Source organism: Pinus tabuliformis, chromosome Q (assembly GCF_031772625.1).
Source record: "Pinus tabuliformis cultivar Carrire ecotype Pingquan chromosome Q, CPIR1, whole genome shotgun sequence".
Lineage (NCBI taxonomy): Eukaryota > Viridiplantae > Streptophyta > Pinopsida > Pinales > Pinaceae > Pinus > Pinus tabuliformis.
In genome coordinates, this window is record NC_142296.1 from 172,132,248 (window position 1) to 172,276,426 (window position 144,179).

Here is a 144,179-nt window from a genome sequence, read left to right on the forward strand (position 1 = left end):
AATGCCATTAATAGCTTATATTTATTACCTTGTTCATCTTCATCACTGTTTGATAAGCCATCACTATCTTCATGGGTGTAGTAGCTTTTCTTATTTGCACTTTGTTTCTTATTCCATCTAGCAGGTTCTTTTCCTTTATCCTTATTAGGACATTTTGCAGCATAATGACCTACTCTTCCACAAGCAAAGCATTTGAAAGGTAGCTTACCTCTGAACCTTCCAGCACCCCTTTGAAGATTTCTGACAAAATTTGATTCTTCTTCCTCTTCTTCTGGAACATGGCTTGCTTCATAGTAATCTTCTTTTCTTGATGCCTTAAAAGCAGCTTCCCTTCTGTCTGATGGACCTCCCTTTCTCATTTCATAAGCAGTTAGAATTCCATGTAGCTGAGACATAGTGAGAACTTTGAGATTTTCCTTTTCTTCTATTGCAGATACTTTAGATTCAAACTTGGGGGATAATGATCTTAGAATCTTTTGAACTACTATAGTCTCTTTTATTTCTTCACCCAAATTTTTCATACAATTAACAATCTCATCTACCCGAAGAAAATAATTAGCCACACTTTCATCATTATACATCTTGAGGGTCTCATATTGAATCCTGAGAGTTTGAAGTTTAGCTTGCTTTACCTGTTCATCTCCTTCATAGCTAGTGATCATTTTGTCCCATATCTCTTTTGCTGATTTGAAGTGCATGACCTTCATGAATTCTGTTTGAGATATACTTCCTAATAGAGTACTGACTGCTTTTGCATTTGTTTCATATGCCTTTTTCTCAGCTGGATCTGTAGGAGTAGCTGAAGGAAAAGCATAGCCTGTTTCTACAATGTCCCAAACTTCTGTACCAAGAGATTGAAGATATGCAGTAACTCTTACCTTCCAATAATTGAAATTTGTTCCATCAAAAACCGGTGGCCTGATTGATGCTTCTTTCTCGTAGTTGCTCATGATGAATGATCTTCCTTCAAGCGATCAAGCTTCTCTGAAGGACCGGCTCTGATACCAATTGTTGGAAATAATACTGAGAGGGGGGGTGAATCAGTATTATCAGATTAATCAAACTTTTTAAATGCTCAGAAACATATACGCTACTTCAGTTAAGTGAACCAGCGTGTACACGCTACTGTGACGAAGTAAAACAGCGTATAAGAAGAAAACTCACAATTTAGTTAGCTTATTCTTCAATTAAGTGCATCAGGACATTATTCACCACATTAACAGTAAACATGTGCAGTATAACAGAACAGATAAAAAGCCACACACATGAACACCAAGATATAAGGTGGAAACCCAATGTGGGTAAAAACCACCTGCTGCAAGTTGTCTCTATCTTTCTTTAATATGAAACTTCAGTTTACAATCTTTTGTACTGGTGCAGCCTTATACCAGTACGCAGGTTGCAACCTGCAGAAGGCTACAACCTTCTCTCGTTCTCCAAACTTCCTTGGAAGGGAGCTCCAACCCCCTTTGCTCTTGTACTAGCCAAGATACTAGTACGTAGGTGCTGACCTACAATCTTCCTTCTTTCAGGTATCACTTTTCATACATTTTCAGACTTGGATATTCCTGAAGCACAACATTACAATCTGAAGACCACAATTCATTCAATTTCCACAACAGATCATTGAAGCATAAAACAACCAAACTTTGAATCACTGAACCACTGAACCCTGTCAATCACTAGTTACCAGAACACAGAGCAGACTACAGAACTCTGCAATAACAGTCAGACCCCACTGTAAACCCAAAATCAAGCTTCAAAAGATATACGCTACTTCAATGAGCAAAACCCGCGTATACACGCGCTTTTACCGAAGCCAACCTGCGTACAGATCTAAAAATAAACTTTCTCAATTTGCAGCTGTACCAGACATTAGTTAGACCCAGAACGTAACATTGCGACAATATGCAGATCTAGAAATACGCATAATCAACCATATCATGATAGTGTATTTCAAACCATTAGATCCCGATCTATCCTTAGATCTAGTCTTCCATCAACCGATGTGATCTCTCCTTGGCTTAGATCAAGCAACCCAGAACCTGCATATCAGATCTCTTTCTCTCTTAGATATTCAAGCCTTGTCGAAAGATGATTTTGCCTAATGATCTTCTTCTCCTTATATAGTCTTAGGCCTAGCTCAATACCAAGAGCCAAAACCATAGTAACACAATACCATCAACTTCAAAACTAGGGATCGACACGCCCGTCGAGACACAATGGTCGAAATCATAGGCACAACTTCCAAGGACTAACCACCATGGACCAAAGATACTTTTCCACATACACGCGCTTTTTCTGAAACCAACTTGCGTGTACACGCGACTTGGGCTTAACGAACATGCGTATATGAACTTCCTTGGCATGCTGTACTAAGATCTGTCTTCTGATTAATTTGCCATCACCTGTACCAACCTCTGAGCACCTGTACCATCCTCTGAGTGAGTTGCCATCAAGGACAACACTTGAATCATAATGCCAACAGATAATGGTTTGTATTTGCTACTAGTATTTGTGAATGGTGTTTGTATTTAAACTTGGATTTAGACATGGTAGAATAATGGCCCAAAGTATATTCCCATTCCCTTTCAAGCTGCAAAAACATGGTTCTTGTAGCCCCTCATAGGTGCTTTGGGTGACACCTCACTTTCCCCACAGGTATTTCCACCAGGAATGGTACCCAGCAGGGATTTTTTTGGGCATGACGCATACAACAACCCAGGTCATAAATAGATTCACGCCAACATTGTTTATGGCAGAGACAGTGGTTATTGTTGGCAGGGGTTATATAGATCAAAGGCCAAACATACATATAGCCGAAAAAATTTGTGGTTTTGGTTCAATATAACGTAGCGTGAGGATCTGAATTAACACGAGGCGTGTAGGATGAGCCATTTACATACGTTGCAAAATATGCAAATGTGTGACACATGTACGCATATACTTTGTATTGTGTAGCCATCTAAAACATGGAGTGGCTCTTATTGTCCCGATGGTTGGTTGACATACCTACGCACATTATCTATGAGCAGAGATACGGGGTTGAATCCCTGTGTCTTCCCTTTTCGAGCTAGTGTAAAAGGAGTTCGACAGAATTACGTAATAATCTTTATTGTATAGCTTGATTGGTAATGGTTTCATGGTATACTAGCTAATACCTAAGTTTGAGCCCCGACAGTTGTCAAGTGAAAAATGATTTTTTATTCTTCCCCCAAATTTTCATTTTATCAAATTGTTTGTGGTCGGAGCTACACACTTTGTAGAATTGATTGCCGGAAAATAGCATTTTGTAGAATGCACCATGAAAGGGCCTATTTGTAGAACATTTAATTTAACATATGGTTTTATGTGGTTTTTGGGGGTTTTTAGAATTATTTTTTATCCCAATTGGATTTCGGAATAAGCACGGTGATCAAGACTCAAAGGTGAACACCTATGAAGGCATGAAAAGCCTTGTTGATATACTATTTATGATCACAATATTTGTTATGTGATTTGGGGGCTTAAGAGAAGGTTGCAGTAACTTGGTTTTGGATATATAGCAATAACAAGTTTCGAGAAGGTTTTTATGTGACCAAATTGATGAGCAAGTTGGAACAGAGTTTGGACAAGGTATGAATGGATGTTGACAGTAGTATGACAACAACCATTTATTCAATTTGAAGGTTTATATTGTTTGAAGAGAAGGTGGATCTAGTTTGAAATATTTTGAAAAGTGGCCCACTTGAAGTTGAAGGAGGTGGGTGCCCCCACTGAGGTTGGTGCCTCAATGAGGTCAAAGCCTAGAGAAAGTTGAAGCTTGCTCATCTCCAAAGTTGGTGCCTCAATTAGGTTTTAGCCTACAATGAGTTCTTTCTTGCACACTTTTGAGGTTGGCGCCTCAATCAGGTTGTATCCTACTACAAGAAGCAGCTTGCATATTTTGGAGATGGGTGCCTCCAACAAGTCAATGCTTGCAAATATATGTAATGAGTTGAAGAATAAGAAGAATAAATTGTGGTTTTCTCCCCTATGGGTTTCCACATAAAATCTTGTGTCTCCTTATGTTCTTGTGATGTCTTCTTGATGTGTTTTTGAAATGTTAATGACTTATTTATGCATTGTTTAATTCATTGATATGTTGCAAATAAGTTACAATACATTTCTAAATAATTGTTTATTGATAAAAGTTGTGAAACGGTAAATTTGTTGCCACATTGATTCATCCCCCCTCTCAATGTGATCTTTGGTCCAACAATTAGTATTAGAAAAGATTACCTTCATAAATAGTTAACTATTGGATGGTTGATTCCAATAAAATATGGCCTCGATTAGAGTTTTTGGCAAGCCTCCTACATTTGATGGATCTAACTATGATTTTTGGGAAATGATAATGGAGGCATATCTCATTTCTTTGGGAGCTTACATATGGGAAATTGTATAAACTGATTATAAAGTTCCTAACTCTCCTCCAACATGTGAAAATGGTAAGGAATTATATACATCCAATGCACAAGATAAATATTTTATCTTAAGTGTTTTGGAAGACTCGTAATTTTTCAAGGTAATGCAGTGCAACGCAGCTCATGAGGTATGGAATAAGCTCAAAAATTATTATGAAGGCGATATGAAGGTAAATAAATCTAGACTACAACCCCTTGGGGGGAATTCGAAAATTTAAAGATGGAAGAACATTAGGATGTTGCTTCATACTTTCTTTGTGTAGACAATATTGTCAACTCCGTTGCAGGTCTTGGTGAAGAAGTCAAAGATGGTGTTGTTTCTTGAAAGGTATTGAGATATCTTCCATCAAAATTCAATCCAAAACTATCATCCCTTGAAGAACTAAAAAATGTAGGCAAAATGAATGTGGATGTGCTTCATGGAACACTCTCAGCATATGAGCTAATAATAAATAAGGAAAAATAGGGGTTCGAGGAAGCAACATTACAAACAACCAAAGAATAGAAAAAACATGAAGATCAAGCAGACTCTTAACTCCGATGAAGAAGAATCCAAGTTTGTATGAAAGTTAAAAGGGAGAACTGACAAGTTAAAGGATAAGCTCCCTTTCAAATATTTTGAATGTTAAAGGATAGGAAATTATGCTTACAAATGTCCTTATTCTAAAATGAATGATAGAAATGATGAGTCAAGATTCAAGTCTAAGCATCAAATGAAGAAGCAAGCTAATAAGAAGAGAAATTTTTACTCAAAAGAACAAAGTGATAATGAAAGTAATGAAAATTTGATCGATGATGAAAGGGGTGAAATAGTATTCATCATTGAAACAAAAGAAGTTGAAGAATAAATAGATTATGAAGGAGAACTTAGAAGTGCATTGAAGGAAATAAATTCCCTCAAAAATAGGGACGGTCAACTAATGCAAAAGCTTCAAGATTAAAATTTAAATGAAGATATCATTATTTCTCTCAAAATCGAACTAGAAGAAGCTAAAAGGGTAAAGGAGTTTTTGTCAAAAAAATTAAATGAGAAGGAACAAATTTGTAAAAGACTAGAGGAAGAAGTTGTTGAGTTTTCCTTAGCACTTTAGAATCAGGTCTATGTCTAAAACCCCATCACAAACACACTAAAATGGCACAACACAAGCACTTTGCATAGCATAAAATGTACAACAATGAATCAATGTAGTAGACAATAATTTTTTTGCACAATCCAAAACTTGTTATATTACAAATTTAATGCAACAAACATAGGTCTCTCATACTAGGGATCATGGCCCTTACAATTAGCCTTGATATAAGGAAAACTAGAGCTTTATGTCAACAACAAATGACCATCAATCTACCCTTGAACAAGACACTCTTGACTTACTTGTTGAGGGAGCACTCACACCAACCCTTTCATTCCACGTACCTTAAACATCTGGCAGGTCCTTCGCCACCTATGCTTGTAGAGAGTATTACTGCTCCAACATCTTTGCCATAGTTGTTCACAAGATCTTCTGCAACTTCATAATTGCTTGCACATTCATCTCATCGAACTGCCTCTAACAATGGTCAATGCTCATCCAAGGATCAGCGAAAATAGGCTCCAAAAATTCCCTCTAACAATAACTCAGTTCCTCCTTAGTTATTGTACTTAGGGTATTCACAATATTCTCCTCACACAACAACTCTACTCCTTCAAAGTCACTAATCTTAGGTTCTTATCAAATAGTCTTCTAAAAATCCCTTAGTTTCTCCAAGGATCATTGTTCATGAGGTATTCTTGATTGTCTTCTAACAATTAATTGGCACTCAAATCACCATTGTTCTTAGGCACAAATACACTAGCACTTAACAATCCCTTTTACACCAACAAGGCGACTGTGCATAGCCTCAAATACATGTTGTCTAAACCTTCTTGTATAATATAATTATACCCCGCATCACCTAGCAATCATCATTAAAAAAACACAATCCAAAACATTAGCTCAACACCTCCTTTGACTGACCTCTACCCAGGTCTAAAGGAGTCTCGGCCTTGTGCACAGGTGACTGAAATTTTGGCCTAGTTACAGACCTCTGTGGCCACCTCAGTCCCATAACCTTGTGGTAACCCTCCTTTCAAACCCTTTATCTTCTACACAATTCCTTGACAAGGCTCAACCATTTATTCTAACTCCCAATAAATCTATGTTTAGTAAATAGAAGGGTTTCATCTCTCCTTGATTGCACAAATTTGAAGCTTGGCCAGACCACAGAGATTACCCTACCATATGTGACCAGAACCATGCAAAATAGAACTCATCTAGCAGCTCCTAACTCGGCCCTATCCAGAACATAAGAAACAAGAAGCAACTCATCCTTTTCCTCCTCTCCAGCATAGCTCCTTTAGGTTTGTGGCTCCTTAGCTAGTCTTCACATTAGAAGATAGCACTTGGATGGATGCCAATTAGCTCGCATTAATCTCTACTTATAGTGGTCTTAGTGGATTACATTATCCACCAAGAGACATGACTTTTAGCCCAAGCCGACTTGAGCCTACATGTCAAAATTCCACTAACATAAGAAATAAATTTCTTCCATTTGAATTTGACCTACATCAATGAAGCCCTAGGTTCCCCTCATGTATCTAATGAATAAATTGTCATTTTCTCCTTGGGTGCACAACCCACAAACTAAATTTTGTGGGTCAACTCCTCACAAACCTAGTACCCCATGGGTTGTGGGAGTACCGACCAAGCTACACATTTCAACAAAAGTTGTCCTCTTGAAAGAAGAATTGGAACAACTCGAATAAAAGCTTCATAAAGTGATTGAATCCATAGATCACATGATCAACATGCAATGGTCTCCCCTCATTAAAACAAGTCTTGGCTATCAAGGAAATTGTGAGGTGTCTAACGACAAAGATATATTTAGCACACGAAATGAAGATCATCCCAAGATGTTCGGTCAAATATTCATTGCATCCAGTAGCAACTCCCTTGAAGGTCTTATGCAAATGATGAACCAGCCCAAGCATGTTCATTTCAATGAACCACAAGATGATGCCAAGAGGCAGCAAGGTACATTCAAGTAACAAATTCAAAGAAACCAAAATGGAGGAAGGGAATCTCCCATGACAAATAATCTTCATAAAGGATCCACAAGCAGCAGGGAAGCGGGTGTTAAAGAGCGGCAAATGAATGAGGTTCCTCCAAGGAATAACTTCAAAAGTTCAATATCTCCCTCTACATCTAGGTATCAAAATAAGTTCTTTGGTTATTGTTTCTCATGTACAAAATTTGAGCACAAAGCACAAGATTACAAAACCTATGATATGATCAAATGTAGAGAATATGATCAAGTGCCTAGATTGAGGCCTATGGATCAAATCAGAAGAACATATCGGACATTTCCACAAATTTTGAAGCCTATTATTGTGTGCTATATTTGTCACAATGAAGGACACAGCATGTGATTGCGGACTTAAAAGAGAAGCACTTTCCTTTAATCTAAGAAGCAACTCTATGGGATGAAGGATGAGACAGGTAGAACTTGGATCTGACTCCTCGAACATAATTCCTTGGTGAAGGCTTCTTCGAGATTACTATTTGTTGAATCAAAACTTGAAGAAAAAACTCTGTGCATGCAGAATGATTACTTTGACAAGGAAAGAATTTATTTACATTGGTTAGTATGACTTGATGATGATATCTCAAATGTAAAGTAGGGAAGGTGAAGATGATAGTGGGTATGAACAAGTAGAGAATTTATGCAGGTTCACTATCAAAGACAAATCAAATGGAGCATGGTTTGAATGGGATACTAAGTTCATCGGAAAGTGCACGAACAATTGGAAAAGCATTGGCAGCATGGTCACAGGGGGAGACTTTGTTACATTCAGGATTATTTTATGAATATTGACAAGCACATAGAGAATGCAGTTATGGAAGACAGAGGAAGATGATCGCAGAGAGACTTTACAAGATCAGGTTCACACATAATTATGGAAGCATTGGATGACAACTATCTCCCTTTTCCATTGATGTCAAAGGGGGAGAGAATGCAGACATTGATATGAAGGAAAGAAAGAAGGAAGCATCTTCGTAGTCAAATAGGGGGAGTCCTCAGTACTATGTTAGGGGGAATTTGCTGCATGTCAAATCTTGGCTTATTAACATCACTGACCATTAATGTTTACTAGTGTTTCCATCAATGATAAGGGGGGGAATTGTTGCACAGTTTTTTCATTGATGACAAGTGTCATTGATGTCAAAAAAGATGTTTAAGGAAGCAACATCATCATCCACAAAGTAGTATGAAAATCTTATCTCTTGCATATCTTCGTAGTCAAATAGGGGGAGTCCTCAGTACTATGTTAGGGGGAATTTTTTGCATGTCAAATCTTGGCTTATTAACATCACTGACCATTAATGTTTACTGGTGTTTCCATCAATGAAAAGGGGGGGAATTGTTGCACAGTTTTTTCATTTGATGACAAGTGTCATTGATGTCAAAAAGGATGTTTAAGGAAGCAACATCATCATCCACAAAGTAGTATGAAAATCTTATCTCTTGCGTATCCTCATTAAATGACATCAAATAGGTTTGAATTTTATTAAGTTTTTGATGAATTTATTATGCCCTAACGAACCTATGGATAGCATGACTGGATATGCCTCGTTGAGACATCAGTCCAACAGTATATCCCACTCTAAAAAAACTCCTCCTAGATGAGAAATTATGGCCATTTGAAGATGAGTATTCGACGAAGGACCTAAACTATAGGGAAAATCCCATTGACACCAAATTCGTTAAACATCACAACTTTTGGGTGAATCCACGATTCTTTAACTAAAGCTAAGGTGGATGGTGACCATACATGCACAAAGTTTAATAAGGTCAAAGTTTGTGCATGTTACTCATATTAAACAATGGATGACGGACCATTAAGACGATGACACATGGCAAAGGTTGATAAGGCAGAGGAGATGATGTCAACATGGTCACATGGCACCACTAGAGACTGTCGTGTGAAAGGCTGATTTGGCACATTTTGATTGGTCAAAAGATCAAAATTGGGTGACATGTTACACCGCTCACGAGCTACCACATGGCATGGTGATGTCATGTTAATGCCATCATGTGGATGAAAAAGGAATCAGTGACAAGGCACAGTCATATGGGACCACAGCACAAATTTTAATGGCATAGAGTTGGGCATTTGAATCAATGGGATGGTCATATGGGGCACAACCAAAAAGGCCCGTCCTTTGGTTTTATGGCACCAATCTGATCAGATGGTTGATGTTGGTTACATGGTCAACCTCGTTGAAACAGTGGGTTACAAGCATGAACCACAAGCCTATGGTCGATCGTTTATAAGCTCGGGACCACATAGCCAAGTATATATATGCATTGTCATTCATTCCAAAGGTAACAAGTGAAAAATAATTCATTCGAACCATATATACAATTCAAGTGGATCGACGAAGGTCGAGTTTAAGTGGAGTAGACAGGAACATGACAATTAACTAATCTTATCTCACTTCGTTCACTAAAAACTCACTTTGTGAACTTTTCTGATTATGGTTACGATGTGCTCTCGTTTTTGTGAACTCTTCTAGTTATGATGCTTTGGTTCATTGAACTCTCATGGTGACGATGTTGTGTTGATCGATGTTATATGAGAACGAATATTTATGGCTATGAACGAACTCTGAATGGTTTTGTTGTCGTAACTAGTTTATGGTCCATTTATAATATTGTTCTTGGCCAAGTTCCATTTCATTCAAAGTTTTTGGTTATGCCAATGAATCGTTTCACTACAAAGTATTTGATCATAAATCTAATTCGTTGTAGACCTTTCGTTCTTGGCTATGCAGAAATGGTTTAAACTTTAGGTACCATGTTACTATAACTGGCCAAAGTTTGAGTTCAAATTTTGCAAAAGCGGAGTCCAAATTTGGGAGAGGTCAATAGCCAGGTCTTCCAACATATTGAAGGTTTTGATCATTAATTGGAACAAGGTCCAAATCTCATAGAGGTTCATAGGAAACATTAATTATAACATAAACAGTGGTTATTGTTGGCAGAGGTTATATATAGCAAAGGCCAGACATACATATAACTGAAAACCTTGTGGTTTTGGCTGCATATGATGTGACACGAGGTGCGTAGGACGAGCCATTTACATACATTGCACAATATATAGATGTGGGGCACATGTACAATAGACTTTGTATTGTGTAGTCAGTTGAAACATGGAGTCGATCACGTTGTCACGATGATCGGTTGACTTGCATACGCACACTAGCTGTGAGCAGAGATACGGGGTCGAATCCTCGGGCCTTCGCTTTTGGAACCAATATAAAAGGAGTTCGTGAGAATTACATCAAAATCCTCATCATATAGCTCGATTGGTAACGGTTTCATGGTATGCTAGGCGAGATGCAAGTTCAAGCCCTCGCAGTTGTCAGGTGAAAATTTATTGTTTTATTCTTCCCCATAAATTTCATTTTGTCGATTTGTTAGTGGCCGAAACTGCACATTTTGTAGAACCAATAACTGGAAAATGGGCATTTTGTAAAATGCACCGTGAAAGGGTCTATTTGTAGAACATTTAACTTAATATATGGTTTTATATGGTTTTTGGGGGTTTTTTGGGTTTACGTTTGAGCCAACTTCCATTCTAAAACGAACAAGCACAGTGATCAGCGTTCAAAGGTGAACACTTCTAAAGGCATGAAAAGCATTGTTGATATATTATTGACGATCAAAATCTTTGTTATTTGATTTGGGGCTCAAGAGCATGTTGCAGTTGGTTTTGGGTTTATGGTAAGAACAAGTTCCAAGAAGGATTTTATGTAAACATATTGATGAGTTGGTTGGAATAGAGTTTCAATCGGGTAATGATAGGATGTTCAAAGCAATATGACAGTAGCAGGTTATTCAATTCCAAGGTTTATATTGATTGAAGAGAAGTTGGATCCAGTTTGAAATATTTTGAAAAGTTTTCCACCGAAGTTGAAGAAAGAGGTGGGTGCCTCCACTGAGGACGATGCCTCAATCAGGTCAAATCCTAGACTAAGTCAAAGCTTGCTCATCTCCAAATTTGGTGTCTCAATCAAGTTGTAGCCTATAGTAAGTTGTTGCTTGCATGTTTCGAGGTTGGTGTCTCAATCAGGTTGTAGCCTACAGCAAGTAGCAGTTTGCATATATTTGGGGTGGGTGCCTCCAGCATGTTAGTGCCTACAAATTTATGTAATGAATAGAAGAAGAAAAAGAATTGTAGTTTTCTCCCATATGGATTTCCACATAAAAGCTTGTATCTCCTTGTGTTGGTATGTTGTTGAAATGTTAATAGCTTCATGATGCATTGTTATGCTCATTGACATGTTGCAAATAAGTTATGCTACACTGTTGCATAATTGCTTCTTTATAAAAGTTTTGAAATGGTAAATTTGTTGCCATCTTTGGTCCAACGAATTTCACACATATCACAGCTAGGCTTCATTGTTGGTTTAATATCCATAGTATGGAGCAGATTTGAAGATATTTATGACAACAAAAAGGATTTTAGAACTTGCTACAATATATTTGTTACAATAACATTGCTAGAGTGATTTTGCAGGTTTCAATTGAAAGTTAGACTTATGCATTTCCAAATTTAATGGTACTATAATTATCAAACAAATTTTCTACATATCTCTCTTTTCTGTAAACACACTAAAAAATATGTTCAATAATAATTATCGTAATTTATAATTTACAGATATAAAACTATCATACAATGTCAATCCTAATTTTAATAAATAATGGATTCATAAAATTAAAAAGTGCTATAATAATTTAATCAAACATAAAGAAATATGAATAATATCTAATGCTAAAAGCATAGTTCAAATAAAAATGAATTTAATTAATAAGTCATAAGTCATATTTTAATAATTAAAAACAATGTCAAAAATATTCTTTTTAAGGTCTTATTTTTTCACCCTGTTATAAATGTTAAAACCCCAATACGACATGTAAGGTTTTTTTTTTTCTTTCATCATTAAACAAGGCCGCGTAGCTAGTGTTCCCGCCACGTGTTTTGATTATTGGGCTTTAAAATTAGCAAACTAGATGTGTTTTAATGTGTAGGATAAAGGGCTTTAAAATTAGAAAACTATATGCGTTTTAATGTATAGGATAAATAAAACAGATTTTATTAATCAATAGTTTATTATTCTTAAAAATCATTGTAATAATATGATTTCTCTAAATCAATTTTAATTTTAGTATGATTAAAAACAATATAGTTTATATGGAAGGTCGGTTCTCTAAGAAAAGTTTATGTAACCTTAATTATGTTCAAATGGTCATGTGAACTTATTTAGCTTTGTCTTTACGTCTTTTGTATTTTGAGAAAGAGTAGGTAAATGTTACAATGATGATTCTTTAACATCTTTGGATAAGTTTTCAATTGACATCATTGTTAAATATACGTTTCACTCATTCCTTATCTTTCATTATTATTTCAAGTATTCTTCATACTTTCTTATCTATAACTAGAAGTAAACATGGTACAAATTAACAAAAATGTGACCAATGTCTATTGAGTTACATGGATAGTTCTCTACTCCATTGAGTACAAATTATTTCAATTATCTTTGTTGTAAAATATTTATATTATTAATTTGAACCATGGTTTTATTTATTTGGATTTCTAATAAACAAGGAAATTTACCGGGGCATGTCTCTTTCTATGTCTAAACAAATTACCATAAGTGGAAAAAAAAAATTCAATAATTTTGCAAGGTTACTTGAATGAACATGGTAATTAAATTCCTGAATAGTAAAAATATTTTAAATTAGAATATTATGATACATCATTTACAATATGCCATCTCAATAAACTATACATTAAATGAGCAAAACATTTTAAGTTTTTACTATTATGACCATGTTAAGGTGGGATAATTCCATGATAATACATGCAAAATTTCCTTGCAGTGTGTCTCATAGACATATATAGATATGCCATCACCTGTGATTTCTAAGCAAAGAGGTTATATACTAACATGGACATGGCCCACATCCATTAATTTTAAGTGGAGTGGGATTTCATTTGTTGTAGAGACCCTTTGTTATTAGTTTCAATATCTTATTTTTTTATAGTATTTGTTAAGAATTTCAAATGAGAGATTTTGTTCTTTTTGGATTTTGTATTTGTGTTGAATAGCATAACAAAGGGGAATTTTAGAATTAGATTTTTCTTTATGTCCATTCTATTTGTTTGGTGATTTTGAGTAAAGTGTAAGATATATTAATGTGTCATAATGATATATATAAGCTATTACTTAAACATGACTTTTATATTTTATATTCACCTAATATTTTATAAAAAGTTTGGTGACATAAGTTAACTTCAACTCCACATTCAATGTAGAGGATGTTGCAAATTTGCCTCATATTTATATATGGAAAGCATGGACATTAAGTTGATCTGTTTTAACTCTAAGATCTATTATGTGGGAAGAGTGATCAAGTCCCTTGAGATGAGACTATTTTAAATTGAAAATAATTGAAGATAAGTTTAAACATTGAGGGACATCTCGATTATGTTTCTCCACATGAATGAATGTCTTCTTTGTAATGTAAGGAGAAGGAACCTTGAAATAATTTCATCCTAAAATAAACATTAAATTGCACATCTAATTTATATTATAGAATATTATTTCATGGATCATTATTATTCAATAACAATAATAATTCATAGAGAATATAAATGCATTCATCATTATTATTCATCAAAATAAGGAAGCCATAATGTGTAAGGATTTAGATTTTAAGAGTGGAAGCTTCTCGTCAACCCAAGTGAGTTCTTCCTAGATAAGTTGTGTAAAATCACCATAACACATAGCAAAATCAAGTTATTGTTTAAGTTTTAAGAAATGAAATTTAATTAATAAAAAAAAGTCATGGCCAAATTTTTAAAAAAATAGATAATAAAAGTAAAAATTTAACATTATAAACTATGAAATAATCCTTACTTAAAAACAAAGCATCCTATACTAATTATCTTTTTATTTTTGAATACACATTAAATTATAATTTATTTTATTTAAAAAATTATTCATGACAAATTTATCATTTTATTTAAAAAATAATAATAATAAATTCAAATTAAGATTTAACATCACTCAAAACTATTTTATTTAAAAAATAATAATAATAAATTCAAATTAAGATTTAACCTCGCTCAAAATCATTTTATTTAAAAAATAATAATAATAAATTCAAATTAAGATTTAAGGTTAGTCAAAAAATTAAAGTATGCATGATTTCTTAAGGTACAAGTTGTTGGTATGGTTTTGGAGGCTCACATCTTCTTAAGCATAGAAAAATAAGATTTTATTTAAGTTAAAATCAATTTTTAATTTAATTAATAAAAAAATTATAACCAAATTTTTAAAAATATAGATAATAAAACTACATGATAAAAGTAAAAGTTTAACATCCCCCAATCGAGGTGAAAATGGCGGCGACGAGGGTGATTATCGCAATGACAGGGAGGGAGTATGACAAGCCACCTTGCACAAGGATATTAACTCAGGTTGACAGAGCAATTTGCAGGCAGGGCATTATTCCAAGAAGCAGTGAAGAAGGAGCAATGAAAGGCAGAGGTGGAAAAAGAGGCGGCGCCCCAACGATGGGACTCAGGTTAGCTGGCGCAGTTCTAAACAGAGAAGGAGTGGGTGATCATGGAGAATGCATGCGACAGAGGGAGGAGGTACAAAAGAACAGAGGCGGGCGGCAAGATAAGGTAAGTGGTTACGGGAAAAGGCGTGTGGGAAGGGAATTTGTTAAAGACCGCGGAGGTAGCCTGGAGAGGAGTAAGGATTTGAACGGAAGTTCTAGGGAAAAAGCAGGCAGGCGGAAGCAGAAAGATTGGCCACCCATCCTCAGAAAAACCAACCGAAAGGTAACAGAGAGAAGAATGAGAAAGACAACTACTGATATGAGCAGGGTAGGAAGCTGGACGGGGCAGGAAAGAAGCATAGATGACCCCCGCGAAGATATGGAACAGAATCAGTCGGGCATGGAGAAGATAGGAGGGGTGGAACTGAAAAATCCAGAACAGAGGTATCATGTGCAGACGCGGAAAAGCAGTATGGGGAAGGGGAGGCCTCCTGAGGATAGGCTATCAGACGAGGCAAAGAACATGGACAAGAAAACTAAGGGACATAGAGATGAAGGAGGCCTGGGCGGCTCCTCTGTCATAGCTTGTCAGGGAAGCAAGCTAAAGGAAGACAGTAAAGCTGGTAGCTCAGGCCGAGGAAGGGGCCGCAAAGGCAGAGTGAGAGGGCACCAAGCTGGCAGCCAGGACCGGAACTCCTCATCTCCGGTTGGAAAGCGTCGTGGCAAAAAGACACTGAAGCATCAGGTCCAGAATGCGGAGAGAGCGTATAGTGAGGAAACTAATGCAGACATTTGGAGGATAATTCAGGAGTTGGAGGATGCGGCCACGCAGGAGGAGTCAGAATATGAAATGGAAGATTGGGAATATCTATTTCCGGACCCAGGAAACACCAGAGGTCGCATGTCCCTATATAAGCAGGCCCTCCATGTTTACTGGGTAATGAAGAGGTTGCTGGCAAAAGCAATGGAACAGGTAGCTATGGAGATGGCAGAAATGGCCTAGGGTATTCCAAATTTGAAAAAAGAGATGAAGAACCTTCAGATTACTCTTCTCATGCAAGATGGAAAGCTCAACGAGATTCAGCAGCAGTTAAAGAAGATAGCTCCTGAAATAAAGGAAGAAGACAATCAACAGGGTACTATGGCAGACTGAGACCTCCAGATATGTATAAGATTCTCTTAGTTAGGATGCTGAGAGCATGCTCTCATTTTGTTATAGTTCATTATGCAAATAGGAAACAAAATTAGTCTCTTTGGTTGTTTAGTATACTTAGCATGGACAAGCAGGCTTAGTATTTTCTACTTTTGGATCGCATATAAAAACCTAAAGTGGCCAACAGACCCAGTTTCCCTTCGGGGCGGGTTCAGGCCACTGTATGCATGTACAGTGTTTTAACCCGAATTAATAGAACATGAAAGGTCCTATGTCAGCTTAAAAAAAAAAGGTAAAAGTTTAACATTATTAATTATAAAATAGTTTTTACTTAAAAACAACAAAGCAACCGAGACTATTTATCCTTGTTTTTGAATACTCATTAAATTAGTGAGCAGAGGTTCATTCTTCATTCTACAACCCAGTATGAGGGGACCAAGGGACCTGTAATATGTGCCCTTTTAATACTCATTAAATTATTGAGCAGACATACTCATTCTACAACTCAGTATGAGGGGACGTGTAAATTTGTTTGTCAGTGTGTGCCCTTTTAAAATTAAAATAAAAATAATTTTTGAAATAGAAAAATAATATTAGGTATAATTTTAAAAAAAATGAATATGTTGTAAAATAATTAGAAGTAAAAATAATGTGTGAATCAAATGTTCAAATCTTATGCTTTTCAAAAATATTTCAACAAGAGATTTAAATAAATTATTTGAATATCTATGTTAACTAATTTAGGTAGATATCAACTTCATATATATCTATATATAGAAATAAAAATTAAGTTTTTATGATTGATAAGGTAGTAATAAAAAAATCTAATGTAATAAAAAATAAAATATAAAACATTAATTACAAATCTTATTAAATAATAGATCCATGCTAAGACGCTCATAACTGCTTTCGCTGTCAATCTGTCAACCTAATCGGTACCATAACTGCTCGCGATGTCAATCTGTTGTACAAACGCCCAAACTACCTTTAGAGCTGTCAATTTGTCAAACTAAAACGGCGGCTCAAATCATCATGAAACAATAAGACTCAAAGTTACTCAACCAATCATATTTTAAATAAATAAATTGAAAATATTTCGGATAAATAATTTAATTTCATTTATAATGTTATACTTTATAAATAATTGTTTGATTTTTGGTCAATTGTCAAAATCAATGGATTGTAAAGAGGTTATTACTCTCCTGCCGCAGGGAATAATAAGACAAACAAAACAAAAAACAAGAGTAAATACAACATATAAATTCAGCAATCTTTTTACATGTTAAAAACACAAGATAGTATATCATTAAAGATGAAATATTAATAAAAACAATTGTATATCAACAAATGACAACTTGTATATGCATGTATGTGATTGTATTTTGGGGTGCATATGTTTATTTTTTCTAGGTCACTTTTGTACTAGCGCAACAGAGAGTCAATTCCAACCAATACCACTATAACCACTCAATGCTTACCTATACCGACCATAGTTGCAAATAAATCGAAAAATTTTAACATAAATTCTCTTAATACATAAAACTTTCTTTACAAAAAACTTACCAATTAAACTCCCCTTCTAACACTAATATACATGTGTTTATTTACATCCATAAATAATTACTTTTAGTTTTAAAGCTCTAAAAATTATAGTTGTCACACAACAATCTTCACTCTTTCACAATAAATATACACTTGAAACAAATCAAACAATCTAACTTTACTCCCTATAATCATATACTTCAAAACAAATCTAATTTTAAAAATAATTGCATAATACATTATATAAATATTATTTATATAATATATTTATATTTTTATAATGTTTATTAATCTTCACTCTTTTCACAATAAGCCTGCAATCTAATTTTAAAAATAATTGCATAATACATTATATAAATTATATTTTTATAATGTTTATTAATCTTCACTCTTTTCACAATAAGCATGCACTTGAAACAAATCTAATTTTAAGATACATTATAATTTTAAAATACATTATATGAATATTATTTATATAATATTTAAGATATAATATATTTACATTTTATAAGGCTTATAAGTATAAACCTTATAGGTTTATTAGGTTAAGAATAAATATATGTGAAAAGAAGCTAAATATATTATTTCGAAGTATGTGACCCAATTATTATTTGACTTTATTGTTATAGGACCTTACTGTTATATTTGGATTGAAAAAGGATTTTAGTAGGGAAGCAAACGGTATAATTGTTATTGATTTTTTTTAGGAATTGTTATTTTAGGATTTTGAAAAGTATCTTAATTTAAGTTTTATAGATATTTTTGGATTTTGAAAAGTATTTTAATTTAAGTTTTATAGATATTGTTTTTAGATTAAATTCTATTCATTTAAGCATTAATAGTGGTTCATTTTAGGTGTCATAATGATATTGAGTTAACTTATTGTAATTTGCTTAAAAAAATTTACCATCTTTAAATATATAAATTATTATAGTTATATAAATAAAATGGTTGGTAATTGTTTATGAACATCAATTTATAAGAAATATTAAATCACGTACTATAATTTAAAAAAAAAAATCATAAAAATAACTAAATTATAATTTTTTTTAAATTATTATTATTAAATCATTTTAAAAAATTAATATATAAGTTGAATATATATACATTCAGAAAAAAACATACTATAAGATTCTTAATTTTAGAGATTTAGCTCCATTTTACTATAGGGATTCTTAATCTTTTAATGGGCTTTATTACAATACCAGGTGCCAATACCTTGGATTATCAATACCACATGCCCAAAAAACCACAACTCACTTCATATGACAATTGTTCATGACTTTTTTAAATTAATTAATTTAATTACAAGGACAAAAAAGACATAACTACTTTAAAGATAAACTAATTGGCTTCATATTTCAATTGTCCATGACTTTTTTTCATTTATCAATTTAATTAGAAAGACAAAAAAGACATAACTACTTTAAAGATAAATCTCAACCTTTAATTTGTGTATATTACTATAAATATTTCATTAAATTTCTACAATTTACCAATTATTATTAATAAATAATAATATTCTAAAATATTTCATTAAATCTCTACCAAAAGTTGAATATATATACATTTAAAAAAAAACATACCAGAAGATTCTTAATTTTAGAGATTTAGCTCCACTTTACCATAGGGATTCTTAATCTGTTAATGGGCTTTATTACAATACCAGGTGCCAATACCTTGGATTATCAACACCACATGCCCAAAAAACCACAACTCACTTCATATGATTTTTAATTAATCAATTTAATTACAATGACAAAAAAGACATAACTACTTTAAAGATAAACTAATTAGCTTCATATTTCAATTGTCCATGACTTTTTTTAATTTATCAATTTAATTAGAAAGATAAAAAAGACATAACTACTTTAAAGATAAATCTCAACCTTTAATTTGTGTATATTACTATAAATATTCTAAAATATTTCATTAAATTTCTACAATTTACCAATAATTATTAATAAATAATAATATTCTAAAATATTTCATTAAATCTCTACCATCCACCCAATAAATTATTAATAGATAAATTAAAAATTTGAAAACTCTAACCCAAAATAAACACTATCGAACATAACAATTTATAGTTATAACTATAACTATCATTATTATTATTATTAACTATAACTATCATTATTAGAATCACATATCCTATAATCAAAATTTTAAAATTTTCCTAATTCTCTCTCCTATTTCATACCTCCTATGTTTTTTCCCACATTGATACCTCAAATTCATTTTGTCTCGCACCCTTCACAGGTTCATACCTCCCAATATTTAGGAAAACAAAACCAACAAAATTACGACAGTAGGAATGGATAGGTCTCAAGCACCATGATCTGTCGCTGTTAACGAAATATTTATATTAAGATCTAACATCCTTAGCAATTTGTCACGTAGATCAGGTTTAGAAGGCATCATTATTTTGTTCAAAGGTTTACGTCTAATTCTAAGATGGCAGAGCCATTTCGAAAAAATATCATGGAATGCATTTAGCGACCGTTTGGGAGGTAATAAAATTTATGGTTCTCCATAATTTTTGTTATGTGATATTATAAATGTGTTTGTTGTTTGTTTGTTTTGCGACGACGACTCTTCCCATTCTCTCAAATGTGCGTTAGATTATGCAACACAAGTACCCAAATCGGTTTTGGCAAACCGTTCCATGTTATAAAGTAGCTTCATACCATCAAACGTCAATTCGATCTAATTGCCCAACAGGACACTCTCCCATGATAACAATATGCAGGTTTTATAGGCATGATTTTGGTATCCAGGCAGGAATGGCTCGATGGGGGTTCCATGACGTTGCAGAACAAGTTTCAAAGGTCGGAATGTATAATTCTGCTTCAATAATCCATGCTTAACGAGGGGAATAAAATGCCCACTTTATTGACGTCTCTAATGGCATGCGAACATTAGAGATGGCACTTGCTAGTTGATTGTGCAGCTGCTTCTGGAATTGACATTCGGGAAATGGATCAGTTTATTCGAGCCTTGGTTTCTTATTTTATAAGCCTGTATATATATACAAGGTACACAAACATTTAAAAGCCCCATTTACCAAAATCATGTTTGCCTTCAATTTCATAACCATAATACCATTCCTTACGGAAGCCCCACAAAAATTCGATGAGGAAACGACATTTGGCGTTCAATTTCCCAAAATAACGTTTGCGTTCAATTTCATAGCTATAATATCATTCCTTTCGGAAGCCCCACAAAAAATCGGTACGAAAACGACTTTTAGCTGTTGATTTGAATCAAACTGAAATTAATCAGTCTACATTCCTATGTGTCCAATGCCAACCTGTAGACTCAACATGTATTTATGAAAATAATTTGGAGCTCTAAACGGTAATATCCAATCCCTTACTTGTAGCCCCACATATAAGTGAATAAGTTTAGGCAATGGAGACATTGGACAACTATACCAAGAAAATTAGATGACTCATAAAATGGTCCACTAAGAATTACATTCCTTTGAGAATATGCAGATTAGGTGGAACTGTCTTCAATGATCAGGCCAGCGCTTGAGAAGTTCTAGCAACAGCATTGCCGCAGAATCCTTTGCCTTCTTCACACTAGGCATTGGCTCGCCCACGCAGTCATCTGTCCATCCTCTCTCTGTTGTATGTACGCGCACAGAGTAAGTAAATCTTTTTGCATGAGCTGGCCCGCCTTCACTTATACACCTGGAAAGACAATAATAGCTTGAAATTGAGAATTAACTAATAAACGTGCACAGAGAAGATAAAGAGGCTGAAGAGCTTTATCTAATAAGAAGCTATAATTTGAAGCATATTTTTGAAATAGGGGAAAAATACAACTCTAGAATTAATTAATGGAAACAGCATTAGAACTAACGAAGTCTGTAAAACGATGTTAAGCAACCTGGAGAATCCAAACCAAATGCTGACCCGTCAGGAAGTCCTAGAACAATCATTATAGCATTTATGAAATACTTACTGCCGGAATGCATCAAAAGCTAAATCTGGTACATGCAGTTTGTGTAATCACTACATAACTGGTGACTGGTGAGGGTCGTTATATGAAATCCTAAGGAAATGGTTCAAACTTCAAGGTTCAAATTCCCCCAATTTATGTTGTGGGCCATGTGTGGTTGATTATGGGTTCACCCAGATGTTATAGTGGTAGAGGTCAGAATCAACCTTGTTGGAATAATATTTGTTGTTGACGTCAAAGAAGACACCATTTTGAGAAAATTGTTGCATAGGCTTGTAGAGGGCTTCAAGCCCTTTCCAGCAAGTGTTTACTCACCCTCTAACTCTTATTCGTGAAGGAGATTTTGAATTTTTAAGTTGAGGACCAAAACTTTTATTTTTCCTCATGCAACTGAAGAAATGTTAGATAGGATTTAGGGACTAAACGAGATAAGACAATAAGGCTTCTGCTAGGATATCATTGAACCTTAAAATCTCAACCGACTCCAACGAAGTTTGCAGAGCTTGCCAATGAAGCATGGGATAGTTTTAGCAATGTGTTCGATACACCAGAGATTCTTCAACATCAAGATGAGAAGAGACAATCTGATAAACCACATTTAGAAAGCCTATCATTCGCTGTTCAACTGGACACCATCTGAGGAAGACATTGTCATGACCTTCCTTATTTGAAAGATTTGAGCTCTCAAAATGAGCATTGCCACTCAGAAAACAAGATACAAAGGATCAATTGAGACAAGTTTGCTTCTCGGAATAGATGAGAACAACAAAATTGGAAAACTTTTGGTAAAGAAGGAATGTGCAACTTGCGTAAAAGGAGAATAGTCATCATATACATGAATGAAGAGTTCAGTTGTTAATAAACAAAATTAACAGACGAACCATGTCGCTCATTCTGGAAAGCTTTTTGTATTTGTATTGTTCGTGTCAACTTTAGTTAATGATACTTTGACTCATACATTTAAACATGAAACCCCATGTTCTGCTCCAAGGAGCACTAATCCAAGTAAATAGTTCAGTGTAGAACCGAGTCCACATGAGGAATTAGTCAGAAATTAGAAAATATTGAAGATTATTATACCTATGAATACACAAAGTCATGTGGTATCAGAGCTGGTAAATTCTAAGACCAGTGCAACAAGTGCTTCGTGTTCCTCCAGCCAAAATTTCCTATAGATATTCAAACGTAATGGAACTTGATTCCTTAGAAAAACAACATATCAAGCTATCAAAGGTAAAAAATTCACTGTATCTGGCACAGAACTCTAGTAGCTACAGTCCTTCCAAGTCAGCTTGTAATCCAGTCCTGATAAATTTCCAGAAATAGTAGATAGCCATAAATTGTCATAACCTTTCAGTAGCTTGACCCAAATTCAGTGTTTTCTTGGGAATAACATATTTGGGGACGTTGGGGGATAAAATTTCAGATTATTTGAAGCATAATTCAAAAGCTAGAATCCATACAGTTTATCCTCTATTGAATGGTCAAAAAAGCTCGTCCCCTAGACCCCTTTTAGGTATTAAACTTTGGATTCTAGTCCCATGGGATCTCTTTTACTGACCATTTTGCTCTAGGGATGGTATTTCACGAAAAATCCTAATTTTGGGTGTGTGGTCTTGCTGCCTTATCCGCTTACTGACCATTTTGCTCTAGGGATGGTATTTCACGAAAAACCCTAATTTTGGGTGTGTGGTCTCGCTGCCTTATCCGCTTATGTTACCCTCCTTCCATTCATTATCACCCCATCCATCATTTTTCCCGCATGGGTGCACATTCCTCCATTGGGTCCACATAGGGCTAGCCTGCCCCTCCCCCCCTGCCCACACCTTGGGTCATGGCCTAGAATGAAGCTCAGAGGTTGATGCTGCTGAAAAGAAAGTTAACAGCATATATGGCCACATTTAACAGGAAAATGTACCACAAAATGCAGAAGATGGTCAGGGCGAATACATTTAGCACATACGCAAAAAGCCAATACATTAGCTCTACCCCATCATCATGGGCATCACCCTAGTTCCTACAAGTTCTATGAGCTTTCTTCATCATATAGGAACCCATGATTGTCCCAACCCCTGGTGGGCAATGAACCGCCCACCTTAAAAAGGGGAATTCACTACTATATCTTATACATCATGTTCTACCCCCTTGAGCCCTGAGCAATTAATCAAATAAAATCATAAAAAAGACAAAACGCATAAAAAGGGTGGAAAAATCAAAGTCATGGCACCTCATGTACCACAATTGCCCCCTCCTATACATCATAAACCCTAGTGTGAGCTTCCCTCTTATTAGCTACCCTTGTACCCCAACATGTGACCCAAGGTTTCCCCTTCTCATCCCCTACTTTATTCATCATATATGTCACATGCCACCACCTTTTGAAGGATGTACCTTGAATATTATCCCCTTTAGAAGTAAAAACCACCTAATAGGGTGCTTGGTTAACCCCATTTGGAGTTTAGGAGACATAGGCACATCCTGAAGCCCATTATGGAAGTGCAGGCCATTATGAAGTCCCCACCTGTGGTCCATGAGAAGGTAAACTCATTTACTCTATTTCTCTAATGACTTGTTGTACTGGAAGGCTAAAGGATGCATTGGATCTTATGTAGGATTGAAAATGGTTTCCATTTTGAGTTTGGTCTCCCTATACAGAGTCCTAATCCCCCAAAGGACTACATTGGCACATGTAGGGTGAGCGTTGAGAGCCATGGGCCTAAACAGCAGCAGATTGAATTCCATGGATCCCCACAGCCATTCAAATATTGCTCGTGGTTCACATATTGGACGAGAAAGATGCACCTAGTCCATCATGCCCAGTTGGCCCCAAATCTACACCATACACTTAGCAGATGATCCAGGACTTGCACAATGATGTGGCATCACCTACACCATCTACAGGCATCTTCCATTTGCTTGGAGACCCATGAGGAGACTTGTGTGCCCCCACATGTCATTTGGAGCACTACAGATTATTATAAGGGGCCAACCCCTTGTCCACTGCTTTTGAGAGTACTATTCTTCATTGTGGCACCCATGGACCTCATTAGACCTCTTAGAGGGCCCTACTACATGAGCTAGTTTGGTGGGTTTGTCACAGAAGTTGAATTATTAGAAGTGAGATGAGCTCATTTGCTCATCATTACTTTGGTTTGGATCTCTTATCTCTCTTGAGATTTTCGCACTTTTTCTAGAAGATGAATTGGAGCTCTATGGATGAGTTTTGATGTGTGGATATTGGTCTATCTTCTCTTGGAGTTTCTCTATTGTCAACTGTGAATGGTTGGATATACTCTATTACATGTAAGTACATGCTCTTTGATGTTATTCTTGTTTACTTTTGTCATATATGTTGGATTGAGATTTTTGTTGTTCTAGGGCTAATTGTTGCATGCATTTATTGCTTAAAATTGTGGAATTTGTCTCTATTATAGCATCTCTCAATGTATGGACCATGTAATAGGAGCAAAATCTCATAGGGGTAATTTTATCAACGAATTCGACCTTGACAAGCCATTCCTCTTGCACATCGAAGTATAAAATCTAGAAGGTTGCTTCTTCTTGACCTAGAAGGCAAACAAAGTGATCTTGAGGCCTCCTTAACTGGGAACCAAGAAATCCTACTCATACTCAACATAGACTCCATTCTCCCAAAGATTAAGGCAGTGATCTGCCAAGGCTGGTCACTAAAAACCATATTCTTTCACTTCCTTCCAGGTCTAGCCACATTGGGGTATCTAGGGCCTCAATTTCCCGACAAGCTAGTCATAACAAAAAAATCAATCTCCTAGGGTCTCCTACACTGGCCTTTCCTCTAGCTCCCCTCCAATTTTGAAGACATTCCGACGGTGGAGTTGGGAGAAAAGCCAAGCCCTAGCTCTAGGGTCAAAACTTGCCCTGCCATCCCCAAAGCTAGTACCTCATATGGGTCAAAACAACATCATTGAGTGAAAATACTTTCTTTGATCATTTTCCCACCTTGTCTAGGGTAAGAATATCATTGGTTGCTACATACTTTCCTCATACCCTAGACCGGGTCCACTTGGCCTCATGTGATCCCGCTCCTTTAAAAGATCATTCATTCTTCAAGAACCATCCGGGATACCAATTCTAACAAGGATTTTAGGGATTGGAGAACTACTTCACAAATCGTATCCCATAAAACCTAACCCTCAAAATCCTCTCTTCCTTTCCCTAGAATACATAGTACATTGTTTAGAAAGCAAGCAAGCTCCATCCTTCAAACTTTTCGGGGAAAGGATTTGTTTGGGTCACTCATATCCATTGACTTATCATTCATTAGTGACTCCATACATATCGGGTCTCCTCCCATCGATGAAAGTTTGTAAATAGAAGGGAGCCTTAACTGAGGTGACAACGGGCTAAGTCTCCATTTGTTTCCCTTGGCCTAACATTTTCCCTTTAGGGATCCCCCTCAGATCCCCTGCTAGTTTGAGCGGTAACATTTTGGCGTCATTGCCGGGGAGGGAGCCCCTTTTCTATGAGTAACAAGGGCTAACATGGCATCCTTGTGAATTATGGTAGTTAAACATGATAGGTCAACTTCTGGGAGGCATAACTTTTGTGTATAAACTCTAGTTAACATGATTCTTGCACCATTGGAAAGGCCTTTGAGTGTAGAATAGCATAGGGGGTGTTTCACTTTAGCAACAAATTTTTACCCCCAAAAAATGTCGTTTAAAGCCTCAAATTGGCCCTAAAAGGTTCCTAACCCCAATTCTACAAACTAGGTCTCAATGCTCATTGCTAATTTCTCTGATTTTTCCACCCTTGAAGCATTGAGATGGGTGACAAACAATATAATGGTCCAATCTGAATCAATCACATGATCCAACATGCTATCAAAAGTCTCATAGTTCCTCCAAAAATAGAAGCATATGAATCAGTCTAAGACATCCACAATAAGGGCTAGGAATGACACTAAATAGCTACAATCTACCCAACAATCATTCTCCAACACCTGAGGCCTAACCTTTTTCCCTGAGTTTGTCTTTGATTTTGACCACCTTCTTATCCTAACTATGAAATCACAACCAAGAAATGCATTTATATTTTCACTTCCAATATCCTCACCATAAAAAGAAAATAGCTAGTATATCTAAGTTGGTGGGCTTGAAGAATTCCTTCCTTGTGCAAGCCATGTATATGGTTAAGGACATGTCAAGGTTGTTGATAAACATCTTACATTTCTAGCAATAGTCACCAAGTCTGATACCCATTGAATTTTTCCAATGTCCTTCAGTAAATTAGTGAATGCATGTATACAACAAGAAATCAAATAAATATGCCTATCTTTGCTTTGAATTAATAACCCAACATATCTACAAATTGTTCTTGCATTTGTCATAGCCTATTGACATTGTCAAACCCAACATCCTCCATAGCATTTCAAAGAAGTTGAAATCAAAAAGTTGCATGTTTGTGCATTCCAAAACAATCAATGACCTCGCTTTAGATGTCACTATGATGTGGAGACTTACTAATCTTTGTTCACCCATCCACAATAGTAAATCACTCCACCCTCACATTAATATTTGACACTTGACTTTCTAAATTTGTTCTTAGCTTATGTTCACCATTGGGTGCATATGACAATCCTATTTATACCATTGATCGAACCATTAATAAGGAGATTGAGTAACATGCAAGTGAATTCCATTAGCAAAAAGGAATTTCTCAATGGCATCATCGTCGTCATCTCATTGCTCAATATTATAATCCTTGTCAATTATGAACTTATTGCATGTGAACAAGACGCAAAACCCTTCTTTTGATGTACTAGTCGCAATAGGTATTGATGGACGCGTAAGGTCAAAGCATCAAAATTAACAACTTGCCTTTGAAAACTTGCTCCCACATTATATTCAAGTTGGGAGGTGACATTTCTATTAGGAAAGTCCCTTTGGAATCCATTTTCCATTTGGAGCCTTAAGAGTTCCAATGTATGAACCACAATCAACTTTAGGTATACAACAATGTTGCACGGGAACCTATGCCCTCCAATAAAACCTGCATACATTGCATTCCCACATTTGGGGATCTCCTAGACCCTTAGGAAACATCCCCAAACTGCTAGGGACTTCATCAAGGACTTGTTGGCCATACCCAAGACATTCCAGGTAGACTTCAAGGACATTCCAGACAAATTTCAAGGTGTTTTTTGCAGATTTCAGGGATGTCTTCGGTAGCTTTCATGGATAGCCCAAGCATATATCTTCCATTTTGACAATCATGGACATTGATGATTGAACAATAGGATTATTTTTCCCAGCCATTATTTTTGTATCGTATTGAATCTAAATAATTGTACAAGTTGCAACTCAAAACATGGGTTTTGTATGATGAGTTTCAGTTTGGGCTTCTGGTAATTTAAACACTGTATTTTCAGTGGCAAAATTTATAACAAGCAACAAGCAAAGCCTCCATATCAATAAAACAAAAAATGCAACATTTCAAAAGGATAATCCTTGTGGTTATTATTCTTGTTCTTTCTCACTTTTCGAATCATATTATCTTTTATATATTGTAGATGGCTTTCCAGGAGTCATTCAAGTTTAGTGCTTCAACCATCCCAACCTCAACCCTTGTGAAAACAATCAAATAGTAGCAACTCAGATTCGGTATAACAAGCAAAGCCTCCATGTCAAAAAAACAGAAAATGTAACATTTCAAAACGATAATCCTTGTGGTTATCACTCTTATTCTTTCTCACCTTTTGGATCATCTCATCTTTTACATATTGTACATGGGTTTCCACGAGTCATTGAAGTTCAGTGCTTCCACCATCCCAACTTCAACCATTGTGAAAACAATCAGATAGTAGTGACTTGGATTGGGTACTTTATGTTTAAATAAATTTCTATTCAATCCCCTTCTTAATCTGAAATATGAATTTAATTTCTTTACAAAACCAAAGTATTTTACAGCTGCTTTCAACAAAGCTATAGAAATTTGCAAAGCCTATTGAGAAGGGAACGTCTTTTATGTTTAACATAATCATAATTAACAAGAAATATGAGGAAGAAACATTTTTATAAAGACAGTTCTTTCTCTGATAGATCCTCCACAGACCTTATTGCAAATTGATAATAGTCACACTTAAGTTAAAGCTCATGTCTAGCAGCCAATAATGGAAAATCACTCAACCCATTAAAATCTCTGTTCATAATTGGCAAGGGTGAGGGTTGTGCATAATACTATATAGTTTAGCTTGTTATGCTTACAAGCTTGCAACTAGAAAATGTTTATAGTTCAACCCACCGTCCCCTGAAAAATTTGGGGGTGCACTTTAGCCGTCCCGGGGATGCGTCCCTTGATCCCTATTGTTTCCCCATCCCAAAAGCCAATACAACATAGGTATACAGTAACCCCTTTACCCAAAATCCCCAAAGGATGTTGCCTAACCCTACTATAATTGCCATCTCAAGGACGGCCACAAATATTGCATGTCCAATCACATGAGCCATGACTAGCTTTTGATCTAGATTTTCACTTGTTTGGCTGCATATAACAGAAGCAGTTTTAAGGATTGAATAACACTTTGTATGATGCTCAAAAAGTTTTGGCGGTCCAAATTGGCTACAAAATATGATCCATGCAAATAAATGCTCATTCACTGCCCTAATTTCCCTTGTGTTTGTGTCCCCCATTTCCCCCACATTTAAATTGCTTTCTATCGGAATAACATAGTCACTGTAAATGTCACTACTGCTAGGGTTACCAGAATGACTTATTATTGGTATAAAGTGTTCAAATTGTTTAGTTTTGCTCTTTAAAAGCCTAAAGGAACCTTGAAACAAGGGTTTGTTACTTGTACATATAGTCATTGAACACATTACTAATTAATCACTAATAAACAAGGAACATTGATAGCCATGACCAATGGCCCTTGAACAATTATGATTGCGAAAACAGGCAACCCTCAAAGCAGTTTCATTTTGGACTCCTTCAATAGAGTTTTAATAATGAAGTTAGGGTTAAGGCAGATGAAGTTTATATATCGATGCATTTACGCAAATTATTAGTTTCCGCGTTGCTCGAAGAGTATTTGACCAATTTTGTAAGTGTTGAAAATAAGAGTACCAAGGAGGTGTTTCCTAGGCATTTATCCTTTTGGCCTAGAGAAACACATTAATAACCCTTTCGTCTAGTGACATTATGAGTTTAATTAATGTCATGGAGCTAAGTTACCTTTTATGGGAGATGTACCTTGTACTTTAATTTATTAAAGTCATGTGTTATAAAAGTGACTTTATGTGAAAAGTACTAAGTACACTTCATATTATTAAAGTGATTTTTATGTTTTAAAAGTGATTTTATGAGAGAAAAAATGCACAAGTTACAAAACATTAAAAAGTACTAGGAGGCTCATTAATTGAGGGGGACCACTTGAGGGAATGATCTCCAGCCTTGATCTAATGAGCTGAGATTTAATCTCCGCTAAATCTCAGCTCATTAGATCTAAGGGTTAGGGTTTCTCCTCACTAAAGGAAGACAAAAAGGGAAAAGGAAACAACTTTACTCTCATTTATTCTCATGTGAGCCATTGAGAAGAGAGCAAGGAGATAATGATCATTGAGAAAAGAAGGGAGTTCACACACCAAACCAGGACAGCGGGCATCCCTAGCACTAAATCTGAGATTTCAGGCACAGATCCCGGAAATTTCGGGCAGTAGGTTCTGGCACAGGTCCCGAAAATTCCGGGTAGCAGCTTCAGTGCATATTTTCTGGGTGGCTTCCAGGCTGAGTTCAGGTCTAAACTGAAGGAAGATTCAGGCCGAGTTAGCAGGAGTTTAGGCTGTGTTTTGAGTGGAAAGAAGGCCGAGAAAGGAGCTCCCTGTCTGTGTACTTTTCGGGTCACCTTCAGCTCGCTGTTCAAGGCTGTTTACAGTCAGAGAGGAGGAGGCAGAAATCAGCTCGCTGTTCAAGGCTGTTTACAGTCAGTGAGGAGGCAGCATTTCCCAGGACTTGTATGCTCAGTTTGATATCAAATTTAGCTACTGTTAGTTGCACAGAAGACAAAGCAAGACAGTCTGAGTTTATGACTGAGAGAAGGCTCATTTCTCAATGTAACCTGGTAGTAACTTCAGCAAGATAATAAGGGAGATAAGTTTGATTTTCTGTGTATTAATTTCATTAAAACAATCTAAGAACTCCTTGAAGACTGATTTTCCCCTTGTGGGTTTTTCCAGGGTCAGACCAAAAAGAAGTGTCTAAATTTCATTTAACTGGTATAATTTCTTATATCAGTTGTTGAAGTGAAAAGAGTAGTGTAGTCTTTTGTTTCAAGTTAAATGCAAATTTCATTTTATGTCAGTCATATGTTTATGATGGGTTTTGGGCATTAAACCATGAAAAAACTTGAAACTGGGTGGGCTACAGCAAAGCAAATTTTTCTTAAGTATGGCCACTTTGTGGGGGAAAGTCTCAATGAGGGTATTTTAACTTTTGACTCTTAGTAGATTTTCTTCTATTTTCTTGACATTTACTTGAGCTTGGGAGCACTACTTAAGTTGTTACTTTAAAATATGTGGAGTGGGTGAGTTGGCACACGTGGGTATGGGCCTACCTAACTAGGGCACGTGTGGGGCACAAAAATTGAAGGTTGACCTTTTATAGCGGAAGATTCTATTGCAGGACACACAAGTTGGTGGGAGTGGACCTTGCCTTGTTGTGCACTCCACTTGTGGACCTATTCTTCCTTGTGGACAGCAAGGTTTTCTTGTACCTAGCCTGTCCCTTATTTTATTTTATGAAAGGGAAGGAGGGCATCCACTTGAACATTAGTTTTTGCTAGTTGTTTAAGAGTAAAGTAGTTGTGATAGCTAATCATTTGATTTTTGCCTTGGCAATTTGGAAATGCTCATCTTCCAAGTTCCAATACATGATCTTTACATTTAAATAGAAAGATATGTGATTGTTTTTTTTAATTTGGCATATAGATATGATTTTTTGGACCTGATTTTATTCTCTGTTTTAGCTGGTTTATTACACTGATGTAATAAACAATTGTGTAGGAATAAGCTCATTTATAATTTTTATGTGGTTTCCAGATCTGATGAATATTTAGGGCGAGTTGATTTAGTTTTCAGATGTGATTTTCAGACTTCATTGCATTACATCTTGGATCTCATTGCCACTTAAAAGATCTAACATTTTGATATATGGTGTCTACACCCTTGAATGTTGCGAATAGGATTTTGGTGTTTGCAGACCTTAAGTTTTAAAAGGTGTTTTAGAAGGTTTTGGATTCAGCATATGGTTGAAAATCTATAAGTGCAGATCTTCTATCAGGAAGTGAACTTTTAACACAAATGGGCTTCCTTTTAACTTAATGTCATCCCTTTATTGGGCACAGATTATTAAAGGGGTTAACAAAGTCCCAAGAGAGTATAAGAGCCCTAATAATGAGAAAGAGCACAACAACTTTGGTAAATGAGCAGTTAAGTATGTAGAACAGTATAAAACCCATTCGCAATTCATGCTGAAATTCATAGGTGTCCGCCATTTTTTATGAATGGAAAGATCAAAGGATTATGCCTTTGATCAATGTATATTGTGACTGCTAAATCCCTAAAGGGGCATTTTTTGGAAGGTAGTTGATTGCCAATGAAAGCAAAAAGACACAACTCCTTGCTGGCAATCTGATTGAAGCTAATAGATCTATGGGGACAGAAATATAGAGCAGCAGGCCTAATTGTCGAGGGCAGATATGTTTACATCTTTTGAAGCTCATTTGGAGCAAGGTGGGATCCTGAATTGGGTGGACTCAATGGATTTTTAAAGGAGAGGATATCCAGAGCTTCATCGCACACCATCACATGTCCCAAGTCGTTTATCAAAAATTGAAAAATTGGAGCTTCTTAAGGTACTTGAACATCGCTTCATAAAGATGTTTTAATCTGTTATCTCAATTTTAATTTTCCTTTGAATGTTCATAATAGATATTCACTTTAAATTCTAATTTATTGAAACCCTGGCATTTACAGGTTGTTGAGACTCATTTTGCCAAATGCATCATAGTCTTGAAAACACTTGTATGGGTGAAAGAAACCTTACAACAAATGGTTTGCAATAATATTTTGGTTGAACAGAGACAATCCTAGACTAAAAGAGCACAATCAATCAAGAGGACCACCACTGATTATCATTGGTGTGATTGGGTGGAGTACCTCTTGGCATATTCCAAGCCAGTGGTGGATTTGTTGTGATTGATCAACCTGGATTAACCTAGTTGGGAAGTGTGTTAAGGCATTGATTCCATGACAAAGTATATAAAGGTCATCAATGACCGAAGAGCAGGACCCTAAAGAACTTTTTTACGACGTAAGTAAACTACATATTGACCAAACGAGAAACAAGATGACCACACTATTGCACCTTTTGGACTATGCAGTGAACCCCAAATCTTACATTGCACACTTATGGAGTCAACCAGGGAGAACTGCAGCAAATATGGCCCCATAAGTGTCTTAGGATTTTAAGAAAGCCATCAGAAAATCACTTGTAGGTCCTAATATTGCAGTCCTGATTTGTACAGAACCTTTCCATATTGTGGGATCAGAAGGCTTAGGCAAAAATGTTGAATCTATGTCAAGCAAGGCATTACTGACTACCAGTATAGATCCATTTTAACCACGGATCTACCAAGACCCGAGATAGATCAAATTTCAAACTTGAAAAAAAAATTACGTCAAAAGATTTAATCCCTTCTAGTGCTAGGTAAATATGTGATTAAGATAGATCTATAGTGATAATTTTTCATTGTTTATATTATCTTTTTGAATATTTTATCATTATCAATATTTTATATTAAAAATTGAATGAGTTACACATTTTCCTTTTATTAACAAATAACTACATTGTTTTATCTTTAATTACTTTTTCTTTTCGAGCATTGAAATATTTTAGTAAGATAAACGTTAATACACACATAATAGAGAGAGATAGAGAGAGAGAGTTCATACTAAAATATATTAGTTAATATGGATATTCAAACAATTTATTTAAGTTCTATATTGAGATATTTATAAGAGAAATATAATTTTTTTAATTATTTTATCTCTATAAAGTTATATAAAATTATATTATTTAAGATAGACATGGAAATATTTTATTTATTACTTGAAGAGTGAAAGTGAAATATCAAAGAACCAAGTAGAATAAAAGTGAAATACTGGATTGTAAAATGAGCCTCTCGTCGATTTTTAATTGTTTATTTATATGGTTATTTAATTTTTTTTTGTTTTGGTTGACATTAGTGAAAATTATTTTTATTATTTTTTGAGGACGTGACATACTTACACATGTCCCTTATACTAGATTGTAGAATGAGCCTCTCCACCATTTTTAATTATTTATTTATATGGTTATCTAATTTTTTTTTTGTTTTGGTTGACATTAGCGAAAATTATTTTTATTATTTTTTGAGGATGTGACATACTTACACATGTCCCTCATACTGGATTGTAGAATGAACCTCTCGCCTCAATGAGGCTCTCCACCATTTTTAATTATTTATTTATATGGTTATTTAATTTTTGTTTTTTTTGTTTTGGTTGACATTAGCGAAAATTATTTTTATTATTTTTTGAGGACGTGACATAGTTACACATGTCACTCATACTGGATTGTAGAATGAGCATCTCAGCTAAATGACTGATTGGTGGGACTTACATCATGGGAAAATCCAGGGCCAATCCATACTTTTTATAAGCAACAGAAAAAGTGGCACAGAATTCAAGTGTCACTTTTGTTAGTCTGCCTGAATGGATAAATTCAAGGAGATGGTTGGATTTTGACGAACTTCCCAAGTCTCACAATTGGAAGTTAATGCTGCCAAGGAACCCTAAACTAGAACCATCTATCGGTTCTGAACCTGAGAAATGATTTACACTTGGGACTTTTATAATTTCGACATTAATGCTGTTGATAGCTCTTCTGGAATGCAATTGAAGCCAGTACATAACTGGACTTCAGTTTCCTAAGTTTCTTTATAGCCTATATTTTACAGTGTAGCCAATATGGAAGATCTCAATTCAGCAGGTTTGAGCCTGCAAACCATGATTTACATATCATAATATTTTATTAATAATAATGGATTTTTTAATTTTACAATAAAGAAAAAAGAAGGAACAAAAAGCTAACCTATATTGAGGCATTGGCCACTGTCTCCTGAGACAAATGTCATTCAGAGTTTGCCGTGTGAAAGTTTGATTTCCATTCTTCTTCCCAGCTGCTCCATCTCCATTATTCATACCATCAGCCTTTGTCTCCTCTGCTTCCTTTTCCTTCAATATGACAAGAGCATTTCGAGCTGCTAATTTCTGTGCCATTTTCTTCTGTGGGTTTTGAGCGAAACCAATCTGGACTCCATCAACAAAAACTTCAACTGTAGCCATATTTCCTGTTCGTGAGGCCTTGTACTCTAAACCCTCAGCCTGCTGCTGACAGCGCTCTTGAAGTTCACGAACTGGGTGCATGGGAAGTGTCTCTGGAGTCACCATAGGTTGTAGTAAAGGTTGGAATACCTGAAAATTGAGCAATTTGAGTGATGTTACACCCTTAAGCAGCTTACCTAATGTATGCACATGCAACTCTCCTATACTCAATGTGAATATCAATTCTTCTTTTATTTGAGTCAATTCCATGGAGGTAGCTGGAGAGAAAAATACCTCCCACACTTTGGCTGTGTCAAGAACTTTATCAAGAAAAATTGCTCCAGCTATCGATTCCACTATATCACCAAGGACTTTTGGAGCCTTGAAGTCTCCAAGACCAAAGGAATTCACTCCTGGTTTATCAAGTTCGACTTCAATGTCCTTTACAAAGTCACGGATCTGCATTATATTTATTAGAAACACATCAGTATACAAAGACTATGATAGATCAACAAAAGGCCAGTTGCAAAAGATGCACACTGACTATCCATCAATACCTGTGCTTCTAATGCAGTTGATCCATGTCGCAAATGTAAATGAAGTTTGTTTTTCACTGCAACACGTGCAAAGTTCTCATTGTTCACTGCTGCAGCACGCAAATCAGTAAGGCGCCCAGGTGGAAGGTCCGTATATGTAAAGAAGAGATGTCTTGTTATGAGATGATCTAAAACTGCATCTCCAACAAATTCCAATCGCTGATAGCAAGACACTCCTGAAGAGGGACGTGAGGCGTGTGTTATAGCCTCAACCAACAAACTTTTCTCATTGAATTTATAATTTAAGGCACCTTCTAACTTATCAAAATCAATACTCCTCATAACAGATTCAGGAACCTTGCATCCACGCCTAGCTAGTTCACCTTCTTTAGGGTCAAATTCTGTTGGAATTCCTATCCAATTCATAAGATGGACAGCTGCTTTCTTTCCCCCTTCAACATAATAAACTCCAATCAAAGCTTCAACGACATCTGCTAATGTCTTGCTTGACAGAACCCTGTAACAGCTGGAATCACCCTCAATCTCTCCATCCTCCATGGGTTCATCCTCAAACTCTTCAAGATGAGCATTTTTGTGCGTACCTGTTTCACTCTGGGGGCTGTGCTCCACATCATCCATAATGTCTGTATTATCTGCTTCATTGGTATCTTCATCAAAGACTGGAAGCACACCTGGAGCAGCCCATCTAGATGGAGCAAAGCGATCTGCCTGAATATAGGCCTGTAGACCTTTGTCCAGAGCATATTGATACAGCACAACATTACTCACAGTCTGTTGCCTCATGCGTGTAAGTTGTCCCTCATGTTTCTGAGGATATTTCAGAAACAAGCATCTACTAACAACCCACTTCAGATATGCATCTCCTAGAAGTTCTGCCCTTTCATAGCAGAACGTCTCCTGACAAGATGCAGCAGTCAAAGCTTCCAAAATCTGGAGAATCTTCCAAAGTTAGTTACATAAACAAGGAAGCATACCGATTAATTTTTAAAAAACGTAACTAGGCTCTAGCACACGAATGGTCTTTACAGTAACAAAGGGATACCTTGGAAGCTGAAATTGGATAGTTGATTTCATGCTTAAGCTGAACTGCAAGAAGCATGCTCTCAACTCTCCTCATCACTGATGGCAATCGCTGTGCACCTCTAACAAGGTGTCCTGGCAATGGATGCACCAAGCACAGTTCGGGTGGAAGCATGACGTAATAGGTCTTGTCTAATGTTTCCTCTGCATTGCCTGCAGCATCAAGACTGTATTCAGTACCTTACTCAAAGTTTTTCATTTAAATGTACCATAATAACCAATCAATAACAGACTTTGTGCTAGACCAAATAATTGCTTACTCTCGGTAGATTCAAATCTTGGAGAAAGCAAATTCTTGCAGTATGAGACACCACGTCCTCTTATTAGAGGTTGCTTCTTGCAAGCCAATTGCACTCCATACCTAGCATGGCAGTGAGGTAGAAAGCAATAAGAAAAATCTGAAATAATGAATGTCTGACAGATTACCAAACAAAATATCTTTGAGCATAATTCTATTTCAGGATCAACTTCAAAGCCAAAAATAACTTGATTCCAATGAGCATCTATGAAATATTTAGGGAGTAGGCTGAATTCAGGTAAGCAAATATGATGCAGATATGCTCTCATTAGAAATCATGTCTGTGAACTAAATCCAAGTAAATACACATGCTAGTAATGATGCTGTACATACTTTTGTCTGTAGTAGTCAGCATATGAACTGTATTCTACTGGACCTAAGTAACCCTCTTTCCTTGGAAATGAACTGTCTGCATTCATCTCAAAACGAACTGAATCAACATAAAAACGCTTTCCAGAGTGAGCTGCAGTTATGATTTTCCCCGCAAGTTCCTCTATTTCAATGTATCCATCAGCCATCCACAACTTCCCAGGTGGAGCTTCATCCTGCAACTTGTCAATGACATCAAGAGAAGGAACTAATCCTGATGCTTTCACAACATCAAACTGTGCTACTGCCCCTCTGATTCCATACGTTGGATGTGACTTTTGCCCAAATGCCATACCATAACGCAATTTTCCAAAGCCATATTCTCTTCGATCACCACCAAGTGTACGTTCATCTGTACCAAGATAAACATCTGGACGAGCCCGCTGAAGCGGATTATTCCAAGCATCAGTGCTCAAGACCTTTTCAATCAGTGACCAATCTATCTCCTTCATTGGATCTGAAACATTTTCAGCTACTATAGGAGCAAAGAGATACGCTTTTGCAGGATCCCATGGTGTAGTGGCAGGTTCGACATTGACATCCAGCACTATACTCATGAGCCTCACATGAAAGCTCTTCAATGACACCATCTGAAGCAAAGCATTATAGTAGACAATGTTCAAAGATTTTTCATCAAACCACAACAAAATAAAGTCCTTAGGATATTCAAATTTCCAAACATTGATGGCAAGGGCTATAGCAAACCTGGCTTTCTGAGATCTCTATGGTCCCTCGGTGCTGAAGAGAAGCCTTGGTGATCATGGTACGAGCTACAAAGAGATCCATCGTCATCGATAACACCTGCAATTGTCAAAAAAAAAAAAAATCAAATTACTAATCTATGAATAATCCCTGTGAAGAAAGATTTACATTATATACGAGACCACTTGAAAAAGTACCTCTGCATCCAGCTCATTGCCAAGGAGTACTGCAAACTCTGAAGTTTGAGTCAAAAATGGATCCTTTGAAAACCCCACATTTTCACATCTAACCTTGTACATAAACAGCCTCGCTAGTTTTGAGTCATTACACTGACCATCTTTGCCAATCAGAATCCAGTCACCCTACAAAAAGAGAAAGAAAAGGTCAACTTTTATTGATTTCCTACAAACTAGTTATGTGGCATAACTCTAGAGTATGAAACATTGATGTCACGATATAAACTTAATTAACTCAAAGCTCTATAAGTATTGCTGCAGAATTCTTGTTTGCTGGTTGTAATTTCTGCAAGTATATTTCTCTAACCTAACACTCAATACTTGGTGGATTGACACCAAATTTAGATATGCAATGCCTCCTTCCTTGACCTATCAGTCTACAGTTTTAGTTTTTGAAAATAAGTTCTAATTGGTGTTTCATCATCTTTATTGTGTCATTTGTAGGTTTAGGTTTTCGGAATCAGATCTGTAAACCCATGTAAGTAAATTGTGTTTGCAGATTTTGAATAGCAGATTGATGTGATTAGTATCAGTCAATGTCGCACGAAGCGGGTGCATTTTTTGGAAACGAAGCATCGGAAGCATCATTTTCCAAAAATCCTCAGAAGCGAAGCGTCCTGGAAGCGTCTATAAATATAATTGCATTTGTATTCAAAAAAAATCCAGAATGCCAAATTAGTTGTAGAATATATCAAAGCATGCATATTGTACACAAATCAAGATAGAAATGGCATCCATAGTACATTAATGATTAATTATTTGATCATCAACCATCTAGAATCTAGATTCTTCTCCCCTTGTCTAACCTTTGCCTCCACATCGATTGTCTAGGGATATTAGTCAACATTGCCCAATTTTGATCAAACTGCCTAATCCAAACCTTGAAATATAGTAGAAAAAAGCTTAACATGCCTGATCAATGATTTTGACTTGAGTGAAGGGTACATTTTTGCTAAGGACATTATAAAGGAGTTCAACAATCAACAAAATGAACACCAGGGTAAAAAAAGGGCTTGGTGCTCTTGATTAAATGCCAATCACATACCCTCATACGTGATATAATCTAACAAAATGCCACAGTCCCGTTGATCCTAAAATTCTGAAAACTGTTTAAGTCTGCTGAATTTTGAATGGGATATGAAATTCTATTTTCTCCAAATAAAGTTTGATCAGGTTGGAACCACTCTCAAACATCTTGAGCCATTGCAAGGATGAAAATGAACCCCTTTACTTTAAGAATTCAGCATTAACATTAGGGAGCATCTAGGAAGCATCGATGGAGCACCTTGGGAGTGTTTAGGAAGCACGGTTCCTCACATAGCGGTTCAAAAATTCCAAAAAAAAAGTGTCCCACAGAACCGTGCAAGAGCTTTTCAAAATAGCATGCAAAGTGTGGCGGAACCGTGCTAGAACCGCGGTTTGGCATGCGGAACCACAAATGAAACCGTCACAGTGCCCACAAGTCTAGGAACCGCAATTTTCCAAGCAAAGCGTGGAGGTTCTTGTCTGGGGTTCGCTCATGGATCTGCACAATTCGCAGTTCCAGCTGAAGTTTGAATAAGATATGAAATTTCATGTTCTTCATATGAATTTTGATCGGGTTGGAACCGCTCTCAAACATCCCAGGTCATTTCATGGTAAGAATTTCTAGAACGTGGGAACGTTGGGAACTTGGGTACGGGTGTCGGGAACAGCTAGAGGTTTCCCCAAAATTTACAGTAAACAACTAATCGAGAGCGGTAATATTATATAATAAAAAAATTAAAAATATATTTTTAATTATATAATTTATATAATAATCAAAATTAATATTAAATCAAAATATTCAAATATTTAAATCAATTTAAATATATAATCTCTCTTATATATCAATATATTCTTTGGGCGTCCCTCTCCCTGAGTCTCTCCCCTTTATATATATAAAATATTGAAATGTCAACTTCATTATGAGTTCTCTGACACGTGACCAATCTTTGAAACAATCTGCGTTAAAAATACAAAGGAACAATTTTACCTATGTTTCTCTAGTTATTCTTAAGAGAAAAAGTAAAGCAACTCTAACGGTTAAGCATTGACCACCACATACATTATGCACACAATATTCTGTGATATATATACATAAACAGAAAAATAAATACTCATCAACATGACATCCCAAATATCACCCTTACATTGAGGTGCCACACGCTTCCTTAACTCATCAAGGGATTGCTCCAGTATCTCAATTAAGGATATCGATGTTAAGGATGTCTTTGGCCTTTCTTCCTACGGAGGTTTCAACAAAGGCTCATGTTTTATGGGCAGTTCAACATATTTGTCTACAGACTTTGTATTCCCCAACCCTAAGGAACGTCGGAACTCCAAAAAAAACAGTCTTCAAAGTTCTCAGAACTTTCCCAAGCTCCCATTGCAGCTCCCACTGAAAAGGGAATGTTCGCATACAGTTCCAAAGATTCTGGGAGCACGGGAACCAATGGAACGAGTTTCCCACCTCTAGGTAACGGTTCCCATGTAATAGAGGAATTTAACATTACCATTAGGGAGCATCTAGGAAGCTTCTAGGGAGCATCAAGGGAGCACCTTGGGAGTTTCCAAGAAGCACAATTCCGCACATAGCAGTTCAATTCCGTCCGAAATTCGCTCACAATTCACAATTCTATGCTGACAGCAAATTTACTTCAATTTTTATATCAGCTCAATATCAATTCCAGATTAGCAATCACATTTAGCATGATAGTAAAATGCAGATAGAACATAAACATAAATCGTAGAAGACAAGCCAGGACAAGAGGACACAAGATGTGGCATCAGCCAAGGACAAACCCCAATGTGGGGAAACCCTTGATCAATTATTCTTATGTTCTTCAATAGTTCAGCAGAGAGAGATAGTACATATACATCAGAAGTCAAAATTTTGACTTGTCAAAATAAGCGCAGAGATCTTCTCTAGGAAGATGACACAAGAGGAAGCAGATCTGAACACAGATGATTCCATCACCATGCTGTACCCATCACTGTGCTGCACCCATCACCATGTTGCATCTCATCATGCTGCATCTATCACCATGCTGCATCTCATCACCATGCTGCACCTAGCTAGCTGTCTAATCCTCAATGAACCCATGATTATAGCTCTGTCCATCTCATATTGGAACATCACCATACAACCCTCTAATAGTCTGAGATCTCAGCAGTATTACACACAACAGCTCCATACATAATGCTAATGATATGAGTCCTTAAATATCCATACGAAATTGACTGTGATGTTATGGCCTGCAGCCTAACACAGTCTACAGGCAGCATATTCATTTTGCTTGTCCCTTCACACAGTGACCCAATCAGACTTTATGCAGCAGCCCTATTGGATACTTCTGCCCAGCATAACATACCCAAACAAATGGCCATGTTGTCACCTACAGCAATGTGGCATAATCTCAGTGGCTAGGTGACTGTGTAAGGCTGCCTGTGACCATCCTCCTGTAGCTATGGACAGTCACCCTTAACTGCGGATGGGGTCACCTCTTGATCTGCGGTTTAGAACAGCAGATAGGAGCCTCTTCTTAGGCCTCCTTTACTATGGATAGGACAGAGACTAGAGCTCCCTTTAGCTGCGGATTAAAGCCTTATTGACTGCGTCCTAGTGCACATTTAAATGCTGCTGTTTGGAGCCTCCTTTAGCTGCCTATAGCACCCTCCTTGACTGCGGCTAAGATGTGCTAGTTCTCCTTGCTTGAACAGCACCTAAATTACATCCTTTAGGACTGTGTATGAGTCTCTTTCTTACTGCGGATTAGGAGTTCATTTAGGTTCCCTTTGACGCTGTGTATAGAGGACTGCGGTTAGGGCTTTTATGGATCTTCCTTTAGCTGCATATAGAGGCTCCCTTTGACAGTGAATGGAAGCCTCCATCATGACTGTGTTAAGTGCCTCTTCTTGCTGCGTATACACCCCTAATGACTGCGGTCTAGGACAGCGTATTAGGGCATCATTTAGCAGTGGTTAGGGCTTCTCCATACCAGCGTTAAGGCTGGCTTCATGGACTGTAATTTAGGGCAGCGTAGGTCTCTTTAGAAAACCCTTTCAGCTCCACGTCTAGGGCTTCTCCTTGACTGTGATTAGGGCTCTCCTTGGCAGCGTATAAGAAGCTGTGTCTCCTCCATGACAGTGTTAGGGTCTAGGGCAGCGTAACATCTTAAGGTCTCTCCTCCCACCAAAACCCAAAGACAAGTGGAGAGGAAGAGATCACAAGAGGTGTGTGTCAAATGACTTGAAGGCCGCCTCTATTTATAATAAAATGTGGAGGACAAGTGGGGGCAATTTGGTTGCTGGCCGACCTTGACGAATTGTCACATAACACAAATAAATTCATATCTCCATGAATACATGTCGGAATCGAATGATCTTTAGATCAATCCTACACCTCTCGACGAGAGGAATCCAAGAAAAATATCATCTGCCATGAATAAGAAGACCCACATGGAGTTTGGCCCAAGTTGCCAAGTTTAACACACATCTACATCACCTTCTTTTGGACCCAAGCAGATTGGTGTGATTAGTATCAGTTGTTGGAGCACTTTTCTAGGGCTTTGTTATGGAGGATTTTTACGAAGACTGACCACACCTACAGCATTTTCTTTTGGACCCTAGTCTAAGATCAGAATGCCATGATTTTCACATCAAACTGGATGTTTGCTTGAGAGCTTTTATCCATGCTTTCATGTTATTGTTGTATCAAAACAAGTGCACCTTCTCAATAATTTTTTTGCTTGGTAATAAATCCCTGGGCAACTCCCAAGTACTCCCTCCCAGTATGAGGATGACACCCAATGGAAAGTGCACAGCATAGACTCAGTTTTCCTGACCCCATATGAATCGAACCAGTGACCAGCATAGCACATTGTACTACAAAAAACATCTTGGCAACATTGACAAAACAAATTGAGGTAACCCTCGTGGCTACCTTTCTTGGTGGTGGTTTATCTTGCTAGTTGATAACTTATTTCAAGCGTAACCTCAACACTTATCTTTGAAAACATTTTTAGCTTGTTTTTCATGCTTATATGTGTCCTTTGGTAGACTCAAAAGCATAGATCTCTAGTATGTGTTGTTCTGAGTTTATTCATGATGCCTTGGATAAGGGCCTTGCAAAGTATCGTGCTGCATTATTTGGGGCAAGACCAGACAGTCAATTCAAGGATGCCTTTTTGGTACCGAGTGTTTAATATTGGTAGGATGAGGGTGTTTATTTGCCTAGCTAGCAATCTTACAATGTGTCTCTAAAATGTTCTAATCTTATACCACAACAGAGAACCATATTTCAGCAGTGGCTTCGTTACATTTTGCCAACTCTTTTGTTCTGATTTTAGCAGAGGTTGAACACCCTCTTAAGACTTCTTTCTAAGAGCTTTTGACAGGGAAAATTTCAACAGACTCAAGCCTAACTGTGATGAGAGCTAGGCACCTAACTAGAGGCTGACACATGGCTTTGCATGCGAGTTATTTTTCATCTGCAATGGAGTGCATGCGAAGGATGCTTTCACTAGGAATTATTTTCAGCTTTTGTTGACAGTGCCATGCTCACATCAGTGCACATTTCTTAGCTAACAGTTAAGCCATGCAAACATGTAAGGAGGGATCAATGTCATTGCGTTTTATTTTTTACTATTCAAGCTTCTTTCTATAACTAAATCTGGGCTGATTGTGTTGTCTATTTTAAGGATGTTCCAACTTCCTTCATGAATTCTCCCAATGCCTCATCACAATGTGATTTGAGTTACCTCTAGCAAAGGTTGAGTGATCTATTCATGACCAGCTTGGTCACCTTCTTTGAACGCTTTTGTGAATATCCTAATGAGAATTCAATCAACAACCTTAGGTGTTTTCCTCTTGGAATTTTATCATTCTTTAAATGTTTTATTAGTTGGCCCTGCATGGCAACCATATTTAGATTATGGTTTTATGTCAAAAGATAGATTGGATGATAGGTATAAGAAAATATGCAAGAGAGACGAGTTAGCCAATAATGCCATTGTTCACTCTTCTTCAACATCTCAACTTTATGTCCCCTCTGGTTCCTTGGGATAGACTTCTCTTGATATGTAAAAGAGCTGTGTAACTTGCATCCCCAATTAATGAAAGCAAGTGCATCTAATTTGTGAGGTTGTTTCACTAATGACAATTCAACATTTGCTCTCTTTGCTTATGATCTCAATGTTTTAAAGCCTCTAATTAGTAAGACTAAGTTACACACTGTTATGTTTATTCTATCCATGTCAATTGGGTTTATATCGAGTGATTGGGAGGAATGATTCTTATCCTCCCTATTAGTTTTCAAGTGTCAGTTTCAGATTTAATGTCTCATACAATTATTTTACTCAGTAATTTTTTGCAGTAAATAAAATCTGAAAACTACAAACAGAAAGTTCTCTGTCACTTTAACTCAGCAAATAGCAACGGTAAATATTCAAAAAATAACCCCAGAAAAATAACAATTATTTCAACCCTCCAATCTCTCTTCATTAAATTTTCTCAGAGAAATTATGGGCTAGCTTACCAGAAAAATGGCACTCTGAAAATACACAGAAAATATAGCTAATGGAACCTGGCAAAATCGGCCCCCAAAAATTCATCCTACACTTTGATAGCTATTTTTCACAAGTTTGACCTTCTTGAAGTTGCTTAGTCCCTCTACTAGTGCAGCTTCAACCATTTCGGCCTCCCCACACTTACAGCACCACTCCACAAACTCGGCCTCTACCATCTCGGCCTCTCCAAGCTCGCGGCACACCTCAGCCTCACCCTCAAGCAATGTTGCGAACATCGCGATTTTTTGAAAAAATCTCCATTTCTTCGCTGAAACAATATAATTGCTGATGTTTCCGGTAATTTTTTTATTTTGTATTTTCCAAAAATCGCGATCTGATCAGTAAAAATTGTGACGGCGGAAAACAGCGAGTTGCTAAGTTCGATTTTTGAGGTTTTTTTGGTCATTTTTTCAGACAAAGGGCAAGATTGAGAGCTAAGGAGGAGAATAAGTCATCTACAAGAGCCAAAGAGAAGAAAAGCGAAGGAATTTAGCATCCCAAGCAAGAAATATTCGAGTTTGGACCAAGTTTCTTCAGCGAAGCGTGGTTTCCAGGTATGGGCATCAAATTTGGCCATTTTTTTGTTTTCCTTCTTGTTTTTTTTTGGGTTTCTATAACCCATTGATTTTCAATGATTTTTTAGTGGATTTGATTGTGTTTTTTTCATTTTTGTTGCATAGAGTGGAGAGAGTTCATTCTGGTCAAAAATACAAAAAATTGATTGTTAGACTTATAAGTTTAATTTCTTCTTGCCCTAGATTTTTTGCATCATTTTTGCTTGGGTTTGAATGTTCATTTTTTCCACTATTGTTACATTGAGTTGAATTTTTTTGAGTCAAAAATTCAATGTGGTGTATCTAAATTTTATTTTTATTTTTTAAACTTGCAATTTTTCTTGTGCCCTAGGTTCATCGTTCAACTTCAAACTTCATCTTACATTAAAACTCAAGAGTTCAACAAAGTTACAAACATACCAAGGAAATTAGACCTTCTGTGGGAATTTGGTGAACCTGATGGAGAGTTTGACAAATCAAACTTGACTTGCAAGTTGTGTGGGCATCATATGACAGGGGGGTTTACAGATTGAAGTATCACCTTGCACAAATCCTTGGACATGAGGTAGGGCCCTGCACCAATACAAATCCGAAAATCATTTGAAGAGCCCTCAGATCATTGGAAGAACAAGAGCAAACCAAATTGTCCAAGTCAGCTCTGAAGTGTCAACTAGCAGGGAGTAGAGTGTTAGGAGGTGAATGTGAGAGTGGTATTGGTTCTACATCAGCATTAGTATCTACAACCAACCCTGTAGCTGCCTCATCATATTTTGTTCCTAGAACCACGCCTAGTTCACAACCATCTATCTCTTCAACTATTAAAAAAAGGAGAAAGAAGAAGTTGACAAGTTGTTGGGCAAGTTTCTTCTTTGGAGTCATATTCCTTTCAGCGTTGCAAGGAATAATCCATTTTTCTAGCCTGTTGCTGATGCTATTGCAATTGCTGGCCCAGGGTACAAAGTCCCTTCTTATAATGACTTTAGAGGCCGCATTCTTCAAAATGAAAAGGTTGACTACACCAAGCGATTGGAGAAGTTTAAGGCATCATAAGCACAACACACAGGATTGTGATGTCAGATGGTTGGAATGATCAAAGGGTAAAAGCCTTGTAAACTTCTTGGTTAATTGTCCCAAGGGGACAATGTTTATGAAATCTGTTGATGCATCTGCACCTATCAAAGATGCACGATTATTATGTGATTTATTGGATGTGTTTATTTTGGAGGTGGCTCTAGAACATGTTTTCCAAGTGATAACGGACAATGCTGCAAATTATGTTGTTGCAAGCAAGATGCTTATGGAGAGGCATCCTACTTTATTTTGGACACCTTGTGTTGTACATTGCATTGGTTTGATGTTGGAGGACATAAGAAAATTTCCTTTTGTCAAAGATATTGTTAACTCATCAAAAAGCATTACAAAAGTTATATATAATCATGCATCTGTTCTTCATTTGATGAGAACATTCACCAACAACAAGGAGTTGGTGCGCCCCGCCATTACACGGTTTGCCACCAGTTTCATATCTCTTCAATCCCTCTTGAATTCTATGTGGGATTTGAAGAGAATGTTTATTTCATATGAGTGGCGTGCTTTGGCATTTAGCCGCAAACCAGAGGGAGAGGCCATATGTAGATTAATTTCATACCAAGAAAGCTTCTGGGCAGGAGTGCAGGAGGTGTGCAGCATTACTGAACCTTTGGTAAAGGTTCTTCGATTAGTTGATGGTGACAAGCCCGCAATGGTCTACTTGTATGAAGCCATGGACAGAGCCAAAGAATCCATTCGAACCTACTATGATGATAAGGGAGATGAGGGGTTTCATAAACAACTCCTATGGGAAGTGATTGATGAACGATGGAACAACACACTCCTCTCCTTGAACCCCGCACTTTCTTACCCCTGGGGGTTCTTATTTGATGCTGAGGTCATGGATGGATTCTTCACCTGTGTTTAGAGGATGGTGCCATCTCCAGCAGAACGTGCAGAAATCTCCAAAGAAATGGAGAGATACAGGATTGCAGGTGGCACATTAGTTTTGACATGGTTGTGGTTGATAGGAAGACTAAAATACCAAGTATGTTTTAGTTTGTTTCAAATTTCATTGTCTCTTCAAGCTCATAACTTCATACTTTTCTTCAACCTTCAAATTTCATTTTTTTCTTATGTTTATCTTATTTGTAATTTTGTTGTAGATGCATGGTGGAGAAGCTATGGTGGCAGAGTACCCAATCTGCGAAGGCTTGCCATTCAAGTGCTCAGCCAAACATGTAGCTCCTCGGGATGCGAGCGTAACTGGAGTGTATTTGAAAAAATACACAACAAGAAGTGCAACAGGTTAAAACTTAAAATATTCCAAATTTCCAATTAATTTTTTGAATTCATTAAATAATATATTTTTTATAGTTATTATTTTGACCCTTGTACAGGTTGGAGTCCCAGTGACTTAATGACATGGTCTATGTCTACTACAATCTTCAATTGTGGGTGAGGCAACTTGAGAGCACCCCTGATATGGAGGCCATCTCATTGGATGGGATTGACATCACTACTGCATGGAGGGCTAAGGCCGAGAAGCCTCTCATGGAGTTTGTCGCCGATTGGTTAGAGGAGGTGGTAGTGGAGGGGGTAGAGGAGGAGGAGGAGGTGACACGACCTACCCAGGCTACCCCTTGTCACTAGTAGAGAAGGTGGTCTACCTCCTGTAGCTCCTAGTTCTTCAACTTTTATAGCACAGCAGAGTCCACTACCAACTCCACCGCCATCTACGTCTAGAGGGAAAGCTATTGCATTTTCTCGCAAGAGGGGCAAAGGAGATCAGTAGTATTAATTATTTGGTTCATTTCATTGTATATGACATTATGACTCATGATATGAGATACATTATTATATTTTTGTTGATATTTTGAAGCTGAGTTGGGACTCATGACTTACTATTCAAGACATGATTCACTGTTATGTGTGATGTAGCACTAGAAATGATATTACACATCTTATATATTAGTTCTTTTATCATATTTATGTGTCAATGCATTTATTTTATGTTGTAGATGCTTTAGATATTAAAAAAAATTGAAAAAAAAAAAAATGAATAGTTTTGTATTTGCTGATTTTTCCGATATTTCCCCTCGCCAATTTAATACCGATCGCGATGTACGCAACATTGCCCTCAAGTGAATCTCGGCCCTCCTATTGTTCCCTCCACCTGCAAAATCGTGCTCACTCAAACTCCCAATTGCACACTTTTCTAATTTCTTGGGCCTACGAATCTCTCACTCATCAAATCTGCATCTCTCACTCATCAAATCTGCACCATGACTCGAGCAAATTCTTTGAAAAAAAAAATTGTCTCTAAATCTCTCGTGTTTTGTCTTCATCCTCTCCCTTAGGTTGCTTTTATTATTCTCCACAGGCCAAATCAATGTTGATAACATTGCCAATTATTCAACGATGTTCCAAAAAATCATTATTTTTTCGACCAATATATTTTTCTATCCGAAAAAATCATGAAATTTTCCTTACGCAACTTTTCCCTGATTTTTCCCAATTTTCCGATTTGAAAATAAGTACAAATATATATATATGTGTGTGTGTGTGTGTGTGTGTGTGTGTGTGTGTACTTTTTAATATCTGTAGTGATTTGCTGCTTTTTTCACCAATATTACCAAGAAAATGTTTCTCGAACACTCACCGATTTTTTATCAATATCAATGTTATCAACACTAAGGAAAATCCCAAATCTCCAAAGTCATTAAAACTTAGGTTTCTTTGATCAATGATGGAGATTAAGTATAAGTCACTTAAATAATTAATTATTTATCCTTAGAAAAACAGTAGCCAAAGGTCCACATTAAACAAGTAATCAATCAATGTACTTTTCCTAAGTTAAAACTTAGGAAGGAGACCAAGTCACATAATGAGGATTTCCTCCCATACATGCAAAAACACCAACAAGGAGACCAAGTCACATAATGAGGATTTCCTTCCCTACATGCAAAACACTAGCCTATGCAAAAGACCTTTCAAAGCTACAAAAATCAACGCTCCCTCCTAACAAGGGATTCTCCAAGATCCCCAACTTCTTCTCGAAAATAAATTTCCCCTTCACCAAGAATTTGGTGAAAGTCTCTGCCACTTGCTCTAGTCTTTTGTGGACATGTACTGCAATCTCACAGCACCTTTTCTGGACCCTGTCTCTAATGAAATGGTATTTGATCTCTACATGCATGGACTTGTCATCAAACACTGGATTTTCCAAAACCTTGATACAACTTTGGCTACCACAATGGATCCTTTGAGCATCTTGCAAAGCCATATGGCCTCACAACTTGCCAAACTCATTATTGATCATGCCTAGCCTTGTATTTCTTTTGTGACTTCTTTAGCGCCTCAGACTCACTGATGTTGCTCATTAAGGCCATATAACTAGAAAATCTAGAAAGTGATCTACTATCACTAAAGGTCCTATTAGGAGCCTCCCCATGATCCCCAATATCATGCAAATTCTACTTGATCCCAATAGAGCTCGAAGGAACATCTTGTTCCTCCTCCAGATCAGAAAGTTATGTACGTCGCTAGTGTTGTCGGCCCTTTCTCAACCTTTGCAACCTCTCCCTCCCAATCCTTTACCACTACTGGATCTAACCCATGTGACCTCCTAAATGTCCTACCCTCCTCAAATCTGACATCCCAACCAACCACTATCTCCCTCCATCCTAGAATGTAAACCCTATAGTACTTTGAGGTCTCATTGTATTCAAAAAAAAAAACACTTCTTTAATGAAGGCTCCAGCTTAGTCCTCTACCCTAAAGGAATATGGAAATAAACTAGACTACTAAAGATACGAAGATGGCTCACCTCCAACATCACTCTTGTAAAACCTACTTAAGAGTCTTGTCCTCCATTGCCTTGTGAGGACTCTTAATCTTCAAATATACAGTCATATTACACACCTCCGCCCATAAGAACATTGGCAAATCTTGATCATGGATCATGGCCTTGGCTACTCCCACTGTGTTCTTCTTCATTTTCAATAAACAATTTGCATAAATGAAACAAGGAAAACCCTAGCATTAATCAATCACATCAAAAACAATAAAAAAATTGCAATTAAACTTACAAATCTTCCATGAAATGGCCTTCTTTCAATTCCAAAAAAAATACCTCCAAAACAAAAATCAATCTCCAATAGAAATAGCTCTGAAAATATCACATCTCCACAAGTAGTGAGTTTACACAAGGTTGAGTCGAGCTCTCTAAAGGAGGGTGAAATCCACAAGTGATAATGAAAAGAAACAATGGAGTGATCTTCTATTTATGTTAGGTGTGTGTTACATTCTTTCCACGACTAGTCGCACACACGGACCCTATAGTAGGTGCGCAGACCTACCTATGGTTTTGTGCATGGCTTTTGCACATGGTTTTGGGCATGATGTTTTTTTGTTCATGGTATTTTGTAGATCCGGTCAAGGGAACTACAGTTATGTTCTAATCCAGGGTTAATGGATTGGGGTTTATGAATGCTTCGACATGTATATATATATGCATTGTAACATTGAAAGAAATATAATGAAAAATCAATCTGGTAGTCCCAGTTTTGGGATCCAAGAGAAAATTTGTGTATATTTGCTTATGTTTTATGTTCTCGACATTGTTTATTTTATGTTTTAAGAATCTGTTTGCAGCTAATTCTTGTACAAGGTTAAAACCTACATCTAGTATCAAAGCAATTTCGGCTTCAAGGGAACGCCTTTGCTGTTGAGGGGTTTTGCTCGGGCCTATGGTGGACCTTGTTCAATGGGAGATCTGTGGGATCGATTCATGCGGTTAAAGAAGATGGCGAGCAATGGAAAGATAGAGATCGATAAATTTAAAGGTCAGAGTTTTGAATTATAGAAGCTCGAGATGGAGGATCTATTGGACCAGGATCAATGGATTGTTGTAGATCCAGGCACAGCACCGACAGGAATGTCATCGGAAGATTGGGCAAAGTATGTGAGCACTGAGAAGTTTTCTTTGTGTAGAGAATCAATGGGCGTTGCAAGGTTGGACCAATGACTAAGCTCTCTTGTGACCCTCTGTGTGGAAAAGAAAACAAGTGGGAGAATGTTGGGTGTGTGTTATATTCTTTCCACGACTAGTCGCACACGCAAACCCTATAATAGGTGGGTGGACCTACCTATGGTTTTGTGCATGGGTTTCGCACATGGTTTTTGCCATGATAGTTTTCTGCCCATGGTATTTTGTAGATCCGATCAAAAAAACTACAGTTATGTTCTAATCCACGGTTAATGGATTGGGGTTTATGAATGCTTCGGCATGTATATATGTATTGTAACATTGAAAGGAATATAATGAAAAATCAATCTGGTAGTCCTGGTTTTGGGATCCAAGGGAAAATCTCTATGTATATTTGCTTTATGTTTTATGTTCTCGCCATTGTTTATTTTTTGTTTTAAGAATTCGTTTGCAAGTAATTTCGGTACAAGGTTAAAACCTACAATTTATATGAGGCCAATCACTCATTAACTGGCCTAAAAGCCATATGACAAGTTTAATTTTGAGTGTACATAAAGACAATGGGTTCCGAGCCAACTCACTAACTCTAGAATAAAATAATCCACTAAAACCCCACATGTGTGGATCAAAGCTCTTGTCTAGCATGACGTCATGCCCTTATAGGGAAAATAAAGCTCCAAAAATGCATGAAGTGGGTAATATGCATCTCCAACCATCATAATCAACCAAATGATTGAGGGAAAACCTCAAGTCATGCCTTAGAATGCCCGTGTATGTCAAAAGCCATCTTTGGGTGCCTTGTGTCATCTACAAGGGGGCTGCAGAGACAACGTGGAGCAATCTCTCTCAAGCATTGGGGCTCCTAAAGGCGGTACAAGCACTCCTTTGTCATCCTAGGGACAACCATCATCATTTAGACTCTAAATCAAGCTATGCCCATCAAACAATGCCAAAGCCAGCCTCAGGGCATGCTAGATCTGCTAGGTACATCATCAAAAATTTCCAACACTGCAAAGTGAGCTCAGTGTTTTAGAATCTGGGGGTGCTCTAAAGCTTCAATCAACTGTTGGAATCGTCAAAGTGGCCAATGCTCTATTATGGAGGGACGATGTTGCATCTACAAGCTCATCACTGCTCCCTAAAAGTGTAGAATAACATAGGCATCATGCGCAGTGATAGCTTGGAATGTGTACCCTCAAGGCCTCTACTGGTCTATGAAGGACCACCTCGCAAAACCATCTCAAACTCAACTGAAAGTTACCATTGATTAGAGACAACAACCATGGATGCATCATAGTGGACCATACTTAATTGTTAAGGGCATAGTTAGACTTCAAACCAAGATCACCTTCAAATATCTAACTAGACTAGGTCCTGTAAAAGTGTTCCCTACCTTTTTAGGGGTGGCTAGATGGTCAACCCTATTAGATGTTTCCACCCTAAGGGGAGGTAACATGTCCAAGGCCAACCCTTCAATTCATAGGTGCTTGTGATAATGGTGGCAATGTAGAGGAAAAGCTTCATGGTTAGTTGTCATTGTCATGGGATCAATTGATGGAGGTCCATGATCCTGAGTCTATAGATATATGGAGGGAGCAATCGTTGAAGTATCAGTTGCCCCTTTTCTCGACCTACTTTTACCACCCGTTTGGTGTGTTTTTTACTTCTTTTTAATAATGCTTTGATAAGGAGCATAACTTAAGTGTCCATGCTTGCTTTTAATGACATAGCACTTGTTTACCCCTTAAGGATAAGTTGGTTTCTTGCACATTAGGGTTGGGGCATGCAAGAGTTTCTTTATTATGTGGTGGATCATCTAGTGCTTAGGAACCAGGTAATGGCTAATGAGCGAGGTAGAGCCCATGTTAGGCTTTTGCGCATGAACTAATCAATATCCCAGCCATCTTTTTCATTTTAACTTTTTTTTTTCTTTCATTGTGGCAATCTTGTGTTTTTAACTTTCTTTAGCTACATCAACCTCCAAGGCAAAGTTTTTTGGCCCTGACTCAAGGATGTGGATATGAGGGTGCCAAATCCCAATGAACCAATGACAACAAGCTCGTAGGATGGATGTGAAATCAGGGGAATGATGGAAAGTGTTAAGTATGAAATCCAAGTTTCCCAAGTAGTGCCCCCCCCGTAACACTAAGGCCTCATAAGAGGTTCCACTAGACTAGGGCCAAAGACTAACCCCATTTGTAAGGTGAGAGAACAAGTTTAAAATCAAGATTGATCAATCATCCTATTATCAGTCAGAATTTTACCCGAATATGTAAAGGCAAATCTCGAGGTAACCGAAAACAACAACAACAAACAAACAAACAGACAAAAATCTTTCAAATTGGAAGCTAGCCCTTCCAACCCAAAGAGAATTCTCTCTCTTGAACTCGGTCACTCAATGTCACTACAGCAACTGGTTCTTAATGAATATAATGGCTAGATCCTGTGTAAGCGAGGATTTTTTTAAAAGATTGTGGTAGGGCAAAGAGGTAAGTCCATTAGGCATGGAGTCAAACAAGCTGAGAGTTAATACAATCTCACAGGAAACTAGTTAAAGGAGTAAGTAAATAGGCAAGGTAGATACACTTTCCTCAAACACTTACGGCATGAAAAGATGTGGGTTGATAAAAGGAGACAAAACCACCAGGACAGAGCATCTAGCAAAGGATGAATTCTACATTGCTTTTAGATAGAAAGGTGACAAGTATTTGAATACTATGAAAAAGAGCATCAAAGATGAATTCTAATTCATTTATTCTTACTTGTTGGACACCTAATCCTCTATGGGTTGGTGTGGAATGTGAACAGCCACCCGGAGTCCAAGCGACCACTTGGAATATGAATCCAAGGGCCACACAAATGTGATATAAATGGATATCATGTCAATAATAATGCATTCAATGTTTATCTTTCATATACCGTGTTTACATTCCATGTGAGTTTAACATGGTATCAAAGCCAGTTCTATTTTCAGCTTTCTTGCCCTTGTAACTCCCTTCTACCATTTCTGCAGTCTTCCCCGTTTTTGCGATCTGCCCTATTCCTCATTCTTATGCTCTCTATACATTGCTCTCTGGAACGATGCTCTTTGGACTAGTACCAATCGTTTCCTACGGGATAACACCCCATACACTCCACGCTCATGCGTTCTCAACTCTCGGCCAGCTTATCACCCCTCCACAAATTCTTGTGCACTGTTTTGTTTTCCTTACTCGCAATTCCCACCGCTCGCTATACCATACAGTTAACATGAACACTGCGACCTTGAATTTCCTTGCCATCCATCGCTGATAGGGCAGAAGTTGCTTCCTCTCCCAAGCTAAAACTCACAAAACCGAAGCCTCTTGACCTGCCACTATCTCTATCCAAGATAATTCTTGCTTCTATCACATCACCAAATTCACTAAATGCTTCCCTCAAGGATTGGTCATCCGTTCCCCATGAGAACCCTCCAACAAAAAGTTTAGAAGATGACATGTTGCAAACAACATTGTAGAGAGAAAGCGGGAGTCCCGAGGTATTTGATCCAGTATGTTTTGTTATAGATTGCCTAAGTAGGCTTCCAAGTCAAGTACAGAGTCGGGTTCAATCATACGCTCAAAGGACTATCCGACTCCTATCCGCTGCCCCCTTCCCCATACTATCTGACTCCTCTCAGACGCATACGATGGTATGAGTCGACTCCTCCTCCTACAAATTTTGTCGACTACTCTCAGGTTCAATCTCCATTCAAGATTGCGTTGAATTATATGCTAGATGTTTTACATATGTCATGAACTGTGGATTGGTCTGTATCATACGGTTCCTAAATAGTCTTTATATAAATCTCCAACCTGCTCTTTATATGTGCATTGATTGAAGTTAAGGTCTGACAACTTGGATTGTACTTTGGTATGGTCGATCCAATTAATATATATGCCCACTAATAAAGAGTGGTCGCTTTAATCAAGCTGAGCATCAACGTAATCCTTGTGTTCTCAAGCTCTGCATGAAAGCCGGTCAGTGTTGATTTTCAAAATTGTTAGAGAGCCATTTATATGTTGTAGATTGGGAAGAATTGCATGCGCTCATTCATTTGTTCAAACCCCATTTTTTGATGTCTACTCGGTCCCTTTCTATGTTTATTTAGCATCCCAGCAGCAATAGCATTTGCATATTCAATTTCATGGTGGCATTAAGCAGAGGAGGGTGTTGAGTGTGGGAGAGATATATTTGTTGTGGGAAGTTTTTTGCTCATAAAGAAGCCTTTATGATTATACTATTTTTAATGCTTAAGCTCCTTTTGCAAAGGTAATATCCACCCTACATGCATGAAATCCATTCCATGGGGGATTAGTCTGATTACGAAAATAAAGTTTGCAGAGATATTTGCTCAAGTTGTTGTCTATCTTTATATCATTGTTTTATCATTTGCTGACTTGAGTTGTTGAGAAGATGGCAAGACTTGATGATGCATTAGCGTTGTTCAATACTCTAATATATTCCACTGCTGATGGAATGGTAAAAGTCAGCAAAACAACCTCTATGATATTAAATTATGTCTACAAAATGCACAAGATAAAATTGAGTTTTTGCAGCTTGAGACAAAGCTACAACAACGTGAGCATCATTCTGAATTGTTTTCTGTTCAGAACAATCCGCTTTTCCAAATTAAGACAAACTCCCATCAGCAACAAGAATATGAAGTTGACGTTGATTTAGTGCCCAGTTCCAGAGCATATTTGCATGCAGATTTCGAAGTTCAATCTGCACTTCCCAAGCCCATCATTAGACCTTGGGAAGAACTCATCAGCAATAAGCACAGAATAGGTCTTGGATATGATAAGGAGGTTTCCTTTCATATCCAAGATTACTCAAAGCCCATACAATTTCAAAGTGCTGGATTTCTTCATGACAGTTCACCTTCAGCTGTTTTAGATTATGTTCCTCTTCCACAGCAGCAACAATAGAATGTTAAATGCCAACATTGTGACCAAATTGGTCATATGAAAGATCAATGTTTTGATCTTCATCTGTGCAAGCATTGTGGTTGGCGTACTCATTCTTTAAACAAATGCTTCAAAAACAAGCCTCCTGCAAGAACAAAGATTCATCTTGGATGGATCGCTTCTTGGCAATGGGCTTCAACAACCAAGAAGATATTTCGTTCATACAACAGGATTTGTTCTCGAACATTGAAAAGTCTTGTAGTTGAGATCTCTTCATCTTCTCACCTTGTATCTAACAAGGGGGGAAGTGATGGTCATATACAAGCTTCAAAGCCACATCAAGAAAGCATGAGCCACAACCTGACATACCAGATTCAAAGTTGTAGTCAAAGACAAAGATGCCCCTAAGCATGCCTGCCTTCCATTGGTGGTCAGCCTTAAACCATCTATGCGGGGTTAAGACTTCCCTTCAAAGAATTGGGAACACTTCCTCTAGCAAAAGACTTCAGCTTTTCGCCAGTTTTGGAAGAGTTCCAAGAATTACATTAAGCATTCCAAAATTGGTGGTCATCCTTAAACCATCATAGGTTGTAGACCTCCATGTTTCAGGTTGAAGGTCTCCCTCTCCAAAGCATTAGGGACACTTACACTTGCAAAATATTTCAGCTTCTTGCCAGACTTGGAAAAGTTCCGCGAACTGCACTAAGCGTTCTAGTGTTGGTGGTCATCCTTAAACCACCCCCTCATACCAACATTTCAGAGAGCACATTCAGCCTAGTGTTGTCATCCATATTTTTGCACATTTTGTATTACAGCGCTCTTCTTAGACTCATACATACCCCTTTGAATTAAGCGGGGGAATGTTGGACACATAATCCTCTATGGGTTGGTGTGGAATGTGAACAGCCACCGGAGTCCAAGAGACCACTTGGAATATGAATCCAAGGGTCACAAAAATGTAACATAAATGTATATCATGTCAATAATAATGGATTCAATGTTTATCTTTCATATATCGTGTTTACATTCCATGTGAGTTTAACATTACTCAAATATTAAAGATAAACATGAAACACATTGCTTCAAAGGAACACATTCACATATAATAAATATCGACTAGGAAAACATAGCACGTGAATCTCTAATATGACAAACTTCAATACTCCTGTCTTGAACAGCTTTTATTAATCTCAATCAAATTCTGATACTCAGAACTCCAGAGCCTTTCCTCATATCCAAACCTCCTAAACTATTACAAAACATCAAATATATAGGAAATTACAATCAAAGTTATCTCCAATATCTGGGAGACAAATCCTATTTTCATACTAAAAATAAAATAAATTAGAAAATTGTTGCTAGATGTCTCGACTTGTTGGAGTTGCAATCAAATCCACGTGGATTTGGAATGATCCACTTGATTGATCTTCTGCCATTTATACTCAATAATTGATGATTCACTGCTAATTGCCCCCCCCCCCCAAAATTTTGTCAATCAGCTCTTTGGCATTGATCCTTGGTAGACTATTGGCACTTTCATGACCAATGTGTCAACTTCAATGTTGGAGGTTTAAACATTTGACTATTGATTCTACAGTGTTGGCAGTGTTTAACATTTGGGCATTTTAGAGTCTGCATTTGGCTTGATTGATCGGGCATCACCTTTATTTGTTTGGTTGTTGATAGTGTTTTCTCCTTTTTATGTTTTCGACATGCAGTGAGAGAAAGGTACATACTACCCTTTATATGGTCGACCACCCATGGTTCATTTCAATGCATTGTGCAATGTAGAACGCCCCTTATGGGCTCCTCCCTTGGTTGTGGCTTGACGCTAAAGTTAAGCACTGACTTGTGTGTCGAATTCTTGGTTGATAATTGGTGGACTTTGGTGCTGAAATATATGTGGAAATTGGTCCAAATATTTTTTAGTAAAAATTAAAAGAACCATCTATTTATTCATCTTTGTAGATTTTCGTTGGCAAGATTTGAAATCTTGATTGCCAGTTCAAAGACATCTAATTTGGCAGCACTCCTTATGACATGGTATACATTGTTTACTGTCTTTTAATTGGCAGCGCTTTTTATTTATATCGTAATGATGAGTGTCATCAAATTAAAAGACTGCGCTTGTTTAAAATTGGCGAATCAATGTTGTTTTAGGACCCAGAATGAAATGTCAAACTTAGCAAGGACTAATTTCAAAGAGAAGATGTATGTGCTAACACATCCAAATCACCTGCTTATATATGTTAAAGTTAAAATACCTACAAAAATGGTTAAAGTACTTGTTGATTGGTAACCCACCTTTCTTCAAGAGGAATGTTGGATTGTGAGAGGTGTATGATTGGTGCAAATGGCAGAGGAATATGTCATATCATCATCATGAAGCAATGTATAGGGCAAGTTGTCCAAGATAGGAGAAATTTTTTCTCTTATGGGGTTAGCCACTTTTGGTAGGTAAAAGGTCTGACAGGATGAGATCAAGTGTCTTCTTAAGATCTCACAAATTTGAAAGAAGATGAAGAACTACTATCTACCTAGCTCTTGGTGCTTTCATCTATCAGTGTCAAGGAGGAGGCAATCTTCCTTTTTGTGTCTCATGGTGGATGTGGATGAGGGGGGCAAAAATCCAAGCACCATCGGTCAAATTATCTAAAGAAGCTAGAGGCAATTTTATCAAACTCAAATCTCATAATAAATCGTTTACCAAAAATAAAATGCTCCTTCGTCTCAATATCCTATAGGTGACAAAGTTGACAAGTCTTGACTCTTACTAATAACTACTTATAGAATATGATGATGAGCATCCCACCCAAATTTAACCAAGATGTATCCTAAGCGCACACATCCAATGGCAAAGTGTACAGGTTGATCTCACAATTAGGCAATCTTGGGTTTGATACCATGAGGTGGATCTCACTAGGTCAACCATGTTTGTTCGAAAAGACATGGCCAAGGGCATACCTAAACAAGGGGAACCTATCCACTTAGATGACCATTAAATGTAATAACCTCAACAAACAAACATTGAACTCCCTAGAGGACATAGTTAATATGTTGGTAATGGCTTCTAAGTAGTGACATGCAAGGTAAGGGTATCAATCTCTATTGATAGTCAGATCAATGAAATTCCAAAGTCAATGAAGTAGTGAAAACAATCCACTAATAGCCTCAACCTAGAGAGGGTGGGATACAACTCCATCTAGATAATGTGGAGGGGAAAAATGCTCTTAGAACTAATGATGCAAGAGCAAGGGGAACTTGAACCCTCTTCATCCTCTCTAACAGACTTGAAACCAAAATTTTCGAGCCATGTAAAACTGTGGGCCTAATAATGTTGTCCAAAATCTCAGAGACAAAATGTTATGGAATTGGTGTTTAGAACACTACGTTTCCAAAGGACTAATGAACCATATCCTTTGTTTATCCAAGGCTACAGAAAAGGTCTCAAACTAAAACAAGGCCCAAAAAACCTAAACCAAGAAAGTGTATGGAATGGTGATCTCAAACTCCTTGCCCTGAAATTAGAAATGGATATTTATCAATACACTCTCAATCTATAGAGACTTTAAGGATTAAAGGCTAGGAGGACCACATCCTTAATGAAGAGTAGAGTTGGAGTTAATGAAAAGATGGTAGAGAAGATGATCGTCAATCAATTAGTTCTCACAAAAGGCCAACATGGTTCAACAAGATCCTTCAATATGCAAAGCTAAAGGAGATGAGACAAGAAGATAAGAGAATAAGGTCAAAGTTGCCCTACCAAGTAAATCTTGTTTCGAGGAGTGAACTTGTGAATTTATATGAGCTTATTTATTTTAATAAAGTGAACATCAAACAAAACTGTAGAAATGCAATGAAAGTACAATATGATGCTTTAATCAAAATTAAGACTTGAAAACTAGTTGAATTACCTTCAAATAAGAAACCTATTGACCACTCTGTGCCAATGACCCCGTAGCAATACACCCCTTTTTTTCGCAAAAGGGATCTATCATGTTCGAGTGTTCGCGCCTTTCAGATTTCATCATCAGTCGACAGTTTGTTAAAGATGTAAACCCATTTTACATGGTTATAATGTAAATGACCTCAGTAAGACCATCATGCATGTAACAACATAGGTAAGCATAGTATTTTGATGGCGATTTCAATCTTAGGAGGTTTTTTGTCTCATTGATTCATCTATGTCTCTAGACACAAATGATCAGCAGAGTTTTTCCCTCCAACCCCACCCTAAAGCTAGGGCGGATTTTGTCGTCAATATATTAAGTGAGACCTAGTGTTTTTTATCGAGTCTTTGTAAATGTAATTTGGAAATAATCCTAGCTAATTTGCTAGATTATTTTCTTACAAACTACTTTGTTTACTAGATCATATTTTGTGTCGAAGAAATGGGTAAATGTTGAGGGTCTATAACGAACAGGTGTTCCCCCTTCATGTATTGAATTGTAAAGTCTTCATATAAAAAAATATTTAGTGCATGGTCCCTCATAATTAAGCACCATGGCTAAACATTAGTGTTGGAATAATTATTAATGCCCTCATCAGTCAATTAATTAAATGCCCTAATTAATTTTGTGCCCTAAGTAAAATTAAATTTCTCCAATGGTGAAATTCGTGGGTTTTAAAGAAGTTAATTTTTGGAAGTCTCCAACCCAAGGGAATATTGAGGAAATCAAGAAATTTTGGACCCCTAGGCCTTGGTGGTTAAGTCAAAAGTCAAATTTTTTAGGAAATTAACTCAAAATAATTAATTTTGAGTTAATTAAAAATCAATTAAATGATAAATTCGATTTTTCCTCAAAAATTAAATAATTTCTACGGTGATGATTAAAGATTAATTAAATCTTTATGAACAATTGAGATTAATTTGACAGGGATCAAGCCAACTAGTCATTAGAGATTTTACTTATAAATTAGAGATCAGTGTCAATACGTCTTTTCATCCGATCTTTGAATCGTGTACTAAGCTCTCAAGCTCTCTTGTATACTTTTTTTTGAACTTATTGCAAAAGTCTTTGGGGTTTCAACATGTGGTGGTGTTCCTCTTCACAAATTTATGGTAATATTGTTTTAATTCTTGCTTAATGTCAGGTGAAAATTATCAACCAATAGCTCTCTTAGAATAATCTGAATACAGATATCTTATTTAGTGTTTTGGATCTAGGGTAACATTTTTAATTTTGACCGAAGTAGTAGGTATCTCTATTTCTTCATAATTTCATTGTTCTATTTTTCTACTTGGTTTGATGGTTGATCTAGTGTTTGCAGGAGATCTCTCAAGTTTTCGTTGAGCGTGTGGGGATAGTTCTCAGTGGGACCAGCCAACTCTCAGCTTATATTTTTTTAAGAGTCTACCTCATATAAGATCCAGGGTTTATCTAACAATATATTAAAAATAAATAAATAAATCTGCAGGGTGTTTTTGGGCTAGTACATCTCTAAAAAATTCAAAATCTTTTTTAAATATTTGTGGAAATTTTGACAAGATCTAGCTAGTAAGAGCCATAGATTATCAGATCTAGGAGCGGAGTTGGACTCATACTCCTCAGATATGATAAATCTACATTCTTATGTATAGATCTGTAAAAAAATTATATAGACCTGGAAAAAAAGAAAAATTACTTGGGTTTCTAGGGTTTTATTTATTTTTGTATATCTGAGTTCTAGGTATTTTTTTTTTCATTTTTGTAGGTGCAGATCTGAAAAAGAAGTTTATTTTGAAGCCAGACCTAGACCTTAGAGGGAATGATCACCTCAATACCTAATTTATTTTGAAGCTAGATCTAGACCCTGGAGGGCAAGATTGCCTCAATACCTAAGTCACCTGACACGAGGATTCGGGATTCGACGGACACGTTGACCCCCCTCCCCTCGCCCCCGAAATAGGACATGTTCGGATACATTATATATTATTCATTAAAATATATATATATATATATATATATATATTAAAAATTAGATATTTCTTACACAAATTCTCATTCATGATACAAATTCATTGATTCAAACATATATCTTCATCTAGATGTAAGTTTTACAAAGTAACATTACACATACAAAATTACAAATACAATTGACATAAATGATAAATTATAAATTTATAATACATATTCAATTCATCAATGATCCAATAGGAGAAAGACAAGATAGTAAGGTAAAAATATTGTTAATTGTAGTTTTCTCACAAGTCATCAAAATCAAAATGTGTTATTGTTTACGTAGGTAGTGCAATACCAATTTTAAATAGAAATAGAAAATACAAAACAACTACAACTACAAGTCTACAAACCTCAAGGCAATAGGTAGCTCATGACTCATGAGTCATCAATCCTCATAGTCATCATCAAAATCAGCATCATTGTCCTCATCATCATGGTCACCACTGCTCTCCTTTGCTGCATCCTCCTCTGTATCCAAAGTCATATCTACATCTGGTAGTGTGGAGGATGACCCTCTATAGTATCACCATCATCAAATCTGACAAGCTCTAGCACTTACCTATTGCTTGAATCTCCTTGAAAATGCTCCCACACCATTTGCTCCTTGCTCCCAAACATCCATAGCAAATCCACAACAAACTAAACAAGTGAATGTGCAAATAGACGTGTCCTGATCGGGACACGTTCCGGATTCGAAGTGTCCTGATCGAGACACGTTCCGACTTTGAAGTGTCCCAATTAGACATGAAATGTCCCAATTTTCGGACACAAATCTGCCCAAATCATGTCTGATTCACAAGATTCGGGACACGTAGGGCCCGTGGGACGAAGTAGGTTTCATAGCTCAATACCATTTTGTAGGGACATTATTCAAAGTTTTTTTACAGTCCGAGGGTTTCAAAATATAGATCTGGGATTTCATGAGTTTCCTTGAGAGGATTTGAAGCAGGAATATATGATTTTAAAAATATAAATTTCTAGAAAGAATTTCTAAGGTTATTGGGCTATCGCCTGCTGCCCTAACGACCTTTAAAATTGTGTTGCTTCCTATGTCTGCTTTTTTCTTTGTTTTCTTTGAAATTGCAACCTCCTTTGCATTTATTTTGTTGATGCTGCCAAATAATAGCAGTTATTCCCTACCTGCATTTTTTTCTTTGTTGCTCCCTCAACCGCGTTCTCTCTTATCCATTCTCATGGCTTCATCCCCTGCATAGCGCGTCTCTTCCTCAAGTTGCATCTTTCTCCTTGTTGCTCCTCGCTTAAATATCCCTTTCTGTCATCCTCCATTCCTATAGTGTTCCTCTCCTCCTCGTGTTCCAGCATTCATCCTTGCAACTCTGACATCTTGCCCATAGCCCCTTCAAGCTCTTCTTCATCTCCTCTGTCGTCGTTGCTTCTCCTCTTCGAGCCTGCAGACAAACAATTCGATTTCCTCTTCCTATTTTTTGTTTTATCTTTTGTTTTAATTTTGTTTAGGGTTTAGGTTCCAAAGTAACATAATTCGATTTTTTTAGGTTGCTTTCCATTTTATTTTTGTTTAAAATTAAAAAATGACAAGTAAACAATAAAGAAACGAAACAAACAAACAAACAAAAAAATTTGTAAAGTGTGACTTTGATTTTTTTTTAGAAATCGGTTTTTTTTTGCTTGCTTTTCTTTTGGGTTTTGATTTTTTAATGACATTTTGATTTTTGTTTGAAACAAAAATAAAAAAATTTAGAAATTTCGATTTCCTTTTTTAATGTGACTTTGTTGTTTCTAAAAAATTAAATCAAAAGAAAACTTTGTGTTTTCACCTTAAAAATTTTAATTTTTATGTTTCCTATGGCCCATTAAAAATTTAATTTATTAAACCTTTTGATTTTTTACTTTTGTTACATTAAAAAACTTAATCGATCATTCACCACATTAAATTTGTTTCATAAAACTTAGCACATTAAATTTTCCTAAGGAATAATTAAATTTTTTATCTAAAGTTCTTTCTTGGGGTTTTTTGTTTTAGGGGTTTTCCTTTTTTAATGTGACTTTGTTGTTTCTAAATAATTAAATCAAAAGAAAACTTTGTGCTTTCACATTAAAACTTTAAATTTTTATGTTGCCTATGGCCCATTAAAAATTTAATTTATTAAACCTTTTGATTTTTTACTTTTGTTACATTAAAAAACTTAATCGATCATTCGCCACATTAAATTTGTTTCATAAAACTTAGCACATTAAATTTGCCTAAGGAATAATTAAATTTTTAATCTAAAGTTTTTTCTTGGGGTTTTTTGTGTTAGGGGTTTGGGACTTTAAAATTTGTAGAGGAAAATTTTGTGGTATTAAATTTTTTTAATTTCTCTATAGTCTAACACTTTTAAATAATTTTTAAATCATCTCTAATGTTTGACAATAGGAAAGCAATAAATTCTTCTGGATTGGGTCACCTAAGAAAAATCATTTTAATTCTGAAAGTGTTAAGTGCTTAGCATTTGAATTTCATGGCTCTACATGGTATTTAAATTCAAAATTTAATTTGCTAGAGTATTTTGCATGCTAAGGTTTTGGCCATTTTCTTATGCTTGACATCCATTGAGATTGTTCGTCATTGAATCAATTCTAAGTGTGGTTTAATTACTTGAGTTATTGGATATTTATTGCATATTCCTTAGTGAATTTTTCAAGTAATTATTAAGTACTCTTTCATAGAACTGTGGTAAATTGCATAATATTTTGTTTCCTAAACTGAGTTTTTGAGCATCTATTGGCATTGATATTAAAAAGATTTGAAGTGAACATTTCATTTTGGTGATTAAGAGCTTTGATAGATCGCGACATAAGCACTTCTAGTCCTTGAATCTAACTTCATCTCATCTTCGAATCATCTCGTGCATTTGCATGTTAGGTTAGTTCTACATAATTAAAATTTACTTCCAAGCATAAGCTTGGTCGATAGAGAGATAAGTACCCATCCATCTTTGCTTGAGAAGCCTGCTTTTAATAGTACTTAAAAAGGTGACCTTGCAGTCGTTAGAGCCACATCTCTCTGCAGCGCCGGAGGCACCAGGTATGTTATATTTCCAGAAAAGATATCGTTAATCACACCTTCGTGTGCTTCACCTTATCTTCTCTCTACCAATTACTACGAAATCAGGCTCAATATAGAAAGGATCGAAGGGTTAAAACTTAGATAAACATTTAACTAGAATTGACCAAGATTCTTGCATCTCACATTAGTTTCAGGATCTGCATTTCACCCAAGCAGCAGTTGCTAATCAATTACTTGGTCCTAAATTTCCTAGCAAGATTGTTGACTCCATAAGGCATTGGTATCAATCGTTTAAATCTAATCAAATCCTATAAGTCTTGCTAAAACTTAATCAAATACTTGGTCGCTTCACTATGTCTCCTGAACTGGGTGGTTCCCAACTAGTTCTCCTTCATTCCATTTCCGTAGAAGTACTTGGTCATTTCACTATGTCTCCTGAATTGGTTGGTTCCTAACTAGTTCTCCTTCATTCCATTTCCGTAGGGTCTACCCCCCTTAACCTGTTGTAGGGAGACATGTTAAACGAAGAGATTGGGGATCAAGGTGATAGCCCTCGATCTGAGTCATTGTCGCGGTGCCTAGACATTTTGTGCGACAACAAAACCAATAGCTTGTAAATGGGCATATCGCATAGTTGCACATATCGCAATAATATTGGAATCATCACGATATTATCGCCAAAACCAGAATCTTCGATATTATCGGAATAATTTTCCTAGGCCAAATTATCGCGAGTTAAACAAAAATTATAGCCCCGCTACTAGAAAAGGCAATATAAAGCTCTAGATTGGGTTGTTTTAGGGTCATTTTCGTTTTTTCTTGTGTTGAGATTGAGCCCTGAGAGTTGTACAAGTCTTGTGGCCATTTTTCATCAAGCAAACAAGCGAAAATCCATAGTTTTCTTTATCATCAGCTTAGCATTTTTGGAGTGGAGATTTACTCCAGTATACCGTAACCATATTTCCAAGTATGTAAAAAATATGTTGCCTTCCTTTCTTTGTTTTTGGAATTTCCACATTTGTTATGTGTCATGGGTCCAAAACTTAAAAAATATTTAGAGCTATGCAAAATGGCAAAGCCATTGGACCAAATGTGGGAGTATGGTGGACCATGTGAAGGTGATAATAGAACAAAGTTGAGTTGCAAACTATGTGGAATGAAAATGTTTTGCAAAATCACCCGCTTGAAATACCACCTTGCCAAAATCCTCAGACATTGTCCTTATTGCAAAGAACTTAATTCTTGACACTGCTAGAAAGAGAGATTAGAGGGAGGAACTAAGGAATTACATGGGAACCACAAGCTTTTCAAGGGCGGCGCAAACCTAATCATAAGCCTTAACTTCTTAATGCATTATTATTATCGAATTATCATTATAGTATCTAGATGCCTCATGATGATCATCTCGTGAGATACATTTATTTTTCTTTTAATGTGATTATGTATTATCTAGTCAGAACTTATCACTGAGGACAAATATCATATTTCAATATCTACTGTCAATGATCAATGTACCACTTGACATCTTATACATTCTATATTGTAGTTTTATTTTCATATTTGTGTGATAATGTGTTTGTTTTTGTTTGATGTTGATGTTGCTTCAAAAGAATAAAAATTTGAAAAAAAAATGATTATTTTTGTATTTTTTAAGTTTCCCAATAATTTTTGAGATATTGCCGATAATTGGAATTTTGGATCCCCCGTGATAAATTTCCAATAACGATAAATGTAACATTGGTATATTGAACTAAGTTCAAATTATATCGTTTGATATATAAAAATACAAGTTAGCTACAAAGGATATACACAAAGAGAGGTATAGATATGAGAAAACATCTACTCCCATGGAAAAATTGACTACAATGAAAATGTTGTTGGCTATTGCAATGCAATATGGATTGGAAATACACCAAATGGATGTCAAAAAGTATATATGGAGCAACCAAAAGGATTTGTTCTTTAAGGAGAAGAAAGTCGGTATGTAAGTTGGCAATGGCTTTGTATGGATTAAAGCAAGCCCAAGAGCTTCGCATAAAAAGATGGATCAATGTCTTACATCAAGTGGTTTCAACAAAAATAAATCTAATCCTAGCGTTTATATCAAAGAAAAAAAAGAGAATAAATCATTATTATGGTTGTATGTGTTGATGATTTAACAATTATAGGAAACAATTCTAAGTTGATTAAAGAATAAAAGGATAATCCATGCAAATCAACTGAGATGACTGACTTGGGATTACTACGTTATTATTTGGGCATTAAGAAAATAAAATAGGATTTTGATTTCACATGCAAAATGTGTTCCAGAGTTGTTAAAGTACAAAATGTAAGACTGCAACACTATTTAAACACCATCGAAGGTAAACTTAAAGCTTTCAAAAGATCAACAATCAAAGGTGGTTCATGATATATCAGAGGATTGATATAACTTACAACAACTAGAACACGCTTTTATGGTTGGTTGGTATGTCGTCAAGGTTTTAAACTTTCCCAAGGAGACACACCAGAATTCAACTAAAGGAGTGCTTGGGTATATCCAAAGGTGTTGATTTTTATGTAGCATCAGGAGGTATTCCCACATGCCAAGAGGCCTCCTAAGTCAGCCTAAGAAAATTATGGAAATTAAAATAAAAAGTTTAATTTTTGGGGTTCGTGTAGGTACCTAACTGTCAAGTCAGCCCCACCATGAAAAGGGTGTGACCCTTGGTCAAAACCAACCCATTTGACAAGTATAAATACACAAAGAGACATCCTCATTTCAACCACTCATCACCACACAAGTTATCTTCTGAAGCAGCCGCAGAAAGGAGGACGAATTAACCAAGTTTGACCAAATTTGATTTGACCAAATTTGATTTGACCAAGTTTGACTGTTGACCACAGTTTAGATCTGACCACAGGTCTGAGTTGTCTGCAGGGCAAAATTTTGACTGTTGACCAACTTTCACATTAGGTATTTCTGGTGGTTTGACCATCATTGACTGGCTGGTATTTGACCAGGTTTGTCTGGTATCTTGGACTTGGATTTTAGCACAGATTTCCCAGGGAAAATTTGTTGTCTCTATTATGCATGGCTGTCTCTTTATGATCTTACTGTTTTCTCTACATTATTGTTGAGATTTTTTTTTGTATAATTGCTCAATGATACCAGTGGGCTAAAGATAAAATTGTTAAAGGTCATTAGGAAGTAATTATCAGATCAGAAAATTGGTTTCTATTGTTCATCTTTGTAGAAAATTCAACAAAAGGTACCTCATAGTTCGGTATTGTACTTGAGAAAAACGACAATTTCATGTTGAATGGTTTTTCACGTGCCAATTGGGCAAGGAACATAGACGAGAGAACAGGTTATGCTTTTTCTCTTGGTAGTGGAGTGATTTAATGGGCAAGTAAAAGAAACCTCCAGTGGCTCTTCTGAAAACAAAAGAAAAATAGCAACACTTGGAACAAGATGTAAGGCATTATGGTTACATAGGATTTTATGTGTTTGAAGCTTTCAAAAAAGCAAACAACAACTTTACACTGTGACAACCAAAGTGTGATCAAGAAGACAAAGAACCCAATCTATATTCAAAAATAAACCATACAAAACTTCATCATCATTACATAAGAGAACAGGTGCATCCATGAAAGAGATAGTTTCCTTCTATTTTGTTTCCTAGCTTAGTTTCCTTCTATTTTGTTTCCTAGCTTTATGGAGTGCACTCTTTCACACACAGCAGTGAGATATGCAGCAGATAAGTTAATGGTCAAATTTCATTAACCTTTTCCTGAGGACCCTCAAACCAGTGGCACTCACCAAACGTTATAGCTGTAATGTCCAGTCTCCAATGCACAGAATATCACAGAGTTGATCTAACAACATTCTGGTATTTGAAATGAACTTTTTATGTTGCTCTCTAGTGTATTGTAATGACTGAATTCTATTTGTGTAATGCATACCTATAACCTTTGTCAGTATCATCGGAATGGACTGATTCTGATGAAACTCTCAGAGAACAAGCAGAATCTACTGACAACTAGGCCAAGTCAGACTGTGATTTATCAATCTGGCCAAGTCAGACTATGAATTGGTCAAGTAACTGTCAGGAACTTGAAGTCCCTGATGTGGACCGTATTTCGACAAAAATGAAATATATTTAAAAAAACCTTCGAAAGCCTTATTGACCTCATTTATCAGGCATTGATTGCAAGTGGAAAGTTTGGAGAGAACTTGTTTATCTTGTTTATCGCTGATATGGAACTAATTCGGAGCTAATTTCAGAGGGGATTACATTTGTGATTGCAGCAATGCAGTCTACCCATTGGCATACAGACAGGCATTTGCAGACTTTTGTACCCATTGAGATTGGGAGTTGCCCATATATCTCAGTCCATCATAAAGTTTCCAAGAACATTAATTTTATGTATCTCAGAACCTAAAATTTATATATCTTGATGTGATTGTCTATTTGCAAGCTTGCAAATTTAGTGTATAATTGTTTAGATTTATATTGTTGTACATGAATATATTTTTTAATAAATTTTTGATTGCTACAAATCAAAGGGCTTGCCAACTCCGACCCTGACTACTTTGATCTCCGTGATGCTTATTCAAACAGAAGGGGAATATCCTTACCAATGTCATCAAGCCCAGACTGGTTACCAATCCCTGTCAACCCCACGATCCAGAACCAAAAAAAAATCCAGAAACAAAACCAGTCGACCAAAAATATATAAAATATCCAAATTTTGATTTTAAAGAAGCATATATTCATGTTCATCCATGAATCCAACCGATTAGACACAAATATGTGAAGTTTTCTCCTGTATAAAGATAGCAAGGGTTTGAAATCATATTTACTTTTTTATGTTTTAGTTTTCTCCATTTCTCAAGTGAAATTGGTGGGTCCACATGTGCCCATATGGAACTGACTGGTTAAATCTGGAAGGAATAGATCTGTGCAGAACCACTTTCTATTTGATTGGCCAACTCTGCCAAGAAAGCCCTCCGAACTGGTTCATCTAGTTCTGGTCCAGTTCTGATAACACTGATCTTTACAAAAACTCTGGTGAGACTAAGACCAACCACATAAAACATTCAAGGACCTTACCTGACTAAGAAGGGTTGACTTTTCAGGACCAACCCAGTTGTTGCTTGTTATGCATACAATAGTTTAACCTCAAATTTCCAGTTAAAAAAAATATCAAGAAAACAAGGATCTTTGATCCACACTATGCAAATATATCTCGGTTCCCCAAAATAAATTAGAACAGGACAAGGTTCCAGAAACCATCGTATAAAGATTGAAAGGATCCTCACAAGTACCTGGAGAATTTTTGCTACCCCTTCAGGATAAAATTCTCTATGCCGAGCAGTTCCAGGAAGAGGTTCTCCTTCTTCCGGTTGATCAGGCTTTTCTCCTTCTTCACCACTACCCTTATCTGGCAAAAGCATGTCTGTGAAGGCTCCCATTTGATGCAGTTTCTTACATGCCTCCAAGCACACTGCCTGCAAATGGAGCACAAGCCAGCAAGAATATGTACATCTATCAAAGCGTGTTCGAGCTCTGATATAAAAATAAAGAAACATGCTAGCAAATGCAACATACTTGTTGTGCTAAGCGTATTGAACTGCAAACAGGCCCTTCGAGCTTTTCAAAAGGTGCATTGCAAGGAAGCTGAAGTTCACAGGAATACTCAATAGAACCTCCTGTCTTCTCATGTTGCCTCATGGTAAATTCTGGTCTTAATATTGAGTACCTAGATGGGGCATACATACAAGAATATCACACAATTCAAAACATGCTCTCTTTGGTTGATACTGGCATGCAATTTTCATCCTTCACGAGATGTAAATTGACAACACTTTTAAGAACATTTCAGGTTCAAATAATAGCATCAGAAGTTGCAATTGGGCATACCTGTCACTTGGCAGCTGGGAGCAATAGAAATGGATGAGCCCAACAGCAGAGTTCAAACTTACAATGGCACCAGTGCTGGCCACTTGATATACAGCTCCTGATGGTGTCTCCACAGCACTCAACTTTGATGAATCCTTGAGATGGCTCAGATCAGTTCTCTCAATCGCTTCCTTGCGCAAGGTCTCTTCACTATTTCTTGCATTTCGAAGAAATGCTTCATGAGACAAGTTACCCCTGGCAATATGACACCAGGATAATTAGGAAACCATTTTGACAAATACATCTACACTTTTCGAGACAAACTGCAAGGATATATATATTAAACCAGAAATGAATAACATCTGCAAACAGTTCATAAGAATATTACTTCTCAAGCATCAGAATATAATCTGAACCAGGTTTTCGAGCACGGCCTCTAGATTGGATATAAGCCAGGACAGTTTTTGCAAGGTCAAAACGAATAACAACATTACACTGCCTAATGTCCAATCCTTCCTCTGCCACACTTGTCGCAACTAGCAAGGTCACCTGCAATAAAGCAGCATACCTAGACATGTATAAAAAGCAAAGAGGAAAGTTGATATGGTGACATTCATTCAAAGTAATAAGGGAAGAAAATCAAAATACAAAAATTTCACATCATACCCGACCATCACGAAATTTGGCAATTGTTTCTTGCATCTGTCGTGTCCGCATATCCTGGTTGTTGTTGTGTCCAATCAAGCTTGCACACTTTATGAAATTTAAGGATGGAAGTTCAGCAAATACCTATCCATTCAAGAGAAGATGTTTAAACAAAGATTTCACAACCAAGAGATGAAGCAATTAATAAACACACTGCAAAACCATACAGACCTTCGGAAGAACAAGAGCAGTTACAACCCGCTCAACAAAAACAATTGCACGGAAATCTTCAGTGTGCTGATATTTCAGAAGAATTTTAATCAATGACTGCACTTTTGGGGTCACTTTTCCATCTGCTACAGCGGCTCCGATAACCACATCAACATGCTCCCCACCAGAGACAACTAGATAAAAAACTCGATAACATGAGTGGATTACAATAACAATTTTTGAATGAAAAAAATGCCAATCTTTACAAGATGATATAATTTTGAAAGGCAAGGAAAATAAAATGCCAGGACATAAATATCTATTTTCCATAACATTAATATGTTGAAAAATTAACTCTGCCAAAACTAATGATCAAGTGTACAGAAAAACAGTGTACACTTGTGAATAAATTTCTCGAGTTCAACAGCAATGAAGATATTTGTCAGAACTTTTCTTCTTTTCTCCAGACATCTATAGGAAACCATGCCATGCAGTACCAGGATTGATGATAGACAAATGCAAGAGCTGTTAAACAAAAAATTAGCTTATAACCGTCAATTAAATATTAAAATTAGGAATTAATAAAGTCAATTTGACATTAGGTTATTTTAAGTTTTGATGCCTTATTTCACTTTATTGTGTTTCTCAATCTATCCCACATCCATAAAGTGGGTTGACTCAACTTGCTTGCAATCCTATAATAATAAAACTTTTGTTTTCTTTATACAATACGGAGAACTCTTTCAAATTATCTCGGTTTCTTTATGTTTTCCATTTCTGTAATATTGTATCAGAGGTCAACTAAAGCCTAGGGACTGATGCTGTAGAAATTTCTCATTTCCCACCCCGGTTTTCAGTTTCTCCTTATTTCTCCCATATAGTTAAATGCATTTTCACATAACCATAACATTTAACAAGCTAGAAAAAATAAATTTGCTGAAAACACAAATTCTGGAAATTTTACAGAATGCTGGAAATTTCAGAAATAAAAATCAGCAGTAATAAACAGCCATTAAAACACATTTAAACACTGAGATTTTTTGTCAATGTGACCCTGGAAAAACCCCCTACAACTCTTGGGGAAAACCAGTTTGAGAACTCTTCTTTATTTCTGAAAATTGCCTTTTTACAGTGAGAAATATTCAGCAAAAAATCAGCAAGCAAATTTACAATTTATCTCTTTTCCCATGCTTCACAGCAAACTGGAAATTACAGCAAACAGGACAGCAATAAATGTTGTACGGCCTCCTCGATTTTCGTGCCCACTTTCAGCATTAAATGCTATTGTATGACCCTTGTTTTGCGTGCAGAAAAACCAGCAAACTGCTCCTCGATTTTTGTGCAAACCACTCCTGAAAAATCGTGCCAAAATCTGTCTTTCACTGTGTGTTGAATCAGCTTTACAAATCTGCTCAACTGCTGCCTTGGAATATGTGCCAAGTTGTTGTCTCCTTCTCCTCCCTGTCCAGAAATCTCCCTTGCTCTCTTGCTCTCTTTCTCCCAATCTGCTCATGAAAGAATGAATGACCTTTTCCTCATTTTCCTCCTTTAATCTAACCCCAAGTGACTTTTGGGTGATCCAAGTGACTTTTGGGTGATCCCTAAATCCAATGGCTAAAATAGATTGAGATCTAAGGCTGAGATTAAATGCTCATTTAAACCTCACTTTTTATTTTTTAATTCACCCCACTTTAATAAAGACCCACTTAGTCATATATTTCCAAAGTCACTTTTCCTTTCTAATTTTTCATTGACTTTATAAAAGTCACTTTAAAATTAGACTTAGTAACTTTATCACTTAAAGTCACTTTTAAATTAGATTTAACTTTATAAAAAAAAAATTACAAAGTCACTTTAGGAGAAAAATTAAATTCTTTTGGACACTTTTCCCTAGGCCAAAGATCAAAGCCTTAGGGAACCACCTGTCCTTTGGTACCAAATTTCAACACTCCCTCTTACCGAGGAAGGTGTTCCTCACCACACCCATCTTGTCTCTGAAGTAGACATGCTTGCCCCGTGGTAAGGCTTTGGTAAGAATATCTGCAACCTACTCATTGGTGGAAATATACTCAAGCTTCATACCTCCCTTCTGAACATAGTCTCTGATGAAATGATATCTGATCCCGATATGCTTTGACCTGTCATGAAATACTGGATTCTCCGTGAGTTTAATGCAACTCTGATTATCACAGTAAATCACTGAAGGTCTCAACGGCTGACCAAATAAGCCAAACAACATCTTGCGAAGCCAGATGGCCTCACAACTAGCTAGACTGGCTGCCATATACTCTGCTTCCGCTGAACTCAGTGCTACTGACTGCTGCTTCCGGCTGAACCATGACACTACTGCTAAACCCAACCCAAAACAACACCCTGAAGTGTTCTTCCTATCAGAAGCACAACCTGCCCAATCAGAATCATTGTATCCTGCCAATCTCACTCCATCTCCTTGCCTGTAGTCCAGACCATAATCCACTGTCCCCTGCAAGTACCGCAAAATATGTTTTGCAGCCACCCAGTGAACCTTCCTAGGTTCACACATAAACTGACTCATCGTGTTGACTGCAAAACAGATATCTGGTCTAGTGTTGATCAAATACATCAAGGAACCAATCAGCTGCCCCAGGAAGAAATGCCCCTGCCCCTCCCCCGCCCCAGGAAGAAATGCCCCTCCTCCTGCCACACCTCCAAGCCCAAAAAGTAATGCATCAAGCCGATGTCCTTCATCTCAAACTTCGTCGCAAAATCTCTCTTGCAGTGCTCTATGAGTCTCTCTGCACCTGTAATGACCAAGTCATCCACATACAACACCAGAATGAGAGGCTCTTCACCAATCACAATAAAGTAAAGGTTCGGATCTGCCTCACTCTTTGTGAAACCCATTCCCTGCAAATATGTATCTATCCTGGAGTACCAAGCTCTGGGAGCTTGCTTCAGGCCACAAAGGGCCTTCTTCAATCTGCACACATGAGACTCCTTCCCATGCACCTCAAAGCCATGTGGCTGCTCAATGTACACCTCCTCCTGTATGAAGCCATTGAGAAATGCAGTCTTCACATCCATCTGGTGGATCTTCCAACCCATCTCTGCTGCTATCAATATAATGGAGTGGATCAAAGTATATCGAGCCACGGGAGCGAAGGTCTCCTCATAATCAACTCCCTCTACCTGGGAGAACACTCTAGCCACAAACCTTGCTTTGAATTTCTCAATGTTGTCATCTGCAGCATGCTTTACCTTGTAAAACCATCTGGAAGTAACCACGGATTTGCCCTCAGGCCTCAGCACCACCTCCCAAACATCATTCTTCATGATAGAAGAATACTCCTCCTACATGGCCTCTCTCCAGACCTGCTGGCTAGCTGCCTCCTCATAGCTAGAAGGCTCAGAGTCACGGATGCTGGTAACCATCGCCATATAGCTACAAAACCTCTCAGGTGGTCTACTCTCTCTGACCGACCTCTTCGGCTCAGCAACAGATGTGGCATCTCTCAAGGTGTCCTGAAGCCACTTGGGCTTCCTCTTCCCTGAGCGCACTTCTCCCACCGGAGAATGAAACTCCTCCTCATCATCATCATCAGGAGCCTGAACTCCTGACTGTCTGTCTGCTGTCCTCCTGCCTGCACTTGAACCTGTAGACGCTGAGGTACCGTGTGAACTGTCCATCAGTGGACTCCCTAGTGAACTGCTCTGTGAACTGCTCTGCATGCTGCCCGGAGCACCACCCCTCTGGCTCGGTGAGCCACTGCTCACTGACGGACCTGACATCCTCATAGATGTACCTCCTGATCCTCCTGATCCCTGCCCACTGGATCCCTGCGACTGACTCAACTGCTGCTGAGGGTCTGGCTGATCCAGATACTCTAACTCTCGTGACCTCCTAAAGGCCCTGTCCTCCTCGAACTTCACATCCCGTCTGACAACAACTCTCCTCTGTGCAGGAATGTAAATCCGAAAGGCCTTTGAAGTCTCACCGTAGCCCACAAAGATACCCTTCTCTGCGGTGGGCTCTAGTTTGGTCCTCTTCTCCTTGGGTATATAGGAGTATGTAATGCATCCAAAGATATGAAGATGACCAATATCAGGCTTCTTCCCAGAGAAAGCCTCCTCCGGAGTCATGTGCCCCAAGGCACGATGCGAACACATGTTCTGCAAGTAAACAGTTGTGTTGCAGGCCTCTGCCCACAAGAACAATGGCAACCCCTGATCATGTAACATGGCTTTGGCAGCCCCTATGATGGATCTGTTCTTCCTCTCTGCGACCCCGTTCTGCTGGGGGTTGTAAGGAACAGTGAACTCCCTCCTAATGCCTGCCTCCGCACAATAGTCAACAAACTCTCCAAGGGTGTACTCTCCTCCATTGTCCGACCTCAGGGACTTGATCTTTCGACTTGTCTGTCTCCACAAGAGCTTTGAACTCCTGAAACCGCTTGAAGACCTCACTCTTGGTCTTCAAAAAATAAATCCAGGTCCTCCTGGAGTGATCATCAATGAATAAAACATAGTACTCATATCCACTCAAGGAAACATGAGACATCCGACCGCTCACATCGGAATGAATCAAATCAAGTATCCCAGTCGCTCTGCTCTCACTGCTGGGAAAAGGGGATTTGGCAAACTTGCCCATCGCACAACCTCTGCAAGTATCAAAGTGATCTGTACTGAAATCTGGCACACCTATAGTGATCTCCCGCAATGTCCTCAAGGCTCCATGATACATATGTCCCATCCTACGGTGCCAAATCTCACATAGCTCAAAATTGTTAGCTCTGCTGTCGGTACTACTGCTCAATGCCAAAAGGGGCTTGAATGCAAACTTGTACACCTTTGCATGGCGTACACCTATCACTCTAGCTGAATCAGCTGGAGTGCCCCTGGGATACATCAACACCTGTCCTCCCCTTAACAGTACCTCATATCCTCTGTCCTCCAAAGCTGAGACGGATATGAGGTTCTTCCTCATCCCTGGCACATAAAGAACATCTGACACTTTCAAGGGAGGTTTGGACTCCCTCTGAAATGTCAGTGTCCCCACCCCAACTGCTTTAACAACTCTGTCATCACCGAGTACTACCTCTATATCCGTGCCACTCTCTGAAAGCTCTGAGAAGTACTCACGGACTCCTGTCATGTGACGTGAAGCCCCACTGTCCACATACCAGATACCTGAAGATGCTCTGCTAATCGAGGGAAAAGCATGCTCCCTCTGAACATGTGTGGCAGGTGATCCTGCACTAGAGGACTCACACGTAGTGAACGCAAACTCTCGGTCAAAACGACCTGCAAAGTCCTCAATCCCTGCTGAAGCTGCCACGTCCTAGTTCTTCCCCTTCTTCTTCTTCTCCGGACACACAACTGCATAGTGTCCCATCTTTTGACAATTCCAACACTTCACCTTGGAATAGTCCTTCTGTGTGTTCCCCTGTTTACCTTTACCTTTACCTTTGCCTTTGCCCCCACCACTGCTTGTGGAAGCCTGCTTCTTCCCTTTGCCTTTCTTGCCTCCTGCCACCAGTGCTACATCCTCATCCTACTCAACTGGCTTAGCTGCCCCAAGCTGACCTTTCCTGATCTCTGTCTGAATGCAATCATCCCAAAACCTCTCCCATGTGGGAAGGGTCTCACATGCACAAACCCCATCAGCAAAGTTCAACCATGAACGAGGGAGGCCATTCACTACAATCCGCACCAACTCAGTGGGTGGAATGGCCTCTCCAATCGCTGCCAACTCATCTCTCACATTAGTAATCTTTGTGAAATATCCAGCTGCACTATCATTACCCATCTTAATGTTCTTCAGTTTCTCCTTCAGGGCCATCTTCCGGTTCTCATTGGTACTCTGGTAGAGATTGGACAATGTTGTCCACATCTCATGGGCATTGCTCTTTCTTCTCACATGAGGAATGCAATGGTCTTTGATTCCATCTAAAATCAGTCTCTTACCCTTGTTGTTCTTTTTATTATAAGCTGTCAACTGAGTAGCATCAGTAGGCACAACAACAGGGTTTTGTGTGGTATGCACCATGATATCCCAGACTTCTGCCTCCTCAAAGATACTCTACATTCTCTCCTTCCAAACGATGTAATTTGTATGCCCATCCAGCCTATCCTCCACCCTCAATCCCAATGACATCCTGTTGTCCTAAAACTAAAAAATAGCACTGTTGTAGTAAAGATAAAACTGTTGTTTATGAAAAAATCAGCTTGCTGGAATTTTCTGAGTGAAAAATCAGTCGCTGTAATTTTTCCTTTCGCTGTCCCAAACTGCCCTTCAGCACTCAAGCTCTAATACCATGTAGAAATTTCTCATTTCCCACCCCGGTTTTCAGTTTCTCCTTATTTCTCCCATATAGTTAAATAACCTTTCCCATAACCATACATTTAACAAGCTGTAAAAAATAAATTTGTTGAAAACACAAATTCTGGAAATTTTACAAAATGCTGGAAATTGCAGAAATAAAAATCAGCAGTAATAAACAGCCATTAAAACACATTTAAACACTGAGATTTTTGGTCAATGTGACCCTGGAAAAACCCCCTACAACTCTTGGGGAAAACCAATTTGAGAGCTCTTCTTTATTTCTGAAAATTGTCTTTTTACAGTGAGAAATATTCAGCAAAAAATCAGCAAGCAAATTTACAACTTATCTCTTTTCCCATGCCTCAGCAAACTGGAAATTACAGCAAACAGGACAGCAATAAATGTTGTACGGCCTCCTCGATTTTCGTGCCCATTTTCAGCATTAAATGTTGTTGTACCACCCTCGTTTTGCGTGCAAAAAAATCAGCAAACTGCTCCTCGTTTTTGTGCAAACCACTCCTCGAAAATCTTGCCAAAATCTGTCTTTCACTGTGTGCTGAATCAGTTGTACAAATCTGCTCAACTGCTATCTTGGAATGTGTGCCAAGCTGTTGTCTCCTTCTCCTCCCTGTCCAAAAATCTTCCTTGCTCTCTTGCTCTCTTTCTCCCAATCTGCTCATAAAAGAATGAATGACATTTTCCTCATTTTCCTCCTTTAATCTAACCCCAAGTGACTTTTGGGTGATCCCTAAATCCAATGGCTGAAATAGATTGAGATCTAAAACTGAGATTAAATGCTCATTTAAATCTCACTTTTTATTTTTTAATTCACCCCACTTTAATAAAGACCCACTTAGTCATATATTTCCAAAGTCACTTTTCCTTTCTAATTTTTCATTGACTTTATAAAATTCACTTTAAAATTAGACTTAGTAACTTTATCACTTAAAGTCACTTTTAAATTAGATTTAACTTTATAAAAAAAAATTACAAAGTCACTTTAGGAGAAAAATTAAATTCTTTTGGACACTTTTCCTAGGCCAAAGATCAAAGCCTTAAATAACCACCTGCCCTCTGGTACCAAATTTCAACAGATGCCAGCAGAGATAGATCCAGGGATCGAATAGCCAAAGGGTTCTCATTGAAGCCAAACAAAGTAGAAGCAGATTGAAGTTGTTTTTTTCCCATATTAGTGTCGAGATTTGCAGATCTTGAAGTTTTAGGTATTGAATTGCTATTTTTCAGCAAATCCAAGGAAAATTTATTTTTTCTAGTGCTATTCATGAAAACATCTGAGTGATTTTGCGCTGGTGGTGAGCAGATTTGCCTAGATCTATGTGTTTTTCAGTTGGCTGAGAGAAGATCTGAGTCTTGTTGTACTAGTGGTGAGCAGATTTGCCTAGATCCGCATTTTTTGGGCTGTTATCGGTAGATTTATAGATATGTGCAAGTTTTTCATACTACTACATTGTTCATGGGTTGTTTTTAAACTTCACCTATGGCATTTTTATCCAACATCACATAAGAAGGAAGTTAGAAGTTCACAAGCAAGAACTACAACGCATGGAAGCATCAGATGTTGACCATTTGTTTGTTGAAATTTGGGTAGCTTGGAAGGTATTTCCAACTGGGGAAAACCCACGAAAAGGGACCTTGTGGACAAAGTACCCAAGTATTGGGTTTTTGGACCCAAAAGTGGTGGGTTTGGAACCAAGGGAATTAATATTAAATTCTAATTTGTTGGTGAGTGGTTAAATAGGGGTTTCTTGAAGGACAAAGAAGACCCCCAAGACACTAACACGAGTATAAATAGAGAGCCAATGGAGAGGCGAATCACACATTGAGATGGACTTCATGTGTGGAGTGAAATAGCCATAAGAGAGTCGCAGATCTTAGAGAGAGGAGCCATAGCTCATCAGGAAGCCGAGCTATGGAATCTGGCCGAGTTTGTGAGTAGAAGGATCTCACCGCAGCATGTAAGGTCTGAATTCTATAAGGTTATGGCATTCTTTGTTTGAAGTTGGACCAAGTTAAGAATATGTAGAAAGAGGGGAAGTTTGCCCTAGCCACAGTCAACCAGGAAGTGTCAAGGTCTATTTGGCAAGAATATTTGGCTCAGCTGGGAAGGGCCGCAATAAGGGAGTATTGTTCAAGAAGATCCACAGCCACATGAGGTCTGTCCTGAGGCCAAGGCCCTGATATAGGGGTCGAGGCTAGTAGGAAGCTTAGCTAAGGCCATCCGCAAGGCTGGTAAAGACTGTGTTGTGAATTGGAGGGCAAAGCAAATAAGGTCGAGGGCAGGTCGTAGGCCTAGTAAGACCACAAGCCTTAGAAAAACCTGATGTGAGCAGGACGAGAGGGTCTAAACTCTAAAGTGGGTTGTTAGGGCAGTCTAAGAGTGTTGTAGCATACCCAAGGCTGGAGAAGGATCAGAATAACCCTGGTTAGGGAAGACAGAGGGTGTTGTAGTAGGTTGACACCTACAACACGAACGTTGAGGGCTAGAAAGTGCCCAGATCAGCTGATAAGAGGACAAAAGAATTCTTCCCAAGGCTGCTAGGTGAGCAACTAAGATACGCTGAAGAGTTTGGCCTAACGTAGCGGGCCAGTAGTGCGAAAGAAGCATGTGGCAGTAGGAGTTGGGCTATAGCAAGGACAGCAGAATACTGAGGTTTGAGATTTGAGTGTTCAACCCATGCAAGGACAATCATGGTGGTGTAAGGAAAGTCGTAGATCTTGTGAGGACAGTCATGGATCACGCAAGGAAAGTCATGGTACATGCAAAGACAGTCATGCACAGTGCAAGATAAGTCTTGATCAAGCACAAAGAAGACGTAGCACATGCGAGGACAATCATGGCCATGTAAGGGAAAGTCATGGCTCATGCAAGGAAGTCATGGGCATGCAAGAAAAGTCATGGAGCTGGAGATTTCCACGAGAACGACACGGAAATACCTTCCTCAAAAAAAGAGTGTCGAAATTTGGGTAGCTCAGAAGGTAATTCCAAGTGGAGAAAAACCACGAAAAGGTACCTTGTGAGAAAAGAATCCAAGTGTTGGGGTTTTGGACCCAAAAAGGGCGGGTTTAGAACCAAGGGAATTAATATTAAATTCCAATTTGTTGTTGAATGGTTAAATAGGGGTTTCTTGAAGAACAAAGAAGGCCCCCGAGACATTCATACAAGAGTATAAATAGAGAGCCAACGGAGAGGTTAATCACAAATTGAGATGGACTTCATGTGTGGAGAAATAGCCCTAAGAGAGTTGCAGATCTTAGAGAGAGGAGCCTTAGCTAATCAAGAAGCCCAGCTATGGAATCTGGTCGAGTTTGTGAGTAGAAGGATCTAGCCACAACATGTAAGAGTCAAGTTATGTAAGGTTATGGCATTCGTTGGTTGAAGCTGGACCGATTTAAGAATCTGTAGAAAGAAGCGGAGTTTGCCCTAGCCGCAGTCAACCAGGAAGGGTCGAGGACTATTTGGCAAGGAGATTTGGCTCAACTGGAAACGACCGCAGTAGGGGAGGGTTTGTTCAAGAAGATCCACAACCACAGGAGGTTTGTCCTGAGGCTGAGGCTGGTAGGAAGCATAGTTAAGGTCATCCGCAAGGTTAGTAAGGATTGGGCTATGTACTGGAGGGCAAAATAGACAAGGTCGAGGGCCTAAGGACACTAAACAAAGAGGTCGAGAGAGGTTTGTGGTCAGGAAAAGCAAGCCATAAGCCTAATACGACCATAAGCCTTAGGCAAATCTGAAGTGAGCAAGGTGAGAGAGTCTGATGAAGTGTGTTGTTAGGGCAATCTAAGAGTATTGTAGCAGACCAAGGGCTAGAGAAGAGGGTCAGAATAGCCTTGGTTAGGGCAGACAAAGAATGTTGTGGTAGGTCGAGACCTATAGGACAGTTGAGGGCTAGAAAGCACCCAAATTAACTGGTAAGAGGAAAAAAGGATTTTGCCTGGGGCTGCCAGGTCGTCAGCTAAGATAGGCTGAAGGGTTTGGCCTAAAGGAGAAGGCCAACAGTGCAAAAAAAATCATGTAGTAGCAGACGGAGTTGGGCTACAACGAGTACAACAAAACACTGAGGTCAATGAGCTAAAGGAATCAGCCCAGTTGAGTGGATAGATGCAGTCATGATCTCGACATAGTTGTAATCATAGTCTCGGTCATGATCTTGATGAAGTTCTTGGTGCAGCTCTCATATATATATATATATATATATATATCCCACTGTTATGATGAAGACCTCAGTGAAAGTGCAGCAGTAATGATCTCGGTGTAGTAATGATGGCCTCGATGTTGCGGTAGTGATGACTTCAATGACAAAGAAGAGGATTGGTGTCTTGATCTTAGAGTGGCCAAATAGGTCAAGGGTCATGGTCTTGGTGTTCGTCAACTGGAATCTCTATAAGAAGAATTTGTGCGGGTTTTCCTCTCAAAGAGTGAGAGGTTTTGGCCCTGGCAGAAAGCCAACATCTTGTGTTCTTGTCTCTTTTGTTTTGGTAACTATTTGATAAAGTAGGAAAACACACTCTAACAATAACAAGAGAAGAATGTGTCAACAAGAAAATAAAAAGTACCTCACAAATAGTTATCATCGTGAGAAGAATCTTATTAACCTAATTGCCCTAGATTCTTCAAAACTCCAGAGTTGAAAGGCTTGAGAAAGGCCCTTCCTTTGTTGAAGATAACCTCGTAACCTTTGTTCTCCAAGGTTTTCCTTTGTTGAAGATAACCTCGTAACCTTTATTCTCCAAGGTTGAGACTGAAACAAAATTTTTCTTCAACCCTAGGACATAGATGACATCTATAAGGTAGAGAGCATTCCCAGACTCCCTCTCAAACTTGATAGTACCCATGCCCAGTGCTAGTTACCTAACATCATCTCCCATCTCTATATGAAATTGCATATCCTTCACTGTCAATTGGTTGAAATATCCTTTGTTACTGAGAAATCTTTTGGTAATAATCACATCAAAAGTATTTTGTTGATGTGTTTCGAACCATATAGTGTGGTTCATCATCAGAACAATATTGCAAAGATCCTAAGGAAGCATAAGGTTTCCTCAACCTTTAGGCCCCTAAACACCATTTGGAGCTCCCTAAGATCAGTAAAAGACCCAGTGGACCCTAAAAATATGAAAGGTGTTTATGAAATCCCATGTTCTTATGGGACACCCTACATTGGTGAAATTGGTCGCTCAATAAATCAAAGGATTCATGAGCATGCACCAAACATCAAACATCAAACATCACATCTGCATTGAAGGAGCTCGAGTCATTGCAAGGATTAAGCATTTCCATCACCGTAAGTTTAGGGAGACCATAGAGATTGAAAGGAGGCCAAGTAATCTGAACAGGGACGATGGCTGGAAAATTAGTAATTGTTGGATCCCTACCCTTTCTTCTTAAAGTAATTATTTTCTTATTTCTCCTCTTTTTTTTTCTTTTTTTTCTCTTGTGACTAAGTTTTTAAGGCTCTTCCTGGCTTTATTTCTTAAAAATAAATAAATATAAATATTTTCTTAAGAACCTTGATTATTTAATTTTCTTGGATCTCCTTTGGTGTCCTTTTAAAAATTTTAATTATTATTAATTCTTAATTTTATATTCTCAAGGCTTCTTTCCCTCGTTCCTTTATGAACTTTTATTGTTTATCTTTTTCCCTTCTTATTGCATGTGAATTTTAGTCTATATATATATATATATATATATAAAAGTGTTCATAATATTATTAATTTATATAGGTTTTCAAAATATTCAAATATTATTCTTTTGTAAACTAGTTTTTTTGCTTTTTCTTTGTTTCTTACCAAAAAATAAATAAATAAAAGGAGGTCATTGCTTTATTTATTTTCTTTATGTTCCTTAATTATCTATATCTTTTTTGAATTATTAATATACTTGTTAATGTTTTTGCTTCGTTTTTTATTATTTCATTGATTTAATCTCTTCCCTTTTTGAAAATTTATATTTTAATATGTTCCTTTATTTAATTTGAATTAGAGTTCATATTTTAATTTAGTTATTAGTCTAGAATTGTTTGACTAATTAAATTGACAAATTCTTTTAGATTCTTTTTAGTTAGTTGTTAATTCTTATTTCTTTCTTTTTTTAACCATACTTTTGTTTGACCTTTAATAGGTTGGTCCCCCTTTTCCTTTCCTTTTATTTTGTTTTTTATTTTTGTAACATTTCTTTGAATATTTTAATTCATTTTTAGTTTTTATATATTAAAGTATTCCTTATTAATGAATAATGTGTCTTTGTTCAAAGTTAACCGTTAGAATTAATTGTCTCTACATCACTCTCTTTATTTAATCTGATGTCATGATCTAATTCCCCATCTTGTCCTGACGATGAACCACACTAGATGGTTCAAAATGTGTCGACAAAATATTTTTGATGTGATTATTACAAAAATATTTCCCAGTATTCAAGATATGGATCACAGAAGCCTAAATTTGGATATATCCTTTGTTCCCGATATATGACATTGTTGACCACTAAGCTTGCCATGCAAGTTATGAAAGAAAACTCCCTCTCAAACTGAGAAGTGAACTCCTCCACCTCTATTGATGTTGCCACGTGATCCTTCTTGGACCCCTTCTCCCTATTTGGACACTTGGTGGAGTAGTGCCCAAACTGATGACAAGAGAAGCACTTTACTTTGCCGAGAACTTTCTTCTTCTTGCCTCAAAAATTGGACTCGGCCCCTCTTGGATTTTTCTTGCTTTTGATCTTGCCCCCTTTGCCAAGTAGGGCAGAATTCTCCTCTTCCTCAATCTTCGCATGAGACCCAGATTTGGCTTGCTTCCAAATCTCCTCTTGCACGCAATCACTCCATAACCTCTACCATCTTGGTAAGTTTTCTCTGCCACTAATAGCATCAGTAAAATTTTCCCATGACTTGGGAAAACCCAATAGTGCAGAACTGACAAGGTCTCCTTTGTCTGAGAATGTCTCCCCCACCTCAGCTAACTCATCATTCACCTGGGTGAATCCGGCCAAGTAAGAGATCACGGACTCGGGCTTAAGTCATCTTGATATTTATGAGTTTATCTCTGAATACCAGCGTCCTAGCATCAATCGTACCCTGGTACAGCCCTAAGATAGTTGTCCACATAGCCCAAGTTGTCTTCTTCCCTAAAAGGTGAGGTATGATGTGATCCTTGACTCCTTCAAGGATTATTCTTCTACCCTTTGTGTCTTTCTCATTATGTTGGGCCAGTTGTTGAGGATCTGTTGGCGGTTGGTGGACTCTCTACAAACTCCCAAACTCCTTGCTCCTCTAAAACTACACCAATCCTCTCCTTCCAAGAACAAAAAGTCGAGGCTCCATCAAGGTGATCCTCAAATCTCATCCCTAAATACGCCATCCTGCTTGTTCAAACTGCTCAGAAATCCTTGCGCAAAGCCTGCTAAGAGGAAACCTTAGTGCAGATTATCCCTAGGTCACACAGCCAGAAACCCTTGTGTAGTCCTGAAGTGAATTGTGTCCCCTTTCCTGCTGCTCCTGAGGCAGCTAACACTCTTTTTGGTCTTCAATTAGAGACCTGCTCTGATACTATGTTATCTTTCTATACCCAACTGCTAATTTAATAAAAATTCTGCTATGAAGAAACTGAAAACTAAAGTCCAAACACTTTTACTAAATATGCCAAGTATTCTAACATATAATAGCAGCGGAAAATAAATTCACAAAGACACAAGCAAACAATAGAACACCAGAAATTACCCAGGAAACCCCAACTGGGGAAAACTTGCCATTTTGAGTGTTTTATTATTCTGCTCAGCAAAGATCTCAAATAATTATTACAAATTAGAGGGAAAAAATTCCCTTCAATTTGTTATTCAACTAGGCCTCCTGGTCTGCACAGTTGTATGAACTTGTACAAGCTAAATCGGACCTCCTACACAAGGCTAACACGGCCCAGGTAAAGATGCACGTTGGTTGAAGAATTTGTTGAGGCTATTCAACCTCTCTTTCTGCCCTAGCACGTTGATCTGGAAAACCTTCTGAACGCACAAGTCTCTAGTGCATAACGATGTGCTAAGTCTGCACCCTTTCTCTCCTTATAAAGTTGACTTGGCCTTCCACCTTCCACCAATGGCTGAGATTAAAACTCAATGGACGGTTGAGATTGATTCTATTTTTTACTATAGGAAAATTAGTCCAAAATAAGAAAAGTAAATTGCGCCTTAGCTTCACTTGTGGGTCCCTCCGCCAAATTTAGTGCAGTTCTAAATTTAATAGAAACCTTCCATCTCTAACTCCAATTAACAAGATCCAGGTTCCAAAGTTTGTGGTGATTCGTAAACCACCATTCAGTCACCAACTTCTGCTAGCCATTTGGTTTGTGGTCATCCCGAAACCACCAATTTCAGAGAGCACATTCAGTGATTGGCAGCTGTCCACTTCCAAATTTCAGCTCTCTACTAGGACTCACATACACCCCTTCATATTAATGGGGGGATATTGGAAACCTAATCCTTAGGGATTATGGTAAATTGTATTATTCACTTGGAAATGAATATGAAGAAACGCAAGTGAATATAAACAATCATCAAGAGTCCAAGAGACCTCTTGGAAGTTGGAAGATGAATCCAAGTGTCATAGATCTGTATTTATTATATGTGTATCATATTAATGAGAAGCATCTCATGCGTATCTCTATTCTTCAGTATTCCAACAGTATGATGTGGGTATGGAATTGATCTTTTAAACTAGAAGGTAACAAGCTAAGCTCAAGACTGCTAGCATCGCACGACCTAATATTTGTACATTGATTCAGTAAAGCATTACCTGTTAAGAGCCTCTTGAGGCTCATTAACTGTAAAATGTTACAGCATAATGTTATATTGCAGATATATAAAGACCCATTTAATTTTGAATGGTGGATCCGGAAACCTGTTAAATATATAAAAAAAAATGCTTCAATCTATTGGAAGGTCCTACCTCTTTCTTTCCCTCATTGGAAACTGGCTTGTCTGGAAAGTGGGGGATGGGAAAGAGGAAAGCCTGTGGAAAGATCCTTGGGTGGGAAGTGCAGTGCAGCATCACCATGGTAAATATATCGAATGAACAAAGTAGACTTGCACTACCTGACATAGAAGATTCAACTGTTACTAATATTTGGCAGCAAGGATGGATGAACGTGGAATCACTCGGATTGTAGAGTCCAGCCACAGATTGCTGGAAGGACCATATTCAGAGGCTGGCACAGAGTTCTATTAGATTGATGGCAGAAGACAATACCTTAGTATGGTCCCCAAAACCCTCCACATGTCAATTCACAGTTAGCCTAGGTTATAAGAATGTTTGATGATGACACTGTAGCAGATTGATGGCGAAGAATGATTTGTAAAGTTAAAGCTCCAATAAGTCCAGAATTTTTATGTGGCTGGCTTTAGCAAAAAAAAAAAGTTTTGACCTGGGAGGTTCTACAAAAAAGGGCAAGGCAAGGTCCTGGAATGTTGCACACTTTGTAAATGTAAAGAGGAAGCAATAGATCACATCATCACTTGTTAGCTCATTGTGTTTTTAGGAAGGAGATATAGGGTACTATTCTTCCCTTAGCTGGAGGGCAAGGTAATTGGAAAGTGGAATCCTTATAGAACGTAAGAAGAAATGGTTTGATGACAGAGCACTCAAAGATCGTTGATCATTACCCTTCATTGCCTCAAGGGTTATTTGGTTAGCAAGGAACTGAAGCATTTTTTCGGATATGGAGATCCCTCCTCTTCAAGTATATCATCAAATAAAATTGATTTATGAAGACACAAAATCCCCCCCCCCCAAAGCTAATAGTGCCAAGGCAGGTTGGCAATGTGCAAGTGGATAAATCTTATGCATGGGCTTTCTTGAAGGTGCTTACCAACTTACCCCTTGTTTAAATGTCACGACAGGTGTGACCTATCTTTCTGGATCTCACAAGATATCTTGCAGAGCTGACCTGTGTGGGTACAAATAATATCACAGAATAGAGGGATTGGCAATCTTGTTAAGACTGATAGCTGAACAGGGTATTATCTCACTCGCATTCAGGTATGCAGAACCTAGTTCTGAGACCTCTTTGATCAAATCATAGATTGGGTAACACGTTCAATAGGTATGTAGAACCGACTTCTGAGGCCTCTTTGATCAAATCAAGCTGATGCCAGTTTTCTCTGTCATTTCTTATGCACATATCTACCAGAAGATCAACGTGGAAGCTGATGATACGTCCAAGAGAGCATTGGATTTAACTCAAGGATCTTGGGAGATACCGGAGGAAGAGTCTGGCATCTCTCATCCGGTAATAATGACAAGTGTTCTCTGATTTCGCTTATGTTGTTATGATATTTCAGACCCTTCTTTTGACTCTTCTATGAGTTGTTACAGCTGATGTAATGATTTCGCTTATGTTATGATATTTCAGACCCTTCTTTTGACTCTTCTATGAGTTTTTACAGTTGATGTAATGCCCAAGTTGGGATTGAACAGAGAGTTTTTATCCTCTTTGATATCTTTTTGAGATATGTTACTCGCACCTTGAGTCCAACACTGACATTTATCTTAGATATTTGAGGCTACTAGGGTTTAAGTTCTCTCTGTTTTTTAACAATAGTAGAATTTCAGGGTGCCTATCGGACATATGTAAAGTAACTTTTTCCCTCCTTGAAATTAAATTTACAACTCCTTCCTAGGAAAGAAAAATGTATGATGCAGATATGGTGACACTTCAGAACATTTCATCTAATGTGCATTTATAAAGTTTTGTTTGCAATTAATTCTTACAAAAAAGGAAATGACCTACAAGTGCAAATTTCGCCAAGTTCTACCATTCCCTCATTTGTAGATAGTTTCTTGATATGCTCACAAATCACATATAGTTAAATTGCATGACTAGGCAAATGATCCTACTACATTTTTTCAAGTTAACATAAAGCAATCCAATCAATCATGCCTTGAACTAAACTGCCTAAATGGAACACAAATTTCAATCTTCTCTCAAATAAGCAAGGCATAAGAGATGTTCTTAATCTTGGGGAATATTTACATCCTTTCCCTATTTTATTACATTCCATTGCATAAAGTAAACTTCCCTCAGTTTAGGTGCTAAATCAAAGGGAAAACTATTACCCTAAAATCACCCAGAACTTGCACCCAACCTCATCCCTTTCATATGCATTTAATTAGGAGTCAGACCACAATAGCTTAATTCTCCGTTACCTCACCAGTGCACCAATACAATAGCTTGCAATTTTTGACAATGACATCCCTATACCACAAAATCCCATAAGAAGAAACAAAACGTATTGTCAACAGGCATGAAAGCATGGACCATTGAGAAGAGAATGTTTTTCCTCAATGACTTGCCAAATATTGATAATCATTTACATAATGCTTCCTGTGTCCAATAGTAGTTTCCAACTGATTGCAAGGTCGCCATTCTCACAATCATATTTAGTAAAGGATGGGTGAATTTTTTTAATATTATATTAAAGAATAATAAATATAGATGTTGTTAATTGTAGTTCAAGTATTTGTGTCAAAAAGTTGTTACTCTCCCCAACTATATTCAAAATTCAAATCCCACTTTGTGACATGTTTGCTCTTCGTGAGCCGATTGTTGATGAGCAACATATGATCTATTCGTAAGTTGTTGTCCTGTCCTTATGCCCTAAAGAATCTAGGGTTTACCCTAAGTACCATCCTCAAAATGAGAGGAAGTGCCTAGGAGGTTTTCACTGCAATATATTGCCTGGAATACACACACACATGCTTGTTTGTTAAATCCTTTGTGTCATATCAGCATAGGCAAAATAAACAGAGACTTTATAATTAAATTTTGCACCCATTTATTAAACCCTGACATAATCATTTCTAAACAAAATAGTTTTAACACCAAACTAAATAAGCAAAGTAAAATAAAGGGTGTTTTTACCAAGGCAGCAAATTTGCCCAGACGGTAAAAAGTCACCAGAATCTGGCCATATTTTTCTCAAAAAATCTGACAGACTGAGTGCTTGAATCCTGTTTTTGATGGCGGAAAAGGATTCAGCACCATCAAAAATCCCTGGTCACCCCAAACCTTGAAACTTGACAGCAGTAACCCAGATTTTCCAAAATTTCTGCCGGATTTTATCAAAATCTTGTAAGAATTTCCATTGTTTTCCGGGCAAATTTGAAGCCAAATAAAGTTGTTATTAGATCTTTCTTTAATTGAGACAAATAGTTGGACCAGCAACATAATTTTGTAAAGGGAGCAAATTTTCCACCAATGAATGCATCTTCCGCTACTTATCTCAGATGTCATTAGTTTCTGTCTTAAAGCTAATACCAAGAAAGGTTATATGTTCAACCATCAAATCATAATGCCAAAGATGTCAATCTCAGACCAGATTAAATTGTACCAAAATTCTATTCGTAAATAAATACAATTTTCTTACCCGGGAAAATATTTATTTTCATCCCAAATAAAAACCGTTTCACATATAGCATTTCAGTATCTGAAGACATTGTACTAGAACTTCATGAAAGCTACAATATGTGATGAATAACCAATGAGTTTTGACTATGTACACATCTTTAACTTTTATTTGTATGCTCAAGAATACTTGTGACTATTTCATTTATAATTTTATATACAATGTAAATTTGTGAACCCATCACAACACTTATTTCACTGGTGTTTGTTCATCTGTGTTTGACTGTACCCATAAAAAATGAACTTATTCAGTGGATGTAAAGGTTCGAAAAAGCAAATATTTGTTTTACCATACCTTCTGAATATCTATGGCACACTTCCAATCATAAATTGATTAAATCGTTCAATGTATAAAGTACAATGGTAGACGTACTGTGGAGTAATATAGTATGAGAGAAATAACTATGGAGGTGTAAATAATGTTCAAGGATCATTTTTAGCTTTTACTGTTACTGAAAATATAAGCTTTATGATGAAATATGGTCATCATCAAAATTGCAAAAACGAATTTATTCCCTAATTCATGTTCATTACAATTCCCCTCTCAAAGATAGAAGGAAAAAAAATTCTAAAACTCAAAAATCAGCACTATACATCACTCACCTTGTGTACCTAGAAGCTCACCCTCTTCGACTTCACCTGATGTTCCTCCTGAAGCATTATTCTTATCCTCCAATTCAATGGTATCTTTATTATTACAAACAGCTCCCTCTGTCAACTGGCATTGCAGAAGAGCTACAACCTTTTTCAGATATGACTCCTGAAACTTGACATCCAGCTGATGATTTGCTCTTTCATCGTTTTGTAAGGCTGTTAAAAATGACTGGGCAACCTAAAAGACAATACATGTAGAAATCACCAAAGAGCCAACATATAGGCATTTCAATAAGGGTTTTCCACTTGATATAAGACCAAAAGAGAAAATTTTCCCTTCCTGTAAGTACCTTAAATGCACACCATTGCCCCAACTCATCAAGAGCATAGTTAATTGCCCTCAACTTTTGCACTAAATTTGCAGCTCCATCACTTTCTGTTCTTTCAGATACACCATAAACAAGTCGCAGCTCCTCTTTCGCACCTGCATCTCTTGCACCCATAAATTGCCATTTGCTCCTCTTAGAACTTGCATGAGCAGCGTTCTCCACTGCTGCCTCCATTTGTTTTATTTGCTCATGCAAGGACCACAATATAGCTGCTTTATCATATACCACCACAACTTCTAATGGCATGGGAACATGTTTTTCAAGTTCCTTCCTATCTTTTATTGTGCACACAATAGAATCAAGCTTGCTTTCCAGATTTCGTATTTTTATTGCACAATCTTCTTGATTGGAGACTCCTGAAAGACAAAGCTATCACTTTCAAGAACATGATTGGAAGCATTAGCACATTATAGACACTAATGCAAATCATGAGATGAGGCAAAGAAAGACTGGTTTCTTCAGAAAATATATGGAAAACATCAAGCAGTCTCACTCTAGAAAAGAGGAAACAATTATTGGCTGTGTATGCCACAAATTCAAACTAGGAATACAAAATCCAACGAGAATGGGCACATATACCTTACCTTTCAGGTTTACAGGGGACGCTGTCATGCCAAATACAGCTGGCCTCTTATCCTTCGGAGTAGTATGGTAGAACTCAGACATTACCAGTGAATAAGGATGTTTCTTTACAGCATGGTGGCATTCATCCAAGATAAGAAGATTAATAGATTCCATTTTTATTATGCTATGCCGTAAAATGTTCAGAAGAATTTGTGCTGTCATTACAAGCACCTGCAATGAAAAAAATGCACAAATATTATGCCATTGCCAATGTAGGAGTACAAATGTAACAGGAATTACTAATGATTTTACTTCTGCATTTTGACGCAATGAAAAGTATAAGTGACAAGAACAATAACATCTTGACATGGATTGCTATATTTTTCTTCTTCAACCTTTTCACCATATTTCAGGGATAAAAAGGAATTTTCTTCAATCAAGAAAGATCCTGTACCTCCTTTGACTCAAATTCCCGTTGCCATCTCCGTGAATCCCAAAAATCTTGACCCATCTCACCACAATAGTGGCCCACGTTATAGCCAGTCTGTTTACGAATCACTTCCGCTTGCTGAAGTCACATTAAACCATTATTTCAATGCAATTATGTTAAACACGCTGAATTTTTTTATGTATTAAGTGCAAAACTTATTATATAGAATAAGCATATCTAATTGCATTAATTGCAAAAGATCATCTGCATAGCATCATGTATATATCTCATAACTAGCAATTTGAACCCCTCCAATCTCTTCATTTGCCAACCCTACAATCAAACTAGAAATCTAAGGAAACTTGTGAAAGTATAACAAACATGGTCATCAGCATATGGAAGACAATAATGCACCATTAGATCAGCATTTACCTGGTAAACAAGGGGAACTTTTGGAACCAAAAAGATTGCTAGCATCTTCCTGTTTTCCTTGCGCATGTCTCTGCACACACTTTGCATCAAAAGAACAGCAATAAGGGTCTTTCCAGCTCCTGTTTCAAGGAATGCTATAGTATTCTTTACTCTAGCTTGTTCTAGTACTTCAAGTTGATAATTGCGTGCCCGCTCTTCTGCTGGCTTTTCTTTTGGTTCATCTGAAACTTTTTCAGAGGATTTACATTGTCTCGAACATGCTTCAGTTTCCTTCTGTCTTGCTCTTTCCCTCTCAGTTTCAGCATCCCACGTACCATGGCGGAAAACCATCTTTCCAGATCGATCTCTTTCCCAATAGCCCCTTCTCTCTCTATCCCTCCGGCCATCTCTATCTCTCCTCTCAGTCTCCCTTTCCCTCCTGCTCCGATCCCTGTCTCTCCTCTCACTCTCCCTTTCCCACTCCCTGTCCCTCTTCCTGTCAAATCTCCCTCTTTCCCTTGGCAAATCCCAATGCCTAGTTTCTTGTCTGTCATCCCTACTGCTTTCTCTCAACCGCTTCTTTCTTTCATCTCTGTCTGCAGCACCATCTATGGATATTGATCTCTCTCTTATTCGAGTAGAATAACCATTTCCTCTAGTTCGCTCTTGTGTCCTTCCCATGTGTTCTCCCCTGTTTCCCCTCTCTTCAGGTCTTCTCATGGAGATGTAGACCCTGTCATCATGTCTCCTAGTCCTGTCTCTGAGACTAAGGATTTTCTCTCGAGATTCTTCATGAGTCTTACCAAATTCCGTACTACCATTGCCAAACTCGTGCCTCGTTTTTTCTTTCACAGTTTCCTTCCTTGGACATTCATTACTAATCTTATCAAAAAGGGTTTTGGTTTTCTCCACCAATCTCATAGAATCTTTATCATTTTTATTATTTTCTGTATGAAGATTAGTTGGTTGTTTTATATGATCATGTCCACCCATTTCTTTGCCTGGCATGCTCTCCTTCACTTCTGTATTTTCTAGCTCATGTGTACTGCCAAATTGAGTACTTTGTAAATGGTCCCCTTTCTTAAGGCTACCCAGCATAGAATCTGCAACGGTAAAGTTGCAATCCCCATCAGCTATAGGTGAAAAATGTTGAATATCCAGATGATCCAGAACTAGTTCCTGCTCAATGCTTTGTTCAAAAGGATCACTTCCAATGATATTGTCATTTGGATCAGGAAAATGTGTTTTTTCTTCATTTTGAAGATGATCCACACTAAGAATGTCTGTTACAAAACCACCACTCTGATAGCCAGGGACTCCAAATGTATCAAGGGATTCCAAGCTTTCCTTGGTCTGATCAAGAGGTTGATCCCAGTCAATAAAATCCCCAATGTCTTCACATGCATCAAGCCAATAAGAGGGTTTGCTTGCAGGCTCCTCCAAATTGTGCTCAGAATCATCTTGAAGCTGCTTTGAGGAAAGAAAAATGGAATCTTCGGAACATTCTTGCAATGGCTGAGATGGGTTGAGATCTTGGACAGAAACCAAATCCATGGAAAATGCATCTAGCCCAAAATTTTGCTGCTCCATAGTATAATTGAAAATTGACCACTACTATATTCAGTTGACCCACATCATAGAATCACCTAAGAAAACCGATACATTGATCATAAACAACATCCAGATGTTAGTGAATAAGTACAGTATGAAGAAAAGCAACAAAACAAGGCATAGGAAGCATGTGGTATCACTGTTTCTAGAGCTACGTAGAAAAATATAACAAGTGCAAAGCAACCATAGCACTGTCTATTTGACTGAACATAAGGATACTGGAATAAACTTCTACTGAATTTTATCTGCAACTCAAACTGAACAAAGGACTGCAGAGAAGGAAGGCATTAATCCTCAAAAAAGTTGTACATAATTGTTTATATCACAGATAATGAGAAGATCCTGACAGAGATGCGCAACAAGATGCAGCATTAGCTACAGTGATGGGTTTAAATGCATTTTCTATTTTCAATATCTGGGAAATAAACATAACGAAATTAGTCAGCAGACATTCATCAGCTGTCACTACGTTGAAATTAAACCCTCATTTAAAAATGCAACCTCTATTTTCCATGAACTAGATGTTAAACCATGGAGCTCAGAAACAAAAACCCAAAGTCAATTGTAGCAAATCATTGAGTTTGATTTTGAGAAAACAATCTATGGCACAAAACTAAGGTAGAAGAATATTTTGCCACATACAAATTGTTCAGCAAACCACTGTTTTGCCTGGCATGTTTGTTTGATATTTTGTATATCAGGTCGTTTATCTTTTAATATATTCTAGGCTGCGACACATAAATTTGACATTTTACCCTCGAAATTGAAAATTACCTACCTTTGACATTACCTAACATTGGACTATAAGATATCTTTCTGGTTGTACTCTTTGATCCTTTGTTAATATGGAATCAATAAAATTTTCATACCCAAAAGATTGCAATACCAAATGATCATAGACAATTGTGCATGTCAATGATCATAATAATATCATATATTTACACCAAATATATACTAATTCTCAGCCATTACTAGTGTAGTTCCAGTTCCAGGACTCCTTAAATTCACTAGAGGGCCATAACAATTACCTCTCTTCTAGGAATGCTTCATTCCGAAAGCATAAGATCCAAATTACTCAAAAAAGTATGACAAGGATTGACAGACAAATATAGATGGAGAGTACAGCTCCCAAGAATAATAATAATGATAACTTACAGAACAATTTCTAAGATACTAAGACAATATAACCCCTAATAAGTTATAACCCAAAATATCATAATTTTATATGATAGTATAGAACAGTAAATATGAATTGACTATAATAATCTCCTATATATACTAATTCTCAGCCATTACTCATATAGACCAAATTCCCAAGGATATCTACCCTTTGCTTATACAAGTGACCCTTATATTTGCTAGAAGACCATAACATAGACCCAGCTTAATATATTCTAGTGGTTTAATGATTAACATAAACATTGAGTTTACAAATAATGACAGCCACGAAATACTAAATGTTTTATCAAACATGCAGGAGAGGTATTTCTGCTGCCAAATCAAAACATAATTGGAGGTGACAATGCCAAACAGATAGCAATAAATGGTTTGAAAACTCAGTACAGTTGAAATGGCAGGCTAATATTTTAATATCATGCGGACCACAAAAACAACAGTATAGACGTAAAAAAAGATTAAATTGAGAATCAAAAAATGGAAATGGCATCAAACAGCAAGCATTCAAAATATTTCCCGGAATTCTTATTGCAAGGTCAGACAGAACACATTCAAGCCTGAACCCCTTACAACTACAGTAACTGATTTGGATAATAACAATTAACCTGCCAATAAGAAATGTCAAAAACAGTTAGGTTGCCTACAAACAGTTAACTAGGCAAATAAGAATCGTTCAAGATCCACAACAGAACTAAAACGAAAATGGCAAATCCCCTGCTGAACAAGAGCAACTAGAAGCAAGTCCTTAACAAAGCTGAAACCACAAGCAAATTGCAGGGCTCTGGAATTGTTAAAAGATTCTCTAAGGAATTAGAACAACCATTGTACCTATTTATCTTTTTGTAAGTCTATAATGCCTATATTTGTTTCGTAAAGGGGACATCCTTGGACACAGAGTCCAAAGTCCACAAATCACATAGGGTTTTTGCATTTGGCCAGACAGATATTGCAAGACGTCAATCCTATGCATCAAAAAATAATGTCAACATGCTTGTAATGACACAAAACCTCAGAATAGCAAGAACAGAACTATTCAGCTCTTGCAAGCAGGCACTTGGTTCACTTGTAAGTTGTGAGGTCAACAAAGTTTTAAGCCATACATCAGGGTTCTATCCCTGCTGTTGTATGTGCCAAATGAATAGCACATCAAAAAGTAATGAGGCAGGCAGCAAATCCCGGGCCATTTTAGCAGAATAGATAACTACCGGCAGCTAGCTGAAGCAAGTTCGTGTTATGTAGTGCATCCCTAGACCTCAGGGTGTGTTTCTCGAAGTGTCTTCTAAAAAGAAATAGAAATATTCAGCTCTTTCAACAAGAAGACTCAGTAAGTGTCTATTGGATGAAATCATACTCTGCTCTCGGTCAGTGTGTTGCCTGCGGAACATTGAGTGGTTTAGAACGATATCATTCATTGCGAGTTACGATAAAAGGTAAATATTAAATTTCAGTCCGTTATTCTCAAAATTGGATACATAATTGCAGTTGAGAAATCCTATAACAGTTATTAGACAGAGGATGGGGACGAAGACAGAATAAAGACCAAAAATAGAAATAGAAAACAGAACTGTCCAAAAACCAGTATTGAGCAACCAAGGCAGTGCAATCTTGCTAGAAAAGGATACCTAATGATACCCGACAAAAGAATTGCTCAACTTTCGAAACGAAGGCAATGCTCTCTATATTAAGGGTATATATGATAAAAACCCTACACTTTTCAGTACAGTCGAAAAATACAGTTGCGAATTAGGGTTATTTTAAACTAGAATTTTGCAACGCTAACGTTATTCTAAAATCAAAAAGCATTGTATTCACATATACAAAAATTCGCGCAATATGAAAAACAGAACATTGATTAAAATAAACTTTAAAGTCATCCACTGTCTTCGCGTGATCCGGAAAGGGGCCGTTTGAGTAAGTAATGGCGCTTGTCAAAATCTCCATGCGAAGCCTGGGGTCATGTCATCACTACATTCCATGATATGATATGACTCGAGGATTCGAATGAAGAAGTGGACAGCAGAGCAACAACCTCCATCATACCCTCATTCAGCTGTGCATCATCTTCATCAATAATTCATTAACAAAACACATAAGAAGAATAAGCAGACGAAGAATGGCCATCATCATAGGATCACAGTAGCAGTAGAGCTTAGAAGAAGAAGAAGAAGTTAAAGCACCTCTGCCGATTCAGAAAAGAAGAATAAAGAGGCGGTCGCGGGTTCGATTCCTCGCAGCGTAAAAACAAAGAAGAAGAAGGCCGCCCCCTCCCTTCTCCTCCCGCTTTGCTTTTTTGCAACGGCTCGCCTGCAAACAATTGGGCGGAGGCAGATTTAATCTGCGTTTAGGTCATGCGGGCAGTTGCGAAAACAGCTCTTGAGTTGAAATAAAAGAGAAAAGGATCTCCAGGGCTGCCGGCTGCTGCCAAGGGCCTGTAAACAAACAGACCTCCGGATCAAAATAAAGCTAACATGGCTATTTCTCGTGATCGAAACCCCGACTTCCGCATAGAACACAGGTTTTCTTCATCCGATCGATCGAATTCAATTCAATCTCCTTCTCCGCCTCCTTCTCGTCCTTGGTCGTTTGTCGATATTTACCGCAATCCAGTGTCGAACTTATTCTTACTTCAGACCCGGAGCTGTGGCGACCGGCTCTGCCGGTGACACGTGTGTGAATATGGTTGGGTGGCCAACAGGCACGGTGTGTGCGCGCCGGTGTCCACCGGTCTCTGGTCCACCGTCTTGACCTGACAGATTCCCTACAAGCGCAACCGGAGAGGGTGGCCGCGTTGGGCTTAAAGGTCGTGCTTCTCCGAACGTTGAACGTGACGGCGCCGTTGAAATCAAGGCTTGCCGTTAGAAAGCACTCTTTCTCATTTTTACTGTAGCGTTCTGCGGCTAGATTTTTCTGTCCAAAACAATTTTGGAAATATTATTTAAAAGATTTTTTCTGTTCAAAACAATATTGGAAATACATTTAAGAGCTTGATTTCTATATATTTCTGTACGGCCTTTTGACTGAAATGAGCACGGTAAGGAAAAATAGGTTTAAAGTTTGGAGTGTTTTTTACTCTTATGATTTGAATTTGAAATCTGGTTGGTTAAGGTTGACTACAATCTTTATAGAATATGATGTTGCGTTAATAAAAATGAAGTGTTGTGTTATAATAAAAGTGTAATTTAATTAGGAGATGTATTGGATTTTTATAAAGATTTTTTTAGAATTATATGTTTTAGTTGAGTTTTAGTGTTTTGGTTTTTTTTAATATTAAAATTATATGTATTTGAAAATAAATTATCATAATTTCATTTCATTTAAAAGTTCAAAATATATATTAGTTAGACCATCTAAATAATAAAATATAGTTATTGATAAATAATATGATTAAAAAATAAAAAGTTTTTTCTATATATTAATATATAGATGATTAAAAGTTGAGTTTTACAATTTATTTGGAATATGGATGATTAAAAGTTGAGTTTTACAATTTATTTGGAAGTTTTGGTCATTGTGATTTTTTTGGTGTCGTCGAAATAAAAATTAAGTTTTATAATTTATTTGCAAGTTATTTTTAGTGTGATTTTTTGGATTTTTTGGTGTTGGAATTTGGGAAAAAAATTTAGGTGAAATTTTGATTTGTGTTATTTAAACAGGCACCATGAAAAACAGTTGAAATCTTGAATTGTGTTATTTAAACTGGTTTTTTCACTGTATATGTGGATTCAGCACCCTAAAAACCCCTAGGGTACTTCGATTGTGCAGGGGTTACCCATCAAACTTGTGATTTCAATATATTCCTTCCGGATTTTAGAGAAATTAGACGAGAAAAAACCCACAGGAAAAGCTTCCAAAAAGTCTCACTAAAAACAACTCGATCTATTTGTGCGTCAAAAGGCTCTATCCAACTTAGTACCTAGTATGGAAGAGAACCTAGTACTTAATATGGATGAGATGTAATGTTTTGTTATGTTGGGGCTAGTTTAACTAATAGATGAAAAAGCCTTGTTCATCATATTTTTTTAGTTAATTTTAACCAAAATCTCACAAAGATTTTTAAAAATCTGTGTTTAAGTTGTTTAATTTGTAGAATTTGAGGGTGAGTTTTTCAGGTGCTAAATCAAAAATGTATTTTAAATTACAAAATTATGTTATGTAATCATTTCCACTGAGTCAAATTACATAAATAAAATTACGAATTAAAAGAACATATTTTAATTAAAATTATATATATAATTTTAATTAATACATATATACATATATATATATATATACATACACACACACACACATATATACATATAAGGCTTAAGATAGCCTATGGGACAGATTGCTTCGCAATTTGATTCATGTATTCAGCGCTTTTCTTATGAAGCCTCACAATAAACACTCAGTTTCTCTACAAAGCCCCCGTTGAATAAATTATCTCAAGAGATTGCTTCACCATTTGATTCATGTATTCAGTGCTTTTCTTGTGAAACCTCACAATAAACACTCTCAACTTCTCTACAAACCCCTCGTTGAATAGACTATCTCAAGAGTTAGCTGCCAGAAGTTTTGCATAACTTTCCCTGCCTTCTTTAAAGGCCTCGCATTCTAACATGAAATGTTTCTTTGTTTCCACTTTTCTGAAAGAGCAAAAAATACATACTCTTTCTTCCCACTCTTCTTTCGTCATTTTCCAACACCTTGTTTCACAATAGAGTTGATGAGAATTAGTCTTTAGTTGTGCAATAAGAACTTTCCAAGAAATATTGACCCCTATGTTTGCTTTTTGTTTATGATTATGAATGGGAATAACTCTTCAATATAGTACTTTTTCTTTCTCCCTAATTCCTTATCCCAAGTACGTGTGTCGAACTTATCCATAAGAAAAGCTTTTATCTATTTGTTCTTTGTGGGACACATGTTCAAGTAAATACCCCATTTACTAAACTATTTGTTATTTTGTCACATACAAAACTTTTTCTTTTGCACAATATGTCATTAAAGGTATACTTAGACCATCTACCCTCTTCCATTTATTCATTTTTTAAAATATCTTATGCCTTGCACCATAGGGATTGCTTCAATAGGAGCAACCCTTGTTTCACTTAACAAGATATCATAAGGAACTGCACCTTTAATTTTGAACTTGTTTATAATCAAGCGCTTCTAAATTTCTCAATTTGTTTCCACTGCTTGTTGGATGAAATGTTCGCCCACAGTTTATCTTAAACTAGTCTAGATTCATCTTAACTCTAAATCTATAAAATGTTGAGAAAGATCAAATCTCTCGAAAAGCAAATTTTTCCTCAAATTTTGCATCCAAAAAAACGTGTACACCTTAAAAATTTGATCCCTTTAATACTTAATACATTTAAAATAAGTTGAATTTACACCAATTATTAAAATAATTTGTGTTTTTTATAGTTATTTTTAAATTAAAATATTAGATGATGTAATTTATTTAAATAAAAAATGAATTTATAACTTTTTCGCATTAAATTATAATTTTTCATCACTAGTTTTAAATATATTTAAGTACAAATAATTAAAAAGCGTGTAGAGAAAAATAAAAATTTAAATGGTTTACATTGCCTTATTATTTCATAAAAATGAAGTTTTACTATTTATTTGTGTTCATTGCCTTATTATTTCATAAAAATGAAGTTTTACTATTTATTTGTGTTAATGTGATTAGTGTATGAGATTCCAATGCTAAATCATTTACCTCACTTCTCCAACAAAATTAGATAAAGAAATAAAGTTGTAGTTTTTTTTTTTAAATCGTATAAATAAAAATGTTAGAATTGTTTGTGATTTTTTTTCAAAAAAGTTAAATAAGGAACAAAGTATAAGTTTGAGTATTTTTTGTTTAATTGTTTAATTAAAATTTAGCTGTAATTTAATTTATAGACAAAATGGTTTTTTCACTTAAATTTGGTAATACAATCTCAAGTAAAATTGTGATTTTTCGTTATTTAAAATACATTTTTGAATGCATAAATGGATTCAGCACCCTGAAAAACCCTAGGGCAATCGAATTCTACAGATTAAACAACTTAAGCTCAAGTTTTTAAAAATCTTTGCTAGATTTTGATTAAAATTAACCAAAAAAATGCTTTGAAAAAGACGCATTTCGTCTATAAGTTAGACTACGCCTTAAATTTATGTCTTCAAAAAACTCTATCAAATTTGAATTATGTGAATTGATAATTACATAGATAGGTGTTTTTTTTTGTATATGTTCACGAAACATTTTCGTCGACCCTTTTCATGGGTCCGTGTAATCTTCATCTACCCTTTTCACAGGCCCGTGACATCTTTGTCTACCCTTTTCACGGGCCTGTGACATCTTTGTCTACCCTTTTCATGGGCTCGTGACATCTGTCCAATAACTCTTGTTTTACACACGTGACATTTTTCCACAATCCAAGAACTTTGCATAGTTACCCTTGTTGTTTACACTCGTTCCATTTTCAAAAGGGTGACTCCAACACTCTATGAGTGGGTTTCATGGTGCATGACCGCACAACCAACACTCTATCGATTTTTAAGGTGCACACCTCGAAGCAATTTTGATCATACTTGTATCGTTTTCAAGATTCAAGTAGGAATTTCGTTGTCTTTATGAGCTATGGTCCCCTTTCTTCTCATGGTTTTTGCATTGTTCATAATAGCAAGGCCTTGCTCCAATAGGGGTTGCCAAGTTTGTGGTTCTCTTCAGCAAGGCTTTTAGTTGCTTTTAGTCACATAAAAATGATAGAACCAACATAGAAGAACCCTGCATGGAAATATGCATAAAAGTTTTTTTTAGTGACAACTATGCATTCTAACAATGGCTTTTGTTGTGAATAGCTACTGGACTCCTGCTATACTGCAAGAGACTGTGGATCTGGTCTATATTGCAGTGCTTGCGTGGTTGTTGACAAGAACCAACCAGTTTGTGTTAGAGGACAGGTCACACGAGTCACTACTATAGTAAGTTCATATGTAACAATTTGCTTCCTTTATACCTATAAATGGATAAAGACAACAACTTTCACTGGGGTTTTAATGATTAAATCTCATGGGGGGCACACTAAACCTAATTCCCTACGAAGGGAAAGCTCATTGTGAATAGGTTGGGACTGAAAAAATGTTTGGGAATATAATGGTGGGAATTTTAGTATTTTGCTGTTGCAAGGTTAATTTTTGAGTGATTTTTAGTTAAGAGCTTGTTTTGCTAGAATTCTTAGTGTTACAATGCTTTGTTTTGGCAAGGTTGTTTTTAAATTCTTAGGATTAAAAATTAGTTTGTTGTAGAGCTTTGACTAATATGGTATTCCGGTTTTGCAAGGATAATTGTTCAATATTTGGAATTAAGAATATAGTTGGCTAGAAAAAACTGGAAGAGATTTATAAATAGTGCAGTGTTCGGTGTTTTCAAATTAAGGATATAAAAGATTTGCTCTATAAAAAAAATTGATATAGATTTCTGACTTTTACAGTGTTTAATGTTTGCAATGTTAATGGTTATCATTCAATAAATATACAAGGTTGACAACCCACAATGCTTTTTCGATAATTGGGGAAGAATCCTATACAGGAACTGCAAGAGTTACATTCTACAACCAAGAAGACATTGTGACAAATCAATTGAATGTAAGTTATACTCAATTCAAATAATCCATGAAATTTGACTCTTCTCTTATGCCTTGTGGCATTGTTCATTAGGTCCATTGTTTTAAATTGATTTCCATGCAGAATGGTGCTAGGGGATTGATGTTGGACATGTATGATTTCATGGGAGATGTTTGGCTTTGCCATTCATTTGGAGGGCAATGCTACAATTTCACAACATTTGTAAGATGTTTTCTTTCTTAAAAAGCAATCGTTTTCTCTTTTCAGTGACAAATTTTTGCTTATAAGTAGCTTTCCCTTTCCAGCGAGAATCACACACACTTTTGAAGGTTTTATAGACATAGGGGTACAAAGAGGAGAGTTTAATTTGAAAATGAAGAAATAGTTGTCTCTTTTGTGCAACTTTGATGAACAATCCCTGTTTTTTTGTTAGGAACCTGTGGTCAATACATTGAGGGAAGTGGAAGCATTTTTATTCTTAAATCCCATAGAAATTATTACAATCTTCGTTGATGACTATATACATGCCACCAAAGGACTTACCAAGGTGTTTATACTTTGGAATGGATAGCATTAGTAATGGATAAGTAGTTGTTGGATAATAGGTCTTTTTACTCTTCAATCAATTTGGTTTAGTCCATTCTTAGGAAAGTTAACTCATTCTAAATATTGACTACCTGTCAACTACATTTGGATTCACTCAAAACAACAAGTCAAGACATAAGTTACTATGTAATGGATTTACCTCTAGGCTCCTTGGCAATAGATATAAACATATAGTTTTAAAAACATTAAAAATACACTAAAAAAAACTTGAATTTAATATATCAATTTTTATTTGTATGATTATGGAAACCAAAGTACAACTTCTTCAATTTAAAATCCCATCCTCGTCTTCTTGCACCTTTTGGGGCAATGGCTAATATTATAATTTTAATATTTTTTAATTTTTTAATTAAATGTTAAATAAAAATAATTAAAAATATCTCAATTATAATATATTTAATTATATGATTATTTTGTAAAAATCAAATATTACAATTTACTTATTTAATAACTTGATTATCATGATTATTATTATGTAGTATCTCATTGTGAGACCACCATCAATATTAAACAATTTGTTTGACTTGTTGTAGGAAAAGACAAGGTCACATAGCTAGCGTTCCCTACCACTTAGTTTAATTATTGAACTTTGAAAAACATGTATGAACACCCACATTTAAACAAGAGCTACAAAGTAGTTATTCTTACTTATTTTAAATATAGTAAATATGGTTAAATATGTTTAATATAGTTAATTTTTTGTTACAAGCATGCCATATGGTAATATTTTGTTATTTATGTTTATTTTAAACTTTAATTGAAATTTCTACCTATACTTGCTCAAATTTCCTTTTGAGCATAATGCATGCATGTAGATTAGAAATGTTTCTTCTTAAATTATTCAAATTGGGTGAAAGCTAGACGTTATAGCGAGCAGCGAGATAAATATTAAGTACCATTTGCTATCTTTACACCCTTTTCATTAAATATTACTTTATTCACATTCAATAATAAGTTGTCAAAACAATAAGCTAGTGATTAGTTTACTCCATGGTATATTGCATGGTATATAATATTTTCCATAGTCATAAAGTCTAACTAAGATCATAATTGTAATAATTAGCTAGGATATTAATGATTCCTCCACCTTAGTGTAAGACAAAACCATGTGGTTGTGGTTTTATGAAGATTTTGTTCTAAACACTCGAATGAGATTTCTATTCTCTATTTAATATTTAAAAAACCAAAAAAGTTTTCAACAACAAGAAACTTGTTTTTTTATTTTTCCTAGTGGATATTGCAATGGTTTTTTGTCAAATCCATATTAGTTTGGATCTGACTAAATAAAATTGCAAAAAATTCTATAGTATAACATTACACATTGAAATATATGATTTTTTTAAAAATAATTTAATTTATTTATATTCAGTTTAATTGGTTATCAAATCGAACATGTTATTGCCCTTTGTCTATATTAGTGTGCCCATCACCTCTATTAATTAGCATGAAGTACATAGATCACATCAAGGTATAGGATGGGCATTTATGATACAATTTGTTTTGGGAATGTGATAAAATTAGGAATCGTCAAACGAGGTGGAGGAATTGCCCAGACAGCCAAAAGTGGCCAGAATCTGGGCAAAAAAATTTCAAAAAATCTTGTAGAGGTAGTGTTTGAATTGTGTTTTTGATGGTGGAAATGGATTCAGAACTATCAAAAACGTTTAGGACACCTAAAATTTTGAAATTTAACAACTATAACTTGGATTTACAAAAATCCTTGCATGATTTTCTCTAAATATGACCAGAATTTCCATAACTTTCCGAGCAACTCCTCCGTCTCGTTAGAATATGCCATAAAATTATCGCTGATGAGTATAATCGTTTTATATTCTTATTTATAAAAATAGTTAATGATTAATATAATATAATAAAAAAAAAATATTATTTAAAATTACATCTATGATTTAAAATTATTATTTAAATCACATATATAATTTTAAAAGATTTAATAATGGTATGTGATATATATATATATATATATATATATATATATATATATATATATATATATATATATATATATATATATATATATATATATATTTAAGGGGTAGAGGTCACTTGGGGTTTTGTGCCAGCTTAAACATATATGATATATTTTACACTATTAATGAATGAATGATATTCAAAATAATAAGATGTTTGTAATACTAATAAATATAAAATTTCTCATATTCACAAACCAAGATATAATACAAATTTATGATCGGACCTCTATACCCACGTCTAATAATAAGATTTTCATAAGATCATATCCACAAACTATAAAAAGCCAATTGTAAACTATTAATAATTATTTATATGTTGCATACAAATAATGTTAATTTACAAAATTTAATAATGCGTTTAATTACAATTTAAAATTAATTTAATGGAACGATTAACTCTAACAGTGGTGGGAAGGAACCGTCCTCTGCGCGCTTCCCTCTGGCCATGGCAGCTTCCTGACCATCCCGCTGCCCCGCGCCTTGCAGCCTCGCTGCGAGGCTCTGCGCTCTCTGCTGCCGGGCCTCCTGCCCCCCGTGCTCGCTCTCCCCTTTTTCCCTTCTCCCCGTGTCTTCTGCCCTTCTCTTACCCCCCCCTGCCTCTCCTGATCCCGCCCTCGTCCCGCTTCGCTTCTGCGCCTAGCAGCGCTGCTGCTAGGTCGCTCTGGCCCTTTAAAGATCCCCGATCATGGCGGCCTCGGGCCCATCAGGACCGGATCCGGATGAACTAATGAAATCCTTCGCTTCCCTCACCCAGGAGAACTCTTCGGAAAGGATCAGGCCCGTTACTTCTCGCTTCGTCAAAAAAATGGATGAGATCCCAGAAATCCCGCTCCCCCCTGCCCTTCCTAGGAGAGCGGCGGTGGCTCTAGCCGATAGAGGCTTAGTCGGGCAGTTCACGGGTTTATGGCCCTCCCCTCGCACCGTTCAGCGATGGGTGGAAAGAAACTGGAACTCGATCGTTCAAGGCAAGATTGCGATTCGCTTCTGTGGAAGAGGGTTCTTCACTTTCCTCTTCGAAACAGTGGAAGATCGAAACCTAATCTTCAGGAATGGTCCATACTTTATGGACACAAGAGGCCTCTACCTGAACAGGTGGACCCCTGACTTCGACCCGGAGATGGACGTCCCCAACGCTGTTCCCGTTTGGGTCCGGCTCCCGCACCTGCCCCTTCATTGTTGGGGAGATGAGTCAGTGAAAGCAATTGGAAATGGAATAGGGAAGTATATTGACAGATCGGAGCCTAAGGAGAACATGCACGCATGTGCAAGAATTTGTGTAGAAGTGGATCTAGGAAAGGGACTACCAGAAGCCATCAAGATCAGAGTCGACCAATGGACGCACCTTCAGCAAGTTGATTACGAACAGCTTCCCTTCAAGTGCAAGGTATGTCATGAGTATGGACATTTCGCCAATAGATGTAGTAAAGCAAATGCAAATGTTTCTGAATCTAACCCTGAAGCAGCAGAGGAAGTCTGGGAAACTGTCAAAAAGAAGAGGCCCAACCCCCCACACGGAAACAACAAAAACCCTATAGTCTCCCCCCTCCCCCCTTCTCAATCAGGCCCGACTATTCCTTCATCCTCCAACCAATTCGAAACCCTATCCGAGGTTGATCCTCCTTCCCCCCCCCCATCCCCGAGAGCCCCCCCTGTTATCCCCGCCTCCCCCCCGCCTTCCTCCCCCTCGCCTACCTCCCCTCCCCACACAGTAGAGAGAATATTAACCAGGAACAAGTCCAAGGAAAGCAACACATCTGTAGAACCCCCAAGAAAAGTCGGAAGGAAATCAAATAAGGAGATAAGGGATGAGACTGCAGCAAAAGAAATGACCACAGGGATTCAACAACCAATGGACACCTATCTGGACAAGACGAAAGGAAATGGAGAGAAAGGGAAAGAGAAAGGAGGTTCCCACACCAAGACAAATAAGTGATGAATCTGGTCTCTTGGAACTGTAGGGGGATGGGCTCCTCCCTCAAGGTTAATGCAGTCCGCGATCTTCTTAAATCAGAACACCCAGACATCCTCCTCCTCCAGGAGACCAAAATCAATGAGCAGGATTTCAAGAACTTCCTAAAGAATAGCAGAACCTATGAAGGAATTGCAGTAACCGCATCTGGCGCCTCAGGTGGTATAGGGACCATCTGGGACAAACAAAAATGGAACCTTTTAAATCAAAGGCAAAGCAGCTGGTGGATCCGTTCAGATATCCAAAATACAGCAAGGACAGAAGACTACACTATCTATAATGTCTACGCCCCTCCTCACTTCCGGGACAAGGATGCTTGCTGGAAGTCAATTGCGGCAGACCTCCAGGAGACGCAAGGCCGAAGCATTTTCCTAGGGGGGGACCTGAACCTAATAAGAAATGCTGAAGAAAAGATGGGGGGAAACTTCTTGGCAGATTCCTCAAGGGAAGCCCTTGAAGAAATCATTCTAAATCACAATCTAGTGGACTTCCCTCCTCAGAATGGGCGCTTTACCTGGTCCAACAAGAGAGCAGGTCGAAACAACATCAAGGAAAGATTGGATCGTATCTTGGTCCAAGATAGAATAGTGGCCAAATTTGCATGCATCAAAAGCCTCATCATCCAAGGATACTTCTCAGACCATAAGCCTGTAGCACTAAAATTGGACAAAGGAGCAAACTTGGGCCCGCTTCCATTCAGATACAACAGAGCTTGGGATAACCAGGAAGATTTCCGAGCTCTGATAAAAGAGCAGTGGTCAACAGAGATCAGAGGATCCCCGCACTACGTCTGGGAATCCAAAATAAAGATCCTGCGTTGGGCCATAAAACAATGGGCCAAAACCAAGGCAATAGAAGAGAATAGAATTAAATCAGCACTCCAAGATAAGCTCACACAGTGGGACCAAGAGAAAGATAGCAGACAAGACACGGAAGAGGAGCAGATCAAAGAGATGGAACTCCAAAAGGAACTGTATAAGCTGAACAGAAAAGAGGAAGAGGAACAAAGGCAAAAGTCAAGGTGTCTATGGCTCAAGTCGGGAGATAGGAACACCTCCTTTTTTCATAACAATCTGAAAATGAGGAGAGCTGGTAACAATATCGACAAAATAACAGTGGATGGCGTTGAATTAAAAGAGCAAAAGGAAATTATGGAGGCTGCGTCCTCTCATTTCCAAGATCTCCTCACCGCGGACCAGCAAGGCAGTGATGGCATGGAAATCCTTGACACGATGGAATGCAAAATCTCTGATGATCAAAACTCTGAGCTTGACAAAGAGATTACTGTAGAAGAGATAGAGCAAACAATCCGCAACATGGCCTCAGACAAGGCCCCGGGACCTGATGGTTTTACTGTGGACTTCTACAAGACACATTGGGACATCATCAAAAAGGATTATATCAGAGCAGTAAGAAACTTCTTCCAAAAAGGCAAGATGGGCGGTGGAATGAAATCCTCCTTCCTAGCTCTAATCCCCAAAGAACCCAACCCTCTCTCCTTTAACCGTTTTCGCCCTATCTCCCTCTGTAATGTCTCCTACAAAATCATAACTAAGATCCTTGCCAACAGGCTCAAATCTATTCTCCCTTCTCTCATCTCTGAGAATCAAGGGGGTTTTGTCCCGAGGAGGCAAATTGCCGACAATGTAATTCTCATTCAAGAGGCTATTCAAAGCAGTATCACCAGGAAAGAAAAGGGTATGATAATGAAGTTGGACATGGCCAATGCTTTCGATCGAGTAAACCACTCCTTTCTTCAGGCCGTCCTTAAAAAGATGGGCATATCCGAGCTCTTTATAAGCAGGGTGCGGGAGTGCATATCGGGCAATTGGACAGCCCCCCTCATCAATGGAAGACCCAGCAAAGCTTTCAAAAGCTCAAGGGGCCTGAGACAAGGGTGCCCGCTCTCTCCCTTTCTTTACATTCTCATGGCGGAAGCTCTAAGCTCGAAGCTGGAAAATTTGAGGAGGAAAAAAGAAATAACAGGGATTGAAATTGTCAGAGGGTCTAAAGGAATTAACCATTCTCTGTTTGCGGATGATACCCTCCTCATAGGAGGTGCCTCTTGCATAATGGCGAGGAGATTCAAAAAAGTCTTGGATCTCTTCCTTCTTGCCTCTGGTGGCAAACTCAACAATAATAAATGCATGTTATACGCCTGGAACGTCTCAAATCATATCATACAGCGCATATCCCTCATCATGGAAATTCCAGCTCAGTTAAATTGGTCCCATTTCATGTATCTGGGGCTCCCCCTGGCAAAAGAGACAATCAAATCAGGGATCTGGATCAAGATCATCGAAAAACTCAGAGGCAAATTGCAAAGTTGGGGAGTGCACTGGTTAAACTTAGCAGGTAGATCGATACTAATCAAGTCCATCCTCGCCTCTCTCCCCATCTATCAGTTCGCTATTGCTCTAGCTCCGGCAAGCATCCATAAACACATGGAGTTAATAATCCGAAGCTTCCTGTGGCAAGGAGGCAAGCAGAATACTAAGAAGTTCAGTTTGGTCAAGTGGGATAAAGTGATCCTTCCAGTGGAAAAAGGAGGGCTAGGAATAAGGGTTCCTAGGCTAGCAAATCTAGCATTGGGCTTCAAACTTATCTGGCGGATTCTAAACGAAAAAGAAGCATGGTGGACTACCATAATAAAGAAGAAATACCTGAACGGTCCAAACAGCAACATCCTATCAGAAAACATTATAGAGAGACAAGGCACTCCAACCTGGAATCTTATCAAGAAATCGCTACCCCTTTGCAAACCCTTCATCTCTAGAGCTCCTGGGAATGGCAGTGAGATAAGTATCTGGAAAGACAGAATTATGGGGTCAAAGGCCAGAGATTCACTTCGACATCTGTATCCCCTCCAACGGTGGATGGCTGAATCGAATTATAATTCTCTCTCCGACATCTCTTTATGGGATCACGACTGCTGGGCTGGTTGGACCCTTCCCAATCTCCCCATGGATTTAGCCAAGCTTTGGGACGAGCTCAAAAGCTCCCTCAGTGGCTCAGCCCCCACCAACAGAGGGAAAGAAGACAAGTTCGTTTGGGACCCTAATGGAGGCAATTACTCAGTCAAAGAAGGTTACAAAGCCCTCCAGGACATCTCAGTGGTAAACAATTGGCCCCTGTACAAAGCTGCTTGGCGCCCTGAATGCCTCCCCAAGGTCAAATTATTCAATTGGACTCTCCTCCATGGCAAAATCCTAACTGCTGAGAACCTCAGAAAGCGAGGTATCCAGGGACCCTCTATGTGTTGCTTGTGTAGGCTAGCAGAAGAAACCATCACTCATCTCTTCGTTGAGTGCCCGATTTCTAAAGCTTGTTGGCATCTCCTCTCTGGTACAATCTCTTCAGAAGCCATTCCCCCTCAGATTTCGACCCTCCATAAAAACTGGGACAAAAGACTCCATCAACCCAAAAAAGGCAATCCCATAGTGCACAGGATTTGGAACAGCATCCCTGCTAATCTGAGTTGGCAAATCTGGATTGCACGAAATAAGTGCATTTTCAATAATGAAAAGCCTACCATTACAGGCATTGTGGCTAAATCAATTGCCCTCATTGCTGAGTCTTTCGAAGCAATAGGGGTTTCTCAGAAAGACATGGAGGTCGAGGATGAGAGGCTCAAGGAATGGCTGGGAAAATTCAACCTTAAACCAAGTCCATGCGCTTGTATCAGAGAAAGGAAGGGCAGCCAGAATTGGAAGCTTCGTGGCACCGAGGAGGAAATTAGTAATTGGTTAAGAAACCAAAAAAGGCCTATCCTGTATTTCGATGGGGCCTCAAAAAAGAACCCGGGTCAAGCTGGGGCTGGTGGGATCATAAAGGACTCGCAGGGGAACACCATGGTATCCTTTGAATGGGGATTAGGCCAAATGTCCAACAACAAAGCAGAGGCCTATGGTCTCCTTTTGGGCACTCTTATCTCAAAGAATCTCGGCCTTCAGAACCTCCTCATCCTAGGAGATTCAGCTATAATAATCGCTGCCATGAACACAGGGAGAGAATTCAAACAATTGGCCCTCAACAACATCAAGAATCGAATCATGGAGAATGTTAGAGCGATAGGAGAAGTGACTTTCAAACACATCCTCAGGAATTTCAATAAGGATGCAGACCAGCAAGCAAATCAAGCGGTCAGAAGGAGTCTCGGTCAGGTTAGGGAGAATAATTCAACCTATGTCAGGGATATCCCGTAAGCATAAGCCCCCCGCCGTCCCTTCTCAAGGGAGAAGTCACTTCAGGCACCCAGGCCATCTTTTCGTATCTTCCTCAATATCTCAAAGCGGCATAAACTGGTTCAATGACAGATCTTCTCGATCTCGGGCCTCAAAATCAATCATCGCCCTCAGAGCACGCGTGATCCCTCGTCCCTCCAAGGCAGGCTCTCTCTGCATCCTCAGTAAAGCCCATACTTCTCGTACGCAGATGGACAAAAGGGTAATCATGGCCCTTGACCGTGTTCTCCCTATCCTCGGGCTTACTCAGTCCCGCTCCACCCGAGCTAGGGACCTCCCTCCATCTACAAATAGTGGACAGCTCCACAACTCTTCTTCAGTCATTGATCGAGCCTTAACAGCCCTATCAAATTCGTGGTGCAGTTCGGAAGCTCTCTCTTCTTCAAGGATTCTATTCTTCCGTCTTGATCCCGGGGTAAGACAGTTCCAGTTTCATGCGAGTCTGTTTTTAATTAACAGTGGTTTTTGTTCCTCCAGCAGTGCCCTCCCGAAGTTTGCGAGGCCCTCTCGTCTTCTCCTAAAGCCACAGCTCCTCAGCGGTCCCGCTCCCTCCAAAGCTGTCTCAGGTTCCCTCTTCAATAGCACGCTCTCTGCTCTCATTCCTCAGGTCATTCCAATGGCGGGACAGCAAGGTCAGCCCTCCAACCAGGCCAAGAACAAAGACCCGTTGGGGAACATCTTCAATAACAAAGAATGTAATATGTGCATGGCACATACCATTATGATCAACAGTCTGAAAGCTCAGGTGAAAGAATTAACAGAGGACTACCATGCGGATAGGAATTCCAAACGAAAGAAGCTGGAAAAAAGAAAAAGGGAGATTGAAGACTTAAAGGACCGCTGTATCCACATGGAGGCGGTTATAGATCATCTGCGCACCCTCACTGAGAGCCAACAGGCAGAAACTTCGACCAGAGCCAGCGCCCGGAAGGAAGACTCGGTCACACAACACTTCCCTTGATTTCATGCATTGCAAATTTGCTTGGTTAGGAGGATCCTATGTAAGGCAGTATAGCCACTTGTTTTCTGTATTGCGTTCAACTAAGAGAAGCTACGAGGATAACGGGTCTGCGTACCCGATTTTGTGCCTCAGTTCTCATACTCTCCCTCACTATGTACTAGTTCTCTTTTCAGAAAGTTTTTCTAATATATGAGTATCCGACATTGTAAAAAAAAAAAAAAAAAAATTAATTTAATTATAACATTTTAAAATTTTAAATCTTTGTATTTTTATTGTTTTCTACTTTAGTTTAGCTATATTTAAACTAAGGGACAGGAACTAGCTACTATGTAGCCCTTGTTTAATATTGCAAGGAATTTTCGAAGGCAATTCCTAAACACAAAGGTGAATGAGATTAGTTTCAGATGTGATTTTCTTTTAATGCGATAGGTATTGTCTTTTTTAATATTGCATGAAATTGTAGAAGGCAATTCCTAAACGCAAAGGTGCATGAGATTAGTTTTATATGTGATTTTCTTCTAATGTGATAGGTGTTTTGTTGGAAATTGTAATTTGTGTTGTATATGCTTTGAAATTATAATGTGTATTTAGATGGGCAACTGTGTAAATCTACATACACAAGAATTAGAATTCCTTTTTATTAAATGCCGACTATAAAGTTTTTCTTTTAGATAATTTTGATATAATTTCAAACTATTTAAATTATCTAAATTTAGAAGAAGAAAAAAATAATAATAAATAAATACAATTTTCCATGAGAATGAAACTAGGATTTTTCTACTAACTCTACTCCAAAGAAAAACACCATTGGCACGGGTTGTTCCTCCTGCACACAATGCCCCGCCATGAGATGAAATAATATTAGCATAGAAAATTGGGGAACAACTACTAAGTTGCAAAAGGCACTACGACGAAAGTGTGCAAACAATTAAACATGAGTCAAGTGTGCAAGTCAGGAGTCGATACTTCACGCTTATGGTTAAACGTGTGCACTAAAAGGGAGTCGACCCTCGACGAGTTATGAATTCTGACCTAGTGTGGACCCAAAAAAAAGACAAGGTCGACAAGTCAGCCCGACTTTTGTTCGGTGTAGTCGGTTGTTGGTTTATTTTATTGGGTGACCCATTGAACTCTGACCCGATTAACCAGTATCCAAGTAGAATCCTAAATAGAAATTTTTTGTTAAGAGCAGTTAAGGAGGTTCGAAATACACTTTCGTTGCATCAATGATTTTCCTCGCACTGTAAGTAGCAGATACATTTAGATAATACTTTACATGTCATATATGTTTTGGCAGCGTGTTGTGACCACAACCACCACCCTATTAAAATTTGCCCTGATAAGCAATTTTGAATGGGTCCCCGGAAGTTGATCTTACACCCCTCCAAATGATCAGTTTTATCCCAGGGATTTTAACTCTTGGCCAAGTCAAATCTTCAATTTTTAAATGGTTAATGCCCCCTTTATAAATCCATGTCTCATGATTCATCTATAATCCTTTCTTAGCCCTTCATTCATATCCTCATCGGGACTTTTCCAACCCCTCAAAACCTCCCATCGCATCTTTATTCCCATTATAACTTGTTATAATGAAAATACCTCGAAACCATGCCCAATTTCCCATTTTCCCTTGTCGCATGCAAATTAAACACATAATTCTTACCATAATACACCAGACCCAACGGCTTTATTGACCGGAATACATATATTTTCGAGTCCGGAGCATTTCGCATATCGCAATCGTTGGAGTCCTGGGCCTCTGCACATTGTGATATGCAATGTGGCGGACCCACCGATCTTATCAAGCAGAATATATATATGTTGCATATGATGTGGATGTGCGATTGCGACTCGTCGCAACACAACTTTGGTTGAGCCAAGGGTCGTTTCTTTCACACTCGCCCTTTTAATTTCATTACGCCTTATCATTTTTCAATGATGTCGAGAGATGTTCTTAGGTGTTTTTATCATTTGTTCGTAATCATAAGACTAATAGCAGATAAAGGTGTTGTATGTCTAGATGACACCTCTGCACCCCCAGTGCCAATACTACAAAAGTGAAACCTACAGAAAGGGGTATGAACTGCCATAATGCATAATGAAGGCATGTTCTATGTCAAAAGGGAAGCACAACACTGATCCATCAAGATGTCACTCCCTCCAGAAACACCTCAAAGCATGCCAGATGTGGGATGATGGGCACGACATCTTCAGTTTCCTCCAAGAAATGACAGGGAATAATAGCCACTCCACATAGGTGCAACGAAATGATACGCAACCATTCTCTGTTTCATCGACACCCGTTCATTTCCCTAGGAAGAAGGACGCTCCAGCAAAGGTGGCTTCGACGTGTCAACAATCTCATCGACCGTTCTCCTCTGTACTTTTTTTGATCCATGTAGTGAAAAGAGAGGGGAGTGGAAAAGTCAGGGGAGACAGGGGGGTCAGTTCCTGAAGGCATAAATATTACCTCCGTAGATGAGAGCAGGGCTTTTTCGTTTGGTAGAACAACTTTTGTTTATTGTGAGTAAGGAAGATTGTTTGGGTCAGAGAAGGAGCCTTTTCTCAGATTGATTTTCCTCTTCTTTATATGTTAAGAATCAGGATGTTGTTGTGAGCATAAATATGAATGTGATTTGTGTTTGTTCCCATTGATGACTTACAGTTTATGATTAGCTTTGGTTTTTTGAATGTGATTCTTAATCATAGTTAATTCATGAGCAGTCCTTGATTTGAAACTATGTTAAACATCTGTTGCAAGCTTTAATTCCATAAAAGGAATGTGTGTTCCTGTATGAGTGATTGGATTGCAATTTATAAATGATGCAACCTTGTTCTTATGTGAACCAGTAATTGATTCATTTAGACTTGGGATTCATATATGATGTTTAACCTCTCTTTCGTCATGCTCCTGCAGGATAGATTAGGATAGCTAGAACTAGATTAGAGTAGTTAGAAGTAGTGTAGATATGATTTAATACATAGAGGTTAGCTGTTTTATTTTGTTGATTTAATTGAAGTCTTCCTCTCGGAAGCAATCTATCAACACATTTAACAGTTTATGGGGTCCCTTAAAACCCATTGGAACTAGCCATTCCAAATGAAAGTAGGTCTAATTGGGGCTTGCGATCGGGTTAGTTCCCCTTGTTGGTATAGCGAACATTTGCCATGTCAACAAATTGGCACTAGAAGGAGGGCTTGAACCGTCGTCCACAGCTTTTCAAGATTTCATCTATAAGTGCCACGCATGGATTCAAGAAGATTAATACATGGATTGTGAAGGTCGAAAAGACCCCTCCTCTCATTCGGAAAAGCCTCATTTTGAAGAAGAGACACTGTGGGAGTATCTTGTCACTCAGGAACAACCAGTCAGAATACTTACTCAGGCCTACACTCGTTCCCTATCAAAGCTCCCTATCTTTCTGTTATTACCTCCGATAGCAAAAAGAAAGCCAAGGGTCTATCACATAAATGAAGAAATGTCTACAACCCCTTCTCTTGAAGATATTATGCTTGATTATTTACAGAGTATCAACTCTCCTTGGGAAGAAATCCCTGAGGATTCCCCGTCTGAAGGAAATCCCTGGCCTCATTTGGAAAATCCTAACGAAGAAGCCCTCAACCAGAACATCCTTATCCTCGATATGGCTAATATTCCTCCACTGGGTGGAAACGAACTCCCACCTCCTCCAGGAGCACTGCCGCCCTAGCTCGCTCAGGATGTCGTGGCGATACCTAGGCAGCAGCATCCCTTACCCAAGAATGCAGAAAAGGTAATGCCTAAATTCGACCCTAAGCGAGCAAACACCACTGAAAACCATATTAATTTGTTCTTCCTCGCCGTGCGCATGCTAGGGGTAGCTGATAAAGAAATAGTTTGTCGCCTATTCCCTTTTACCCTGACTGGTGCAGCTTCCATGTGGTACTTTAGCTTGAGAACCAGATCGATCACCTCGTGGGCTGCCTTTCAACAGGCCTTTTTAGGCAAGTATGGCGATGACAAAACCCATGTTGCCTTAGTCCTAGAACTATCCCATTTGAAAATGGAAACCAAAGAAAAGGTTAAGGATTTTAATATCCGGTTCAACACCTTGTTCAACATAATCCCGGCCACCGCCAGACCTATAGAAGAGGTGCTCATGGAATTCTACATTGCTGCTCTCCCTGTCCCTACTGCAATGTGGGTCAAAAGGAGTAACGCACAGACCTTACAAGGTGCTATCGATGAAGCAGTAAAAGTCGAGAATGAAATGCTCAGTCTCACAGCATGCCACCCTACAACCGGAGAAAAGAAAGCCTCTCAAGCATCCAAGAAGAGTAATGGGAGTGATAACAAAGGGGCTGAAACCAAGGAAAAGGATACCACAGATGTAGAAGGTTTGCATTGGATCATTAAGAAGCTGACAAATGCAGTCATCGATATGAAAAGGAATCCTGGAGAGAGTACGAGTGGGAGTGGAGGAGAGTATAACAACAGAAGACCCTTCAAACCTTTCTATCGTAAGAAGACAGAGGGTAGTCATGGTCCACTTGCACTGCCTGCTCCACCCAATGAAGGGACTTTAAACACGGAAGAGCTGGCTCTTATTGGATCGCTCCTTAACAAAGAAGAACCTATAGTGGAGCTCGAACTAGAACAAGAAGATGAGGAAGAGTACCAGGTAGAAGAACCCTCAGATGAAGAATCTCAAATCAATGTACTGTGGGATTTCTACACTAATGAGAATGATGACGATGAAGGAGGTAGCACGGGCAATCCACTAACGAAATCCACACACGAAACAAAGGGCCACTTGTAGGCATCATGAAGCCTATAGACCAGACAAAGAAAGATACTTGCCCTTTGAAAGCATCCACTCCCAAGGTCCCTGTTGAGAAGGGTAAACCTAGTGGTGATTCCAAGAGTACACCAGTCGCGAACTATCCAGAGAAAGAGAATACGTCTCCGGCTACAATGAAGATGACCCAAAATGGTAAACTCCCACCTAAGAACAACAAAATTGGTATGTTTACTCTGCCCTACCCTATTTATAACATTGATTACAACATTGTAGATGATCTTAAGAAATCTAGGGCTAATATAACATACTTCGATTTGCTAAAATTAACGCAGCAAAGGGATCTGCTCCTGAAAGCTATGAATGAGCGGAATTGCAAACCTCCTACCAATCCGAGTAGCCAAACCAAGAAGTCAGCATCCAGACCTGTTAGTACCCCCAGCACAGCCCAAAAGCCATCAGCTATGGAAGCCACTCTATCCAAAATGAATTAGTAGCCATGATAGGGAGGAAATCAAAATCCATGACTCCACCTTTCCTTATCACATTTGAAATCTTCAACATGAATGTACACAATTGCTTGGTAGATTCTGGTGCCTCATCCACTGTTATGCCTTACGCTATTGCTAAAAGACTGCATGCAATACCCGAGAGAACTGGAACCCGAATTATGCAATTGGACAGAACAAATGTGAAAGTACTTGGGGAGTTAAAAGATGTGTTGATTCGGATGGCTGCTAAACCACAATACACACAAGTCGTTGATATAGTGGTAGTCGACATACCCGAGGCTTATGGAATGTTGCTCAGTAGGGACTGGTCATCAAATCTGAATGGATATTTCTCAACTGATTGGTCCCATCTCTTGTTGCCTCAGAGGGGAAAAGGTGATATGCTGAGAGTTGATCGAGAAAGATACATGAAGTATGTGGTAACAGAACTAAACAACCCCAATGAACTTGTAATGTTTACTAACTCCATCCTTGGGAATTATAGTTTCGACCTTTGTACCACCGAAACCTGTTTCGGAGAATTCCAGGCAGAAACAGTTGAAGAAACTGTGACAAACACGCAGTTGGAAGCTCTCCCCCGTGATCCAACTGATGAATCATCTTGTATTATAGTAGATGGTAGGACTAATTTCGTAAGATGCATTTCATTGAATGTAACATTAGATTCTATTTTTTGGACACTCTATTTTGATGGCTCTAACTACCTTGGAGGCGCAAGTGCTGGAAATGTTCTCATTGACCAGCAAGGGAACCAACATTTGATGGTTATCCAGTTGGAGTTCACATGCACCAAAAACACGGCAGAATGCGAAGGTGTGCTGCAGGGCCTCAAAAGGGCCATTGATATGAAAGTGAAAAATCTTAAAGTTTTTGGTGACTCGCAGATAATTGTGGACCAGGTAAGGAAAAGGATGCGCTACAATTCGCCACACCTGGTAAGGTACCAACATGAGGTATGGAGCTTAATTGACAGTTTTGATGCTTTTAATATTTCATACATACATAAAGGGCAAAACCAAGATACTGATCGGATGGCTGTTATGGCTGCAAAACTTTTGCCTAATCTTACATTGAACAAGAATAAATTTTATGTTGAATTAATTTTCAGACCATCCGTACCTGATAACATCTCAAATTGGCAGGTGTTCGAAGGTGATAATCAAATCCCTGAATTCCTGCATTGCGAAAAGGCATTCAAAAATACATTCATTGGTGAAAAGGAGCGTAAGTATATACTCACGGTAACCGACCACTTCACTAGATGGACCAAAGCCATCCCGCTTCGAAAGGTTAATGAGGACAAGGTAATATCTTTTATGGAGAAATCTATTATCAAAAGGTTCGACATCCTTTACACTCTCATATTTGATAATCCTTCTTACCTTTCATCTCTAAAATTGGTTGGATTTGCTATCAATAAACCAATCCGCATCAGACTATTATCCCCAAGGAAATGGAGAGCTAGTCCTAAACAGGGGCAAGCTGAGTAAGCCGAAAGGTGAACACACGAAGTTTCAACACTTATGGCTGGGCCCGTTCCAAATTAAAGAAAAACTGGTCAGGGAACTTACATACTGAAAATTTTACAGGGAGAAACTAAAAAACTCCCTGTTAATGGCCAACACCTCAAAAGATACTTCTAGTAGCCACGCACGGTGGTTACCTCTTGAGTAGGTTAGGACTCCTTTTATTTTGTTGTTAGCTTAGTTGCATTTTCATCCTGTCCATTCCCGTTTTGTGCAAAGTTTATTTTTCTGTTGTTTGCAATTTTAGTCTTTTGCAGCCATCTGATTTCTGTCTTCCAGCCTTGTTTTCACCTTCTCAAACCTCTTCAGATTGCCTTCATTCACTGCCTTCGGCTTTTTCATCCCTCATTAACCTGCTGATGGATCTGTTGATCCTAAATCCATCGTTACCTTGCAAATCAAACAAATTTTCAATGAGCCCATGAGAACTTAAAAAAAAATCAGCGGTGGAATTCAAAACCGAAGTCACTCAGTGGCATCTGTTGGGAACTAGGTGAGATCTGTTGATAACTTGGATATCTGGAGCATGTAGGGGCATCTTTATAAAACAAAAATGTGTAACTACAACTGGACTGGCATGGAGGAACGCTGCATTTTTAAATAAATCCCACTCAGACCTAGCCTATGCTTGTCCATAAGGTTTGCAGTCATTCTCCATTGGTTTCGTCCACTACACTAAGTTTTCCAATGCCTGCCATATACAAGTAAACCTCCTTTCATGGGCTAAGCCCACTGTCATATATCCTGTGGCATATCCAATTGTGCTCTAGTCCTTGTGCCTGAAACTGGAAGGACTTATTTAAAAGAAAATGAAATGTTGAGTCCTTGTGCCAATCTGGAAGGACAAGTTGTTTGGGAAGCTGGTTGGAGTAAGGACTGTTACTGGGCTCAGAGTACCGGTTGACACAACAAGCCCCAACCTTGCTTCAGCAGTTTAAAAATATGGCATGATCCATGACTACGCCCCATTCAATCATATGAAAGTATAGCACTAAAATTTCTATATAAAGTGCAGATAAACATATCTTCATCAAGTTTGATGGGCAATGAAGAGCTGAGGTACACACCTGAATAGGTATTGACAGGCCAGTGATGGCCCCGAAAGGATCTTGAAAGTAGAAAATAGGTAAAGGAAGGTCAATAAACCCCATAATATGACCATTGGAGAATGCCTGTCAAAGCCTTATCAGTAAGTAGAAGCTATTTGTCTTTATCCCACCTAAAGCAACTAATGTTGAAGTGGAACCCATGCCTGTCCATCTATGCAGTTTGCATTTCAAGTTTATCTTTAACACCCTGATGTTCTATTGATCCAAGGGTCATTTGGAAATAGAGATAACTGGTTCTCCCAGTGGTTCGCCATTTGTTGTGACCACAACCACCACCCTATTAAAATTTTCCCTGATAAGCAATTTTGAATGGGTCCCCCAGAAGTTGATCTTGCACCCCTCCGAATGATCTGTTTTATCCCAGGGATTTTAACTCTTGGCCAAGTCAAATCTTCAATTTTTAAATGGTTAAGGCCCCCTTTATAAATCCCTGCCGCATGATTCATCTATAATCCTTTCTTAGCCCTTCATTCATATCCTCATCGGGACTTTTCCAACCCCTCAAAACCTCCCATCGCATCTTTATTCCCATTATAACTCGTTATAATGAAAATACCTCGAAACCATGCCCAATTTCCCCTTTTCGCTTATCGCATGCAAATTAAACACATAATGCTTACCATAATACACCGGACCCGACGGCTTTATTGACCGGAATACATATATTTTCGGGTCCGGAGCATTTCGCATATCGCAATCGGCGGGGTCCCAAGGCTTGAACATAAAGTGCGCGGCGATATGGCGGACCCGCCGATCCCATTAAACATAACACATTCATTTCGGGTCTGAAGCCCCATCACATATCGCATATCGGCGGAGCCCGGGATCATTTATAAAACGCAATGCGATATGGCAGACCCACCGCATTATTAAATACAACATATATATATATATATATATATATATATATATATATATATCGGGTCTGGCCGAGTCGCATATCGCAATCGGCAGAGTCCTGGGCCTGCGCACATTGCGATATGTGATTTGGCGGACCCGCCGATCTTATCAAGCAGAATATATATGTTATCGGGTCCGCCTTCCCCATCGCTAAATCGCTATCGGCGGAGTCTAGTGCTTATGCCTAAGGCCCGAAGCGATGAAGCAGACTCGCCGATAACTATGCGTCTGAGCATATTAATTTTGAAATCTGGCCTTGTGGTCAAATGTGGTCTTTTCCGTGTATTCCTGTGTTTTCGATAAGATGTCATGGTCTGGGTTTTCAAAAGAAATCTGATAGGGGCGGTGTTGCATATGATGTCCCGTTGGGATGTGCGATTGTGACTCGTCGCAGCACAACTTCGGCTGAGCCAGGGGCCGTTTCTTTCACACTCGCTCTTTTAATTTCATTACGCCTTATCATTTTTCAATGATGGCGAGAGATGTTCTTGGGTGTTTTTATCATTTGTTCGTAATCATAAGGCTAATATGAATTATTTCTACAGGTGAGTTCGAGTGGATTTGGACGCAGATAAAGGTGTTGTATGTCTAGATGACACCTCTGCACCCCTAGTGTCGATACTACAAAAGCGAAACCTGCAAAAAGGGGTATGAACCGCCATAATGCATAATGAAGGCATGTTTTGTGTCAAAAGGGAAGCACAGCGTTGATCCATCAAGATGTCACTCCCTCTAGAAACACCTCAAAGCATGCCAGATGTGGGATGATGGGCACGACATCTTCAGTTTCCTCCAAGAAATGACAGGGAATAATAGCCACTCCACACAGGTGCAACGAAATGATACGCAACCATTCTCTATTTCATCGACATCCATTCATTTCCCCAGGAAGAAGGATGCTCCAGTAAAGGTGGCTTTGACGTGTCAACAATCTCATCGACCGTTCTCCTCTGTACATTTTTTGATCCATGTAGTGAAAAGAGAGGGGAGTGGAAAAGTCAAGGGAGACAGGGGGGTCAGTTCCTGAAGGCATAAATATTACCTCCGTAGATGAGAACAGGGCTTTTTTGTTTGGCAAAACAACTTTTGTTTATTGTGAGTAAGGAAGATTGTTTGGGTCAAAGAAGGAGCCTTTTCTCAGATTGATTTTCCTCTTCTTTATATGTTAAGAATCAGGATGTTGTTGTGAGCATAAATATGAATGTGATTTGTGTTTGTGCCCATTGATGACTTACAGTTTATGATTAGCTTTGGTTGTTTGAATGTGATTCTTCATCATAGTTAATTCATGAGCAGTCCCTGATTTGAAACTATGTTAAACATCAGTTGCAAGCTTTAATTCCATAAAAGGAATGTGTATTCCTGTATGAGTGATTGGATTGCAATTTATAATTGATGCAACCTTGTTCTTATGTGAACTAGTAATTGATTCATTTAGACTTGGGATTCATATATGATGTTTAACCTCTCTTTCGTCATGCTCCTGCAGGATAGATTAGGATAGCTAGAACTAGATTAGAGTAGTTAGAAGTAGTGTAGATAGGATTTAATACATAGAGGTTAGCTGTTTTATTTTGTTGATTTAATTGAAGTCTTCCTCCCGGAAGCAATCTATCAACGCATTTAACAGTTTACGGGGTCCCTTAAAACCCGTTGGAACTAGCCATTCCAAATGAAAGTAGGTCTAATTGGGGCTTGCGATCGGGTTAGTTCCCCTTGTTGGTATAGCGAACATTCGCCATGTCAACACAGCAACACTTCATAATTTATTTATGGAAAAAAGTTGAGTGATTTTCCTAACATTATAAATGGCAGAGACATTTAGTTGAGGGCTCGACCACTACACAATACTATAAGACTGAAACTAGTATTTTAATCAGTTTAGTGGGAAATTGAGAGAAATTTACGTGATTTTGTATATTCAAATTAATATTTATATAAATTGAGTTGGCACTTTAGCGAAATTTATTAAACGTTATAACCGCAAAGCACATCTCAACATTGATTGAGATCAATTCCATTCGGACCGTCAAAGAGCTTAAACCTCATTCATAAAGTGATAGATGGTTCATACCGCTTGTTGTAGCTCCTAGAGACAACCCTTGGGTTGAATAGAGACCAATTCCTAGGACATCCTTACGAGTGCTTTAAGGATCCACTAATAATTTCTATTATGCTCAGTATTCAACATATTTGAGATGAAATTGATTCAGAACCTTCCTTAAGAGGAGAAATACAAAGTTGGATGCAAAATATTACTCACAAAAGCATCAATATCTAACTCTAGCGACCAACATTACATGAACATGCAGCAGTTGTAGTGTATTGGTTAGAAGAAACGAGGAGGAAAGAAAACTAATGCACATGGCTTAAACTAAGAATCTAGTGCATCGAAGTTCAACATGAAGTGGATGAGAAAGACATTTAAATGAAGTGCTAAGATACATGGAGTGCATTTTTAAGGATAATAATTCATATCAGTTATAGGCATCTTTAATCAACATTAGACATAGATGAATCCATAAATCCATGAAAATATATCCAACAATTGTTATTACATGTAATCTGAGAAGAAGAGTGAGAACATATGGAACAAACATAAGAAGGAATACATACTATACATTCATATGAGCCGAAATCACCAAAAACTTTCATTAATCTTCTACAAAGCATACATTTCATTAACAATTTGCAGAGATTCTCTCTTGGAAAACCAAACTGAACCAAAATTTTGCCTTGGCTTCGTTTTGGAGCCTCCCTACTGACCATCCTTAGCAGCATGTCTTGCACTGACATGTACCTATGATTCAATTAAGTTTCAGTGGCTTATCAGCTTCTGTTTGACAACATGTTTGTCTTCCACCCACAAACTGACATTTTGGAACTTGGTCATTTTTGGGTTATTGTGCTCACTTGGAAAATTGCATAAATATGGAGGGGAACCAACCTTCCTCTCCAGAATTGCGCAAACCATCTAGGCTGCGTGCTGCTCTCTAGAAATATGCAGAAAATTCGGTAAGCCTTCCCTCTAGAAATTGTGTAGAGTAGCTCGTCACTGGGCTTGCTCTAAAAAATTGCATAAATTTTTGGCTGACAGCCAGGGCTTCAATCCAAAAATTATGCAGAGCCTGAGGGACAACCATACTAACTTAGCCCAGAAATTGCGCATAATTCACTCCAAGGCTTGCAGTCTATTTCATGTGCTCCCAAGTTGACCAATTCTCTACAGGACTAAGCAATGTTGATTTGCATGCATGGGCTACTTTTTTCGAAGAAAAAAGAAGAGCAAAAAAAATAAAAAATAGAAAAGCATCCCTAGATTTTAGGGATCCATTTTTAGCAGCTGGAGGTTACATGCAAAATCGTTTTAGAAACCTCTCGCCAAGTGTCATTTTTCCTAGATTCGTGGCATGCACGTCATAAGCCTCGATCTTATCAAAACTATCTATTTGACACTTTAGAGCTCATTCCTCATGTCGTTCTTGGAGCTCTGGCATCCCACATCGCATCTAGGAGCATTCGGCACACTCAGCTCAACTTTTTTTCGAGTAAGTCTGCTTTTCATGTCTTTTGCTGCTTTTCTTTCGCTTTTTGTATTTTGATTTGTGTGAGTGTTGTTTGCCTGGTTTTTTTGAATGCTTGTTGTCATTTCAATGCATGTTTGCTTGTAGAAGCATTGTTTCGAGTTTTTCATTACATCTCATTGTTGTTGCATGCATGACATTGTTTCTGCACTAACGGTCATCATTACGGCGACCCACTTCACACACTTACTTGTTTTCCTATTTTATGAGTCCTGCACTCATTGTTTGCATGCATGATCATTCACTCTTGTTTGCACTCAGCTTCGTTATGCATTCAACCTTTTTGTGTTTTTAGTCGCCTGTCTGCAGGTCTGGGCTGTCTTGGCCCGGACCTTACCTTTCTCGGCTTGCACTGCTCATTTTTTAGAGTGAAGGCTCTTCCTTCCTCCCAAAAATTGAGTAGATTTGGGCCAACACTGGCCTCCAGGATTTCTCTACACAATTCTAAGAGGAAATGTCTTGTTGGCCCCCGGAATTGCGCAAATGCAATTTGTTGGGTTGTAGTCATTACTGACTAAAACTGCGCATTGCGTAGATTCAGTCCTCAATAGGCCAAGATGGACTATACATTACACTGTTTCAGCTGTCAGTCAGCCCGTTGACAGTCCGGACTGTGTTCTGCATAGTTTTGGCAGTCAGTCTCCGAGCCTCCCGGTGAAAATTGTGTAATCTTTCTAGTTAGTCACCGAGGTGTATTGCATGTCATTCCTCAAGTTGTTTTTGTTTACAACTGATATTTTGCTTGCCATGAGTGTTGCTCTATCTTCAGGTATCACAGGTGTTCATCCGTCTCTCAGCAGTACAGGTACAATGGATTCCAAGAGAGTAGGGTCAAAGGACACAGTCAAGAGCGCAACTGGAGATGCAATTGAACAAGTGTCTATGAGCTTGACCATCTATGAAGACACTAAGCTTTTCATAGACAAAGAGATCAAGATGAAAAATGACAGGACATCAATGACACCTTTTTAGGCACATTTGAGGAGAATCTAGAAGACCAAGGGTCTATGTAAACATACACAAGTCTGGCTTGTACCAGATTGCATGCAGGTAGCCTGCGTTTCCATGCGCGGATATGATCCACTAGATTGTCTCACATATTGATCCAAAGACAATGGTGTTGAGAAGTGTCAATGGAACACAAATTTCTACCTTCAGGGCGAAGGACTTTTAGGTGGTGTATCACTTGCCGCAGTCGATGATCACCATGGATACACCCTTCACTAGACCCAACAACAGTGCAAACCCAAGAGACATCTTGAAGAGTTGGGTGAAAGATTCGTCTAAGTTTAAGATGACACCCAACCAAGTGTACAATATAAAGATATTGTAGAAGGCATATCAACTCTTGGTCATTTTTGCATGCCGCTTATACGGCCAAGCGAGCATAGAAACCTTCACCGTAGAGTTGGGTGATTGTGTTGGATCAGTTGGCGAGCGAAGGAAGACCTTTCAACTGGTTTGACATGTTGGCTCTCAGGTTGAAGGAATAGGTAAAAGAAGCCCGACATCCGCCCAAGGGCCAGCAAGTGAAGTTATTCATGTCCACTTACATGCTTGATGCCGTCTGTGCCTGTTAGCAGTCCCCAAGCTTGGGTTGGGCATGGACACCTTCAAAAACCTCAGTGCACCCTTATTGCAGGTTGTTCTCCGAATGTAGCTTCCGTGGAGTTATCATACAACTATCAAACCACTTTGTCACCCTGGTACATAGGATGATCTTTGAGCATGATCCATCTTACATGTCACAGGCAGCGATGGAGGGATCAATCGACATAACAGATTGGTATGCCTCACCCCTTGGCACCTTCATATAGATGTACAATGCGGAGAAGGCTCCACATGTTTTACCGAAGTTTGCCATGGATAAGCTCGTCATGTAAGAGGTGTCATATCACATCTCGATAGGTTTGTTAGGGAGACTGCACAGGAAGAAGAAGGCACCTTGGCCCGCTCTTCCTTTGCGGATTAGGTTGTAGATCCGGAATCTCAAGCATGTTGAGGCCGAGATGGAGGAATTCAAGAGATTCACCTTTGGCACCATAAGTTTCAATCCGTATGACTCGCACTGCTTAGTAAAGGACCACTGTGCGAGAGTGCATCATCCTTGATCCACGGGGCGTATCATTAGCCTGAGGAAGACCCATGGAGATACTATTATCACTTCTCAAGGCTCAATTAACCGGTTAGCATAGTTGTAGAGTGGTTAGCAAAGCAAAAGGCGATGACATCTTAGAGAGCAACATCATCAGTGGCAGCAGAGGGCAGTAGACCTGCGCTTGACAAAGGCAAGAGGAAGGTTGCAGATAGCGCAGAGGCAAAGCAAACCTGTAAGTTCAAAGCAAATCCACTTGTGTTGAGAGAAGCTTTGGAGATTGAGGCTAAGAGGCAACAACGCGATAAGAGGATCGCGCAAAGGTAGAGGGAGAAACAGAAGCTGGAGGAAGCAGAAAAGGAGTTGCAGGAGTTAAAGCAACAACTTAGGGAAGAACAGGAGTTGCGCATAAGAGAGAAGGAAGGGCAACATGAACATGAACAACAGGAGGTGCAACATGAACACATCGATGAAACTGTGCCCATACAGGTTATTGACTCATCCGAGCAGTGGCCACAAAGTAGGCAGGGTGAGCGGTCGCAAGAGCAGGACTTTGCTCAAGAGATTGAACAGATGCTAGAGCAGCTGGACACAGATATGATTAAGCTAGAGTCAGACTAGGATATTGACCTTATGCATCAGAACCAAGAGGTCACCCCACCGGCTTCACCAGATTCAGAAGTAGAGCAAGTCCCAAGCGATTAAAGAGACACTGAAATCCTTGAAGACAATATGGAGGCAAAGATGCACAACATATCTTTCTTCGAGTCACAACACAGAGTTGTGCAGTCGTGCAGAGTGCCTATGCCAGATGTCCATGTATTTATTGAATTAAAGCTTCTGTGATCCATATCAAGTTTTTGAGACATGTTTTCGGCGATAATCACATAAAAATTCATTTGTCGATGCTTTTCAAACCAACAAGTGTGGTTCATCATCAGGACAAGATGAAGAACCAGATCATGGCAGCAAGTTAAATAGAGAGACCGATGAATCAAACGGCTAGAAAGAAACAACTACTTTTGACCAAAAGAAACGGCTACAATGGACTGGACCTCAGCTACATTTGATTGGACCAAGAGTTAAGGGAAAGTTTATTAAATTAATAAATTAATTAAATAATTAGTTAATTTGTTAGATTTATTTATTTTATTTAAATCTATATGTAATTAAATACATATCCTATTAAATAATTGTTAAGGGACAGTTTATGATAAACTTATACTACTATGGGATAATTTAAGATTAAAAATATAAATGTTCATTAATTAAATAATTAGTTAATTTATTTTAACTATATATGTAAAAATATATTATCATCATTTCTAATTTAAAATATATTTATATTGATATTATTATATGGGATGAACTAGGATAAATATAAATGTGTTTTATTAATTAAATAAATATTTATATGTTTACTAAATTAATTTATTTTCATGTGAATATATATGTTTCTAGATAAATTATGTATCTCCTACGCAGTTTGAAGAACGAGTGATCGTGTCTGATGTGCGCAAACATCCAGCTGCATTGGCTAATGCTACCAAAGCATATGTCAAAGCCACCAGATCAAGTGTTAGATTCTTGATAATTGAGAACGAGCACATGGCTAAGGAGTTACAAGAGACCAAGCAGGAGGAGAGCAAGTCACAACATCCACCAGAGTAGAGTTGAGGAGAGAGATGCTAGATGAAGTATCATCTCTCGAGACATCCATGTGGAAGTTATACTTCAGATTCGTCACCGTGTATAAGTCAGTTGTCCATCTCAATGGTTGGCAACAATGTTGTGCTAGGAGAGCACACGTCTTGTTAGATCTACACAATATTGTCGATCACATGCAGATATGGACAATGAGGTACAAGGGAGCCCCATTGCACTTGCCAAAGATGATGAAGTTGAAGGCAGTAGAGTTGAAGGGACGCATCCGGAATGATGAGGAACTCCTGTAGCTCATCACCAGTTTACAGGCTTCACATGCACGAGTGTTCAAGAGCATGGATGTCATTGTGCGCACGTATGCGATCCCATCCATTGGCACACTCACCAAGCTGAAGTCAAAGAACCAAGTCCAACTGGAGTTGGACAGGTACTTTGATCATTTGATACACGTAGCCAGCAACGCAGACTTGCAAGATGAGTTTAGACACCATGCATCAATATGTTGCTAGTCTGGTTGCACTCAAGCCTATGATGCGCATGTTATTTGACGAGTTGGATAAAGGTGCCAAATTAGTGTACTCGGATGCAACGGAGGCAAGAGTTCAGTTTCAGAAGGATGTCACCACAAAGAAACAAGAAATGCTAAAAATAACAACAAGAAATGCTAAAAATAGCATTGTTATAGATAACATTTCAGGATATATTCCAATTTTGATTTGTCATTGAATTAAAATTCGAATTTAGTCTCACCGGCTGTTTGAAAAATAATTAATTAATTCATCCGGAGTTAATTAGTTGGAGAAATTCAAACATGAAGTCTTTGTGAAGTCATGCAACAGTTATCCCTTTGATTGAGGAAGTTATCCCTTAATTAAGGAGATAAGGATGAGTTGTATTTGAGTTGTAATTAGTTAGTTGAGTTAACTGAGTTAAGTCCAGTTAGATTAGTTCCAAACAGTTCCTGGAACTGATTGTGAGTTCAGTCAGTTAATGCATGCATGCATGAAACTAGAGTACTCCAGATAACTAAATATTCTCTCATAAATAACTCATGCATGTCAGTTCAGACAAAGGCCTAGTTGAGATTAAGGGCAGGGACAATGTACTATCAGTTGCAAGAATTTTCCTATAAGAAAATCTCTTACATGCAGAAGGAATTCATTCCTTGAGATTTGCGCAGTTTTACAATGTGTTGGAGCATTATGTGAGACCAGTGTCACACAAGGTTACGACAGGAGCACCTAAGGAAAACAACGCAAGGAAATAAGAGGCTTGGAGGATAGAGGGAAAGGCATATGAGTTGTCTAGTCTGTCTATGAGCAGTGAGCGAGATTGTACTGAGAGCTGGATAACTGTGAGAGCTAAAGCTTTGTGTAATCCTGAGATATTTCAACTTGTATGATAATACAAATAACGAGGTTTTTAGCTGAGGCTTTCCCCAAAGTATTATTCTATGTTTCATGTGTATTGATTCTTCTTCTCTATTATATGTGTTCTGTTTGATTTAGCTTAAAATCAATTAAGCTTCCATAAGTTTGATAGTAGAAGTAGATCAAGTATTTTGCTTTAGTTACATTGCATTATTAGGTGATATACAGTGAGAATTTCTACATGGTATCAGAGCAAAGGTGATCAAAGCATAGAACAATATATAAAGAAGGGAGAAGTTCGAAGTTTGAAGTTCTTGATTGCAGGTACAAAATCAATTTCTTATCACATCTCAAAGTTCACCAAAGGCGTTCAATGGCTTAAGACTCGAGTATGCCCTGGATGGCACCTCAAATTACATAGCATGGAAGGATCGCATGGAAGTGGTATTAGAAGACAATGGTTTGAAGGACTTCATTGATCAAGAAGTCCCCAAGCTAGCTACAGCTAATGCCCAAGAATTGGCGGAATGGAAGAAATGTGTGGCGAGAGCGAGAGGATTCTTCTAGAGGGAGTTCGAGACCATATTGTCTCGAGTCTCCAGGGGAAACAGACTCCATTTTCAATGTGGAAGACATTGAAGGACCTATATTAGAACAACATCGACTAGAGGAAGCTGGCGTTGAAGGACAAGCTTTGGAAAATCAAGTGTGAAAAGGGTGACATGATTTCTACATATCTGAACAAGCTCACCACCTGTAGAGATGAGCTTGGAAGTGTAGGAATCACGACAGTCGATGATGATATGGTGAGTCTTGCTCTCCTCGGTCTTCCTAAGAGCTGGCATAGTTACCAAGACCCAGTGAATGGAAGAGAGAAACTGTCGGATTGGGAACGACTCTGGTCAGATCTGATGTAGGAGGAGATTAGGAGGAGCACCAGATATGGTTCTTCATCTAAGCATGATGATGAATAAAATCTAGCTTTAACCAGTAAGGCAAGGAAAGGGAAAGGGAAGGCTTCCCATTCCAGATCGAGTTCTTCCCATGGTGGGAAGAAGATTGACAAATATAAAGTGAGATGCTTTCATTGTCATGAGGTGGGCCATTATGCAACTAATTCTCCATTGAAGAAATCCAAGAAGGGATCCTCTAAAGGATCAGACGGTGAGGCATTGGCCTCTCAGTTCGAATTGGATTTTACCCTCATCGCATGTATGGTTTCATTGATGGTGGGTTGTGTTTGATACTTGGACAATGGAGCCTCATTCCACATGACCAACGATAAGATTTTATTCAGTACCTTGGAGGAGAAAGACCTCAAGATGCGCATAGAGATGGGTGATGATGGAAAGTACCGTGTTTCAGGTGAAGGTACGATTGTGTTTCAGAGGGATCATGGAGCTCCTCCCACCCTGACTAATGTAAAGTATGTGCCTGGACTGAAGAAAAACTTGGTATCAGTCACGATGTTAGAAGACAGAGGTTATGATGTAGTCTTCAGTAATGGAAAGGTGTTCCTAAGACACATAGCCACGGGTCAGACCAAGAGGATTGGGATTCGAGTGAAGAATCTCTACAAGCTGGAGGTAGATGACTGTGCTGCATTAAGTTCCAAAGTAGAATTGGTGCAAAGCCAAGATATTGGTGAGTTGTGGCATAAAAGGTTGGGACACTTGCATCATGGGGCCTTGAAGATAATGTAACAGATTTCTACCAGACTTCCCAAAGGTAAACTTGAGCAAGTGGACACATGCAAAGGTTGTACCTTGGGTAAGTATGCAAAATCTTCCTTTCATGATCGAGACAGTCGAGCTAAAGCAATCTCAGAGCGAGTTCATACAGATATGTGTGGACCATTCTCGACAACCTCCAACACTAAACAAAGGTATTATGTGATTTTCATCGATGATTTTTCTCGTAAATGATGGATCTATTTCATGCGAAAGAAGGATCAAACCTTCTCAAAGTTTTGTGAGTTCAAATCTTTGGTTGAGAAATAATCAGGGAAGAATATCAGGGCCTTAAGAAGCGACAATGGTGGAGAGTATGTCTCTCAAGAGTTTAAGGACTTTTGTGCAGCAGAAGGAATTAAATGGGAGTTGACGACACCTCATAACCCACAGTAGAATGGGGTGGCCGAGAGGAAGAACATAACGATTGTGGGGGTAGCTCGGGCGATGCTGCATGACCAAGGTCTACCACTTCATTTGTGGGCTGAGGCATGCAATACAACAGTCTATTTGTAGAATAGAAGCCCGCATCGCATACTTGGGATGAAGACACCAAAGGAAGATTTCTTTGGGAAGAGACCAGATGTGAGTCACTTCAGGATCTTTGGCTCTTCAATTTATTGCCATGTGATGAAGGATGCCCGGAAGAAACTCGAGTTGAAAGATGAGTTGGGAATACTTGTGGGGTACACTGATACACCCCACAACTATCATGTGTATTTGCCGACCAGTCAAAGGACAATGGTTTGCAGAGATCTTAAGTTTGATGAGCAGAAGGCCCTCGGAGTTTCACTTGAGAGGGTGCTCCAACTACACGCTATGGAGGAACTTTTGGTTCCAAGGAGGAGGAGCCTCAGACTGATGTGGAACAGCTGCATGCAGAGGTTCCGGGAGTGGAGACATCCACTCAAGCAGAGTCTTCCAGAGATGGGTGGAAGCACACGAGAGAAGCTAACAGATTGTTGTCGGATGCGAGAGAGAATGTGGGAGAACCATCTTCTCAGCGCAGACAGAGGAGGTTACTTGATAGGTACACTAGATACATGGCCCTTGTTGGGGAATGGGTTGAGGCTGAGCCATCTTCCTTTGGGGAAGTAGTGCAACAGTAGATTTGGGTTGATGCTATGGTGGAGGAGTATGACTCCATAGTTCAGAACAATGTTTGGGATGTAGTTGCAAGACAGGAGAACAAGTCAGTTGTGAGTTTCCGTTGGCTTTACAAGGTAAATCAAGCTATTGATGGTAGTGTGGAGAAACATAAGGCAAGGTTTGTTGCCCGTGGTTTCTCACAGGTCGAAGGGATCGACTATGATGAGACCTTTGCTCCTGTTGCAAGGTACTCATTTATCAGATTGATGTTTCCACTATCACAGATGGGTTGGAAGATCCATTAGATGGATGTGAAGATTGCATTCCTCAATGGCAAGATTGAGGAAGAGGTGTACATAGAGTAGCCGAAAGGTTTTGAGACCTTCAATCATGAGTCGCATGTGTGCCGAATCAAGAGAGCTTTGTACGGGCTGAAGCAAGCACCTCGTGCTTGGTACACCAGGATCGACAACTACTTCACCAGGTTGGGCTTCACAATGAGTGAAGTGGATGCGAACTTGTACCACATCTTGGTGGAAGGTAAGCAGTTGATCGTTGTTCTTTATGTTGATGATCTAATATTGACAGGTGATGATTAGTTGATCATGTCCTGTAAGGAGGACCTTGCAAGAGAGTTCAAGATGAAAGACATGGGTCTCAGGCACTACTTTCTAGGCATGGAAGTGTGGCAAAAGGATGGGGAGTTGTTTGTGTCTCAAGGCAAGTATGCTAATGAGATACTAAGGAGATTCCACATGGAGAAGTGCAAGCCCATGCAGACTCCTCTAGTAGGTAACTGGAGGAAGGAGGATGTTACTTCAGGAGAAGTAGTAGAAGCTACTGTGTATTGACAGCTTGTGGGTTCACTCATGTACTTAGTGAACACACGACTAGATTTGTGCTATGCGGTGAACCAACTGAGTCAAGCTATGGTTCATCCTACCAAGTTGTTTTGGAAGGCAACGAAGCATGTTTTGAGATACCTCAGAGGCACATCTCAGTATGGATTATGGTACAAACAGTCAGAGGGAGTGAAGCTACAGGGCTTCACAGATGCAGATTGGGAAGGGAGTCCATCAGATCGAAAGAGCACATCAGGAGGAATTTTCAGCCTTGGTTCAACTGCAGTTTCTTGGTACAAAGAGAAATAGAGGTTAGTTGCACTCAGCTCAGCAGAGGCCAAATACATGGCTGCAAGTTAGTAGCATGTGAGGCCATTTGGATGCGGAAAGTTCAAGTTGGTTTGTTTGATCAGAGGATGGATCCAACTGTGATCTATTGAGATAATCAAAGTTGTATCAAACTCTCTGAGAATCTAGTATTTCATGATAGGTCCAAGCATATCGACATTCAATATCATGATCTCAGAGACTATGTGGCGAGGAGGATGATGTTGTTGCAGCATATTTCGACCGAGGAGCAAGATGCTGACATTTTGGCTAAGGCATTGTCAAACTGTAAATTTGAGCTCCATAGAGACAGGACCGGGGTGGCAGATAATTCCTTTCTTTTTGAGAGGAAGTGTTGAAAATAGCAACAAGAAATGCTAAAAATAGAATTGCTATGGATATCATTTCAGGATATATTCCAATTTTAATTTGTCCTTGAATTAAAATTGAGAATTAAAATTCGAATTTAGTCTCACCAGCTGTTTGAAAAATAATTAATTAATTCATCCTGAGTTAGTTAGTTGGAGAAATTCAAACATGAAGTCTTTGTGAAGTCATGCAACAGTTATCCCTTTGATTGAGGAAGTTATCCCTTAATTAAGGAGATAAGGATGAGTTGCAATTAGTTAGCTGAGTTAAGTCCAGTTAGATTAGTTCCAAATAGTTTCTGGAACTGATTCTGAGTTCAGTTAGTTAATGCATGCATGCATGAAACTAGTGTACTCCAGATAACTGAATATTCTCTCATAAATAACTCATGCATGTCAGTTCAGACAAAGGCCCAGTTGAGATTAAAGGCAGGGACAATGTACTATCAGTTGCAAGAATTTTCCTATAAGAAAATCTCTTACATGCAGAAGGAATTCATTCATTGAGATTTTCGTAGTTTTACAGTGTGTTGGAGCAGTGTGTGAGACCAGTGTCACACAAGGTTGTAGCAGGAGCACCCAAGGAAAACAACGCAAGGAAATAGGAGGCTTGGAGGACAGAGGGAAAGGCATATGAGTTGTCTAGTATGTCTATGAGTAGTGAGAGGGATTGTACTGAGAGTTGGATAGCTGTGAGAGCTAAAGCTTTGTGTAATCCTGAGATATTTCCACTTGTATGATAATATAGATAGCGGGGTTTTTAGCTGAGGATTTCCCCAGAGTATTCTTCTATGTTTCATGTGTATTGATTCTTCTTCTCTGTTATATGTGTTTTGTTTAATCTTGCTCAAAATTGATTAAGCTTCCGCAATTTTGATAGTAGAAGTAGATCAAGTATTTTGCTTTAGTTACATTGCATTATCAGGCGATCTACAGTGAGAATTTCTACCCAAAGCACGCAGACACCATAACAAACTACCAAGCTTGGCATCAGTTCGCTACCATCGATCATCATGAGGATGTCAAAGAGTTAGTATTCCCACAGCTGTCCGAGTCTTAGTGATGTCTTGCATGGCTTACTCAAGCCTATCTTTGTCTCACATGGGTACATGTGTAGATTGTAATGTAAACTTGTTGTAAAAGAGAAAGACCAAGTGCCAATAGTACAATGTAACAGTGATATAGTAGTTGAAGAGTCACGAGGGTAGGTGAAGAGCCACAAAGGGGAATTTCAAGGGTCACCCCACCCTTTGCTATTTATAGAACCTCATAACTCATTGTACAGGATTTTGGGAGCCAAGCTTCATATAGGTATATCTTAGAGAAAGCTTGGAGTGTATTGTAATGAGCCTTGGCTTCTCCACAGTGCAGATCTAGTACATCTCTTTGAAGGAGCAGTCAACAGTGACCGTAATGTTCCGCTATCGAGGCTAGTGGAAGTCATGGTTGTATGTATGATTAGATTTTTCACTCTTTTAATATAACAGAGCCAACACATTTCATGCATATGTTGTTATTGTAGTTCGGCTATCCTGGTTACTCTAATGATATATATAGTTGTTATTTATGCATGTATGTATGGACTATTCTGTATGTGTTTGTATGAATCTTATTAAAGCATGTTGTTTATATAACCCATCACTTTGGATCCTCGACTATCCTGATTTCCATCTCGTGAGGTCTTTATGCTCGTTCGTTCCCTTTCAAGTTACGTGTTATCATGGGTTTCTAAGGGGCACACTCACTCCCCCTTCCGTGTGTTAGAGCCTTTCATGCACCTTCCTTGACTTGCTACAAGGTCACACCCTTGCTACCAACAAGGACATATTACTTACCTTTGCGTGCAACCGCAGTGAAGGCGATACCGTACTACTCACTGCTGGGACTCCTACTCCAAATGGTTTGAGGTCTAGTTGGGACTTCTTACTTGGGAGATCCCTTGACATGTTGGCGGGTCCAAAACCGTTAACACTATTTAAGCATAATTGGGTATAAACCTTCTTAAAAAGTTTATTCTGCCGAGGAAGATAGATTTATTTCTTATTTCTTGGTAATGGAATGTTATTGGTGGCCTCCACCCTTATGGGATCAATCTTTACTCCCTCCTTTGCCACAATGTGGCCCAATAATTTTCCTTCACTCAAAGCAAACTAAGATTTCTTTGGTTTTAAAGACAAACCATACCTTCCATATTTTTCAAAAGTAAGTTGCAATTGTTTTATGTGCTCTTCATTTCTTTTTTAGAAAATAATGATGTCATCCAGGTAAATAACTACAAACTTTTCATGTTCTCCAACAAATGTGATATCCATAATTCCCTTAAAAGTGGCTCCTGTGTTTATGAGGCTGAAGGGCAATCTGGCATACATAAACGTTCCCCAGGGTGTAGTGAAATCAGTTTTATTTTGATCTTCTGGGTGTACAACGACTTGGTTATATCCAGAGAAGCCATCCATCATGGACATTCGAGAAGACCCTACCACCTTCTGCAAAATGTAGTCCATCTTAGGCAAAGGGTAATTATCTTTTAGTGAGGCCTTGTTTAGATTCCTGAAGTCAACACATAACCTTATTTCTCCATTCTTCTTCCTAGCAAGGACTAAATTTTCTACCCAATCTGAATACCTCAAAGGAACAATAATTTTTTCATGTAGCAACTTCCTCACCTCTTTCTCAATTGATGGAAGTAATAAAGGGTTAATTTTCCTGAGATTTTGTTTATATGGCTTCACCCCACTCTTCAAAGGAATTTTGTGTTGAATGATAGTAGTGTCAAAGGTTTTCAAGTCATCATATGACCAAGCAAACACATCCATATACTGCTTGAAAATATCCAGATACCTTTGCTTGTATTCTTTAGGAACTCCTTTGGCCAACTTTATCACCCTAAGGTCTTGTTCTGTACCAATGTTGCAATCCTCCACCTATTCTTCCAGCTCTTGCTCAATTGGCTTGGCAACCATATCGTTTGGGTTAAACAACCTTTCCAATGGGACCAAACCCCTAGGGATGGTGTTACCTTTCAATTGTAAAATCTTGTGTCCAACAATAGTCTCTCCCCAACTGACTTGTTGTTCATCTATTACTTCCTCATCCTCCTGGTCAATCACTGAGTTTGAAAACTCTCCAATAACCTCCATGAAGCATTTGATTTGTTCCTCATCTTCAAACACTTGCCAATACTTAACATTGTCTAGTATTGAAGGCATGTATCTAACTTCAACTTCATATCTGAGCAAGGGGTTTTGAGGAGGCTTGAAGTTACTAGAAACTACAACCAAGGATTCAGCCATCCGATTTCTATCTTTGGGAAAAAATTGGATATTAAAGTCTAAGAAAAAATTATCAATCAGATCCCATACCTCATTTTGGTAAGCCTTTAATCTTGGATGTTTAGCTTGGCATTGATTTCTGATTTGCTTCACCACCAGCTTTGAATCTCCAAACACTGCCAAGCACCCAATATTGAGACTTATGGCAACTTGCAGCCCTAACAACAAAGCTTCATATTCAACAACATTATTAGTGGCTTCAAACTCTAGCTTGAATGAAAGAGGAATCAAGCTTCCTTCTAGAGACACCAACAACACACCTGCTCCATTTCCTTCCCTGGAATAAGCGCCATCAAAGTATAACTTCCATACTTTATTACACTTGAGTGATTGTTTATTTATCTGAAGAGAACATTCCATGTGTGTTTCATCCATGATTTGATCATCTTCCTCTAACAACAAAAAAGAGAAATCCTTCTCTTTACCATACAAAAGAGAATTATTTGAACAATTAGCCCTTGTAACCATCTTTACATATATCGATTCTCTATACAGTTGACATTCCTCTCCACCGAACACATGATTGGTGGCATATGTCAAATACAGTTCGATAAATCCCCCAATTTTTGATCCCCATGACTTGGACAAAAGCATGTCAAACCTTGCAGGGATGTCAGCAACCAGAATATCCATTACAACACTTTTCATGATAATCTAAGCCAAAATGACCACCCGGTCTCTATATGGTTTTGTTATGTGCAGCCCCAACTGCTCCATGACAGTCAAGGGCATCGGATTATGAGAAGCTCTTGAGTCAAACAAACAAATATGTAATAGAAGCTCATGAATTACCAAGGTAAGATAGAAAAGGGCAGTTGAGGAGTCTTGCTCCTCAACATAAGGTCCAAGTACAACCATGGGCCTTTCTTCTTGGAGGTTCAGGCTATCTTGCATAGGAGCTATGGTAGGTGGACACATAAATTGAGGTACTTTAGCTTTATAATTTGTTTGTTCCAATAATTCAGTTAAGCAAACAAATATTTTGACCTTTTCCAACTCTTTTTGAAGACTAAAGGTCGAGGGGTTCTCATCAACTATTGCAACTTAAGCAGGTTACTTCCCCCTAATGTAGATTAGCTTGGTCTCAGGAGGAAATTCCTCTACTTTGGGGGCTTCATGTTTATGAGGAACATTATTTGAGGACTCCTTTTTGCTTTGTGGGTATGGGTCAAGAGGTTTCTTCCCTTTCTCTATTGACTTGGGGGGATTTGAGTGAAGAGGTTCTTAATTTTGATAATTCATTATAGACCTTATCGTGGAGGATTTGAGATCATATTTCCTGTGTAATTGAGCCTACATGAAGTCAACAAATTGCCTCCAATAGTTGTCAATTTCACCATCATCTAGTGGGGCATCTAAGTCACCTCCTTCTTCCTTGTGAGCTTCTATCTCGCGTTCCTCATATAAGAGAGAAGAGAATTAATTTTCTTGAACCTTTATGGTTTCTTCAATATGTTCCTCTAGATGATCTTCCAAATACAAAGGTGGTTGAATGTGATCTTGTTGTTCTTTTCTCTCCCTTTGCAAGAGTTGCAAGGGTGGTCTTCTATATTGAGGGTTGAAATTTCGATTTGCAGATGGTTGACTCTGTCGAGGAGGGTTTTTGTTTTCTAATTCCATTTTTACAAGCTTGTTAGACAAATTTCTTATCAACTTATTCATCTCCTCAAGCTTATGTTCTTGGGTTTCCTTCCCATGGCTCGAAGATCTGACTTCCTCTTTTCCTCTTCTCTTATCACCATACTCAGTTTTCCCTTTCCATTTCCCGGTGGAGGTAAAATTTGCTTCAACTTCTAAAGCATCTATTTGAATCTGGTCCAGGGTATGAGACTTTCTTTCTCTAAGAGTGAATCCAAATTTAGGTTCAAAAGCCCCAACAAAAACTACTTTAGCACTAGCATGTGTAGGTTTGATTTAAGTTGGGAGACTGCTGTATAATTTGTTAAACCTTTTTATGAATTATGACACATCTTTGTTAAGCTTTTTCTTCATTGCATTGAATTCATTGAGGATGTACCCATGGTCCCTTTTCTCTCCCCATTTCTGCATAAAAGAATTCTCCATATCCTCCTAGGTAGTGATTGAAGTGTTTGGGAGGGATTTGAGCCTTTTCCTTGCCTCCCCATCTAGGGATTGGACAAAAAGTATTAATACCACATCTGAGTGTTCTACACTCAGATTTTCTGCAAATGCACAAAATACTTCTATATGCCTATAAGTTGAGATATCATCTTCTTTAGTGAATCTTGGCAAGAGCTTAAGATAGTTTTGTGGCATACCATTTAGGGGTTGTGGCAAGTCCAATGGAGCATATTTATTTAGGAGAAAACCAGGGACAAACATGTTTTGCAAAGGAGGTGGTAGGAGGTTTATAACAAGGCCTTGCTGAGGAGTTGGTTGAATTGCACCTGACTGGAGCTGAGTTGGTAAACTATTAATTCTTTGTGTTGGATTTTTTATGAGAATATCTTTAACTTCCTCAGGTTTTGGGAAGGTATGAAATGTGAAGGGAGGAGAGCTGACATAAGCTTCTTCAATTTTGACTCTTGAGGAAAATGGGCCAAATAGTGCACAACGTTCCTCAGGATATTCCAAGACTTTGGAGGAAGACTCAGAGTAATTTATCACAACCTTTTGAGAGCTAGAGGATGATACTTCTAGCAAAGAGGTTCTCAGGAACTGGAGTGACAAGAGTTATCTCTTTCCATACTCTCCTAGATATTATGTTTTTAGGGTCAAACACAAGAGGAGTTCTCTATTGTGAAGTATTAGAGTGAGTGTGTGGTCTTTTAAAAGCCAGGATGCTCAAAATGAAATTCAAATAGTAGTTGCCAAGGTAAGATATCTTCACCCACACCCCTTTCTGCTCACCTTACTAAAGTGTGTATAAATGTCATACCCAAGGAAAATTCTTTGATTCATCCCCGGAAACGGCGCCAAAAGATGTTGTCGCTCCTAGAGACAGCCCTTGGGTTGAAGAGAGACCAATGCCTAAGACTTCTTGAATAGTGATTTAAGTATCTACTGATAATTTCTATTACACTCACTATTTAACATGTTTGATATTAAATTGATCCAGAACCTTCCTTAAGAGGATAAAAACAAAGTCGAATGCAAAAATTACTCACAAAAGCATCAATACCTGACTATAGCGCCAACATTACACGAACATGTCGTTTTATCAATGATTTGTAGTATATCGGATAGAGGAATCGAGGAGGAAAGAAAACCAACGCACAAGGCTTAAACTAAGAATCCAGTTCATCGAAGTTCAGCATGAAGTGGACGAGAAAGACATTTAAATGAAGTGCTAAGATAAAAGGAGCACATTTTTAAGGATACTAATTCATATAAGTTATAGACATCTTTAATTAGCATCAAACATAGATGAATCCATAAATCCATGAAAACATATCGAACAACTGCAATTACATGTAAAATGAGAAGAAGAGTGAGAACATATGGAACAAACACAAGAATAAATATACTCTATACATTCATATGAGCCGGAATCACCAAAATTTTCATTAATATTCCACAGAGCATACATTTCATTGGAAATTTGCAGAGCTTCTCTCTTGGGAAAAAAAAATTCCTAACCCTTGGTTTTGTATCATAAACTGTTTTTATAAGGCCTCAGAGGGAGAACATGTTGCAAAATATTCTTTCTTGATTTGGAAGTGAATCATCATAACAAAATATTAGCATACTCTAGTGGCACAACTATACTAGCCGGATCCTAACTAACTAGTATTGATTCTTTTAAAACATAGTATTTACATGAAACAAAAAATATCAAAGTGACATGATTCGACACAATCAATAATATCTTTAACTATCATAGGCAGATTCAGGAGGCAGGGTGTTATAGACATATTTGGGCACATCAGCCCCAAACTTATATGTCGATGTATTAGGTCTCATCAACCCCTAAAAGAGTTGTTTCAGACCCTAAAGGAACATAGTCATCTAAATACATCATTCCCCAAAAGTTCCACCTGAGAAACCATCCAAAAACTGCCTAAATTGAACCACACTGACTGCTCCACTGGCAAAGTGCGATGCATACTGAGTGGTACACTGCCAGGGTGCGATGCATACTGTTTAGGCCTTCTATAGGGTGCGATGGGTGAGGATGGACAAATGTCTAGGACATTTGTCAGTGGATTGTTCATGAAATCTTCCAGAACTTTCTCTTATGCCACTTGCTTATTTGAATTCACCCAAGGATGAATAAGGGATCTAAGAAATCTCCAATCCCTTCTCTTGTGGAACCCATTGTAACAAGTAGAATGACACTAATCAAACCCCATGGATGACTCACACCCTTGCAAACATCTATAAATGGATCCCTCATCCAAGAGATCTGGAGGTTGGAATATTGTGAATTGCAAGGAAGTGCTCATAGTTTGTATGTGAAGAAAGAGCATTATATTGTGGGAGTGATCTTACTATTTCATGAGGTGAAGAAGGATTGAAGCTGGGAGGATGATGCTAGATCAGACAAATGGGTTGTAATTCTCCCTTCTATTAATAAAGTTCTTTAAGTTTTCTTCCATATGATTGTGCAATTGTGAATGTTATCATTTGTTCATTATATATATGATTCTGTAATGTTTATGTTGTAATAGATCATGATGCTTTGACGGTTCTTTGTTGTTGTACTTGTGCAGGTACTCTCCAAGCGTGTTAAGTACGGGGAGGAGTTGCAGGCTTTGTCAAAGGAGAGAGAGATCAAGCAAGGGATTAAGCAGAAGTTCCAGGTTGGTTCCATTATCTTTCTCTTATCTGCTACACATAGAAGAAATCGTTGAATTGCTTTAAACTGTTGTTTCTAGGGTAGCTGCCAAACCTATAGGGCTAGCAATCTTTAGGAATACTAGTTTTCCTAGAAACAAATTGGCAACTCCGCTGGGGAGTGAACAGATGTTTGTTTGTTTTATAAACTATAGACAGAGTCTGAAGTCAATCAAGTACCCTTCGAACTGCTCTTGCTCTGCAATTGCATAGTAGATGAACACTGCTTCAATCAATCTATGGTTTAGTTTATGAATTAAATGTTTGACTTACAAGCACATATGGATGCCCTTTTGGTAGCTCAGTAACCTCTCAAGACATTCCATCATACTTTGCTCTTTAATGTTCATCAAAACCCACCTTAACTCGTTGAAAACAACTCCACCTTTGAGCCAAAACCCATTTTAGTTGCGCTCCCTGGACCATCGCACGGTCTTCCACTGTGACTCAGTATGCATTGCACCTCCTGAGTGTAGTAAGTGTGATGCATCTCTATTTCTGTGAAGACCAGATGCAATGATTGACTGAACTCTTTTTCCATTCTAAAAATTGAGGGTTTTTTACCTTGTTTTCAGTTTTGTTTGGTTGTTTTGCTGCAAATGAACAGTGCCTCTTTACTGAAACTTACTTGCATCA

The 144,179-nt window shown here is 38.0% G+C and overlaps 3 protein-coding genes across 4 annotated transcripts; 1 reads left to right on the forward strand and 2 right to left on the reverse strand.

The window, feature by feature from the left end:
* Positions 1–20,954: 20,954 nt before the first annotated feature.
* DCL1 (dicer-like 1) lies at positions 20,955–98,753 on the reverse strand. 2 transcript variants are annotated; one of them, XM_089384145.1, is made up of 22 exons: positions 98,592–98,739; positions 98,324–98,450; positions 93,381–95,005; positions 92,973–93,086; positions 92,539–92,749; positions 91,916–92,310; positions 91,575–91,803; positions 72,224–72,396; positions 72,014–72,136; positions 71,736–71,896; positions 71,369–71,602; positions 71,057–71,207; positions 70,774–70,956; positions 38,366–38,530; positions 38,172–38,267; positions 37,431–38,056; positions 37,060–37,160; positions 36,762–36,952; positions 35,720–36,649; positions 35,457–35,621; positions 34,930–35,312; positions 20,955–21,491 (listed from the first exon to the last, which is right to left on the reverse strand). In XM_089384145.1, the coding sequence occupies exons 3-22, from the start codon at positions 94,947–94,949 to the stop codon at positions 21,311–21,313; spliced, it is 6,381 nt and encodes a 2,126-aa protein (XP_089240271.1). In that variant the 5' UTR covers positions 94,950–95,005; positions 98,324–98,450; positions 98,592–98,739; the 3' UTR covers positions 20,955–21,310. The 2 variants fall into 2 exon arrangements, with proteins under 2 accessions (XP_089240271.1, XP_089240270.1); XM_089384144.1 differs by having other exon boundaries at positions 98,324–98,753.
* Positions 54,796–55,098, reverse strand: LOC149218791 (glycine-rich RNA-binding protein 4, mitochondrial-like). Its single transcript, XM_089383646.1, has one exon. It carries the CDS (start codon positions 55,039–55,041, stop codon positions 54,796–54,798), a length of 246 nt encoding a protein of 81 aa, XP_089239772.1. The 5' UTR covers positions 55,042–55,098.
* A 4,210-nt stretch (positions 98,754–102,963) lies between the features above and the next one.
* Positions 102,964–104,319, forward strand: LOC149218792 (PI-PLC X domain-containing protein At5g67130-like). Its single transcript, XM_089386638.1, has 4 exons — positions 102,964–103,106; positions 103,652–103,769; positions 103,872–103,970; positions 104,182–104,319. Exons 1-4 carry the CDS (start codon positions 102,964–102,966, stop codon positions 104,317–104,319), a joined length of 498 nt encoding a protein of 165 aa, XP_089242764.1.
* Positions 104,320–144,179: the final 39,860 nt, after the last annotated feature.

Excerpts from the sequence above, each read along its gene's own strand:
- LOC149218792 (XM_089386638.1), top strand. The coding sequence starts at position 102,964 with ATGGCTTTTGTTGTGAATAGCTACTGGACTCCTGCTATACTGCAAGAG. Across the intron at positions 103,770-103,871 it reads TTGTGACAAATCAATTGAAT|AATGGTGCTAGGGGATTGAT; the intron begins GTAAGTTATACT and ends ATTTCCATGCAG. Across the intron at positions 103,971-104,181 it reads GCTACAATTTCACAACATTT|GAACCTGTGGTCAATACATT; the intron begins GTAAGATGTTTT and ends TTTTTTTGTTAG.
- LOC149218791 (XM_089383646.1), bottom strand. The coding sequence starts at position 55,041 with ATGTCATCTTCTAAACTTTTTGTTGGAGGGTTCTCATGGGGAACGGAT.
- DCL1 (XM_089384144.1), bottom strand. The coding sequence starts at position 94,949 with ATGGAGCAGCAAAATTTTGGGCTAGATGCATTTTCCATGGATTTGGTT. Across the intron at positions 38,268-38,365 it reads GCAATGAGCTGGATGCAGAG|GTGTTATCGATGACGATGGA; the intron begins GTACTTTTTCAA and ends TGACAATTGCAG. Across the intron at positions 35,313-35,456 it reads ACACAGCCAAAGTGTGGGAG|GTATTCCAACCTTTACTACA; the intron begins GTATTTTTCTCT and ends CTCAATTTTCAG.